The 138,210-nt window shown below is 32.7% G+C and overlaps 18 protein-coding genes and 2 pseudogenes across 31 annotated transcripts in view; 13 read left to right on the top strand and 7 right to left on the bottom strand.

The window, feature by feature from the left end:
- MAA3 (P-loop containing nucleoside triphosphate hydrolases superfamily protein) overlaps nucleotides 1-5,256 on the top strand; it is a 12,129-nt gene extending 6,873 nt beyond the window's left edge. For both annotated transcript variants that reach the window (XM_089718162.1, XM_089718161.1), the window contains exons 12-21: nucleotides 566-663; nucleotides 1,174-1,278; nucleotides 1,355-1,447; nucleotides 2,163-2,216; nucleotides 2,549-2,607; nucleotides 2,697-2,781; nucleotides 3,279-3,647; nucleotides 4,026-4,148; nucleotides 4,220-4,306; nucleotides 4,458-5,256. In XM_089718162.1, the coding sequence (XP_089574288.1) occupies nucleotides 566-663; nucleotides 1,174-1,278; nucleotides 1,355-1,447; nucleotides 2,163-2,216; nucleotides 2,549-2,607; nucleotides 2,697-2,781; nucleotides 3,279-3,647; nucleotides 4,026-4,148; nucleotides 4,220-4,306; nucleotides 4,458-4,661 (1,277 nt within the window). In that variant the 3' untranslated portion in view covers nucleotides 4,662-5,256. The remainder of the gene's footprint in view (nucleotides 1-565; nucleotides 664-1,173; nucleotides 1,279-1,354; nucleotides 1,448-2,162; nucleotides 2,217-2,548; nucleotides 2,608-2,696; nucleotides 2,782-3,278; nucleotides 3,648-4,025; nucleotides 4,149-4,219; nucleotides 4,307-4,457) is intronic.
- A 1,030-nt stretch (nucleotides 5,257-6,286) lies between these two features.
- On the bottom strand, nucleotides 6,287-12,005 carry LOC105642275 (Transducin/WD40 repeat-like superfamily protein). Its single transcript, XM_089717963.1, has 13 exons — nucleotides 11,384-12,005; nucleotides 11,176-11,251; nucleotides 11,011-11,100; nucleotides 10,888-10,932; nucleotides 10,603-10,683; nucleotides 10,016-10,109; nucleotides 9,650-9,705; nucleotides 8,635-8,745; nucleotides 8,400-8,539; nucleotides 8,273-8,312; nucleotides 7,570-7,632; nucleotides 7,304-7,491; nucleotides 6,287-6,886 (listed from the first exon to the last, which is right to left on the bottom strand). Exons 1-13 carry the CDS (start codon nucleotides 11,674-11,676, stop codon nucleotides 6,400-6,402), a joined length of 1,764 nt encoding a protein of 587 aa, XP_089574089.1. The 5' UTR covers nucleotides 11,677-12,005; the 3' UTR covers nucleotides 6,287-6,399.
- A 269-nt stretch (nucleotides 12,006-12,274) lies between these two features.
- LOC105642274 (cytochrome P450 CYP94D108-like) lies at nucleotides 12,275-13,971 on the top strand. Its single transcript, XM_089717964.1, is given in 2 exon segments — nucleotides 12,275-13,274; nucleotides 13,277-13,971. Coding segments are annotated over 2 exon segments (1,500 nt in total). The 3' UTR covers nucleotides 13,777-13,971.
- Nucleotides 13,972-19,572: 5,601 nt separating this feature from the next.
- Nucleotides 19,573-23,368, top strand: ACR10 (ACT-like superfamily protein). The gene is made up of 6 exons (XM_012227050.4): nucleotides 19,573-20,032; nucleotides 20,214-20,435; nucleotides 20,916-21,021; nucleotides 21,620-21,953; nucleotides 22,193-22,477; nucleotides 22,747-23,368. Exons 1-6 carry the CDS (start codon nucleotides 19,879-19,881, stop codon nucleotides 22,882-22,884), a joined length of 1,239 nt encoding a protein of 412 aa, XP_012082440.1. The 5' UTR covers nucleotides 19,573-19,878; the 3' UTR covers nucleotides 22,885-23,368.
- Nucleotides 23,369-26,408: 3,040 nt separating this feature from the next.
- LOC105642272 (phosphoadenosine phosphosulfate (PAPS) reductase family protein) lies at nucleotides 26,409-34,923 on the top strand. 2 transcript variants are annotated; one of them, XM_012227049.4, is made up of 17 exons: nucleotides 26,409-26,627; nucleotides 26,819-26,924; nucleotides 28,597-28,642; nucleotides 28,722-28,879; nucleotides 29,066-29,183; nucleotides 29,307-29,389; nucleotides 30,292-30,351; nucleotides 30,552-30,806; nucleotides 31,406-31,502; nucleotides 31,736-31,786; nucleotides 31,917-31,997; nucleotides 32,308-32,379; nucleotides 33,135-33,197; nucleotides 33,332-33,484; nucleotides 34,139-34,196; nucleotides 34,286-34,338; nucleotides 34,433-34,923. In XM_012227049.4, the coding sequence occupies exons 2-17, from the start codon at nucleotides 26,824-26,826 to the stop codon at nucleotides 34,508-34,510; spliced, it is 1,527 nt and encodes a 508-aa protein (XP_012082439.1). In that variant the 5' UTR covers nucleotides 26,409-26,627; nucleotides 26,819-26,823; the 3' UTR covers nucleotides 34,511-34,923. The 2 variants fall into 2 exon arrangements, with proteins under 2 accessions (XP_012082439.1, XP_089574247.1); XM_089718121.1 differs by having other exon boundaries at nucleotides 26,409-26,924.
- A 462-nt stretch (nucleotides 34,924-35,385) lies between these two features.
- LOC105642271 (Thioredoxin superfamily protein) lies at nucleotides 35,386-36,612 on the top strand. Its single transcript, XM_012227046.4, has 3 exons — nucleotides 35,386-35,748; nucleotides 35,840-35,865; nucleotides 36,276-36,612. The coding sequence occupies exons 1-3, from the start codon at nucleotides 35,611-35,613 to the stop codon at nucleotides 36,493-36,495; spliced, it is 384 nt and encodes a 127-aa protein (XP_012082436.2). The 5' UTR covers nucleotides 35,386-35,610; the 3' UTR covers nucleotides 36,496-36,612.
- A 792-nt stretch (nucleotides 36,613-37,404) lies between these two features.
- Nucleotides 37,405-39,792, bottom strand: LOC105642269 (hypothetical protein). 2 transcript variants are annotated; one of them, XM_089717499.1, is made up of 6 exons: nucleotides 39,332-39,790; nucleotides 38,338-38,435; nucleotides 38,156-38,227; nucleotides 37,912-38,036; nucleotides 37,747-37,819; nucleotides 37,405-37,645 (listed from the first exon to the last, which is right to left on the bottom strand). In XM_089717499.1, the coding sequence occupies exons 1-6, from the start codon at nucleotides 39,639-39,641 to the stop codon at nucleotides 37,541-37,543; spliced, it is 783 nt and encodes a 260-aa protein (XP_089573625.1). In that variant the 5' UTR covers nucleotides 39,642-39,790; the 3' UTR covers nucleotides 37,405-37,540. The 2 variants fall into 2 exon arrangements, with proteins under 2 accessions (XP_089573625.1, XP_089573626.1); XM_089717500.1 differs by lacking the exon at nucleotides 38,156-38,227 and having other exon boundaries at nucleotides 39,332-39,792.
- A 1,089-nt stretch (nucleotides 39,793-40,881) lies between these two features.
- On the bottom strand, nucleotides 40,882-48,476 carry LOC105642267 (5'-AMP-activated protein kinase-like protein). Of its 5 annotated transcripts, none has more exons than XM_012227040.4 (13): nucleotides 48,057-48,476; nucleotides 47,834-47,953; nucleotides 47,381-47,535; nucleotides 46,661-47,293; nucleotides 45,966-46,173; nucleotides 45,358-45,421; nucleotides 45,242-45,262; nucleotides 45,057-45,110; nucleotides 44,276-44,395; nucleotides 43,674-43,795; nucleotides 42,519-42,570; nucleotides 41,590-41,745; nucleotides 40,882-41,325 (listed from the first exon to the last, which is right to left on the bottom strand). In XM_012227040.4, exons 1-12 carry the CDS (start codon nucleotides 48,212-48,214, stop codon nucleotides 41,647-41,649), a joined length of 1,806 nt encoding a protein of 601 aa, XP_012082430.1. In that variant the 5' UTR covers nucleotides 48,215-48,476; the 3' UTR covers nucleotides 40,882-41,325; nucleotides 41,590-41,646. The 5 variants fall into 5 exon arrangements, with proteins under 5 accessions (XP_012082430.1, XP_012082431.1, XP_012082429.1 ...); XM_012227041.4 differs by having other exon boundaries at nucleotides 45,212-45,262; nucleotides 46,772-47,293; XM_012227039.4 differs by having other exon boundaries at nucleotides 45,212-45,262; nucleotides 46,661-47,290.
- A 6,742-nt stretch (nucleotides 48,477-55,218) lies between these two features.
- LOC149497997 (uncharacterized) lies at nucleotides 55,219-56,424 on the top strand. The gene has a single exon (XM_089718032.1). The coding sequence runs from the start codon at nucleotides 55,219-55,221 to the stop codon at nucleotides 56,422-56,424; it is 1,206 nt and encodes a 401-aa protein (XP_089574158.1).
- A 6,289-nt stretch (nucleotides 56,425-62,713) lies between these two features.
- On the top strand, nucleotides 62,714-64,768 carry RAX2 (Duplicated homeodomain-like superfamily protein). The gene is made up of 4 exons (XM_012227037.4): nucleotides 62,714-62,832; nucleotides 63,049-63,262; nucleotides 63,415-63,544; nucleotides 63,900-64,768. The coding sequence occupies exons 2-4, from the start codon at nucleotides 63,127-63,129 to the stop codon at nucleotides 64,621-64,623; spliced, it is 990 nt and encodes a 329-aa protein (XP_012082427.1). The 5' UTR covers nucleotides 62,714-62,832; nucleotides 63,049-63,126; the 3' UTR covers nucleotides 64,624-64,768.
- Nucleotides 64,769-67,941: 3,173 nt separating this feature from the next.
- Nucleotides 67,942-70,637, bottom strand: LOC105642265 (D-tagatose-1,6-bisphosphate aldolase subunit). Of its 2 annotated transcripts, XM_012227036.4 has the most exons (5): nucleotides 70,232-70,634; nucleotides 69,831-69,931; nucleotides 69,397-69,513; nucleotides 69,211-69,312; nucleotides 67,942-68,263 (listed from the first exon to the last, which is right to left on the bottom strand). In XM_012227036.4, exons 1-5 carry the CDS (start codon nucleotides 70,470-70,472, stop codon nucleotides 68,093-68,095), a joined length of 732 nt encoding a protein of 243 aa, XP_012082426.1. In that variant the 5' UTR covers nucleotides 70,473-70,634; the 3' UTR covers nucleotides 67,942-68,092. The 2 variants fall into 2 exon arrangements, with proteins under 2 accessions (XP_012082426.1, XP_020538247.1); XM_020682588.3 differs by having other exon boundaries at nucleotides 69,211-69,513; nucleotides 70,232-70,637.
- LOC149497996 (uncharacterized) lies at nucleotides 70,491-72,845 on the top strand (annotated as a pseudogene).
- On the top strand, nucleotides 72,813-75,262 carry LOC105642389 (uncharacterized; annotated as a pseudogene). The gene is made up of 7 exons (XR_016319597.1): nucleotides 72,813-72,851; nucleotides 73,034-73,100; nucleotides 74,061-74,158; nucleotides 74,269-74,324; nucleotides 74,413-74,537; nucleotides 74,630-74,702; nucleotides 74,803-75,262. The product of XR_016319597.1 is annotated as an uncharacterized LOC105642389 (transcript).
- Nucleotides 75,263-81,087: 5,825 nt separating this feature from the next.
- On the bottom strand, nucleotides 81,088-82,919 carry LOC105642264 (Heavy metal transport/detoxification superfamily protein). The gene is made up of 5 exons (XM_012227035.4): nucleotides 82,761-82,919; nucleotides 82,533-82,671; nucleotides 82,215-82,444; nucleotides 82,052-82,130; nucleotides 81,088-81,940 (listed from the first exon to the last, which is right to left on the bottom strand). The coding sequence occupies exons 1-5, from the start codon at nucleotides 82,770-82,772 to the stop codon at nucleotides 81,396-81,398; spliced, it is 1,005 nt and encodes a 334-aa protein (XP_012082425.1). The 5' UTR covers nucleotides 82,773-82,919; the 3' UTR covers nucleotides 81,088-81,395.
- Nucleotides 82,920-86,784: 3,865 nt separating this feature from the next.
- On the top strand, nucleotides 86,785-92,038 carry LOC105642263 (histidine--tRNA ligase, chloroplastic/mitochondrial). Its single transcript, XM_012227034.4, has 11 exons — nucleotides 86,785-87,337; nucleotides 87,419-87,514; nucleotides 87,780-87,868; nucleotides 88,089-88,218; nucleotides 88,596-88,688; nucleotides 89,220-89,294; nucleotides 89,526-89,643; nucleotides 90,233-90,375; nucleotides 90,712-90,840; nucleotides 91,362-91,525; nucleotides 91,610-92,038. Exons 1-11 carry the CDS (start codon nucleotides 86,804-86,806, stop codon nucleotides 91,746-91,748), a joined length of 1,710 nt encoding a protein of 569 aa, XP_012082424.2. The 5' UTR covers nucleotides 86,785-86,803; the 3' UTR covers nucleotides 91,749-92,038.
- A 3,259-nt stretch (nucleotides 92,039-95,297) lies between these two features.
- DPB (Transcription factor DP) lies at nucleotides 95,298-102,604 on the top strand. Of its 3 annotated transcripts, none has more exons than XM_012227033.4 (9): nucleotides 95,298-95,923; nucleotides 96,531-96,610; nucleotides 96,770-96,813; nucleotides 98,135-98,197; nucleotides 98,320-98,463; nucleotides 98,573-98,641; nucleotides 98,771-98,869; nucleotides 101,561-101,631; nucleotides 101,964-102,604. In XM_012227033.4, the coding sequence occupies exons 1-9, from the start codon at nucleotides 95,670-95,672 to the stop codon at nucleotides 102,199-102,201; spliced, it is 1,062 nt and encodes a 353-aa protein (XP_012082423.1). In that variant the 5' UTR covers nucleotides 95,298-95,669; the 3' UTR covers nucleotides 102,202-102,604. The 3 variants fall into 3 exon arrangements, with proteins under 3 accessions (XP_012082423.1, XP_012082420.1, XP_012082421.1); XM_012227030.4 differs by having other exon boundaries at nucleotides 98,314-98,463; XM_012227031.4 differs by having other exon boundaries at nucleotides 95,299-95,923; nucleotides 98,317-98,463.
- A 2,885-nt stretch (nucleotides 102,605-105,489) lies between these two features.
- LOC105642261 (zinc finger (C2H2 type) family protein) lies at nucleotides 105,490-107,037 on the top strand. 2 transcript variants are annotated; one of them, XM_012227029.4, is made up of 4 exons: nucleotides 105,490-105,633; nucleotides 105,757-105,865; nucleotides 106,041-106,103; nucleotides 106,786-107,037. In XM_012227029.4, the coding sequence occupies exons 1-4, from the start codon at nucleotides 105,549-105,551 to the stop codon at nucleotides 106,886-106,888; spliced, it is 360 nt and encodes a 119-aa protein (XP_012082419.1). In that variant the 5' UTR covers nucleotides 105,490-105,548; the 3' UTR covers nucleotides 106,889-107,037. The 2 variants fall into 2 exon arrangements, with proteins under 2 accessions (XP_012082419.1, XP_089573975.1); XM_089717849.1 differs by having other exon boundaries at nucleotides 105,523-105,638; nucleotides 105,762-105,865.
- A 3,214-nt stretch (nucleotides 107,038-110,251) lies between these two features.
- On the bottom strand, nucleotides 110,252-117,123 carry ABCB1 (ATP binding cassette subfamily B1). Its single transcript, XM_012227028.4, has 10 exons — nucleotides 116,130-117,123; nucleotides 115,981-116,035; nucleotides 115,695-115,870; nucleotides 115,368-115,568; nucleotides 114,986-115,245; nucleotides 114,575-114,891; nucleotides 114,159-114,382; nucleotides 112,655-113,028; nucleotides 111,827-112,541; nucleotides 110,252-111,694 (listed from the first exon to the last, which is right to left on the bottom strand). Exons 1-10 carry the CDS (start codon nucleotides 116,601-116,603, stop codon nucleotides 110,411-110,413), a joined length of 4,080 nt encoding a protein of 1,359 aa, XP_012082418.1. The 5' UTR covers nucleotides 116,604-117,123; the 3' UTR covers nucleotides 110,252-110,410.
- A 12,361-nt stretch (nucleotides 117,124-129,484) lies between these two features.
- LOC105642258 (putative CoA ligase CCL7) lies at nucleotides 129,485-134,474 on the bottom strand. 2 transcript variants are annotated; one of them, XM_089717847.1, is made up of 6 exons: nucleotides 133,357-134,474; nucleotides 132,148-132,337; nucleotides 131,481-131,626; nucleotides 130,677-130,744; nucleotides 130,444-130,546; nucleotides 129,485-129,666 (listed from the first exon to the last, which is right to left on the bottom strand). In XM_089717847.1, the coding sequence occupies exons 1-6, from the start codon at nucleotides 133,708-133,710 to the stop codon at nucleotides 129,631-129,633; spliced, it is 897 nt and encodes a 298-aa protein (XP_089573973.1). In that variant the 5' UTR covers nucleotides 133,711-134,474; the 3' UTR covers nucleotides 129,485-129,630. The 2 variants fall into 2 exon arrangements, with proteins under 2 accessions (XP_089573973.1, XP_089573974.1); XM_089717848.1 differs by lacking the exon at nucleotides 129,485-129,666 and having other exon boundaries at nucleotides 130,483-130,553.
- A 2,918-nt stretch (nucleotides 134,475-137,392) lies between these two features.
- Nucleotides 137,393-138,210, top strand: part of ATCDC48C (ATPase, AAA-type, CDC48 protein) — a 5,146-nt gene continuing 4,328 nt past the window's right edge. The window contains exons 1-2 of the mRNA XM_012227027.4: nucleotides 137,393-137,564; nucleotides 137,664-137,829. Coding sequence (XP_012082417.1) covers nucleotides 137,536-137,564; nucleotides 137,664-137,829 — 195 coding nt within the window. The 5' untranslated portion in view covers nucleotides 137,393-137,535. The remainder of the gene's footprint in view (nucleotides 137,565-137,663; nucleotides 137,830-138,210) is intronic.

Below are 138,210 nucleotides of genomic sequence, written 5' to 3'. Positions count from 1 at the left end.
GAGAGAGGCTAATGAAGGAATGCCATGCACAAATGTGCTGTTCATGTCCATGCTAGTTCATATAGAGGTGCTAGTGGAAAGACTATTTATTGCCCACCCTAAGTGGTCTCAACATTGGATGATAGCATTTTAGCATCAGCTAGATTGAGTAATTTGGATTGCTAACCCATGGAACATCTTTTACCATTATATATCATCCGTAATTGATGTCATGATATTTATAAGTTCACTTGGAACCCTTTACAGACTCACCCACACATATCCATGCATGCATGAAGGTGTGTTATGGCTATATACCTTTTACCACTATAGGTATACTAATAGGATATAATATGACTTCTTAATGTTGTATTGGGGAAATCTTAAAGCTGATCATATTAGCTAACTATATTATCGATCTTGAATAACCTTTTATTTTTTCTGAACATGAATAAAAGTTCATAAATAAATTTGGCATAAAAAAAGCCTTGATCAATCTTTCCTAATTGTTACCTAGGGAATATGTCCTTATTAGGTGACTATCAGTGTGACATGATTTTTATAACTATATTTTGTATCTTTCCAGGTGTTCGTGATGAAAATGTTCATACTTATAATCCTAAAATTGTGCGGATTGGTCTTAAAGCTCATCACTCGGTCCAGTCAGTCTGCATGGATTACCTTGTATGTTCAAGCAATAATATAAGAGACTGAATTTAGCTGTTGCTATTGTATTTCTTGCTACTATTAATTCATGCACAATTTCACAATCCATTATTTTCCCTTTGTTAATTCCATTACCAATGGAGGAACTTTGTCAAAGAGGAAGATAGTTTTCTGTTCAACCTAACTGAAAGTTGCTTGCAGCTACCTAATGTTCCTTCTTCAAAGAAGGGGATATTATAATTGCTTAGGCATTGGCAATGTGCAAATGATTACTGGCCTTTACCAACAAAGTAACACCAAACTTAAACTCCCCAAGTCAAACACATTTAAAATTGTGCAAGAACAAAACATATAGTGAAATGTATAGTGTTTGACAAATATTGTTTGACATTGTTTATCATTAAATCTCTAAGGAACTTTGTGATTAGTGCTGACCATTGACCTTTTTACTCTGCATGTCAGATTATCATGCATCCCATGTTAATCACTTTTTTTTTTGTTTTTTTTTTTTTTTTTTTGGCTTTGCAGGTGAGACAAAAACAAGGTGATACAGCTGTTGATAAACAGAAACATGGAGCTGGGGGAGGAGATACTGATAGTATTCGCACTGCTATTCTGGAAGAAGCTGTAATTGTATGTAAATTTAACCTCCTGTGGAAATGAAATCCTTACATCCTGTGAATTTACTGTATTTTTTCTGTTTTGGCAGGTTTGCTCCACACTCAGCTTCAGTGGTTCAGCCCTTTTTAGTAAATTGAATCATGGTTTTGATGTTGTTATAATAGATGAAGCTGCCCAAGCTGTAAGTGCCAAGATCCTGCATGCTCATCAGACCACTTGCAGTTTATGCTCTCATCTCTATTATGACTCATCTGTCAATGTTAAATGCACAGAACTTTTACTGTTAATACAGATGTGAAAGTGAAATCCAAAATTGGCGGTTGATAAAAGAAGAAAAATAAAGCATATCTTAACCTGTAGTTTGTTTTTCTTCAAACAGTGATAAATGGTTGCTTTAATTTTAATTTTTTGTTTAGACTGAAACCTCTATACCCATGTTTTCTGCAATATTGATGGGCGGATTTAATGTTTGTTAGTTATAAAGTCAGTCACTTGTATTAAAATTTTCCTCATGGTTTACCTTTTTCAACAAGATAAATACAAAATTACTGTGATGCAACTAGTATAAGATCAGATGTCATGTTGGAGAGTGGTTTAGGATAAAACTCTGCCCTACATAATGATTTTTGTCTCAAGCCTGACCTCACTGGAAATGGAGATATAAGAAAGCATTTAAGCAAAAAAAATTGGATATGAAAACAATAGCTGTTTTTTGTCAATGGAGTGTGTGTAGTATTAATAAGCAATGGCTTCACATTTCCTATGGTAGTTTCACAGCACATATTTGAGAGTCTTTATGAATGTTTAACAGCTGCAGATTTTTTCCAATTTTGTCATCATTTTGTATTTGGCTTTTTTATCTGTGTGAAAATATATAAGATATCAACTTTAAACAGGTGGAACCAGCAACTCTCGTTCCTTTGTCCAATGGATGCAAACAAGTGTTTCTGGTATATCTCTAAGCTTTTGTGGTTGTACTTCCTATTAGTTCCTTGCAGTCATTGTGTTTGATACCCTATGAACCACCGTTGGCTTCTGCTGTTAATATCAATAATATGTCTGTCACAATCGAAAATTCTTGGTATATCTTGGGTAGTATTAGCACGAGGCTCATGAACAGGTGTGTGTCTCACAAAACTTGTAAATGACACAAGTACATCTACAAGCTGCCAAATATGTGCTGCTTTGCACATATTCACAACTGCATGTTTTAAGGGAATGTAAATGTTTCTGTATGTTCATAATTGATTTCACAGATTTTCCTTTTTAATTATTATTTTAGGTTGGAGATCCTGTTCAACTGCCAGCCACTGTAATTTCTCCTATTGCTGAGAAATTTGGGTAATGGGTTCTGTTTTTATTTGTCTATTCTTTTATGTTTACTGCATTATTTTTGTTGATAATGTTCTTTTTCTATTATTTTGTTAAAGCTATGGAACGAGTTTGTTTGAGAGGCTTCAGAGAGCTGGTTATCCAGTGAATATGTTGAAGGTGCAGTATCGAATGCATCCTGAGGTCAGATGAGAAACTTTGGTAGATGCTTTTATCAAATGAGTTTGGTACATATTAAGTTGTGATTGTTATAATCAATTATGAAAATAAAAATAGTACTAATAACTGAATGTTAGTTGGTATTTTGTGCCTAATTCTGGATCAATTGGACCTGTTTGAATGGCCCTGGGATAAATGCAATGACGCTAGCTTTAAGGAAAGTACAATATGTCCTTGATTTTGATCTTTTTTGTACCTGACATCACTATCTCTCTCTGGAATTTCACCATTCTCTTGGTTTCTTTAAACTTCAAAATATGTTGTACTTCTGTGGGGATACAATTTTATGCAATATGGTTTTGCAGTCTCAATATTATCCCCAATTTTCAAACGAAGATGGAGATTCTGGGCCTGCATAAATTGAAATCCAGCCATGGGATGGCCTTGCTATGCATATAGTTACTATCTATTTACAGTGTAGTCTAGCTGTCTAATCTCTGTCAAGTTTACTTGTCAAACAGATAAGGAACTTTCCTTCGAAGGAGTTCTATTCTGAGGCATTGCAGGATGCAGAAGATATTGCGAGCAAGACAGTGCGTGACTGGCATAAGTATCGCTGTTTTGGTCCTTTTTGCTTCTTTGACATACACGAGGGAAAAGAATCACAGCCCTCTGGAAGTGGGTCCTGGGTAAACACTGATGAGATTGACTTTGTGCTCCTCTTGTATCATAAATTGGTGACTATGTATCCTGAGCTCAGATCGAGTTCACACCTTGCAATTATCTCTCCCTATAGATACCAAGTCAAGCTTTTCCAAGACCGATTTAAGGAAACTTTTGGGCAGGATTCCCAAAAGTTTGTGGATATACAAACTGTTGATGGTTTCCAGGTAAGCTTCCTGTTACCCTTAATTGAGCCATTAATTTGGTTTGTAGTGGGAATCATTTTTGAGGCTGGCTCATTTGCTAGATAAAAATTGCATTATATGAGCCTTTATTTACAAGCCGAATTTTCATTTAGACAATGAATTATTTACATCCCTGCAAAAGAGAGATGAATCTATTTTCTGCCTCTGAAACTTGTACTGGAGGATCACATCATATTGTCAGATCGTTGTAAGCAGTCATAAACTATTGCAAAGTCATGGCTGAATAGTTGTTTGAACCCTGAAGTGGATTTGGTTAAATCAAATCTTATCTTAAAAAAAAGAGAGGGTTTTAAAAATTTAAATTTAATTACCAACTTATACATTGAAATGCTTTGCCAGGGTCGAGAGAAGGATGTTGCAATATTCTCATGTGTTAGGTCCAATAAGGACAGGGGTATTGGATTCGTTTCTGATGCCCGGCGCATGAATGTTGGTATTACCAGAGCAAAGTCAACTGTGCTGGTATGCTTTATTGATAAATGTCATCTTTTACGATTTATTTTATGAAAACTGAGGTTTGATTGATTCTTTAGGTGGTTGGTTCCGCATCAACTTTAAGGACTGATGAGCATTGGAACAATCTAGTGGAGAGTGCTGAGAAGAGAGATTTTTTATTTAAGGTGTATACTGATTCTCTTTTCCTTCCAGGCAAAAGTGTATATCTTGTTTATGCCAGAATTACTTTTGTTTCTTTCACTAACAGTTAGTCCCATAATCTGCAAGCAAATTGATTTCTTCCTCTGGTTCCTATTAATATATGTCCTCTTGCAGGTCTCCAAGCCCTATACTTCATTTTTCAGTGATTCAAATCTTGAATCTATGAAGATTCGAGAAAACCTGCCAGCAGAGTTTGACAAAGATCTGGATGACATTATGATGCATAGTAATCTTGGAGATGCTGATCAGGGGCAAGCTGACGATGATGATCATAATGCAGATGACATGGACCAAGATGGTGGTGATGATAACGATTAACACAACCCATTTTCTCTGTGAATTGTTAGTTTTTGGCAAATTACGGGCCTCCAAAAGCAAGGGGGAAAAGGATAGTATCAAGTGAATTACAAAAAGATGAGACAGCTGCATGTGGACTTCGGGAACGGCAAGGAACTGAGAATAAATAATTGGCAACACTTATCACTATTCATGAGATGCAAAGTGCAACAATAGCAAGCTGAGTGCAATGGCTAAGTGAACAGAATCAGAATGATTGATGCAAGTTCCTCGGTGTTCAGAGTTTTAACTTCAATTGAATCAGGGAGTTTTCTTATGGATGAGCTACTCTTGATAATATGTTAGGTTCAATGGGTTTCTGAATTAGAGAGGAAAAAGAAACGAAGAGGAAAACAAAAAAAGAAGTATATTTATTAGTGAAAATAGCAAATATTCTCCAAAGAGCATGGGCGTCAGTTAATAGTCCATGTTATAGTTTTGCAGATATTGAGGTGCAATATTTTTAAAGTCATTATTCGCCATAAGTAATACACCATTGACATTACACAGATGAAGCCTAAATGACAAAGGTTTTACTAAGTTGGATAAATTTCTTGTTTACACAGATTATTGTTCACGGTGCGAATGCTTTGTGGGCTAATGTACTTGATAGAGCTAGAATATTTTGATCAACTTAAAAAGTTCCTCGGAGTTAGTATGCAGCGAGGATGAGAATCACAACATAAAAAAAATTTAATGAGACTACAATTTAATTAATGGTTATTGAATCCTATTCAATAATTGACTTATTACATAAATACAATGTTATGGACTTGGCAAAACCAGATTCTTCTCTTTGGATGACCACCATCAAAAAGTGCAATGTCTGCAATAAGTTTCAAATCAATTATTGCTATAACTGTGTTTTGTTTATTGATAATCATCATGAAACCTGGTATCCCAGCTTGAGTGATTGTTTCAAGGCAAAGTGCTAAAAGCACCGTTAAATGGTCAAGAATCTAAAATAGCATTTAATTCAGTTGATAGTTAATTCATTATTTCAATCAGTTTTTGATTCCATAAACTACAATTTAGAGCTCTTATCGATTGATAGCTGATTTATATTTATATTAGATTTAAACTTCATTAATGTTATGAAAATAATTACTAATAATTTTTTATCATTTATCTATTATTATTTAAAAATAATAATTTCTATTAAATATTTTTTTAAAAAAAATAATTAATGTTTTTTATTTATATAATACTTTAAAATAAAAAATAATATATTCACCTTAAAAATTAAAATATATATATCTATATATATATGTATAAATATAAGGGGTAATTATAATCATTCTCTTGATGATAACTTCCGTTCACATTTTAACAAACCAATCAGGTATGGTCTAATTGATCTTCCTAACTCTTGTAGAAGGTGTAGGAAATGAGAGATTTCAAGTTCGAGAATAAATTATCTCATGAACTCTATATCAAAAAAACAGATTTCTCAAATCCCTAACTTCCAACAATCCCTAAATTATGACATGTTTATTTAGTTTGCCTCTCAGTATACATTTTGGATGTCGATTGCAGCATTCAATAGAAACCCAATTGTGTGATGATCCTGATTGCAGGTGTAGTGCTTTCTGATGATATTAGTGAAGTATCCAGAATATACTTGAAGAGTAGACATTTATGATAAGGGATGACAAAATAGTGTGATAACATAAAAATACATAGAATATGATTCTGAAAACATGTTTACCTTTCACATAACTTATGAGAGATTGCTACTGAAAAGCTGCAACATATCAGAACTCAAACAGCCAAGTAAACCAGGCTGTAGTGTGCTTGTATACTTCACATCACATATAGGATGCTTGTGTGACATTAGACGTTGAACGAAAGTAAAAGATGGCAACTCTTGCAAGATCAATCCACATGTTGCTTCGTCCCCAGCTGCAAATAGTGGTTTCTGGTTCTCTATGTCTATGATGACGGATTTAGGCAGTCGAATATTACTTACAGTGGCACATGCAGTACCCAACTCTTGATACTCATCACCCACTCTCTTCAAATGAAGCTGGGAACCCAGCACTCCTTGTCCAGCAACAGGAGAAGGCGTAAGTGATGGCTGAGAAACAGTCATCTCACTGGACATTTCAACTCTGGGACGATATGTAGCAACAATGTCATCGCTGCTGGGACAATAGGCAACAGATATACAAACTCCCTGATTCCCTGTTTGAGGAACCAATGATGGCCTAATAAAATTCAATTGAAATTTAGTAAGAACAGCCTTTCTCCCAACAGTGATTAACAAATAAAAGTTTACTACTTAGAGCAGGACAAAATTCAATCCTACAATTAATTTTCTAACTGTAGAGGGAATGAGAGACGAAAAAATAAATAATAATAAAAAGCCCGAGATAAATGTACCGGCTGAATAATTTTCAACAAACAGAAAAGCCCAAGTTAAATGGAAATAATCATATCAGAAACGTAACATCTATCCTGTTTATGACAGAAGAAAAATGCATATGTAATCAATTTTGGGTATTAAATACAGGACAAAACTGGGTAGACCGAGAACTTAGAAGGCACAAGATAAAGGAGGACCTCATATCCTTTGAGATCCAGATGAATGGACAAAAAATAAAAAAAAAAGGATGGCATCTCACCTTTCTTCAGCACAACCAAAGTTCCAGTTGCAGATGCCAATGGAAGAAGCAGATAGAAGTCTTCTACCACCAGAAGGAGAGTTTTCATAAAGAGAGTGTAAGGTATGGATCGGGTTGTTTGTAAGTCCCAACCTGGATTCTACTGGCCTCCCAGTTTGACGTATATCAAATGCCAAAAGCAAGCCATTCTGCAAGGAGGGAAGCAAGAAGTTCAACACAAGAAACTTAGAATATCGCGATAAACAATATTCACTCAATGATCAGACCTGTAGTCCAGCATATATGTAATGTGAACTGTTAAGATCCCATGAACATGACCATGCAGCAGCCTGTAAATTAGGATGTCAATACGGAGAAAACTCACTAAATACTAAAAAACAGATAGCATGTATCCTATTATTTTAGTAACAATGGCATCATGCATAAGACAATGTGAAAATTATCATTCAGCATCAGTCTGTCTGGGAGTATGGTGGATTATGAGAGAGAGGCCCTAATAAATAATCACCAAGACATGTCTCCTAGTGTTTATCAAAAAAATAAACTTCAAATTGTGATAAAATTTTGAAAAAACTAACACTGCAAATTCCACATTGGATACTTTGATTAGAATTATTGTTGGGGTTGAGGGCCCAACCAAGCAGTTCTATGAAATTTGATCCAGTTTGTATTGTGGGCTCAAGCTTAACTTTCCAGGCAAAAATGGAAAGCCTGGACTATTAAGAGGAAGCAAAAACAATGATTTCAATTTCTATTAGAGACATTTAGTAATTTTCTATATATTTTTATTACAAATATTCAAATATACAGATGCTTCCATCCACATCCACAGGACCCATTATTTCAAAAAGATTAGCTCACAAAATTAGCAAAAATAGTAGTCCCGTCCAAGGATAGGCATAGGAGATCTTAATATTATATCACAAGATCTAATTAAACAGTGTCTTAGATACTAGATTTGACACTTACTGGTAAATCATAGGAAAGGATGAAATTGTTGCTTTCCATACTGTATCAAACAAGACAACCAAATAAGGTTTTGGGGGAACATAAAGCAGAAAGTGAATCATATAAGAAGTGTAGCCAGTAGCATTACCTGAGAATTGACAGCTTCTTGCCTAACGAAGCACAAAGTAAATGACTTCCATTAAAAGGAGAAATATGCAAGTCCTTTATGATGTTCATGCTAGAAGGAATAAAAATATCTTCACTTTCATGAGGAGATCGCAATTCCATCTGCAAAATATCATTAAAGAAAAAATGTCAGAGCATTTTTAAGTAAAAAATATTAGAAGCAAAATTTGAGTAGGAGCACAAGTCAGAAACGTTACTTTGGTAAGCACATGTGATCCACCAAGCTTAGGCGGCCGTCGAGCAAGTAATACAATTTGACCAAAAGCATCTATTTCAAATAATCGTGCCCCATCCACGAGCAACTTTTTCTGGAAACAACTTTGAAATTGTAATGATTAATTCAAAGATTTATTTTGTGACATCAAACAAAGCTTTTGCAATTTTGCAGTAACATACTGCATCTTCATAAGAGTAAATTCATGCTTTGATAAAAAATAAAAAGCTGGCCTAATCCAGAGACTGCCCGTAAAAAGTGAATATTTAGTTCATTCTCTGCCTGTCTGACTACGGCGGCTATTAACTTCTATATATCAAGGATCATAATCATAGTTAAAGTAGCATAATGCCAGCATTTCTATTAATATATTTATTTATCTATACATTAGAAAAGAAATGCAAAGGATTGAATCTTGTATTTCCACTTTACTGAAATATTGAATTACTGAAAAAGCACATGAAATCGCTGGGTGTTTAATGCACAGAATTCTGTGTAATGCTCACAATGGTTAGAAAAATATTCAGTCTAACAAAGCTTGCTTGGATTTAGTCTTTCCATTGTGGACCTATACCATCTTTCGGTCATATTCCCGCTCCATCGTTTATAACTGATGGCAGAAGATAGATGTATGTGCCTACTCATGTGGTTTTTAAGATATATTAAGTCAAGCACTGCCCCGAGGATCAAAGCCCCTGAACCCTTAAGTATGGAGGTAAGCAGGATGCTAGTCTTCAAATTTAATTTATATGTCCTTCATCCTAACTTTCTTTGAGCAGTGAATTTCTATTTTGAAGGAGTTCTCTGACTCACCTTAAAAGATCAGAAAATGTGATTCAACCAGAACTTATATTATCAAGAAGCATACAACTCTTATTAATGTAAGAATATAAAGGTTTAGGTACTAGACTGGCGACATACATGTTATAGAAATTTAGTCAGATGTAAATGTATAGGTAGAGAGAAGAGAAAATAGTTGCTGGACAAAGTATCCATACCTCTAAAACAAAACTGCAAGAAGATCGTTGGCTGCAGAACTCTGAGTTGGTATTTCCTTAAAAACAGACAGTAAGAACAAAAGTGGTATATTAGTTCAGAGGGAAAACAAAGACCGAGTGGGTGCATAACATGGTTTTGTTTCATCCTAATATTAGAAAATTAACCTTTGAAAAAAAAAAAAAAAGAAAAAAAGGAAACAAATATATATAGACAGGAGAGGAAAAGAAAATGAAAAAGAAAAAAAAAGGCAACCAATACCACAAATTCATTGCTTGGATTGTCATTAAATGGTGGGTACAAATAATGAAATATTGGAAAAGAAATGAAAAGTAACACGAAGATCTAGCATCAGAAAAGTTAATTACCAGGTACGAATTGTCCTTTACAGTTCCTAGTAGCAGCGACTACATTTGACTTGCTCTGCAAATCTTCTAATACATGCTCCAAATAAGCTATCCTCTACAAAGTCAAAAGTTTGAATATCAAAACCAAAAAAATGAGATTCCACACATGAAACCCAGTTCTAAGTTTTCACATATAACACTCTCAGAGAACAGTTATTTCATTTATACTGACTGCGCACTTAAGATGCACATGATTTTCAAATATAATATTCTGTATCGGTAATTCTTATGACTTGATAAAATGATGTGAAACCCAACAAGGAAAATAAGCAGCTAGCAAAAAGAATACAATGTGGTCTTGAGGGCGCAAAGAACTCAAGGATATAATCATAAACTGCTAGTGCTTAAGCATAATGCCTAATGACCAATTCACAATAAGTGCCAAACTCCAAACCTCACAATGATCAGTGAAGGTGTAAAAGGATATAACTTTAAGTATACCTCCAAACCTAACAACTAACTGTAGTCTAAAGTGAAGGAGTAAAGGGCAAAAGTATAGGAATGTTATTGCTTTGAAACAAGGAAAAGGATATAACTTTTAAGTATACCTCTGTAAGCTGTTTAACTTTAAGTTGCAACCCAGCTTCTCGCCTTTGCCATTCTGATTCTTTTCGGCGCCAATCATCATCCTGCATGTGCAAGCAGAAAATCAAGCATTGGTTTGGTAGTAGTACAGGAGAAACACATACTAGTGCCTCAAGGATAATACTTTCCTTCATGAATAAGGCAGCAAACAGTAAACTTGAACAAATCTTCTTTGTCTCTTAAAAAAATAAAAAAATAAGACAGACCAGGCATCCATCTATTTCTGTTTGAGCCAGTAAATATCCAACCTTCTTCTCAAGAGCAGCACATTTGACCTCTAGGGATCGAATTGTCTGCCCAAAAAAAAAAAAAAAAGTCATTTTCTCGAGATTTTATTCTAAAAGTAACTAGTTCATGAGAATTAGCAGTACCTTTTGTGATTCTTCATCAACCACAGCAATCCTTGGAGCAAAAAGTTTCCTAATATCCTTCAAAGTAGATTTCCTGTTGCATTGAGGGCACTGAAATGGGAAACACAAAAGTCAAGCAAAGAGGCAAAGACACCCAAAAAAAAAAAACGGTACGTTAACCAATACCTTCGCGGAACTTCGTTCTTGTTTCAACCATTTACTGATGCAAGACAATCCAAATAGGTGCCCGCAAGGAAGACAACTGAATTCCTCGAAAAATGCAATTAATGAATTAATTAAATAAATAAATGTCGGTACATTACAGTCAAATTCAAATTTGAAAAGAAATTCCCTAGAACACATGATTATAAGAAAGACAGGTTTCGACAAGCACCAGATATGATGGTCGCCCTCACTTGTCCAAGCATCCATGCAAATTGGGCAAAAATGGCCATCAATTTCAGTCCGATTCCACTCTTTCCCCTGAGAGCTTTCTGCGTTCTCCTCACCAATCAAAGAGCGCGTCTCTACTTCTCGTTGTACTCTTCTCCGCTTACTGTTCTCTTCTTCGACACTAACTGGACCAGAATTCGGAGCTCCGTTGCCTAACGACCTAATTGGCGAGTTTCTAATCGGAATAAAACCCTCCTCGTCCTCGTAGATTTCGTATGGCAGAGGCTCCGCCATTAGCTGACTAAACTCAGTTGTCGGTTAGCGGGTGCAGGTCAAGCGAGGCAAAGACTGAAAGTCTTTGTGATGGTGATAGCTCTGGTCATTGGCCTTCCTTTACTTTAAAGAAGTTCTCTGGGAAAGAAACCAGGTTAAGAAAAGATTCATACGCCCCTAACTGCTAATCGCTAAACGCGACTAGCGATGGAGTGGGACCTTCCTTTACTTTAAAGAAGTTCTCCGGCAAAGAAACCAGAATAAGAAAAGAATCATAGAGTGGGACCTTCCTTTACTTTAAAGAAGTTCTCCGGGAAAGAAACCAAACCCCTAACTGCTAATCGCTAAACGCGACTAGCGATAGAGTGGGGCCTTTAACGTCCATAATCTTTTTTTTTTTCTTTCATCGCTGATTAAAGATTTCCTTTACCAAAAGAAAAAAACTGCTCAATGTTTCCATTTATGTACGCCGTGGATCGCAGTTACTTTGAACCTTAAAGTAATTGCAAAAACGATACACAACAAACCATGATATAATTACAAACCTTATCACTCAGCAAATAGTAACCTTTCTAAGCCTTAATATACCAGTCCTTTCGTTTTCCTTCTGTCTTTAACAATGGAACTCTTATCCCTTCTGTTTCTTCTTTTTCTTTCCCTTATTTCCCTCTGTCTCTACTTCCACCTTCTTTATACATCATTAAACAAACCCACCACCAACTATGGCTTCACAAATTACCCTGTATTAGGCATTTTACCTGATCTCTTGAAAAACCGACATCGTTTTCTTGACTGGAGCACCGAAATACTCCAACGCTGTCCCTCTAACACTGCCGTTTTTCACCGTCCTGGAAACATCCATGGAGTCATCACAGCAAACCCTTTAAACATTGAATATATTCTCAAGACCAACTTCGATAACTACCCAAAAGGCGACAGGTTTCTATATCTTCTTGAAGATTTTCTCGGTAGAGGAATCTTTAACTCCGATGGCGAGCTATGGAGAGTTCAAAGAAAGACTACAAGCTACGAATTCAGTACAAAATCACTTAGAAATTTCGTTGTGGATAATGTTAAGGTTGAAATTTCAAAAAGATTATTTCCAATTCTTTCAAGAGCGTCAAGAAAGAATCAAGAATTGGACTTGCAAGATATATTGGAGAGATTTGCGTTTGATAATATATGTAAACTTGCGTTTAACGTTGATCCCGGTTGTCTTGGCGAAGATGGAACTACTGGCGGAGAGTTTATGCAAGCTTTTGATGAAGCTGCAACGCTTAGTTCTGGAAGGTTCTTGTATGCATTTCGATGGTTATTGGAAATTAAAAAGTTTTTCAACTTAGGAACAGAGAAAAAACCCAAAAGGTCGATTAAAATCGTCCATGAATTTGCAGATCAGATTGTAGAATCAAGAATGGCACAGAAAATGAAAGACGAAGATTTACTCTCCCGATTCATCAGAAACGACGATAATTCGCCGGAATTTCTCCGAGATATTATTATAAGCTTCATTCTCGCAGGCCGAGACACAACTTCTTCTGCTTTAAGCTGGTTCTTTTGGCAATTATCTTTAAACCCACATGTAGAAAGAAAAATATTAAACGAGCTTAAATCCATTAGAGTGGGAAAAACATCGGGGATTTATATAATTTCGAAGAACTGCGAGACATGCATTACTTACATGCGGCAATTTCAGAGACATTAAGATTGTATCCTCCGGTGCCAGTGGATACAAAAGCTTGCAAGAATGATGATATTCTGCCAGATGGCACTTTTATAGGAAAGAATTGGTTTATGACATACAGTGCTTATGCAATGGGAAGAATGGAGTGTTTATGGGGAAAGAATTGCTATGATTTTGTGCCTGAAAGATGGGTACAGGAAGATGGGATTTGTAGGCAAGAAAATCCTTTTAGGTTTCCTGTGTTTCATGCGGGGCCAAGAATGTGTCTTGGGAAAGATTTAGCTTATATCCAGATGAAATCTATAGCAGCATCAGTTATAGAGAGGTTTCAAATTGATGTGCAGAAGAAAGACAAGTGTCCAGAGCATTTACTATCTTTGACTCTTAGGATTAAAGGTGGGTTGCCAGTTAAAATAATAGAAAGAACTTCAGATTGATCAGCTTGTGGGACATGAAGACGGATAAAATTGTGCAGTATTGATAATAATTTAGTTTTTTTTTTTTTTTTTTTTAATGAGCACTGATAGAGGAAATTAGTAACTGTATCCATCGTCGGATCGTATTCGCATTTGAATCTGTTAATGTATGAATAAATATGATACAGTAATATAATATGGTACTGTCTACAAATTTATGGTTGGATGTCTCAATATTATTAAATTATTAAGATATTAATGTTAATGATGACTACTACAGAAATGCAAAGAGAAGTGAAATATCAAGTTTGAAACCCTAAATCAATAATATTGCATGTCTATCTAAATTTGCAAATCAAAACAAAATTCTGAAACCTTAAATTTATTTGTCTATAGCTTAAAAACTCTTTAAGCTATAATTAATTTGGAGTTGTATATTAAACTTCTGAAACGTTTGTCACTGGACAGAAAATAAAGTAAATTAGTTGGATCTTTCTCTGAAAGCCCATGTGGCCAATTGAAAGCCCAAGAAACTACAAGTTTTGACAAAATCTGGCTTATTGAAAGCCCAAGGAAACTTTTGTGTACAGTATAATGAATCATATTATATTTTGAATCCATGTTATGGTTTTTTTTTTTTTTTTTTTTTTTCAGTAAACCTATTCAAGTTCACCATCATTAATATGAACAACATATATAAAAATAAAACATAAGTCCCCCACTTGTTCAATCTAGTCAATTTATAGAATCCACAATAAGCACTAAGCAAATCTTAAATAAATATCAATTGGTATTTGTTATTGTAAATGGACCGACCATGTCTATTTTATATTCACCAACCTATTTTAAAATTAAAACTACTATTCTAAACGCATGTAAATATTGGCCATCATACACGCTCCACATCTTCTACAAGTCAATGTTCGTCGATTGCTAGTTCATAATCAACTCTTAATTATCTTATACCCATACACAGTAAATCTGATTAATCATCGCTCACCTTTAAAGGCAATAGAGCTAGCCCGAGGAATGTTGTATTTTGAAATATTGAACTCATAATTCAAGTTATAGTGATCAATCCTGCAATTATTCTTTACCACTGAGCTATCATCGTTCAGATTTAGAATTTTACTTTGTTGATACCGAACATGTGCAAAGCACTTTTGAGCTAATATTTAATTTCATCCGAAATTTTCAGAATTGTTGCAATCTTACTCTAAATCGATTTTTGTATTCTGAAAACCCTAAATTTAAGGATAATTCAACCCGTAAGGGGTAGAATACAATTATAAAGTACTTATTAATAGGACGGAAATTGAACCTATGACCTATTAATCCATGAGTAGCAGAATTCAGTTACAGAGTAATTATTGGGGGACGAACATTTGAACATGAGACCTCCACCTCAGCCATTACGCTAAGGCAGGCTTCATTTACCGTCACTTGTGACCTAAAATACACAATTTCTCTTTTTTTATTAAGGCTGCTTAGACAATAATCCTTTCTTTAATATATCACTTCACAACCGTCCACTTATTTAACTTGTCTTAATCAATCTTCCTCTGCCAAAAGTAGACATGAACCCTAATAACCGACAACAACACTAATACAAAATTAGTTAAAATATTTCTTCATTTCTTCATTTTACTGTAGTATCAATGATGTAAGGATATGGTGATTTTACCCATAGTTATTGGAACTAAATTTAGTATTTTTAAACAAAATTTAGTTTAAAATTTAAAATCACAAAATACATATAATTATAAAATTATAATAATTATAAACAATATTATCACTATGATATTAAAAGTTTAAAATTTAAAATCGCTGTTGTTAAAATTATAATTATAATAATGAGTATAGTTAACATATATCGCACACTATTATAATAACTAATATTTATAAAAGAAAGGTTATATAATTTAAATACGATTGAAAAATAAAAGGAAAATTAAATAGTACAATATTTCATTATTTTCCTATTTTATTTTTTTTTCTCACCCTTTCATGCAAAGCGTAAGGGACATAGAATGTGAACATAATAGGAAAATATAACCAATATGTATACTTATCAATAGGGTCAGCTGTCTAAATTAATGTTTAAAAGTTAAAAAGTTTGATGTCTCTAGCAACACAGTTTTTAAAGTCTCAATCAGCTTTAATTATCAGAAATCCTAAAATGATTTTTGCATTTGACCTCTTCATGTAAAAATCCAAAATTGTAGGAGAAACGTGGGTTCATCAGAACCGTTAGCTTTGTTGCACCCTAATGAGACAGGCTTATCTTAGGCCACCAAGTCAAGCCCAAATAGCTTTTCAAGGTCATGGCAAATTGGCCCATTGGATGTGGACCCTTCTATCTTTTACTTTACTAAACAACAAAAAAATAATAATAATAAAATAATAAAATGGTCATTTGGATTAATCAGATGTGAAATCAGTCGATATTATAAAAAATTATGAAATTTCACGTTTTGTTCTTTGATTGGAAAATAAATTCTTTGAAAATTTTAAAGAGTATTTTAAAATAAAATAAAACTCTATCATTAATAAAAAAAATATATATGAATTAAGCGCTTCAACATAGTAAAATTGAGATGATAATGATAAAATTTATTAATTCCACATTAGCATTATTTATTTTTTACTTAAACAAAAAAATTTAATAAATTTATAAAATATTTAAATTTCATCACTAAAATTTCTTCAAACTGAGCCACTAGAGGTGACCATTTTGTTAAACCAAATCGAGCCATTATGAGTGAACATTTGGTTAATTAAATCAAATCAAATTGAATTAACTCGGTTTCAGTTTATCAAATTCAAAATCGAATGGTATAATAACCGATTTAAATCGAATTAAATCAACTTAACTCAATTATTTCAAATCAAATTAGTTATCATAAATTAAAATATATTTAGTTAATTATATATGGTAGCAGAACTAAAAATTGAAAATCAATCAATTCTATATCAAAATTGATTTATAACTGATTTTTTAAAACGATTATTTGAATCTGATCGAATTAAATCGATTTTCGATTAGAAACAGAAAATTGCTCCCCTGCAACCAACCACAAAATAAAATTTGGACTTTGAAAGCACGTGGTGGTAAGGGTGGCCAAAATCCGGTTTTTGGAGCCGAAACGGCCAGAAACAGTCCGAAATTGACAGGAACCGTCGAAAAATCTGCCGAAAAATCGGTCGGAACCGTCGATTTTAGAACCATTGAGGAACCGAAATCAGAACCGAAACTATTCGATTTCAAACCGTAATCAAAATCATTAATTTTCGGTTCGGTCTTGGTTCTAAATTTTTTGGAACCTGGCTACCCTTACGTGGTGGCTTCCCCGGTAATGGCTCAACATGTTGTGTTTTTAATAAGGCAAGCAACTGAGACACCATTTGCAGTGCAAGCACTGAACTAATCTAACATTGGCGGCCTAACTTTAGTTCCAAGTTTCAAGATTCTTGAAGATGCCAATGCTCTCTCTTTCATAGTCATATTAGTATATTCTTTTTTGAAGATTCAAGTCATTCTCAACCATCTAAATTTAAATTAAAAAATTGAATTATTAGTGCCACCAAGCTTCATGACATTGATATAAAATGCCCATGGAGTTACCTTATTCCCTTTTCCAAACATATATTTTTTTTAAAAAGTTTGATGTAACTTAGATGAATTAAGTAATATATACTTTAAAGACTTGATTTATTAAAGACTTGTAGTTTAAACTTATATTAATTAGTAATACATGCGGACAATGCTTTTACTTTCACTATGATTTTAATATAAGTAAAATTCACAAATAAGTGAATAAATTAATGATAATAAACTATTTTTCGAGTAGCAACATGAGTATTGAGCTCATCTCGATAACTATAAACGAGTCGAGTTCAAACTCAAAATCTATCAAATTAAAATGACGTTATTTTAATATATATTTAACTTAATAAATTAATTTATAAAATCGATAGAATTAATTTCGGAGCTAAATTTAATAAAATTGGCTCACAAATTAAAATTAAGCTCAAACTCGACTTATTTAATTTATTAAACAAGCGCAACAGCTCAGCTCTGGCTTCATAGAGTTTTCATTGAGCCTCTACCAACTCCGCGACGCTTTTCACATTTACACCCTAACCACGAGTATAGAGATGAAGTGGAAAAGGGCTAAATAAAAAGAAAATTGGCAAATGGAATTTTATTTAATTAATTGTCCGCCAAGCACGTGAGAGGCCATCCACGCATCCACAAAATAAGACACGTGATGGCGGCTGTCACGTACGAGTGAACTTCAATAGACATGTCTCGCCAGTTTTATATATCATACGATATTTTGGGGTATATTTAAGTTCCAACTTCTCCGTAAACGAGTTCAATGGTTGGACTTCCAAGTGTGAGCCGATATTTTATTTTCTTAAACAAAGTCCGATAATGTTGGCGAGTAAGTGCCACGCCAGACTGTTTCGTTTTTTTCTTGGGCTTTTTAGACAAGGAGGCGTCATAAATAAAAAAAAAATTATAAAACATGATATTAGTGTACTTTTTAGACTAAAATAAAAATATTGTAGATGTGTTTAGGGGAATCAAAATCAATATATTGTGATCTAAAATTAGATATTTTAAAATTTTAGTCAACAAATGAATTTGGTAATACAAAATAGTTTATGTTTGGCTTTAATTATTTATTTATAATTAATTAAATTTATTTTTGTGTTCAAAATAACTAATTTGATTTTTAAATAACTTGATTTAAATTTAATTTTCAATTCAATTTTACTCGATATTTTTAAACTATTCAATTTTGGATTTGATTACCATAAAAATGATATCGGTTAAATTGACATTGAGTGAATTCAATTTGATTCGCTTAATTAATGAAATGCTAATTTCTAAATGTGTATGGATTAATTCACGTTAATTAAATATAAAAATAGTATGATTTATAATAAAAAAAGTAAAATAATCAAATGATTTAAGATATTTTATATTAAACATAAATTCAATTTTAAATTATTACGTGTGAAGGTATAGATTATTATCATATTAGTATGAAAGGATTCAGTTTGAAAGCAATAATTCAATGAAAATTCGAAGGTCAAATATGTAGTATAAGAGAATAATCTTAATTATTTGCATACAGGATATGAGTCGTATTTGGATTGTAGTGTTATTACAAATATAATCTAAGTCGATTGTAGTTTTCTAGTTATGAACATAATTGGAGCATGTGCAGAACTTAGACTTATAGTAAGATTCGAAAAGTCCTAACTATAGATATAATTAATGATAATTTGCTTGGACAATTATGCTAATGGTAACAATTATAAATCTAATCATAAAATAACTTGTTAACAAATTTGGATAATTCCAAATTTGGTAAATCAATTTAATTTATTTTATAAATTCATTTATTTTTATCATTTTTAAGGCCGGATTTATAATGATATTTGAATTTATGTTGTATGATAAAAGTGAATCAATCACTAATGCTAAAAAAAATTATCAAAAATAATTTTCCAATAATTTGACATCAAAATTTAAAATTTTTTTTACTCCAAAAGAAAATTTAACTTTTTTTTCGTTAATAAAATAAATAGCAATATCTACTTGTTAATTCTAAGAATTACAAATAGATTACTCTAGTTATTATTATTATTATTATTATTATTAATCATGCAACATGAGCGAAGGGAACTGTAAAAGCTAATGATAGCAAGTTGCAAAGTTCTCGTTAAATGTCATTATTTCGTCTCCAATGTCTCATTTAGGCTAGCGTTGATCCATGCGGACCTTTGCTTCCGTCGCCAGCAGCTTCACAGTCACCAAACAGGAGAAAGAGAAAGAAAAATGAATAAAAAAAGAAAACAGATAAATAAGCAAACAAACAGCAACGGCAACAAGTGAATCAGAAGCAAAGATACAACTACTACCCTCTCTCTCTTCTCTCTCGGCTTCTACTGATTTTTCTGTATCTAAACTTTTCTCTGTACACCAACCACACAACCAGCAAAAACAACTTGCAGAGCATAGACCAACAAGCACGTATCTTTGTTCAGGCACACGCAAAAAAGAAAAAAAAAGCTCCAATCTTGCTGGTCAAGGAGGAAAACACAGACATGGGTATTTTACTCGAGGACGTTGTGATCATCAGGCAAGCAGAAAAAGAAAGTGACTTGAGTCTTATCACTGTAAATTGCCCTGACAAAACTGGGCTGGGTTGTGATTTATGTCGCATCATACTTTTCTTTGGCCTAAATATCGTTAAAGGAGGTAAGCTAGAGCATGGACTCTTTCTGCATGATTCCACTTTCCTGTTTTGCGGAAAAATTGATGTGTTTCTGAAAGAAAAGATTGGTAGTTATATTTTCTTTCTTTATCAAAATTTGTGTAAAAAGCTGTGGGATTGAAGTCTTACTTTGATTTTTGTATATGGGATTTTGTTTTGGTGAAGATATATCTACGGATGGAAAATGGTGTTATGTAATTTTTTGGGTGGGTGGCAATTCATCAACTAGATGGAGTCTATTGAAGAAGAGGCTATTAGAAGTATGCCCATCCTGCTCTTCAGCTTCTGGGATTTCTTATTACCGTCCAGAATTGCAGCAACCTCCAAGGCCTCCTGATGTCTTCCTCTTGAAGTTGTGCTGTCATGACCGAAAAGGGCTTTTACACAGTAATAATTCTCTTTGTATTCTCTGTCTTGTGAACCAATACTTGTTTATGGATTGCCTTGTTTTGTTAATTAATTTCTCTTTCTGGTTATATTTTCTTTGTTTTTCTAGTTTTTTCTGTTCATTTTTATGTATGTATTGCCAAAGCGATTTTCATGGTGGGCTCTGGTTTATTGTTTGTTTTCTCATTGCTTTTCATCCTTCATTCTGCTATGCATGACTGCTGAAAATTCATGTGAAAAGAACAGATAAAAATTAGAGATTAATCTCTCCATAATCAGCTACTAGCCGTAGCTTTTTGTGAGATTTTCCAAGTTTTCTTCAATTAATTTTCTTTGGATTTAGCATCTTAAGGAGTATGAATGGAAGGTATACAGTTGAATGATACTCACCTTTCCCCTTCTGATTTGGATGTTTGAGTGTAGAATATATGCTTCCTGACCTTTGCGAGTGATTCATATTTGGAGGGTTTCTTTTGGCAGATGTAACTGAGGTGCTTTGTGAGCTTGAACTCACTATAAAAAAAGTAAAGGTATCCACAACACCAGACGGCAGGGTGATGGACCTTTTCTTCGTTACAGACATCAGGTTTTGCATTTTACCACATCTCTTCTCATGCTCATGGTAGTTCAGTTGACTGTCAATGAAGTTATTGATGTTTTAATGGTTTTTGTATTATGCTCTTTAAATAACATTCACATGATTGCTTTGAATTGACTATGAACATTCTAGATTCCAATAAGATTAGAATGCAATTTCACAATGCATTAAAAGGGGTTTGTTTTTTACCTGTAACAAAGCGTGAGAACGCAAGTTTGATACCCGGGAAACACACTTGCTGGGAGAGGCCAATACAGTCCGATGAGGGATTACACCTCCTCTTTCTACCAAAATATATATATATATATATGATGTGATGGCTGTGGCTGACTCGGTTAGTCCACTAGATTGACAAGTTATACTATCATCCTGTAATAATGGGTTCCTTGAATTTATCATTACAACTGCATCTTTCCCTTGAAACCATATTGCGTACCAGTTTTTTCGGTTCAAATCTTGTGTTAATCACATAGAGTTCTAAAAGATTTTGAATGATAATTTACAACCCCATTATGCATTATAGAAAATTGAGCTTGCAATTCTCTTCTTCCAAAAGTATTACGCCTTAATGCCTTGCCTTGCTCAGGGAGCTTCTGCATACAAATAAGAGAAAGGAAGATACTTACGAGCATTTAAGAGCTGTTATGGGAGATGCCTTGATAAGCTGTGACATAGAAACAGTTGGCTCTGAAATCACAGCATGTTCACAGGAATCTTCATTTCTTCCAACTACAATCACAGAAGACATACTTAACTTGGAAATTCCTGATGAACTCTCAGGCTCACAAACTTCCACTGGTGTTTCTGTCACAATGGACAACTCACTGAGCCCCGCTCACACGCTTGTCCAAGTTGCATGCCAAGATCACAAAGGTGTCCTTTATGACATAATGCGAACCCTGAAGGATTACAATATAAAGGTAGATAGTTAACAGTGTAATATTTTACTAAAATAATGTTTATCTATGCCATGGACTTTAAGAAAGATAACTGTCTCATTCAAATGCTCTTTGTGGAAGAAATTGCATGGGTTGTTACTCTCATGTTTTGACTGAAGTACTGAACCAACTTTCTTTGCACAAACTAGGGGTAGCAATATTGAACTATATCACAAACAAGTGATGGCAATAATGAATTATGTTATGGCTTCTATAACTAGATTTCTTATGGGCGCTACTCAATAATACAAAGAAGAAACTGTGAGATAGACTTGTTTATTGTTCAAGCTGATGGAAAGAAGATAGTTGACCCAAGCAAGCAGAGAGCATTGCTCTCTCGTCTGAAGATGGAACTATTGCGTCCTATCAGAGTAGCTGTTGTGAGCCGCGGTCCTGACACAGAGCTGCTAGTGGCAAATCCTGTGGAGTTATCTGGCAAGGGCAGGCCTCTTGTATTTCATGATATCACACTTGCTCTCAAGATGCTCAACACTTGCATTTTTTCGGTAGGTGATAATTGCTTACAGAGTAAGCTCAGATGGTTTATGCAATGTTTTCTATATATTGCTTTTTCCCTTGCATAACCTATGGGCAGAATTGTTTTTGTTAAAATGAGATATTTACTGCGGTTATGAGGTTGACAAAACTTACCATGGTGAGATCGTGTGAACATATGCAATTATTATTCTCTCTCTGAGATGTAGTTTGTCCAGGTAGTTCATTAACTCTTCCTCTTTGCCTTAGCAAATATGATATATGTTATTTGTCTTTCCAGGCTGAGATTAGGAGGCGCATGATTGGAGATCGAGAATTTGAAGTGTATAGAGTCTTACTCGATGAAGGGGACAGTTTGTCTGTCCCAAGAAGCAAAATTGAGGAAGGAGTTCGGAATATGCTAATGGGTTGGGACTGAGGAACAAGTTTAGATATCACTCTTTCTTATTTGGCTATGGTCTCCTATGAAGTACACTTCTCCGTATCACAATATGCATGTAATGTAAATTACAGAACGTATATCATTGTAAAGGTAGAGCTGTCCCACTTCTACGTCTACATTACGTTTATGGCTCTTGTGAGGTTGACTTGAACATGAACAGTTGAACCATGGGGCAAGAAGTTGGTAGCAGGAGATAAAAAGACTGAAGAGATACATGGAGACTCGTTATACATTTGGCACACCTGAAATGTTTGTGGTAATGGATGCTTTTGATGGCTCTGTTGCCATCCTGTTGTATAAATCCATTACTAACTCATTTCTCCTTTCCTGTAAATAAATTACATATGTAGAGTATGCAGTAAATTGACGAGGGTTTATGTAGCTACCAGTCGTGCCAGTAGAGGGATCTGTACAGAACATTTGCATATTAAGTTAATAATAACATAACAATTTCATTGCATATGCTTGTATATTCTTAATAGGACTTTTTTTGTTTAATTTTATCTGTGTAAGACATACATCTAACCTTTTCTGCATCTACTGAATACTCACGTCCTTAAGCTGTTTGTGGTCAACCATGGAAACGATAATGTTTTACGGCGCATTTTAGTGTCAATCAGGGAGGGCTTTTCTGGGGCAAGGTACCCAGTTTCTGCAGATTTTTACAAGGTCATTTCTTTTTTGGTTTTGTGTACACCTCACCTTTCTAGATTGCATCTTTCGTTCTCTATGATTGTCCTTTTCAGGGCTATTATAAAAGAATGTCTGATATCTCGGTTCCAAGTTTGTATCTTATCCTATAAATATCTATACGAAGATATCATATCAAAAAGGTCTGAAGTCGCTATCAGTGTTACTGTGAAATAGGGATATTTCTTACACGATTTTTATCTGGTTCAGAAAGTTCCAAAATCTTCATTGTTGCTACGGGGCGTGCAATTGATCGGTTCACATTATATCAAACTTTGTAGATTCTATAAACTGAATCAAACATTTGTTAGATAGATTCTCATTTTTTGAGATTATTTAGTTTATTGAATGTATTTTCTCATGTTTATTACAATTTTTTTCTCACAAATATATATATCTATATATCTATATATATATATATATATATATATATATATATATTGTTGAAGATGTTTTATGTTGTATATATCAACCCTTCTGGCCAAGGCCTATAGAATAGTGGGCTTGGGCTTGGGCTTGGGCTTGGTGGAACAGTCCAAGTAAGAATGCAACAACATATTTGCATGGGTTTATTTTAACTCTCAACTTTTCATGAATAGATCAGTTTTATTTTTCATAAAGAATTTTATGATAATTTTAATTTATATTTTGGCTCGTTAAGTATATTAATTTATAAAATTATATCTATTATTTTTATATATATATATATTTTGATATGATATTTTGTTTCAAATCTTAAAAAGATTAAGAAAGAAAATACGCTAATTGAGCAATGTTGCAATTTTTCATTGAAAATTTCATGTGCGAAGCACGTGATATGCTGTTTAGGTGAGGGTTTGTGCATGTGGATAGTTGCTTCGAAAAATAAAGTGATTCCTATTTTTCCTATATAATCATTTAGGTACATTTATTTGGGAAATTTTATAAATTTAGACACTCATCTGTAAACGTTTTTCTTTCATATATATAAATTTTAAACGACGCAGATACTAAAAATATAATTATTCCAAAATTATATTAATTTCACTTTAAATAAATATTTTTATTTATACACATACATTACTAGATTAATAACATTATTAATAAGGTAGCTCTTTGTTAGCGTAAACACATTTATCCATAAGAGGTTATTTAGTTCAACTGAATTCTGAATATTGAATATGAATTAATAACTTATTGAATTAAATGATTAAGAATTAATTTCAATATTGAATATGAAATTGAAAAGATTTATATTTTTATTACTGAATATTCTTGAAAAAATCAATTTGGATACTTTTTTTTTTTTTTTTTTTTCATGCTGGATATTCTTTTAAGGATCATTCAGATACTTTACCTATTAAGGGTATTTTATTTATTATTATTTTTTTCCCATTCAATTAAACAAAGTCTTGGAAACCAAAGGGAGAAGAAAAATCTAAAGAAGAATGAAACTATATAATAGAAAAGGAGAGTAGTCAAAGTCAAAACGTATCTTATAGGTTGAGTTATTGAATTTTCAATGTTTTCCTTGTATTTGGGTTCTTCAAAGAAATTTCTTTTGCACTATAAGGCACAATGGTTGCCACTTAATTGGGGATTTGAAATGTAGAATAAGAATTGGAATTTGAATTTTCAATTTTGTTCTAAAGAAGTTAGGCGGTGTTGGATAATGCTTTTCAAATAGTTTTTAGATCAAAACTATTTATTATATTATTCGATAACATATCGTTTAAATGAATTTTTAGTGGTTGAAGTAGTATTTTATAAAAACATAACCGAAAAATTACTAAAACGGTTAAAAACTACTCAAACAGTTATAAGTTACTAAAATAGGTAACAAAAAGTTATTTTCCGAGCATGCCCTTGTAGTTCAAAAAAATAATTGAAATGCTAATTATGAAGTCATGAGCATTGTACATGGACTCATTAAGGAAAAACAAAATAAAATAAAGAAAAGGATTGACAAAAATGAAATATTCATATATGCAAAGCCATCAAAAACCACTCCAAATTTCAAGAAATTGGCTATTACGGTAATTACCTTCTATTTATATAATTTCTTGTACCACATTATATATATATATATATATATATATATATATATATATATATATATATAGATTTGTAGTAGCAAAAATTAAAAATTCAATCAAATCAAAAAGCTTTTGATGATATTTAGCTTTCATTTTGCAAAATTAAAATAGACCAACATTTCATTTTTATAATATTTATTAAACTATTTAGATTTAATTAGAAAATAAATATATTTAGACAGTATTCGGTAATAATTTTTTAAGTAGCTCCAACCTCCAGTCAAACACTAAATGTATTTTTTTATATTATTTAATAACATAATATTTGAACTACTGTAATAATTTTCTTTTAATATTTTATAAAAATCTATCGAAATAACTGCTAAAACAGTTAACTTTATAAAAAAAACTCTTAACAAGATAGAATGAAAATTGACAATTGGTACCTATCTAGTGCAAAAATATATGAATTAAAATTTGAAATGTCACATCATAACAAAAAAACAAGTAAACAATTTTGGCATGAAATGGAAACATTTCAAAACCCAATTAAAAGTTTATAATCTCAATTTAATTTAAGATTGATCCTTTAATCCTCGATTTTTTTGTGTTAACGGAATTGACCTTGCTATAAATTTCTCAAAGCTTTTTTTTTTTTAATTGTAAAAACTATTTAATGTGGAAAAATCCAAAAATTAAAGGAGAATAATCCAAAAATATATAATTTTTACTGTTACATTTCCGTTTTAACAAACTTTGTTTGTGTGTATAGACAAGTGTTTATGCAAAGCAAATGAGTACAGAAACAGAGGAAAATCCCCACCATTTCTTTTTATGCTTCTTTAGATAAACAATCTATGGAGAACACGCCTCTCACCCTTTATAAGGTCCAAAACATCGCTCTCTTCCATTTGCTTCCATTTCAACAAAAACCCAGAAGCTTAAAAAAATAAAAGAAGGAAACTTGAAGACTCATACTTTTTGTTTGTCTTTGGAGTCCATTGTAGTTAGGAGGTGATTTCATTTCGGAATTGATATAAAATCAATAAATCTTGATTAATTCATGGGAACCCAGTTGCTTAATTTGCTGTAATTCAATTTGAAGAAGCTTTTCGGTTTATTTTTTATGCAATACGTCAAATTCTTGTCAACTCATCAATCTCCATTCGCATGGTTTGCATTTTTTTTATCTATATGTTTGTTAGAGTGCATGGAGATCGACAAAGCAATTGGAGAAAGTGATGATAAAAGGCTCAAAACCAAATACAACAATGCCATCCATATTATTCAAAGAGCTCTCGCTCTGTACTCGTGAGTTCTTTTCTTTTCTATCTCCTTCAGGGTTTTAGTTGATTATTTGTTGTTTACAAGATGATTGTAATTGATAGTCTTGGTTTTGAAATTTATGGAGAAGCATTAGAGAAAGCTGCTTTTGATGGCAAAAAGAACTTGATAGACGAATGGAGTATAGAATATATATTGTTTTTATTTTACTTCTATGAAAATGAAGAAATTGCTAAAGCATAGACAAGTATTTTTATTAGATTGAATTAAGTAGAAGAAAAAGAAAAGTTCTGTTAGTGAGAATTTAAGTGCCTTTATTTCTATGCATTTTGCTGCCAACTATGCATTTGATATGAAATTAATGCCTGACTGTCTGCTGTTTCAACACTTTTTTTATCATCTTAGATAACTGAAAATTCTCCGAGCAGTTTAGATCCCTTTTAGCATCCAGAATTAGTTGACTGTGGATAACTTAGTGACATTCATACATTTAGAAGTTTTTAAGCATGATTTATTTTTCTTTTTCCTTTTAAATATTTTATATGTGCAATTTATCTTTTGCGGTTAGTTTCTTCAAGAAGAGTTTTATGCATGGATGTGGTTCAATTTAATAATATCAATGAAAAAAGAGCATTATCTGTGAATTTGTTACTTGTCTGTATCCAGTATGGTGGGAAAAAAAAACACTTTTGCATGAAGGCATTTTGTTGTTCTTTCTGGATCTACTGAACATTCATTTCAACACTCACACTTATTTGGATTGTCGTGTTCCCTATTAGGATTCTTTGGTTAAATGTTTGTGCTGCATGTTGTTGGTGCTTTGGGCATTGGAATCATAAAGGGGTTATATTTCTGCGTGTAGGAGGACTAAGGGGCTAGACAAATTTTTCCGTTCTAGTGGAAGGAAAAAAAATATTATTGGGAAATATTCTTCCATAAAGATTCTTTCTCTGACATAAGTATTGAACAGAATCTCTTAGTGTTTTAAATCTTTAATTTTTATGAGATTTCATTTGGGGGCTTAATAGACATATAACGTAACTCACTAATTAATTAATAAAAGATTTGATTTTCGTAATATCTGACTAACTGTGTTTGTGCAAGCAGACATATAGATATAGTATTATTACTGGTCTATTCAAAGTTTAGAAGTTTTATAACTGGTTTACTGGTTAATAATGATGATATCATATGAGGGACTGATGAAAAAGTTTAGAATCGTTGGTACCTTCCAGGTTGCATATAGAATTTGGAATTTTGTAAATGTGGTGTCTGGTGGGATGAGCGTAGGTTTTTAAACTCATCAGACTATCTTCTTTTGTGAAGCTTCCATCTCTATGTTTATTTTACTCTATTTGTTGTAGGTAATAGTGAGTGTGTAACTGCATTTTCTATCATCATATACCCAGTGAATACCATTACTTTTCATGACAAGGATAGATTTTTTTTTTTTTTTTTTTTTTTTTGTATTCTTAAGGAAGACAAGTATCTAACTTCTTGTCACTAACAAGGAGGAGCTGCTTGTATTTTTGATTACTTTATATTCAGGGAAATTCAGATACCTGCATCTGTTATACCAAGTGGGAAATAGTTAATCTTACTGCATATTTTATGAAGTGCCACAGTTCCATGCTTTCTTTTTTTTCTCTGCTAAGAGGTATACTGATGTTTGGAAACACTAAAATTGTTTTCCTTACAGTATTGAGGAGGTTGCATTCAGTTTTAATGGAGGAAAGGATTCAACGGTAGGTTTTCATCTGATTTTTGTTGATTAGTCCTTCCCTTGTCTTTTCATGGATAGTGATCATAAACTTGGATTTGCAGGTTTTGCTGCATCTGCTTAGGGCTGGCTATTTTTTGTATAAAGGGGGACATAGCTGTTCTAATGGGGGTTTGAATAGTTTCCCAATTCGAACAATATATTTTGAAAGTTCTTCTGCTTTCCCTGAAATCAATTCATTTACCCATGATACAGCCTCCAGGTAAGAAGGTTTTATTTTCTTTAGTTCCATCCTAAGTAGAAAGTACAAGTGATAGATATTCTGAAAAAATTCTGCTAGGACGTGTAAACGCTTTTATGTTAGGAATTTTGGATGTTGAATCATATAGTTTTAATGAAGTTATTTATGTATTTCTTTATTGAGAGTTAAAGTACTTTGTATGATCAGCTATGGTTTGCAACTGGATATCATCAGCTCAGATTTCAAATCTGGATTGGAAAATCTATTAAAGGCTAATCCCATTAGAGCTATTTTCCTTGGTGTTCGAATTGGTGACCCTACAGCGGTATGCTTGATGCCCTATCTTTGAGTATGGATGCCTTAGCTACATAATTTCTATCCTTAAGATCATTTTCTAGAAGAATTATTTATGTTTGAGACTATAAACCAAAGTCCTTTAAATTTGCAGGTAGGTCAAGAACAGTTCTCTCCTAGTTCGCCTGGTTGGCCACCTTTTATGAGGGTGAATCCTATCTTGGATTGGTCTTACAGGTGTAACTTCATACAATAGTATCTCCTTTGATAAATTATTTCCTTCCTTTTTCTGCTCCCTATTTCTATTTTTTGTTCCATGTCTACCAACACGAACAAACTTTGGATATAATACAGGAATTAAATGTTAGTTCTTGGTCCTTTGTGTTTTCTGATGATTATTGAACTCCTGATAAGTATTTTGCCTGATATCACCGTTTCTGTGAAGCCACTATAACTATGGAGCTTGTAGTTACGAACTTATTCTAGACGTTGCTTAACATTACTGAAATTGCAAGAGGCAGAAGGAAGGCTATGCAAATACTTTGTAATACTGGTTGTAATTATTAATATTTGAGGATACATCCTTCTTTCATTGTGCTTGTGCTGTACAATTGGGCACGTAGGCGGTGAATTGGGTTGAAAGTGTAACTAATTTACTATAATTTCTTTTATTTTAAGTTTTCTCTGATCTGAACATCAGAAAACAAAGCCTCTCAACTAAGAGTTGTTAATTTGTTTGTTGTTAATGCAAATTGTGTTTTTAGGGTTTATATATAATTCCCATTATGGTCAACCAGTAACATTGGGGAACATTTTTCTGCAGTTCCACAAGGACAAAATTCTAATCCTGTTTTAGGAATGTATATTCTAGTTTGTTTTTATTTTTATCCTGTTAGTTTCTCTAAATGATAAACTCAAACCTGTTGTTAGCCCACATCTTTATTTTTATGGAATCTAGAACACCACTATATCCCACCAAGTGCCATGCTGAGATTGATAATTCCGTCTGTGTTGGCTGTCTTTTTATTATGTTTTATTCTCTCAAATCTCTATTGTGATTGAGTGTGGACATTTTATTTATTGCTACGTATTCAAGCTGGGAAACTTTTGGGATTCTAACATATATGTTCCTTTCACAGGGATGTTTGGGCCTTTCTTTTGACCTGCAAAGTCCAGTATTGCAGCCTTTATGATCAGGGGTAATTCTTCGTCTGAGGCTTTTGAAATATTTATACCTTTTGTTTCTAGCTTTCTTTAGGTTTTTGGCTTTTATAGGTGCAGCGCATGTCACTTGACTTTATAATTTACTCCTTCATTAATGTCTAGTGCATGTCCAACCCAAATGCTAACTGGTCTACTTCATTGATAATCTACAATATTTTTGGTTTTCCTTTCACAGATATACTTCAATAGGGAGCATACATGACACTGTACCAAATTCATTGCTGTGTATCAATGACTCCAGTTGCAAGAAAAAATTTAAACCTGCATATTTGCTTGCTGACGGAAGATTAGAAAGAGCAGGAAGAGTTAAAAAGTTGTCTTCTCCCTTGAACACGCGTTTTCCTTCTGTTAGTGATCTCCCAGACAGTGTGGACTCACATAACAACAGTACGCTTGTAGCCTCAGTGATTGCTGTAGGGGATGAGATTCTGTAAGTCCCCTGTAGTTAATTGGTTCTTCTTTGCTTCATATTCTATTCTTCTGTTAGTTGTTGTACTTTCCTCAAATTTATTTGGATTTACTATTTTTTATTCGAGTAATTCAAGCAACAATGAGGTTGGTTCATTTGCAATATAACTTTGCCTATTTGTTGAAAAAAATTTCCAACTTGAGGATAACCTCCTTATTTTCAAGTTGGTTTTATTAAATAGTTTTTTGTTAATTTTTGTTTTTGGGTTGATAATATGATTCTCTAGAGTCAAATTTTCATTAGGTCAATAATTACTTTAAAAACTATTTGATGTCTTTTTTAAGTTTACACATTAGCATTTCAAATTAGTTAAGTAAGTCATGATGCATGATATCAGTTTTGAGACTTTTGTTGTTCACTTGTGTTATGGAGGAAAAAAAAGAAAGTTTCAGATTATCTAGCATAACATGAAATGTTTGCAATTTACAATCTTTCAATCAGGGAAATACAAAAGCACTGAGAATCTGGAGTGTGAAAATTATCAAAATTTATTGAATATTTAATTATGCTTCTTTATTTATTGCTGAAGTTTCCAGCTCTCCATCTGTTCCATAGCTCAGGTCTGGCACTGTTGAGGATCAATTGGGACCTTCTTTGTGTAGAAAGCTCCATTCCATTGGTTGGTCAGTATCACAAACTGCTATTGTCCGAAATGATGTGAGTTAATATCTATGGAATCTCATTTTGTAAATATGCTTGTTCTTGACATAATTAAGTCGTATACCTGTTTATATGCTGTCTTTACAGGGTGAAGCTGATATAATTATCTTCTATATGAGAAAAATGTATACGAGCATCGTTATTATATGTATTCAGTATCTCATATAGAGCTCTAACATTTGCATGATTATCCTTATCTTAAAATCCATCTTTTTTACTTTTTGCACCAGATTGATTCTGTGGCTGAAGAAGTTGAGCAACATAAATCTACCAATGATATGGTAAATACTCCTATTCTGCTACTCTTGATATATTAAAGTGATTTCATAACTGATGTAATGTAATCAAGAAAACAAGCGCTTTCATTTTAAATATCTGCTGCATCACAGGGTCTGTGCTTGATGCTTGTAGGTATTTATATACGGAGGGGTAGGTCCATTGCTCTCTGATGTTACCTTAGCAGGTGTTGCAAAGGCTTTTGGGGTTCGCCTGGTGAGTGTTTTTGTTTAAAAGTGAAGCTTTTTCTCTTTTCTGTTCTTCTAAATCAGGGTCATGTTTTAGCTATATTGAATCTCTATTCAGTCTCATTTACTGCTTCACTATGTCATAGTTTCCAGAATTTTCTTTATCTGCTATTTGCTAAAAAATTTGATCATGTCTGACTTTGAAAAAAACTGGACCTAGCTGCCTGTCAGTTTCTGGCAACTACTCAATCTGCAAATGTTTGTTAATATGATGTTTTGTCTAGTACAGGTGTTATAATCTGTTATGACTATATCTCAATTGTTTGTGTTGAATGTAGGCTCCCGATGAAGAATTTGAAGAATATCTTAGGCATCTTATAGGTGATCATTGCACTGGCGATCGAAATGAGGTACTTTGACATCTATATTATTTTGGTACCAATAGAATAAAGAATAGAGTAAGTAGGTCATATCATATGTTTATTGCAAAAAACGGTGCATGCATAAGCATCAAAGAAGAAAATTTTGATGGAAAGGATACATTTATATAGAATTAATGTTTACTTGTTTAGGCAAATGTTTATTGGATTCATACAACAAAGAGCAGCTGTTTACAACTTTAATTTGCAAGTCAAACCAACTTGTAGATGCAATGGTAATCTAGATATTGGTGCCTTTATCGCAAGAAAATGCAAATATAAGAAGAGAAGCCTAGTCAATTGAGATCTCTTCAGTTTGTTTTTTGATTGGATCAAGGCCATCAACGCCCTCTTATTTTTTTTTCTTGATAATAATACACTAATATGGAATGGATATTTCATAGTTTAAGACGTTTTTTTAATATTGGTTGATTATCTTGTGAAGAATTAAAGGATAAATCTCTCAAGGTACAAATGCTTGTCTTTCAAATTTGTTCAAGGTATTGGATTAGGTTATTTGGTTGCGTTCTAATTGGATAGTTTTTATTTCCCTTTTCAGGTTTCATTGACATTTTTACCTTGTTCTTTTCTATAGTTGTTTGTAACTGCCTGTTCTCTTTCATTTTTTGCATTTCTGAAAAATGCACTGAATATGCAATCCAATCATTGTGGTGCATTTGCATTATATAGTAGGTACAGTTTATGCAACTATATTCTGATCTCTTCCTTGGCTTTCCTTTCTTCAGATGGCTTTGTTGCCTGAAGGCATCACTGATCTACTGCATCATGAAAAGCTGCCAGTCCCTATGGTATGCGTTTTGGAAGCTGACCTTGATGTTTAGTTTGTGAATTTTATAGTTTCCTAATTCCTATTAAGCAATGCGATTAATATGATTTATGAGGTGCTACTTGAATAATTGTCAAGTGATCTATCTCTTTCTAGATTAAGTGCCAGAATGTAATCATTCTTGCTGCAACAAACATTGCCGAGCTGGAGAATGAATGGGCATGTTTGACTGAATCAACAAGATCTTATGGCCTACTAGCAATGATGGAACCATTTGTATCAAAACACTTGGCAACAAACCTTTCAGACGTACGTATTAAGATTTCTACTTCATTCTTCTGCAGTTTTGCGCTCTTCATGTATGACATGCTGTATGGCATTTAATGGTAGAATTTGAAGCTTAGTTAACTGCTTGTCTTACTGTCCACAATTTCCGCTGCTGTCATTTGAGTAGAGCTAGATTAGTTACGTTGAAGCATTTTCATTATTCACAAATACAAATATACTCAACTGTTTCCTCCAATTTAGTTACTTGCTGGTTTTGTTGAGATGATGGTACCATACTACTATTTCAATACTTAAGCCAATTTCACAAAATTTCTTGGCCCATGAACAATAATTTGGTATATGAATATGAGAATTGTTTAGAAATGAATATTAAGGATTCTCACAAGTCTTGCACGCAGTGAGTTATCGGGAGCATATTTTGAAAAAAAAAAAACTTGTCCCGAGTAATTCACTTAATCTCTCTAATATTAGTCAACTTCTCAGTTCCTAGGAACTACTATTCCATAGTCAACGTATGATCAATTGAGCAATACTGATAACCTATGCTAGAGTTCTTGTTTTTCATTAGTTGGTGTCATTTAAGTACAAAAATGTCAATGTAGATGCATTTGATATTGATATTTTATTGTTTGTAATATCATCTTGTTTTTTGTTTATTTCTTCTATAAAATACAGGTGGAAATTGCTCAACCTCTATCAAAACTTTGCTTTGAATTCCCTGATATTAATATTGGTAGGGTTCTAAAAACTTAGCACGACTGATGTGAGGATATAGTGTCTATAATTCTTGTCTCATTCTGATGTTTCTTTTGCAATATACAGGGGTTTATCGCAAATCTAGAAATGGTTCTCGTATAGTCAGTTTTGAAGGCAAGGTAAGAGAAAATTCATCACTTGGAATCATCTTTAGAACTCCCTAAACATGGGTTTTATATATAATCTTAATTGCTGTATAAAAATTGGTTGCAGAAGCAAGCAAAAATTGATTCAGCTATAGAAGTATTATGCAAGAAGTTCCATCCAGGGGCATTTTCAGAAATTGACTGAGCCTAGTTCTCCTCATCTATGTAACTGTTCCCTTGGAATCTTCATAACCTGATAGCTTATTCAATAATTTGTACTTAGCAACACACATGGAACAGAAGGTCACGGCGTTTGATCAAAGGATCAAATTAATGGGAAGATTCTAATTGACAAGGGGAAGAAAAGCCTAGAAGGAGATAGAAAGAGGAAACTGCTGCCTCTTAACAGCACAGAGCAAAGGCCTTTTACATGAGAAACATATTCATTATGGTTTAAAAGACATTGTGTCAGCTTTTAGATAAGAGCTGGAAAAAATTAATCAGCTCTGTTCAAGTATTTATTGTTGAACAACCTAAGAACAGTTATTTTTGAATTATCAGTTTTAAGTTACTCCATTTCAGGAGCTATTTGCTGAATGCCAAGTGCTACTTATTTTACCTGACTAGCTGTTAGTAATTACTGAGTGTGCAATGCTTATTTAGTTATATTTCACACACAATGCTTGGAAATGGTTGAACTTGAAAAATTATATAATATCTATTGCATCTTGATGTTAGTGCGGACTTAGCTACGAACAAGCAGAATGAAAGCAAAGAATTTATATAGTCGATTTTAATTAGTTTGGAATTAAGACATAACAGTACAAAAGAATCAGTTTGGAATTAAGACATAATAGTACAATCAAAGAATCTATATAGTCGATTCTAATTAGTTTGGAATTAAGACATAACAGTAAAATTAAAGAATCTATATAGTCTTAGTTTGGAATTAAAACATAACAGTACAATCGTCGTGGTTGTTATTGGATGGACTTGGTGTTGCTTCCAAGTGAAATAGGCTTCCCGACTCCCAGAGAATGAAAAAAAAAGTGGGGGGTTTCCCAAAACTTAAACTGCTTGCAGATAGTGTTGTTCCAGTAATAGGCTAAAGAAGAAAATTTGAAGTTGGGCGTTTGTCGTTTGTCGTTTGACGAACGACAGTCTAGACAAACGCAAACGACTTTATCGTTGTGTTGTTGGTATAACGATAAACGAACTGGCAAATAAATAAAAACGTGATCGGGCTTTTACTTGAAAGACTCCAATTCCAAATAAGCATAGCCCAAAAACGTGGAGTAGAAAGAAATGGAGGAGAGCTCAAAGAAAGGATTAGAGGGTACTGGTCTAGAGCTGCCCGTGAATCGCCATGGCAACCTGAAGAGTGCTTCTAGCGATCAAAATCTCCTCGAAATTCTCTCTGACATCAAAGCTTCCAAGACTACTGTAACGATACACTCTCACCTTCAATCGCTTTTTCTTTAGGAGCTTATTATGTCCTTCAATTTTAACTTGTTTCTCTATTTCATGCTTGCAGGCAGTTATCAACTACGGCGCTTCATGGTACGTTTCCTTCTTTTGCTTTAATGCAAGGCTTTGTATGTGCACACGAGGTGTTCGATGTATAGCCTGTTAGAAAGTTTTTACATGAAATCTCAGCCTTGCGTCTTACTTCGCCTAAATGCCTAATATATCCAATGTTTGGTTTGCTCCATCAAGAATTATACACAGACTTGAATTCTTGATTTCTTGTAACAAGATCCTATTTTTTTGGATTTGGTTCATGAAGATCCAAAATTTTTTAGATCAAACCTTAATAATTTATATTGAAATGATATATACTTCAATTCTTAATCTATTTAAATAAAATAACTTTTTTTGAAAAATGAACTTGAAATGGTATTCTTTTCAAATCTTGAAATATGGAAACTGTTGATTCTCTTGTTAATTGAACATTTTTGTGTATTTTTCAGGTGTAGGGTGTGTAGCCAGATCCTCCCTGCATTTTGCAAGCTGAGCAACAATTTCCCTAAGCTTTCTTTCATATATGCAGATATTGATGAATGTCCAGAAACAACTCTGCAAATTCGTTATACACCCACATTTCATTTTTATCGCGACGGTGAAAGGGTTGATGAAATGTTTGGTGCTGGAGAAGAGAGGCTGCATGATCGCTTGTGGCTGCATTCTTGAAATCTATCTTATCATTGACAAGTAGATGCAGGAATAGCATGTCCTGCACTTGCCAAATTATGTAAAAACACTAACACTGCTTTGAGCATTCCAATTATGAAAATCACATTTTACTAATATTCATGCTTCTTGATAGTTAGAACAAATGCAAAATCAGAAATCTATAATGCATTGACGGAAGATTATAACTAGAAAATATTATAACAGAGAGGAGAATGAACTAAACTATCAACTAAATTACTAATTACATCATGGTCCAGACAAAGATAGAATCTTGTGCAGCAGTTGCACATGGTAAATTCGTTGAAAAGCTATCATCTACCAAGTTAAAACTAAGGTAGTATCTTTGGTTTCTTTGCACAAAGTAAATTGAATTTCGTTCAACTCCTAATTCCGCTGCATTACAAACCATAGTTGACTCTTTAATTGAAAAATCAAATCGAAAAATCCAGAAACCATATATATCAAGCAAAGTCCTTCTATCAAGAGTTGATGACAAACTTCAACCAACGTAATTTCAATACCACGTACGAATTGTGGATAGAGATGGAGATGTAGTTGTAAGTCCTGTTCTAATGCTTTAAACTCAACTTTAGAATTCTCAGAAGTGATGGCAATAATAAAATGAGGATGTGATAGAAAGTACCATTCTTTTTTGGGTGATTATTCTTGTGGGAACTCTTGGAATACAAAGGAATTAACAAATTGTATTTGGATTGATCTCATGCCTTTTAAACCTTCCAATGAAGAAATCGATTGGTAAAAATTTGTATCTCCAAATTCGGATTTCACATTTTTTGTTTTCTAGATTCCATTATGCCGCATGTAATTTTGGAACAAAATTATTCAATTTAATTACTTCTATGCTTTGTTTTATTGTAGCTTATATATGTTTTGCTACTGTTCATATGTTGTTCAAATATGAGTATATAACTAATTACTATATATAACATTTTTAATAACATGAATTATTATCCAGAAAGAATATACAGGATAAGCCAAAAAACTAAATCAGGAAAGAATTTTGTAAGTGTCTGGTCCATGATTAGTAACTGAGACCAAGTTGAAGTCCTAGAGCAGCATGTAGAAGAAAGAGTGTCATAATGCTACTTCCCAAGATCCCATGAATGTTTCGCAATCCGGGATTTCCCTGCACATGATTAAAATCAAGATTGTAAATTAAGAAATTCAAGAATCTGCACAGACAAAATGAAACAATAAAAGATTATTAGCAATTACTTCAGTTGTTACCTCAAAGAGTGCTGGTAAAATTGTCTGTATGGTCAACAGAGCAAGGCCTATAAAACCAGTAACAGCATGTGGACTGCACAAATACAGAAATATAAAAATTAGCATTCTGTCGAATAATAAAAATGTAAGGTGAATGAAAATCCAAATAGATATAGATTTAAGTACCTCTCAAAAATTGGTTTATCTGAAGTGAGTAAAGATGTTATTCCACCAGTTGCTCCAAGAGCAAAGAAGAAAAACATGCCACCTAGAAGCTTTGGGTGCAAGTCTTTAGCCTTCGCCTTCACCTCCTGAATCATACCATATCAAGGTATCAGAAAGATATATATATATATATATATATATATATATATATATATATATATATATATTTGGTTTGGTCGCAAGTTAAACATTTTGCTCAGCTTACCACATCATCAGAAAAACGAATTTGAAATCCCAAGTATGTTCCATAACCACCCATTGCAAAAAGGACAACAGCCTAATAAGCACCGGAAAGTATTATGAACAGCAATACTTGAAACAAGAAACTGAAAGTAACGAATGTGGCATTGGCCAATGAAGAAGCAAGATCAAAAGAAGAAATTATACCATGTTTCCAGGATGACCCCAATGCACAAGCCAATCGGGAAGATTCCATGATTTTACAAGCTCCACAAAAGGCCCAAAGAGAGATCTCACAGTACCAGCTGATATTCACATATTCAAAATTCTTGAGTACTAAAAGCGTGAAAGGAAGGCATAAAGTAGATAGCAATTTGAGGAGAAGATAGAATAACTAAGTATATGCTTTTGGAGCAGAATGTATTAGCTCATATCAAACACCAAAAATACCAGAAGAACTACTGAATTTACTGGATTTCATCTTTGTAAGAAAACACATGTGATACTCCATTTATGGGAGACAAAGATTGATTCCTAAGGTTTGTTCTTGAAAATGGAAAGCATTTTTCAGCCCCACCTGATTTCAGAGCACAAAAAAACGCTGTACCGTATGTACTACATCCCATAATTTATATTCACAAAAAATAATTTACGAGCACAAACTTGTTTTCTGCTCCGTTAAATTTCGTATTTACTTCTGTTATCTTAGAAAGCTATATAGTTGCTGAACTTACTTTCAAAAACTTTCTATCACTTGTTTTTGTACAAACTTGAGCAAACTTACTTCTATTTCTCCAAACAAAATTCCATTTTTGGCAAGATTTTCCTGTGCTTTCCATATAATGTGTCAATTCTCCATTAAACCAAATACTCTGTAGCATTATACCAAACACCTTATTCCCATGCAAACCCAAACACTGAATACCCAAAGAATTTTTTTTTTTTTCTAATCAACCATCCTAAGCCACATCCTTTATAATTAATGCTTTAAAGAAACATGCTTTACAATTCTCCATCATGTATTCAAATTTATTATAATAATGAAAAATAACATCCGCAATAAATAAAAGATAGAAATTAGTAAAACTTCAAACCAAGTTAACAAAATATGAAGCTTTCACCTTGCAATTTAGTAATAAATCCCTGAAATAAATAATAAAAGCCATAAATAATACAAGAATGTACATGAATTAAATTTTACCTCCAGGAAGAGCAGCCACAAGAAGCAAAGGCAATGGGCTGAAAGAATACAAAAATGTCTCTTCAGGCTCCTTCACACGTTCTTCTAGTGCTTCAGACCCATCAACAGCTTCAAAAACCTCATTCTTGATAGCAAAAGATGGAAAGAAGCATCTTCTACTTCTAGAAGAAGGCAATGCAGTAGAGAAAGACGCAGTAGGAGGGATTCTAAAGAAAGATGTAGAGATACTAGGAAATGAAGAGGAAGAAGGGAAAAGAACAGGAAAGCAGTTCTTTAAAGAATGAGCTAAGGAAGCATTAACCATAGCCATTTTTTTTGTCAAGCAAATTGCAAAAGGTAGAGAGAAAGGGTTTATGGAGCCTTGAGAAGAAGATGGTACTGGAAGAAAGAAAGAGCGAGCGAGAGATAAAAAAGAACAGGAGAATAATTAGGTGAAAGCTAATGGGCAAGAAAAGGTGAAGCTTTGGACACGCCAGTCCATTACTATATAATTCTCCACGTGGTCTCCACACTCTTTCCTATACAGCCCTACCCTGGACTAAAATACAGGCTTTCCAACCCAACCAAAATTTGTCTGGCCCATGGCAATGTTGATATCTTAAACTCAAAAGTTTGCTACCCAGACACTAATCAATCTGGAAACGTTATGTTGAATTTAAACTCAAAATTGATAGAATCAATCCCATATGCATCAGGAAAGGGATTAAAACCAGAGTTTTTTGCACACACCTTAGACTGCTGTTTAAGACTGATCAGAAGATGGGGATTCTAAGAGGATATTTTCCCCGGCCTCAACAGAAAACTTTCTATGCACAGATAACATTCTTGCATTAATTATACAGGATTAATTATATTATTTTGTGAATTGTCAATAATAAGTTGTTAATTCTGACATGGAAGAACGACATTAATAATACAATATTCTTCCATCAACTAGCATTCACATGATTACTTGCTTTAGTCACTGCATAGCGCAGCGAGGTTGCTGGTTTGATATTGAGGTTATATTGGCCATAAGCAATTACATGTTGCGGCAAATCAGCATAGAAGGTTATTTTCATATTTTTTGGGACTGAATTCTTTCTTTTCCTTTTTTTTTTTTTTATTGTACTAATATTTGGCCAAATATTAATATATGCAGCTACTACAAGCTCTATTGGTAGGTCAGTCATGCAATGTTCATATAAATTTTTAGTTTTGCAAGAAATTCGGAGCACAAGGCAGCTTCATTGGAAAGTAGAATCTACTATTGCAGTTGCACATGGCAGCTTCACTATAAAACTATGATCTTCTAAATTAAAAATATGATAATGTCTTTCTCCATCCCCCAAATTGAATTTGACTCAACTCCTAATTCTGTTGAATTGCAAATCATTGTCGGACCCTACAACAGAAAAATAGTTGATTCTCCAATATCGTCAATCAGTATCAAACTTTTGATTGAAAATTCAAATCGAAAAATTAAGAAACCATATACATCACTACACTTAATCAACAATAACTTGTGTACCAATAATAGCTCATCACAACCCTCAACATTCTTGCATTAATTATACAAGAACAACGATATTATTTTAGAAATTGTCAATAGTAATTTGTTAATTCTGAAATGGAGAACTACATTAATAATACAAGATTATTCCATCAACTACCATTCACATGCTCATTGCTTCTATCTGGTAAAGAATTCAGAAGATATAGCTCCTGGCCTGTCCAAATCTCTGCTAAACCCATTCTTGCTAATTCAGAATTTACAAACTCATTTTTGGCTACATCCATTTTACTAATTCACAAAATTTCAACTCATCAAGAATCACATAACTACTCTACTCTATCATATGAAACTCCCTATACACTGCATGGCATGCAATAGAAGAATTGATCCAGAATCTACAGAATTTGCATTAAAATTTAAATTTGTCAACATAGGCTCCATGGTTTGATGTTCTTCCCCCATTAGATGGTACTAAAATATGAACTGATCGATCAATGTGCTGCATCACAAACAACAATCCGAGAGAAGTAAGCATATGATATCTAACATAATCAAAATTCTAATCTCTGTAAAAAAAGTCAGTGTAAATGGCAAGCAAACAGAAAGATTAACTGTAGCAGTTATGCAAATTAAACGACATTAATTCTCGTTATGCAAGACAGCAAGATGTTGCTTATAGAGGAAGCAGTTTCAATAAAGTCAAAGTAAAACTGCATAGAAGTTGCTATAATTTTGGTTACTAAGAAATAAACATTTCATTTACCTTGAGATTGGATGGACAACAGAATGTCTTCCATGCATAAAAAGACCCAGAAGACGTTCATCCAACAACTCGGAGAACATTGTTAGAAATTCCACCCCTAGTAACCGACTCTCTATGAGGGTCAATTCTCCATTGGCCGTCAACAATAAATTTTATCTGCAATAGTAATACGTCAAATACAGAGACAAGTAACAGAAGGTGAACCATGAATACGTATAGCTTGAATGAGTTCATAGCATCTCATTGACAGAACAAACAGAAGAACAGAAATTACAGAACATGATTTGAACATCTATTCTTTCCTTTTCAACTAATTGAAGTTCTTGTTCTCAACAACTGTCACAAGGTATTAAAGTATTCATTTTACAAATAACATGCTTGGAGGCAAGTACATGAAGAACTCAAGTATTGCTATTGCATATCCTTGATTTTGCAATTATCTTTCTGCAATAATTAATTTTTGCAATGAGTATGCCTCATTTGCAGAACATAAAAGAAACTCTCAGAAGAACTATTTAATATAAATGAATACAAGAGAACAATATCATGCTCACGACTTCAAATCTTGATACCACTATCCATCTTTCTCTCTCTCTCTCTCTCTCTCATATATATATAAATCTTTATCTAGAGAAATATTGACAGTTAGGTGCATCAATATATCAGTTTTACAATAACATCAAAATATGATCCAGAGCTCTTATAAGTGTGGACTTGCTCCGCTGAGTTTATGAAGGTGTTCTTTCCTCTTCTGAGCTCTGCCTACTTGGCAACAGTACGCCAGTAACAAAGCAGTTTATATAAAAACTAGAAAACTTCATTAACTCAAACAATTAGTAGCTAACTTATCTCTGAAATACTAACTTTATCTGAGACAAATATAAAGAATGGGCAGTAGCATAATAATTTTGTGGCAGACATTCACACACCTCATATGCACCGGGATAAAGCCAGAGCATTGTTGACCAAAGTTTGGATTTCCTGAAAAAACAAATTACCACAGCGAGTTTATTATTCCTTACCACAACCACAACAACAACAAATAAGCCTTAGTCTTAAACTAATTGAGGTCGGCTATATGAATCTTTTGTTTCCAATATCCACTTTGATAAATATCAATACAAAGCAAAATTTAGCCAGAAAAAAAAAATTTTAAATAATTTTGTAGGAAAGATTTTTTAAGGAAAATTTTAAACCATTTGATATATTAATAAAAGAATAGAGCATAAAATAGGCAACAACAAGTAACCGAGGTCTGCTACACGAATCTTTTGTCTCCATTCTATTATGTAGACAAAATATTTATGTAGCAGACCCTAGTAGTTGTTGCTGCATATTTTTATGCTCTATTCTTTTAAAGAAATACTCAGATCCTGATCTAAACATGAAAGAGCGAAAAGAAAGGAGGTGAAGATTCATATTGCATGATAGTGTGAAAAAAAAAATACTAATAAACAGCAAATGGAATTTGAAAATGTTCATATTTCTTTGGCAGCGTAGAAATCAGAATTCGAAGGGAATAAGTTAAACGATTATTTCTAACATCAGCATAAGAAGCATTAACGAGTATCATGTGCATATAGTGGGGAGGGTTAAAATGCCTCATATTTTCATTAGAAGTTAAAAATTGCTAAACCTAAGCCAAATCAATGCTTTGGGGAAGAGAAACCTAAGCCAAATCACTGCATTAGTGGGAATTAGATGTGCATAGATAAGGTCTTGAGTTCTCTCCCCCAGCAGCTAGATTTTAGGGGGTTAAGATCTCCCAAGACTCTTAGCTTTGGGGAAGAGAGACCAACGTCTTAAAAAAAAAAAAAAAATAATAAAAAATATATATAAAAAAAAAAAAAGGAACCAAGCTGAAACAAAATGAATGAGAAACTGCATGCGAAGAAGCATAACTAGTAAGTGTTTCAAGGAAGGAAAAATAGACCGCATAAAGATATTACTGAGGAACACCTTGCGCATTCAACATAACACATTGAACTTCATGAACAGTGGCAACAAAAAAATTGACCACCTTGAAATGTAGACAAGCAGATGATTATACAGCAACATTTAACAAAAGAGAAGACAGTAAACACCTTGATCCAGTATCTGGAACACTAGAAGATGGCTGAGGATCCATTTTAATCCGTTCATGCCAGCCATTGAAGCTACCTGCCACCTCCACAATTTCTCCATCCCCACTGTATTGGATCTTAACCTGATAAAAATTACTCCCGTCAGCGGCCATAAAATGCTTCTAGTCCCAGATGAAACCATCAACATAAAGAGTGAAGAAACAAGTAGAACTTGTCAGTATTGTTGGGTCCAATATTGGTCTCTCTTTCTCAAATGCCAGAGGAATTGGTGGGAGTTCAGGAACTTTGGGACTAAAGTTACTTAACTTTTAGAACTTATTACATACTCAAAGAACATTATGTTCAAGTTCTTAAACTTCTATGCTTAAATCATATTGATACATCATGCGCAGAAGTAAATGATGCTAATTTCAAGTTGTTAATACCTTGCCTAAAGTGTAACTAATTTCATTTTATGATACTCGTATCAAAGTATTGTATCAATGGGTCAAAGATACGTGCCACACACTTTGCCATATTCAGAAAAATCTGAGCACTACCAAGTCTACAATAGTACCGAATCAATTTGATATGGACCAAAAAAATATTCATACGTACAATACCTCCACTAATCCAGATAAGCCTTCTTCAGCAGCAAGTAATTCAGCATCTTTTTCTGAGATGAGTTTTTGAGCTTTGCTAATCTCTGTTTCAGCCTTGGCTTGTAAATCAGATAAAGCAAGCTGCAGCCAAAAATTAAATGCAAAATGATTAAGAGTTACAAAACAGTAGGCTGTCTGCCTGGATAAAAGCTAAACTCCGTGCTTGAAGCAGTGTAGATCAACAAATAACACCAAACTTGGAATTTCAAATATCAATGGCAAAAATTTTTAACTGAAACCTGTTAAAGGATCTCAGAAAATGTTTTTCTGATTGGAAAGTTCATTCAAATATTCATATTTTATTAAAAGCTACTGTGCATATAGGTTTGTCACTCAAAGCATTAAAATTATCATTGAATAAACAAAACATTCTGTTTTGCATATATCCCATATTATAGAGAACAATTGCCTATCACTATAAGTAATCACCTTCAAATTGATGTTGATTCAACTCCATATACAATCTGAATGTCACTAACATTCATTCCAACTAAATCAAAGCATCAAGCTGCTATTAAGGACATAAATAAAATATTAGGTGTGCCTAAAGTTCAAATCTTGAAACTAGCTTTGTGTATTAATGCTTTATCTTTATTCACTTGACATGCCATCAATTAACTAGTTAATGCGCAAGCTTCACTTTCATATTTAATGCTCAGATCAAGTGAGGCAAATTCAAGTGTGCAATCAAGCTAGAGAACTAGAATACAGCACTCCAGCCATGTTGCACTAGTTTATATACCTGTTCCTTCTTAATTTGTTCCTTCAAGCGGGAAAGTTCCAACTCCTTTTGATGCTAAGCAACCAACAATCCAAAAAGTTAGCAAATAGAATGAAGCCCCATCATCAAAAGAACAAGAAGACATGCAGGTTTATAGATGACATATATATAGGTACCAGCATGAATTTGAGATGATCAATTTCAACCTGATTCTCCCTTTTGCTTGTCTGTACCACATAAATATAAAAGCCAATACATTATTAGTCAAAATAAGCAGCTGTAGTGAAGCTTTAATAAAGATTGTAATTTATATTATAACGACCTCAACATCCAAATCCTTGTCTAGATCAGAACTGGCTGACCCTTCAGCTGGCAAACCATTGTTCCTACAAATATTTAAAAAGTAAAAGAGATGATTTCAGGGAAGAGGGGAAAAAATACTTATTTATGCACCAAGAAAAGTAAACCAGTGGTTCCTAAAAGAGAACAAGAAATAAAAATAAAATGTGAAACATTTGAAATAAAATTGTCATGGATCACTAAAAATAGGCATCATAAGTCTCCAAATTTTCTTATGTTCCTTAGTCCTCGTGTTGCTCAAAGAGTAAGCTAATCATTTGATATGGAAATGAAAAGAAAGCAATAAAATTTTACAGTCAGGAAAGCTTCTCAATGAACTGGATGGTAACAATTAATATGCACTGTTGGTATGGCCACTGACAAAAACAAGAAGCATGCCTTAAATCATGATATCAACAAGAAGTTGACTAATGGTAGAGATGAACAAAAAATACCACTTGATCACCCTCCATGAATGGAATTCAACCATGCAATAGTCATTTAAGGGACTCTGAAGATTAATGTATTAAGCCATGAAAAATAAACTAGAGCCAACGATTAGACACTTTGAGAATTGTATAAATTACCAACCTAATTGGGAAGTTTACCCTCGCAGGTGACATAATGTGCTCGGATGTGAACGTACTCCAGTTTAATGCCAAAGCAGTATTACTTCTGCTAACTGCATGTGCAAAGTTCTCTTCAGAAGGGGTCTTTGACTGAATTTCATTCTCATTCCTTGGTTGATTAAATCCCTCAGGTCCTTCAGTATTCCCATCAAACATGCCATGGACATTATCTGATGATCAAGCAACACAGCATACTTAACTTCCATTTCCAAAGATCCAAATAATAAAGATAAGAAAAAGATATATCTGCTTCAATTGGTAGGCAATAGCAAAAAGTACATAAAAATATGTAGAACTCAAAGGTTGCTGAATGCCTACAGTAATATGATTAAATAACATTTCCAAGTTTTTAGGGTAGAAGATATAGATGCTTACATGTCAATGTGGCAATCAAGTAAAAATAGAGTTGTCAGCCAAAACAACTCATGAAAAAGCATCAAATATTGCAAAAGACAATAATTTTAAGCCTCACCATAGGACTAACTACTGGACAAAGTCAAATTTCCTAATCATACACTAATGTTGGATGATCACACTATTTGTAACATTTAGCATGTTCTTCCTTTCAAGAGCTGACATTATCCTGTCCATTTTTACCCTACGGAAAATGTAGTTACTGAAGCAAACCTTAAATAGATAACTTATCAATACACTTGCCTTCAATAGCATCCAAATCTCCATTTAGAATAAACCTAGCCACCTTATCCTCCAAAGATGAATTGGCAGCAGGATTCATAGGAATATAACTATGATAAGCAAGGTTGAGACCTGGAACAACGTCAGCATTATTGGCAGGATGTTCTGAGTTCAAAACTCCAGCCGGAAATGAGATGTCTTCAACCACAATATTGACCTTCTCATCCTGAACTTCTGAATTGTTTAAGGCCTTTTCCTCTGAGGAAAAATTCACTGGAGTTTCTACAGGCATGCACGTATTGCCATCAAAGTTGAGACTGGGGTACCCATTCAAATTGCAATAAGAGTTATCCACGACCAAAACTTCAGTTGATAAGGAATTATCATCAGCCATGCTTGAGACCTCTCCACCCTGTTGTTTTGCACTGCCACAGTGAAATGACAAGGAACTGTCTTCAACCACATATTCAACCTCCTCATCCTGCTGTTGTATACTATATGAGTTTGTCAAAGAGGTAACATCCCTAACCAACGATTCTGTAGGCATGGAACTGTGGTCACTGCTGTTGCAATCAGGGATTACGCTGATGATGGGAACTTCAGTTGAGAAAGAGCTATCTTCAACAACATCCTCCACCTTTTCATCCGGGCCTTCTAAATTACATGAAGTTATAAACAGAAATGGAGCCTAAAAAAACAATCCAAACATAATAATTATGTCGTGTCCAAACATATATTGACCTGCTGGTATATCTGCATGACCATTAATCATGTCGTGTCCTTCAGCTAAACTTTTCTTTGCATTGGACCCATCCGTCTCTGCTTTAATATAGTTCGAGAGCAAATCTTTAAGAAGTTTATATCCTCTCCGCCTCACAATGTGTGCAAGATCATTTCTATGAGAGATTTGAAGAGAAAAAATAAATAAAACATAAAATTCAGTAATATCTAATATACAATATTTCGTTCCCTTCTTTTTTTTTTTTTCTCTTTTCTTTCCGTCCCATTTGGGGGTAAAGAAAAAGATTAAAATTGATTCCTTTACATATGAAATAAAACAAGTTTGTATTAAGTTAATACCTGCTCGTACATTACAGAGCAAAATAAATGAGGGAACATAACAAAACTGAATTAGGTTTGGCTACCTAGGAATCAGAAATGGAGTTAAAGAAAGCAACAGTTACAAAGACCAACCTTCCATGGTTAGAAAGCTCCTTCATTGAGGGGACATGACCTTCTGGAAGTCCAACAGCAGACACGAATTCTCGAATATCATTACAAAGCTCTGCGTTACTCTTCACCTTTCTCCTGCCCCTAAATTAACAACCTCAATACAAGAAATAAACTCACAAATAAAAAGAAAGGGAACCCGAGAAATCAGATAATTGAAAAAATAATTACTAATAGAAGTACAAACCTTGATTTCTTGGCCTCACAAACACAAATCCTGAAATGTTTTTGAGGTGGGTAATGCTGATAATGGGTATTCCAGTTTATCTTGAAATCTTCTTGATTCAAGGAGATTTTACGAGAAGAAAGTGAAAAGAAACACGGATATCGATAAAGAGTCGCCATTGAAGAGTTCTTGAATGAGCATTGAGAAGTTTGATAGTGGGTAGCGCGCACTGTATGCTTAGTGTAGTGTAGTGTAGTGTTGAGAGCTTAATTCTTGTTCGTGAAAGTCTTGTTGGATTGGAAATGTTATAATTTGTGGATTGAATTTTATCTTGCCAGATTTTTTTTCCCTAATTCCGGTGAGCCTAATCATAGTTCAGTAGAATATTGTTAAAGACAATCCAAATCCATAAATTTTGAAATCAACAGAAATCAGAAATCCCTGCTAATTTTAGAATTAGTCTCTGAAAATATTTAATATACTTGTATATGGGAGGTAACTATTTAAAAGAATTTAAATTTTATTTTTGAAATTGATTTATTACATATACCAATTTCTAAAAATTTTCTTTTCTGCTTATGCTATAGTTTTATATTTTAAGGTTGCAAAAAAATTCAATTATTCTATCACCATGATTATCTTTCTATAAATTAAAATATACTGCTTCCAAAACTGGACTAGGAGTACTCAATGTGAAATCAAATCATTGTCTCCCATATAAAAACACCAAAAATCAAAAAGCATTAATTAATTAAATAGAAAATAATTTGGCCCATACAACTTTCAGACATGTTACGCTTCTTTACCTTTTTTTTTTTTTTTTCAACAATAAAAAAATGTTACGCTTCTTTACTTTTTTTTTTCAACAATAAAAAAAGGGATTGCCAAGTGTATCGATCGTTGCCCGCCGACTCAAGTCACCGATAAGGTGTTAACGTCTTAATTTAATACACATTCATGATTTTGCCCCCTTCTTCCATCCCACAAAGGCATCAGGGTCAAAGGCATTAGGGTCAATATGATGCTGTAGTAGAGAATTAAATCTGGATTAAATAGGCGAATGATCAACGTCTTTACCACCTCATTATAATCTCTTTACAAAACTATAAAAATTTTATAAATATATATTAATCTATATAATAGTACATAGACATGTAGAAGAATTTGGTTATAATTAATTATAATTCTTTATTCGAAGTCCACGTTCGACAATAACTTTTGAGCAACATAATTTTTATAATAATTTTTAAAAATTGATGTAGCTTTTAATAAAATATTAAAAACTATATTGAACAGCAATTTTTACCGCATACTCCTATTGTATGCTATTATATAAATAATTATCCGCGAAAAATTAATAGCTGAGCTAACAGTTACCAAGCAATTAATATTGCCAAGAGCCTTAAATGCCAAAATCCGAGTTTTGGATATAATTATTTTCAGACCTAAGCATGGGTATCTGTCCGGGGCCCGACAAAGCCGATAAAAATGTCAAGCCTGGACAATAATTTTTTAGCCCAAAATCTCTTGGGCCGGACCCGTAATCATCCTAGTTTGATTCGGACTGAGCCTGGATTCATTATTATATAATATACTGAAACTCATGGGTATCCCGTACCCATAAAAATCCATCGGTTAGCCGCATGATGCTAGTATCGGCACACACGTATGTTATAATGATGCACGTTCCATATCGCAGAATGCAGATGTGATTGACCATCACAAATCATCAGCACGTGATTTGATAAGATCATGGGACCCATTTAGAGTCATTATAATGCAGATCTCAGCCGTTGGTTTCGTTGACTTCTTGCAACCTTTTCACTTTAGTCTTGTCAGAATGTTCACAATCATTATGTTTATTACAAGACTTGCCACTGTTCCTGAATTTTAAAATATTTTCTCTTAGTACTTTTTTTTGGTAACAAATTTCTCTTATAATATTGCACAAACGTATCACATAAAAAAATATTAAGCATAAAAAAAACTTGAAAATATATATTTTTTATGAATAATAAATTGTAATTATATTATATTAAATATTATAAAAATTAAATTTACAAAATTAATATTCAAATTCATGTCAAATATAAGAACATAAGGATTTATATTAATTTTAAAAAATTTTGCAAAAAATTATTTATATTAAACAGAGAATAAGTCATATCTTTCATTAATATAAAAATAAAAAATAAGAATAACGTCAAACAGCTTTTAGTCTATCAGTTTCCAATACAATCCCATCTTCAGAAAAATAATGGTGTTTGAAAAATTAAAGAAAATGAGATGAAGTGTCAGAGAACTGGCACTTTTAAGTTGATGGCAAGATTGACGTAGAAGGAAATAAAGAAGTGACCAATTAAAAATATACGTACATATATACTTTATTAGTTTTTAAATTTATTTTGTTCCGTAATATTAATTATTTTAATAACTTTAGTAATTTATAGTTGCTTAAAATATAAATACTCGATAAAAATAGCTATTAAATGTAAAATAGTTAAAAAGTTTAATTAATTGTTGTTAAATGCTAAATGTTAAAGAAAATAACATTTCATGAAATACCCTGTTAATTTTCAAATATTATTATAAATATTGCATCACCTAATAATTTAATTAATAAAAGTTGTATTTTATCGTTAATCAAAATGTTAAATGATAACTTCAAAGCTATTGCAGAACATGACCATAAATAGACAGACATATACAATTCTTAATGAAAGACTTAATAATTTTTATAATTAATTTAATTATTTGAATAATGAGAAAAAGGGAGTCAAGATAGGATGAACAACCCTTAACAAAAAATTGATTAGTTTGAGGATTTGAATCCATTAAACACTAATAACGTGTGCATTTTGCTCTTGTTGACCAAAGTAGGCGACCCAACAAACTAATCAGGCTAGCTATTGAATAACAACTTTTAGCTATTCTAGATTTTTATTTTTGTTATTAATTATTTTTAATAATTAATTTGGGGGGCACCAAGTATTGTTGTAGTTCAATACTTCAATTTTGTTGTCTATTTGAAAATTTTAATCTTAATAAATAAAAAAAAAAAAATAGTTTCTCAAAACTAGGTTATTATACATCTTTATTTATCAATATTTAAAACTTTAAAGATTAATGACGTATTTTTAATTTAGAATCATAATCATATATAAGTTTTTAATACAATTTTTTTATCTACAACCATTGGTATGTGAAAGTTCAATGACATTAACTTTTTTTTTTTTTTTTGACAAAAAAAGATTAATTTAATTTTACTTAATTCGTGTGTCTACATACATACTAAAATCATAAGAGTCAACTCACATTTTTAATAATAATGCATTCTCTGATAGATTTTCTATTCACAACGATATGTAGAAATCTGAGAGACATGGATAAAGAAGAGAAAGAAAAGAGAGACCCTTAAACCTACAACAACTCCAATATTTAAGTCAGTAAAAAAATAATAAATAATCGATATTGAATAGATATTGTATTACTTATATATCGTATATGTCTTGTATAGATATATTGCATACATGTATAGGGATTAGAGTTGCAGTTAAATATGTGTTTGGAATACCAATTCAATAGGTACTATCGAACGATTGAGTGTCCGTTAATGATTATAAATGAGATCTCAGAATCTTATCGAAATTTTATATAAAATATAATACTTGATTCTAAAATATAATTAAGTCTTAAATTTAAATTACAGTTAAGTAATTGATAAATATTTATATTTTGTCACTCTCAAATAAAAATTTGAGTATGAAATGCATTAAATTCTAAAATTCAATTGTAGCCCTCTTTAATTTAAAGTAAATGACATAGTAGAAAATTATTAATAATAAGTTATTTTTGGAATAATTCAGTAGCTCTAGCTAAATGCAAAGTCAATGCAGGCTAGGACTCTTGTCTTTCTTGCAAGCTTTTAGGTGTCATGTGTCCAATTATATACATTTAACATGCATTCCACACAAAAGGATATTTTATATATATATATATATATATTAAGCTTTGCTGTATCCCAATTCTCTTCCAATTTGAACTCTTTTTCTTTCCTTTCAATTAATGGTTATTGAGAAAAGAGAAGAAAAAGATAAATCTTATATATTTCTTTCCTCCTATTTTATTTGTCTTGTAATTCATATTTTAAATTTTTAAAAATATTTATAAGGTTTTTAAATTTATATATTAAAATTATTTTTTTTCACAATAATAATTCATCAAATAAATGATTTTTATTAATATTTTAATGAGTTAAGGGTAAAAAATGGTAAAATAATTTTTATTGACTAAATTCTTAATTTGTGTATTTTGTCAAACTATGCAAACAAAATGGAACGGATTGAGTATATGCTGCAAAACAATCAATTATCTATGAAGAAAAGGATTTAATTATTGGTCTAAATGAATATATACACCAAATCAATTGAATAAAGATAATTGATCATAAATAAAAATATACATATTTTTCATTAAAAAAAGATATAAAACAATAATAAGGACTATATTTTTCTCTAAATAATAATTATATTGGTGGAAAGTATGAGGAATTAATATACATTTGCATTAAGGAATGGAATTAATTTGATCTATGAAGAAATTAATATCTATGAAGAAATTAATTCATTATTTACTCTTTTCGTCTACTTATACGAATGGAATTAATTTGGATTAAGGAAAAAAGTGAAATGCAGATAAAATTTAATAAAGATTAATTTTATAGAGAAAATATAATTTATTCTCATTAATTCAATTGTCATGTTGTGCATTGATGAAGCTAGGGTCGAGGGTTGGCCTCCAATAATTTTTTCTTTTTAAGACTTACCCAAAAAATATTGAATTTTTTCAATTTCGATCCTCTTAACTCTTGAATTTTTTTTTAATCCATTGACTTTAATTCTTAGCTCTGTCACTCATATCATTTATTTATATATCCTATTTATAGAACTAAGTGTCGGTTCTTCCCTGTCCTCCCACTTCTTTAATAATTTTTCCAAAAGCTTTTTTTTTTTTTCTATATTTTTAAAATGAAAAATTCTTAAAAGTCAAATTAGGTTGATGTGTATGTCTACATATAGAAACTCATTTGAGTGACTTCCTAGTCAAAGTTCAAAAAGATTTATGTTTTAACTGAAATTAGATCAAGTGTAAACATATGTTGCTTATATCAAATTGTAATATCATAAGTGGTTTTTGAATTTCAACCATTGAAGACCAAGAAGAAATAAAGATTAATGGAAGTGTATTTATTGTTAATTTGTCTCTTTAATATTTATAATTTTGCAAAATGAATAAATAAATAAATAAAGATTGAAATTTCATATGAAGATTGGTGTCAATTAATGAAATGTATGACTAAAATAATTTGTTGTTGAAATAAATAGGTAATATGTGAAATCAATGTCATATCCACATTCAATTGGCAAAACAAAGTTATTAATTAAGGGATTCAACTATTGCACCTAACTCTTTTATGGAGTGAAAGTTTTGATAATTTTCTATAAAATAATAATAATAATAATAATAATAATAATAATAATGCTTCAAGTTTGTCAAACTTTTTCTCAATTTGCATGTACCTAATTTGGAATATATAATTCTTTCCCAAAAAAAAAAAAAAGAATATTTAATTATTATGACTTTGTACAATTTAAGCCTTTAGATTCTTACACGTAGAAAAATATTAGCCAATTTATATTTAAATAACTAATGTATTGTAGTTGATTTCTTACTAAATCAAAAATTTTAACTAATTTTTAAATGCTAGCAATAATAATTTTTAAGGTCTTTGATTTTTATATATAAAATGTTGATTTTGTATTTATTCTTTTAGAACAATACTTTTTATATTTTTCAATAACCAAATAAGTGTTTAATTTATTTAATTTTATAAATAGATGTGTTCAATTGGTCAAATTAAATATTTAATAACGGCAGTTTTATAAGTTAAAGTGTTCAACAAGTCAAACTAAAAGTTAAGAGTATACATTTTTTTTTTTTTTTTTGCGAAGACTGAAAAGTATTAAGCCATAAAAATTTATATATCTCGTAAAGTTTACTACAACAAATATTGAATTTAATGGTATTAATTTAACATTTTGACATTTGCTCTAAAAATAATAATTAATATCATATATACACATTAAGAGCAAATTGATGATATTGTATTATAATTAAATAGATGTGTGAAACAATGGTCAAAACACCAAGCACATTTTCAATAATGTATGAAAGATAGGTTTTAGCTTCTATTAGGTTTTGTGTTTTTCTTCTCTCATATTTTTGTCTTTTTGTGTTTTCTCACTTTAACAAACTACAAATAGATGGAAGTCACATATTGAACTTGATGACTCCCTTTTTCTTTTCATGTGTTTTCATCCTTGGATTCGTTATAGTATTCTTAACACGATGACTCAAAATTTTAAATTTCTAAATTGATAAACAAAGTAGCTGTAGATTGGGTGCATTAGGAACCTGTTGATTCGGGCTGAGATGTCTCGTGCTTTTATTTTTTGGCTATGTTGAAGAAGTGCATGCCAAATGTTCGACGAAATGCATAAATGGAAAGACATGTAACAGCGAAAAGAGGACAAGGAAGCCATGACTTTGCTTGGTTGGTACATGATGTCCGCAGTAACATGATCCCAAGTTCAGTGACGATGGGATTGGCTATAGCGGTTTTGCAGTTTGGTTATGGAGGTCACTGGGGTGCTTTTCTTCTTCATTCACAGGTTTGTCTTTTCTGGACCTTTTCATAATCAACCTGGTTTTCATCACGTCTGGTCGTTTGGAGTCGCTTGAAATGTTGTGCCATTGTTTCTGTATTGTGAGAATGGTAAATTTGAGATCGATGTCTGTTGCTTTTGTTTTGCTAAGAGAAGCCGATCACTAGAGATTTGGTTTTAGATGGAGACCGAAATTATTTTTTGATAGACAATGTGCCTGCCAAGTGTTTGGTTAAATTACAGATTGACTAAAGAGCGAAAATTATGAACATGAATGTGTTGCCAGCTGCCTTTTGCTTCCGATCATCTGCAGTTTTAGTTCTGAAGTTGTTTCGTCTCTCTTCTTGGAGAGTTGTCGTCTCTCTTCGTGGAGAGTTATTTTGATAAATTTGGTTGCTAAAAAAAAAAAAAAAAATGGGGCTATTGGCAGGTTTTGTGAGTCCATCCCGCCATCTGACATGAGTACCATAAGTTGGACCTGTCGTGGACTGGGCAACCCTCGAGCAGTACGTACTTTACAGGATATCATTAATGACAAGAAACCAAATTTTATTTTTCTTATTGAGACCCTTTGTGCCTCTAATAAAGTTTCGGAAATACAATCATTATTAGATTATGACGGTTTTGTTAATGTTGATTGTGTTGGCCATAGTGGTGGTTTGGCATTACTCTGGAAGGGTGTTTCGTCAATAAATCTTATCAGTTCCAGTTCTAGATATATAGATGTTGAAGTGGAACTGCCCCGGTTTGGTGTTTGGCGGCTCACGGGTTTCTATGGTGATCCAAATAGAACCAGAAGAAATAATTCTTGGCAGTTACTTCGTGTTTTGGCTTCTCACAGCGACTTACCTTGGGTGTGTTTAGGCGACTTTAATGATATTCTTGCTTCGTATGAAAAGAGAGGAGGTAGGGCTCAACCTAATTATCTTATTCGGGGATTCCAAGCTGCTATCTCAGATGCACATTTGACTGATTTTCCTATGTCTGGTTATGTTTTCACTTGGGAACATGGTCGCTCTAGCGGCAATTTAATAGAGGAAAAACTTGATCGTATTCTGGCCACTGACTCTTGGCGACGAAAGTTCTCTCAAGCTCGAGCTATGGTTCTTGATAAGTCCTCATCCGACCATCTTCCGATTTACCTTGAAATACGCCATTTTGTGCCTAGGGCTCAGGCTAGACGCTTCCGTTTCAAGAATAGCTGGAGGCGGGAGGCTGCTTGTAAGGATCTGATTAAGGGTTGTTGGCTAGAGACAGCGGGTATGGGCTTAGCTGAAAGGATTTCTCGTTGCAAAGCACTTCTTGAGGTTTGGGGGGAAGAATTTCGCCATTATCAAAAAGGGGAATTTGCTACTTGCTTGGCTATCATGGCTGCTACAAGAGGTTCTCGTATCGCAGGGGATAATGTCCGATTTCTGAAGGCAAAAAATAGGTATCAGGAATTATTGTTACAGAAGGAAATTTTTTGGAAACAACGTGCTAAAGAGTTCTGGTTGCGGGAAGGTGATGCTAATACCCGTTTCTTTCATCGAAGAGCTTCAGCCCGTCAGCAACAGAATCAAATTTCTTCTTTGCGAGACTGTCAGGGACTGCACCTTAGGCGAAATCCCACATCGGCTAAGCACAAGGTGGAAGTACTGTACATAAGGAGTAGCAGGCCTTGAGTTCCCGAGACGCGTTTTGGGCTAGGAGGTGGTTCCCTGGCCCAGGAACAAAACCGTGCGGGCCTGGGGCCCAAAGCGGACAATATCTCGGTAGAGCCTGGGATGTTACAAACTTGGTATCAGAGCCAAGCCTTGTCCCTATGGCTGGTGGTGGGGCAAACCTCAGCGAGGACGCTGAGTCCCTAAGGGGGGGTGTATGTCAGGGACTGCACCTTAGGCGAAATCCCACATCGGCTAAGCACAAGGTGGAAGTACTGTACATAAGGAGTAGCAGGCCTTGAGTTCCCGAGACGCGTTTTGGGCTAGGAGGTGGTTCCCTGGCCCAGGAACAAAACCGTGCGGGCCTGGGGCCCAAAGCGGACAATATCTCGGTAGAGCCTGGGATGTTACAAACTTGGTATCAGAGCCAAGCCTTGTCCCTATGGCTGGTGGTGGGGCAAACCTCAGCGAGGACGCTGAGTCCCTAAGGGGGGGTGTATGTCAGGGACTGCACCTTAGGCGAAATCCCACATCGGCTAAGCACAAGGTGGAAGTACTGTACATAAGGAGTAGCAGGCCTTGAGTTCCCGAGACGCGTTTTGGGCTAGGAGGTGGTTCCCTGGCCCAGGAACAAAACCGTGCGGGCCTGGGGCCCAAAGCGGACAATATCTCGGTAGAGCCTGGGATGTTACAAACTTGGTATCAGAGCCAAGCCTTGTCCCTATGGCTGGTGGTGGGGCAAACCTCAGCGAGGACGCTGAGTCCCTAAGGGGGGGTGTATGTCAGGGACTGCACCTTAGGCGAAATCCCACATCGGCTAAGCACAAGGTGGAAGTACTGTACATAAGGAGTAGCAGGCCTTGAGTTCCCGAGACGCGTTTTGGGCTAGGAGGTGGTTCCCTGGCCCAGGAACAAAACCGTGCGGGCCTGGGGCCCAAAGCGGACAATATCTCGGTAGAGCCTGGGATGTTACAAACTTGGTATCAGAGCCAAGCCTTGTCCCTATGGCTGGTGGTGGGGCAAACCTCAGCGAGGACGCTGAGTCCCTAAGGGGGGGTGTATGTCAGGGACTGCACCTTAGGCGAAATCCCACATCGGCTAAGCACAAGGTGGAAGTACTGTACATAAGGAGTAGCAGGCCTTGAGTTCCCGAGACGCGTTTTGGACTAGGAGGTGGTTCCCTGGCCCAGGAACAAAACCGTGCGGGCCTGGGGCCCAAAGCGGACAATATCTCGGTAGAGCCTGGGATGTTACAGGACATCAGTAAAGCATATGACAGAATGGAGTGGTCCTTTCTTCGTCAAATGTTCACTAAGTTGGGGTTTCATGCTCTATGGATTAATCTTATCATGTCTACTCTAACTTCGGTTAAGTACTGGATTTTGCGGAATAATAGAGAGCTTGGACCCATTATCCCCACTCGAGGTTTGCGACAGGGTGACCCTTTATCCCCGTATTTATTCATCATCTGTGCTGAAGGCTTATCCAATATAATTCAGATGTCTATTCAGAATGGCAATTTGAGTGGTTTTCGAGTTTGTCGGAGAGGACCGTTAATTTCTCATCTGTTTTTCGCTGATGACAGTTTGGTGTTTTTGAAGGCTTCGGTTCAAGAATCACAATCTCTCAAACATATTTTGGCTATGTATGAGGCAGAATCAGGGCAACAGATCAATTTAAATAAGTCTTCCATTACTTTCAGCGCTAATACCCCTCGGCACTCCAGAAATCAAATATGTTCCCTACTTCAGGTTACAGAAAAGGATACTTTAGGCACTTACTTGGGTTTACCGTCTCACATGGGTCGGAATCGGAAGGAGGTTTTTAATTACATTAAGGACCGAATGTGGAAGCGTTTAAACTCATGGGAGCTAAAGTCTCTCTCCCGTGCGGGAAGAGAAATTTTGTTAAAAACGGTTCTTCATGCTTTACCTAATTACCTTATGAGTCTTTTCTTGTTACCCAAGACTTTATGCACGGAACTGGAACATATCATGAATCGGTTTTGGTGGGGCAGTGGGCGGAACTACTCTCAGGGAATTCACTGGCTTGCTTGGAACAAAATGGCCATCCCGAAGGTGTTCGGAGGGCTAGGATTTCGGAAAATTCATGAATTTAACATAGCTCTTCTAGGTAAACAGGGCTGGAATCTCATGGTAAACCCAGATTCATTGGCTGCACGTGTGTTGAAAGCAAAGTATTTTCCGACTTGTAGTTTTTTGGAAGCTAATCTAGGCTCCAATCCGAGCTATGTTTGGCGAAGCATTTGGGGGTCTAAGAGTTTGATTCAAAGGGGATTATATTTGCGGGTTGGTAGTGGTTCCAACATATCTATTTGGGATTCTCCTTGGTTGCCTGTCGAAGAGTGTTCTTTTATCTCCACTCCTCGACCACACAATAGTAATGTTTTCCTGGTTTCGGATCTTATTGTACAACGAAGATGGGATGTTGAGCGGCTTCGACGATTATTCAATGCAAGAGATGTTACTTGTATCCTCTCTATTCCTTTAAGTAATCACATGGGAGATGACCGGTTTTGCTGGAAATTTGACACAAAAGGTACATACACAGTCAAGAGTGCTTACAGATTACTCCTACATAATCCTCTTGCGTCACAATTTATGTCTACTATAAGTTGGACTCAGCTGTGGAAGATGAAGATCCCACCCAAAGTTACAAATTTCATTTGGCGTGCAGTATGTGATGTTCTACCTTGTAGGAGGAATTTATGCTCTCGGAAGGTGGACATTCACGATATTTGCCCTCTATGTCTTGGAGATTCTGAAACTAATCTTCATATTCTTGTCAACTGCCCTTTTTCAAGACAGGTTTGGACTCTTTCCCATCTTGGATTTCGGTGGTCTTCGGCTATATCTTTTGGGGAGTGGTTTCAGCAAGCCTCCAACTCATTGACTTTGGAGAATTTGAGTTATGTTTCTATGGTGTGTTGGGCATTATGGACAACTAGAAATGATATGGTATGGCGTCAAAAAAGCAGGAATCCAGGGGCAGTAATTTTACTAGCTTCGGGTGTTTGGCACGCATGGAAGGAAGCTAAGCTTCATGGTTTGGTAGCTCCTTCTCCAGCAAACTCAAATCGTACATGGAGTCCACCCCCGTTTAACTGGTTAAAAGTGAACACGGATGCTTCAACTGGAGTGGCTTCTGGTTATGTGGGTATTGGCATAGTAGTTAGGAATTCAACCTCTGAGTTTATTGCTGGCAAAGCGTGGAGATTTCCGGGTTTTTTTACTGCTAAGGTGGCTGAGGCCATAGCCGTGAGAGAAGCTTTGAGCTGGATCAAGGATCACGGATGGAATTATATTTTATTGGAAACCGATTCTCAGTCAGTTGCAAATGCCATCAACGATGATACTACAAACGACTCGTCTGCTTTTGGTTTGATAATTCAGGACTGCAAATCTCTTTTGTCTGAGATACCAGTCGTAAAATGTAATTTTGTTTATAGGTCTGCGAATGTAGCTGCACATACATTAGCAGTTGGAACACATTCCGAAGCAGGCTTGGGGGTTTGGAATTCTGTACCACCTCCTGTTCTACTTGATTTATTGATTTCGTAATAAAATTTTCCCATTTTAACTTCAAAAAAAAAAAATAATAATGTATGAAAGATAGTTGAAAAACGAGAAATAATATTTTTTTAAAAAAATTGATAGTGACCCATGCAATTTATTTATTTTTGGCTTGTAAAATTAGATTGTAATTAACTATGTTATTAATAATTGAATATTTCTTGCTCTAAAATCTTAATTTGGTGTTTTGGACCACACTTATATTAAAATTTAAAATGGGAATCAAGAACAGGACCCATAATAAGGTCAGCAATGATATTATTATTATTATTATTATTGTATATAGTTTTCATTGAAATAAGTATCTTTAAATATAAAATGAAATGGGGGACCATTTCAGAATTATTATTGATTTAATGATAAAACTTAATTAAATACTTTAACACAATCCAAAAAGAAATTTTTGAATCTTTAACTTGAATTACCATTTTAGTTAAATTGCTAAATTTAAGAACCCAAAATTTCATTTCTTGATTTTTCTTCCTTTTGTTTTTCAATTTGGCTATTCAATGGCATTTCATATTTCAACGTCAACAGAAAGCTTATTGTAGCAGATTGTGAAGTTAAACGGGAGAATTAGAAGGTTGAGGTTGCAGAAAATGTATGCACTTGACTATATTTATTAATGTGAGCATGTGATTGCCCTATTTGCCAATAGTTACATGATCATTACATCCTGACAAGTTGACCCTTTGTTGTAAAATTTTTGAACTTCTGTCTTTTTCTTGGCTCTGTAATTAGTTTGATCAAGTAATTAATTAGTCAAATCTCAGGAACTTAAAAAAAAATTTCCCAATACGAATCGGACTAATATGTTTGTAGTTATCCATCTTAATAATTTTTTTTTTCTTTCACTTTTTTTTTTATTTTTTTTATAAAATTTGGAGTGCAATTACACAAAAATAGCCAATGGTTTTTACAGGTGATCCCCATGATGAGGTGAGATTTGATTGGACAGTCTTTTGATTAGTCTTTTTAGCTACAAGGAACAAAAGTTGGATCTCATTCATTGGTCAATTTTTGATATTTTTCAATGTATTTTAGCCTAGGGAAGGACTTTAATTTTTGATTTTGGATCCACATATTAATTAATTATACTATTTATGAAGTAGATTCCAATATTTTGCAATTTCATCCCTTTGCTTAGCTAACTTTGTGGACTATCTCAAATTGATCACATTAAAAATAGTTTATGAGTAATGACTAATTAATGAGAATTTGAATTATGGGAGCAAAACAATCTAATCAATCTTTCAATTTTGATTTTACAAGTGACTAGTCTACCTCAAGTCTGCCAAACTCTCAAACAAATTAACTCTATTCTGATTAATTAGCGGTGTTTGAAGTGGGAAATTGTGGTATAGTAGAGATAGATAAGGGGGAGCAAATTTTGGAAATAAAATAAAAATAAAATAAAAAATCGAATCAAATCGAATTACCTTTAGTTTTTGTACGGCTTTTAATTTTTTATAATTTTGATTTTCGGTATTTGTTTCAATTATTTTAAAATATTTATTTTCTGAATAAAATTGAACACTTTTACTAAATTATTATGTATCGAACTGACTGATGTGGTTTTGCTTTCATACTTAGTTCGATTTATTTTTCTCGTCGGTGCAATATTATATATAGAATAAAATGAATTTAATTCTTTTAAAATAATTAGTTAATTGTTTTTTTTTTTTTTGAATAAAAATAGTTAATTCTTAAGATAATGGAATCCAATTAACCAAGGTGTTATTTAGTCCAAAAGCTTATCTACCCAATTCCAAGTTGATTTAACACTAGCTAATTGTCATATTTACTTTAAATTTGAAAGTGATGTTAAACCCTAAAATCATAGTTTTCTATTGGCTTGCTACAAAATTATGAAACATGTCTTATGAAAATGCATTATTTATGAGCTTCAAGGCAGGAACAACTAGTTCAAAATTGATTTTGCTACTTATCTATTCTAGACTTCCAACTAAATTTTATCTGTAATCCTAAACTAAACGATCTTATTTTTGACTAATACAACTCAAAAGTCTAATTAATACGTAATTAAATTTAAATATGATCTTGAGTTTTATGTCTATTTTATTTTTTATTTTTATTTTTATTTATAGGAGGTTCAAAGGATTGAAAGAACATCATGAACGAGACAATAGGAGAATATCCTTCCACTTAGTATAATATTCACTAAATTAAACTAATAGTAAGAGTGAAACTAATTAAATCCACTTTGAATAATTATAAGAATTCAATTAAACAAATAGATGATTAGACCCAAATCTCATATTAAACTTTAATATCTTTTACTCTAATTATTTGAATTGGATGTGAGATTTTTAAATCTTAACATTGTTGATTTATTCAATTTCAATGAGTATATTTAGGGAAAAAAAATTATAAATAAGAAAACGAAATCCAATATCAGCCCTTTTCATCAGATCTCATCCTCTTCATAATCATTAAAAAAACAAAACCATTGACAGTTGAATTAGTTTAACTTAATATATATATATATATATATATATATATATATATATAGACACACAGACACACACACACATGTAGTGCTAAAAACTAAAAAGCATATGGGTTTATAATACATTGCGTGTATTAGTAATTATACGTATAAATTCATAATATACATGCATTCAATCAATAGACAGGCTATATGATTATTTAATTTACGAACCTTACCCTATGACTTGGCCTATAATTTGGACAAGAAAGCAATAGGCTATCATTTTCACTTTCTTATATTGTATCTCATTACTTGAGCAGACTTTGGATTCTTGAATGACTGAAGTTAAAGAAAGAAAGAGAAAGGCTGAGTAAATTTAAAAGGGTAGCCATAGAAGAACCCTATTTTCTGATTTTTTTTTTTTTTTTATGATGGAAAGTTCTGTTGGCTAATCAATAGATTGAAGGTTTAGAAAACTTATGATTGAAAATTGGAGAAGCCTGTTCTTTTGACTTCTCTATATATATCTCTTCTTTTCTCCTTCAACAATAATAATAATAAAATATTATTGATATAATCTCCTCTTCTTCTTCTTGCTAGTGTACAAAAACCCACAAGTCTCCTCTCACAGTCACAACCTTCAAGTTTCAAAGTGGAAGCTTTGAGAGAAGAAGAGAGATGGGTAGAGCTCCATGTTGTGATAAGGCTAATGTGAAGAAAGGGCCATGGGCACCAGAAGAAGATGCAAAGCTTAAAGAATATATAGAGAAACATGGAACTGGAGGGAATTGGATTTCTCTTCCACAAAAGGCTGGTAATTATTTTTCTTTTTCTAAATCTTGTTGGTGGGTTTTAAGGGAGATTGTTAATTAATTAAGGTTTTGAAGTATTTTCTTGGTATTTTCCTTTCAGTCCTGTTTATGTTTTGTTTGCAATTTCTTGAATTTTTATGGATGTTTGTTTCAGGTCTTAAACGATGTGGAAAAAGCTGTAGATTAAGGTGGCTTAACTATCTCAGACCAAACATCAAACATGGAGATTTCTCCGATGATGAAGATAGAATAATCTGTACTCTCTACGCCAACATTGGAAGCAGGTATATATATTTCCATTTCTTCTCCATATATTTAGTTTTTTTGTCCCCTTGTTTATACCTTTTATGGAGAAAAACTAGAATTTTTATTTCTTTAACTATTTTTTTCTAATATACTATAGTACTGCTTCGCCATATCCATCTACTTTAACAAGAAAAGCAAATCCATTAAAACTTTTTGGTAATGATTTTCCTTTTAGGCAAAAAAGTGACATTTAAAGTAAAACTCAGATGTTTATAGAATATTCTGAATTTAGCTAAGTATAATAATTATATGCATGCATGATAAAACTTGATCATATATAAGCTTAGATATCTTTTGAAGATGAGAAATTAACGAATAATTTATATATTGCAGATGGTCAATAATAGCAGCTCAGTTGCCAGGCAGGACTGATAATGATATCAAGAACTACTGGAACACTAAACTGAAGAAGAAACTTATGGGTATTATTATTCATAACCATAATAATCATCCTGTTTCTTCCAGAAAATTACCCCACCACTTAATTACTACAACCAGTTTCTCTTCTCTTCTTCAACCTAATTCTTCATTACCATCATCACCATCTACTGCACTATCATCATCATCATCATCATCGCCATATACCCTAGCTAGGTCTTTCAGTTCTGATCAACCCCTTTTTCCATTTTCAAGTCCTTTGGGCAACAATAATAATATTCCTGCAAATATGCTCCAAACCCAAGAAAGCCTTTTTGGTGGTATGCAAAACTATAGTCAAGTGAAAGAAAGTTCTCTTTTAATGTTTGGAGGTGAAGCTAGCTGCAGTTCTTCTGATGGGAGCCATGGCGGTGCAAGTAATAATGAAGAAATGGGTTTTCAAAGTTATTTATATAATGGGGTTGAAGAGAGCCAGAAGTTATTACTGCCTGGTGGTGGTGGTGGTGGTGGTGGGTGGTGGGAGAAGCAAAATGGTTTATGGGGGGGAAATGCAAATACAATTATGGATTATGGATTAGAAGAGATTAAGCAGCTAATTAGTAGTGGTAGTAGTAGCATTTGTAACAACTTTTTGTTTGAAGAAAACAAGACAGAGGAAAGGGTCATGTACTACTACTGATGCTGACTGTGAGAGTGAGTAAAATCACAAAGATTTGAAGTGGTAAAAGAAAGAAAGAAAGAAGGGATGTGATATATAATATATATATTATGGTAGATTTTGAATTGAAAACTTTTATTGAAAGTTTTTTCAGATTTTGTTGGAATGGGATTTGGTGTTTTCCCATTTTTTAATTTTTCTTTTGACAGTACATGGTAAAAGCTTTTCTTTGTGCATCTCTTTTTGGGAAATGGTGTTTGCATGTTTGTGTAAGTACTTAGTACAATTAACTGCAACAATCAGAAACAACTGTCATGGAAACTAGAGAAATTTAATTAGTTACCATTCTAATTTAAAAATTTATTCCGCAAAATTAATTGTTTTTACAGTGATCACCGATTAGCATTTTATAAAATATCATTTCAATGTTTAAAAGTTAATATAAATTTTAGATCACCAATACCCAAAAAGAACGTTAAAAATTACTTAAAAAATTATTTACGGACAAAGTTCAAGAACAAATGTTAGATATCAGGTCAAACATCATTGTTTTTTTAAAATTTTTTTCTGGGGAAATTTCATGTTTTTAAATTAAATAGGGACTCAATTTTTTTTTTTTTTTGGGATTTTTTTTTTTTGATAAAAAATGAAAATTTGAATATAGTCAATGGCATTAGCACAAGGTAATATCCTTGAAGATTGGTTGATACCATCTTGAAATATTTAATAAAGACTTGATGCTAATCTCAGTCTTCTTAAACAAGTACTAATATATATAAGTTAGTATAAAAATTAAAAATATAACATAAAATTAAACAATGTAAGGTTGGCAGGCATGAAGCCAAAAATTGACATCATCTATATATATAAGCCTGACTAGTTTCATGTGGAGATATTTATTTTTTATATCATGGGTGGGAGAGAGAGACCAATTAATTAGATTATGTCTATTAATTGTAGCACTAAAAATTAAACATTACTAAAAAAATGTGTAATTTTCAATTTAGGCTGCATAGAGAGGTGGCAATATTATTCAAATGTATATAATAATAATAATGCCTGATGATAAATAAGATGACACATGGAAACCATGTTTCAATTATTGAAGACCTTTTGATTATGACTTGTGAGTGTATATTGAGGGGCAAGAAAAATAATCAAATTAAAGTTTTGATTACAAAATTAATTAATGGTAAACAAATTCAATTTGGAGGGAACAAAGATTTTAAAAATAAAAGAAAAAAAGAAAATGAGGTAAGCAGAGCTAAATATTATATGAGTTAACTTTTTTCAAAACGTTATTCTAACTTTTAAAAGTCAGTCCAAACATTATGTTATCTAACAACTTTTTAAATAGTTTTTAACATTTTTACGTTATTAAAAAAAAAGAAAGGTGTAATATTATTTATTGGTCGGCATGGATTTTGGTGTTTTAGATTAGATAAAAATTGAGTATTTTATTACGTTATTCCAAGAGAAAAGCAGAAAGCAATATTGAAAGATGAAAAAAATGCATTGACCTCTTCACCATTTTTGTTTGTATGTTGAGTTAAAAAAAGATTAGTTTAATTGCCAGCTATAGGCATTATATAAAAGATTTCAAAATCATGTTTGTCTTTAAGCTATTGGGAAGGATTTTCTAGGAATGTCTTTTCTAGTGGAATGCAAAAGTCAAAATTAAATGTTTGGCACCAACAAATTTTTTAATTACATTTTGGACAATAGATAGTCTCACCTAAACAAACAGTATTAAGCTTTTAATTATTTTAAGTCCTTTTACTTTTTAATTTCTAATAAAAATATGAGAATGGCAATAGGATAGAAATTTTCTATTTTTCTCATGCAAATTATTTAAACTTTGGAAATAATTTTTTTACCATTACAAAAGAGTTTTAAAAATTAGTTTTTATAGGTAAAAAAAACCTCACATATGCAATGTATTTCAAGCAATATCTTTTACTTATGGTGAATTTCTTGACTGTCATTAAAAATAAATTCATCACTAGAGTTCCCTTTTCTTCTTAGCACAGTAAAGAAGCAAGAGAACTTTATTATAAAGAAAATCAAATGAGAAAGGTAGCATGAACTTTTCCAACAGCAAATTAAAAAGAAAATAAAAAATCAATTTTCCAAGAAGAGAAAAATTGATAGAAGGAATGAAAAAGGTGATTTTACCCACAAGTGGGACCAATTAACTTTGTAAATTTCGCTTTCAATGAATTTATAAAAATCAGCTAAAGGTTATGATTAGCGTGGTTTACGATTCATAAATTTGTTTTTCATTTATTTGCTCTTTTTTAGTACTATTATAAGTATTCATAATCTACTGGACTATAATTAAATCTCTGCTCGTGTCGGGTTGCCTCACCAAAAATAAAGTATTCCTGCATATTTATTTCATTTGAGGATCGAATCACTTAAAAAAAAGAGTGTCGAACTATTTATTCTAGTCAATTATTTATTTTATTTAAGCTGAAGCACATTAACAAGCTTGTTCAGCCAACAAAAAAAAAAAAAAAGAATAAAAAGAAGAAGAAGAATACCGAAAGACGAAGAAAAAGGAAATGAAGCTTATTCTACGGAACTTGGATTCAACAGTAGGCAATGTATTTGTTCCAAGGCAAAGAAAGTATAGCTGTTTTTGGTCAAATAAAGGACGTTTCTGAGTTTAATACGGCAGCTCTTTAAGTCTTAGATTTCCAATTGGGAACTGTTGAAATGACAAAAAAGTAGAATTGCAATGATGAGAATTACAACTTAAAAGGGAAGGAAACTGAAATAGCAAGAATGGATGAAATAATTCTATTCAATTCATATACTAATCATCAACAAGAATTCATAGGAAAAAGCAATCCTGATCTCAAGAAAGCAGAAATGTTTGACATTATGGTTGAACTAGTAAATAACATGCATATTCACAAATTTCCACTGTGAATTCTAATTGGTTAGTAATATCTCATAATGCAGAACTCTCAGTTATAGTGTAGAAATATATGTCGACATATCAAGAAAGATGATTACATAAATAGAATCTTGGAAGAAGGTTAAGAGTTTAATCCTTCATAAAAGGCAAGAGGTTCAGAAGTTTAAACCCCTGCACCTCTCTTCTCATCTTCAGCAATTATTAGTAGCTGGATCTGTTCATTCACGAGCCGAGCTGAAGAAAATTATGAGTCAGACAAGCCAGATATTTGAAAATTTTGGTATTATTCAAAAAAATGCCAGAGCCATGAACGAGTATATTGTTAGCCATTAATGAATAACTAAAATCAAATTATCCAAAATAACCCCATGTTCAGGCAATAAAATTAAGGTTAACACGGTAACTGACGCATGAAATTGAAAAAAATAGATTAGATATTAACATTGAATTTGTCAATTTGTCATTAGACATGAATGATACAACATCATGAATTTGTACATATAAACAGACCAATTATATATACAGAATGCACAAATATTGACGGTTAGAAGGATTTTGATACATCATTTACAAAAAATCCCATTGCCAATAAACTTTCTCTACAATCCCTCCACCACTCCGAACAGCAAGGCGAAGTGTTTCTGAAGCTGGAGGAACCCCCCAAAGATATGGTACTGCTACAGTCATGGTTAGCTTTTCATGTAAACCCCCTTTGATTGCCTTCTCTGCAGCGACAATCTGAAAAAACGAGCATTCAGTCTATCTTAGGTTATGTCTAATCCACACAAACAAAACTACCAGATATTTAATGGTGCTCTAAAATTATGCTAACATATATATACGTAATCATTTGAGAAGGTATGCTGAGATTAAGGAGGAAGTTGATCTATCAAAAGAGAATTACTACTTCCCTTTCACCTAGATAATTCATTATTTTGAAACTTAAAAACAATGAGAAAGGATGGTTATGTTGCTTGGGAAACTCACAGATAAATGTCCAACAGTGAATTAGGTGCATTTCACATGTTGCATCACTACCATATTTGCAATTTCAGAAATTACACACAGGAAACAGCCCTCCAAAAGTTAATAAAATTTGTTAAAATTTAAAATAACTTCAAATCTGATATTTTCATTCATTTAACGAATGATATGACTAATTTATTATAGAAAGTAAATCAGAACCAAAGCAAGCAATCAAGAAGCCAACACAATCTTACAAACATAATTTTCAAATTCTTCAGTCAACATAAAGTCCAGTTTAATTCTCAAAAAACAATAAATCATACTTTCCTCAGACAACAAAAGCGAAAAACTGATGAAGACAGGATCACATCCGGACTAGAAATTATTATATATATATAATATAAATAACATTCATGAAAAATGATTAGTTTCATTTTGATATGAATTCAAAAGCCAAAAGATCAAAGATGCAGCTTCATTGAGCATTTAAAGTTGCTTCTTGATTCTTAACCTGCATTATCGAGCAACATTGGGCTTCTTTTGCACCACAAACCACAAGATGATTTTAACAATAACATATATAATTTATTCATTTCCTCAATTTTGATAACTTATCAATATAGATAGGAATGGCAGGCAAAAATTAGTATTGCACTTTAACATCCTCAATATAAATCAAAAATAAATTATTGTTAAAGCTATATTCTGCTGTGGCATACCTCCCCACCATGCTCTAAGACAGTGTCTTCCACAACATCACTTAGCATCTCAATTGAACGACAAAACCCAAATATACAGAGCCTTCTGCCCGTATCAAGTCCCTGAAATGACCAAATCCCATACATAAGATATCGGAGAAGAATCCACACAGTCTCTTCCAAAATAACAGCAAAAGCATGGCTTACATTTGTAGCGGCAATATCAAAGAGTGCTCCCAAACATAAGCCCTGCTGTGGGTCCATATAATCACTCTCTTGATAACGTTGAAACCTCTGCGTAGTGTTTGACCTACCTTGCTTCTTCTGTTAAGAAATGCATATTTCTTTTAGTAAACCAAAGTAATGGCAGATACCCGTGATCACTTAAGGAATGAGCAACAGAAACGGCAAATCTGTAATGTGGGCACTGAAATAGCATTTCTCCGTCGCTTTTTCAAATGAGAGAAAAATACACATAAGAAAACGAGTGGAACAAAAATTGGGATTTTAGAAACATGATAAGATATCAAAACGTCATTAAAACAACCAAATTCCCAAATAAAAAATGAAGCTTCAAAAGACCAGAGTTTCAAACCAAAAGAAGAATAAGAGAGAAGGGTCAGCGAGATCAAACGGCGTACATCTGAAGAACTGACTAGTCGAGGAACCACAGAACCTCCAATCTGAATAAGCCCATCAGCTGTGAACAGTGTAACTTTCTCCTCCTGAATCCATTCAATCGCTGCAAATGCATTGACCATAGACCATCAATTTAAAAGGGAAAATTTACAAAGTTTCAACTAATACTGTATATACAATTCAATTAAATGAAAAACCATTTTGACAAAGTTTAAGCAAGATACTAATATAGAATATATTTCAATTGATTCTCTGCACTATGTAAAAAGATAAATTATCTAAAGTTCTACAGTCTTATATCAATTTCCCTCTCTAATTCCAATAAATTCTCGAGAATCAAATATAAAATATCAAAATTAGAGCTAAATAAACTAACAAGATAACGAAACAAAGAAGGCGTTACCGTTATCGCCATCGGACCAGGGGAAAGAACCGAGAAAATCGTCGCCGAGGAAGTTACCGGAATCGGAAGCTTTGGAGGTAAAGTGAAGGGAGCGATAAGAGCGAGAAAAGGACTTGGAGAATTTAGAAGGAAAGGGAAAAGAAAGAGGTGATGTGGAGAGGAAGGAATTTGAATCCCTTGAGCGAGAAACGGAAGGAATTGGAGAGAAGCGTTTGAAGTAGAGGGCAGAGGTTTCCGCCATTGGACAGAGACGAAGGAAATGATTCTGTCGGAGGGAAAATCAGAGAAAGAGAGGGAGGGAATTAGGAATCTGGAGAAACTGTAAAGGGTTATTAGTGAGAGGGAAAGGAAGGAAAGAGAGAAGAGAGAATTTTGACGCCACATATCATATGTGGACGATGGATAAGTAGCTGAACGACGCGTTTTGTTGTAGTAAAACTAAAAATTCGCGGCGTGGAATCCAAGTTCGAAAGTTGGAAAATGGAAATGGGCAGCTTTGTCGTATCTATCAATATCTGAACGACAGTAAAAATTTACCCCCAACTCAGCTTTAATGAATCAAAACTGCTAGTCGTAGCTGTATATGAGAGCAAAATTTCAATGAATGGAATGAGATGGAATGGGAGATTCAAAAAAAAAAAAAAAGGTAAAATCAAAATTAATACTATTTATTGATTAAAAATCATAAAATTAAAATTAAAATGAAAGTTAAAAGTTGAAAATAAATGAAATAATGAATTCTACACCTCTCAAGTCGTGTAGCGTAAATGTGTATTCTCACCCTTATCAGATTAGAGCTCGTTTACCACTCCGACTAACATTTTATTAATATAATCACAATTATATTAACACTGAAAATTATAAAATTAAAATTTTTAACTTATATTTAAATGTAACTCAATAAATCATTAACCATTATATAATTCACAATTTATGAATTTTAATACTTATATCATGCAACATATACAATTCAGCCATCAAATTTTCAATAAACGTTGAATAATTTATTCAACGTTTATTGAAAATTTAATGGCTGAATTTTAAGTTTTGAATGATATAAGTATTAAAATTTAAATTTATAAATTGTAAATTACATAATGGTTTAATGATTTATTGAACTACATTTGAATATAACTTAAGACTTTTAATTTCATCATGTTAAATGTTAATATAAATGCGATTATAAATATTATTGTATAAACGCTCGCACGAACAAATGAATTTAAAGTGATTAGAACATTCAAATAATTACCTTTCAACTTTCAATGAATGAATTTTCTAAAAATCGAGTCATAATTCCTAAATATCCAATTAGACAAAATTTTAAAATTATGAAAGTCTTTAATGGAGAAATTTTTCTAATAAAGACGAATCTTTTAAAATTAAGGGATTGAAATTGAACAAAAAAAAAATATATGAGGGCTTATTTCAAATAAATAAAATAAATAAATTATTCATTTGATTCTAGAGAGTCAGAGAGTACTTATTTCAAATTTGAAAATTTGAGAGCACTACCTATTGAAAGTCATAAACAGCCTTACTGTGTAAATGGATTGAAGAAAAACTGACTGTGTAACTGATTTAATCGAGATAGAAGTAGCCATCCAGATTTCACAAAACGAATAGTAACTCCTGATAATTCTGAGAAACCATCTGGTAGGTATTTCTAGCAAAAGGATGATAAAATTTACAAACTACTGCTCGTTTTAATGCCATTAAAGATTATTCGTCTTCCACCTATGAGAGAATTCATCTTCCACCCATTGAAGATTATTCATCCAATTGTTTTTCATATTTGTGTTTGTCGCCAATTGTTATTTATTTATCATTGATCATGAGAAAAGGCATATTTTGTTTTGTCAACCAGGCGAATATAAATTTATCAAAAAAGAGTTTGAAGACAATTGGTTTACAGTACATTCATTTGCGACTTTTAAAGGAAAGTTATATGGTCAAGTAGGAAATTATCGTACTATTGCTATTACTGTTCAGGATTCTAAATTTGAGTTCCAAGTGCTAGAGGAGGACTTCAATACCACATGTCCATTTCAATCATTAGTCTGTGGTTATAGACCTGCTTTGGTTGAGTGTTGTGATGAGCTATTATTGGTACACGAATTGTATTGTTCATTAAATTGTAATGATGTACATGGTTTTCGATTTGATTCTTCAATCAAATATTGGGTATTGATCGACGATAGTGGAGAATCAACTATTTTTCTATCATGGGGTCATGCTATAATTCGCAATTCGGAGTCGAATCAAATTCAATTTACTTTTTGGAGGATGAAGAGAGACATTATCATATTTTTAATTTAGAAGATGACAGTTTTACAATGAAGCTGCCATGTGCAACTGCAGCAGTAGATTCTACCTTCCAATGGAGCATGATACTCAAGGGTCCAAGTGGAAACATGTAATTTAGTGATTTTGAGCTTCATTTAATTGCGTTCTATAAATAAATTATGTATATGATTTCTTTTTTTTTTTTCCCTGAATGCATTAGAGGACTACTAATTTCTTGCAAAACTGAAAATTTATATTACAACATTGCAAAGCTCTGGTTTCCCTTCCATCCATAATGGAAAAGCTTCTGCTTTTGTTCTTAGTTTCCACCTCTGTCACTTCCTTGTTCTACTTCACTTCTTGAAGAATGCCTCTCTCCTATGCACAGTTCATAATCGAAATGTTACTAACTTGATATTGACTCCACCAGTGTCTAACCAAGAAGTGACATTGGCATCAACCCAGTTATCATGTGAATGCTAGTTGATGGAATAATCTTGTATTATTAATGTGGAGCCTGAAGAGACATTTTTGTATTCTTTTAGCCCATTGCCATTGCTTCTCGTGGCTGCTCTTCCTGGAGGTAAAATTTGATTCATGTACATTTTTGTATTATTTATGGCTTTTATTATTTATTTCAGGGATTTATTACTAAATTGCAAGGTGAAAGCTTCATATTCTGTTAACTTGGTTTGAAGTTTTACTAATTTCTATCTTTTATTTATTGCGGATGTTATTTTTTCATTATTATAATACTTTTGAATGCATGATGGAGAATTGTAAAGGATGTTTCTTTAGAGCATTAATTATTAAGGATGTGGCTTAATCGGGAATGGTTGATTAGAAAAAAAAAATTCTTTGGGTATTCAGTGTTTGGGTTTGGATGGGAATAAGGTGTTTGGTATAATCCTACAGAGTATTTGGTTTAATGGAGAATTGACACATAATTTGGAAAGCACAGGAAAATCTTGTCAAGTATAGATTTCTGTTTGAAGAAAGAGAAGAAAGGTTGCTTAAGTTGGTTTACACAAAAGCAAGTGATGGAATGTCAAGTGAAAGTAAGTTCAGCAACTATATCCATAGCTTTTAAGATATCACCATGCAAAATTTATCTGAAATAAATACAGAAAATTTAACAGAGCAGGAGAAAAGTTGGTGGTCATAAATTTTTTTAACTTTTGTGAATATAAATTGTGGGATATAATACGTACAGTACAACGTTTTTGTATGCTCTGAAATCAGCTGGGACTAAAAATGCTTTCCATTTTCAAGAACAAACCTTCGGAATCTATCTGTGTCCCACAAATGGAGTGCGATACGTGTGTTCCTACAAAGATGAAATCCGGTAAATTCAGTAGTCCTTCTGGTATTTTGGTGTTTAATATGAGTTAATACAGCACCATTCTGCTCCGAAAGCATTGATTGCCATTGTTGGATGACAAGCATATACTTAGTTATTCTATCTTCACCTCAAGTTGCTATCTACTTTATGCCTTCCTTTCATTTTTTTAGTACTCAAGAATTTTAAATATGTGAATATCAGCTGGTACTGTGAGATCTCTCTTTGGGCCTTTCGTGGAGCTTGTAAAATCATGGAATCTTCGCGATTGGCTTGTGCATTGGGGTCATCCTGGAAACATGGTATAATTTACTCTTTTGATCTTGCTTCTTCATTGGCCATTGCCACATACGTTACTTTCAGTTTCTTGTTTCAAGTATTGCTGTTCATAATACTTTCCGGTGCTTATTAGGCTGTTGTCCTCTTTTCAATTTCTTGGGATTTCAAATTCGTTTTTCTGATGATGTGGTAAGCTGAGCAAAATGTTTTACTTGCGACCAAACCTATATATATATATATATATATCTTCCTGATACCTTGATATGGTATGATTCAGGAGGTGAAGGCCAAGGCTAAAGACTTGCACCCAAAGCTTCTAGGTGGCATGTTTTTCTTCTTTGCTCTTGGAGCAACTGGTGGAATAACATCTTTACTCACTTCAGATAAACCAATTTTTGAGAGGTACTTAAATCTATATCTACTTGGATTTTCATTCACCTTACATTTTTATTATTCGACAGAATGCTAATCTTTATATTTCTGTATTTATGCAGTCCACATGCTGTTACTGGTTTTATAGGCCATGCTCTGTTGACCATACAGACAATTTTACCAGCACTCTTTGAGGTAACAACTGAAGTAATTGCTAATAATCTTTTATTGTTTCATTTAGTCTGTGCAGATTCTTGAATTTCTTAATTTACAATCTTGATTTAATCATGTGCAGGGAAATCCCGGATTGCGAAACGTTCATGGGATCTTGGGAAGTAGTATTATGACACTCTTTCTTCTACATGCTGCTCTAGGACTTCAACTTGGTCTCAGTTACTAATCATGGACCAGACACTTACAAAATTCTTTCCTGATTTAGTTTTTTGGCTTATCCTGTATATTCTTTCTGGATAATAATTCATGTTAATAAAAATGTTCAAAACAGAATTGTGAAAAAAAAAAAAAAGAAGAAATTACAAACCAGTAGATCGATCCATGTTGCCGATGAAGTTGCAACTTTTGTATGACAATTCACCCTAATCAAAAACAGGCATATGATTATAAGCTTGTAGCTGTGGATGACACAATTGTATGACAGTCTCCGCTCAAACATCCATAAGGTAACACTACAGTTTGGATGAAGGAGAGAAATTTATGTATGATATATCCCTACCATATTTAATTATTTATTATCTAATAATAAATACAAAATAAATAAATAAAAAATCTAGATTCAGTGTTTTAAATCTTATCCATCTTAACAATGTCAAAAACATGTTCTATCGGTTAGAATGGTGCAGCCAAAAATTTCAAACCTCCAACATTCAAAATTCAAACCCACGTTTTCATTTACATTAATAATATAATTACAATTTTTACAGACAATAATAATAATAAACAAGACAAGTATTTGCACGAGTGCCTTCAAAAGAACAAGTCTTTTTTCCTTTTTTTTTTTTCAAATAATTATTTATTTACTTGCAAAATTCAAAATTTCAAACTATGAGATTAGATATTTTTTCAAAGAGTGAGTACAACAATAAAAAAAATTCAATCCTATTTAATAAGTTACGAGCTATCTTGTTGATTTCGAGTTTGAGAAAAACTATTTTGTTGCGTAGGTCGTTGTTTATTTCGACCCATAAGTCTTTCCATGAATAATTTGAAATTAGAAATTTCTAAAAGTATAAGCTAATTAAAGTAATTATTACTTCTGAAATTAGTCAAAGGTGGGGGCATAATTAGGAGGCAAATCTTTAATTTGGTCAATAATAAAAAATGAAAAAATCATGTCGACCGGTAAGAGGACATGGGTTTGGCCAATGGGCTTGACAGAGAGAGAGAGACGTATTTGAATGAACAAAATGCCAAAAGCCCAAAAAAAAAAAAAAAAAAAAAAAAAGATTGGAAGAAAGACCAGCGACTAGCGTGTAAATTTAAACTCCAACACGGCTCCATGTGTAGCTGACGTGGATGGGACTCACTAACCAATGGGTCACCGTCATGTCTGTTGGCTCACAAAATATTCCATCTCCCCCACCGGAAAGATCCTAAATCTCAACTCTTTTCAAACCCGCAAAATTGGATTATCCATCATCATTATCTTATGTTCATAGCACAAAACCTCCATGCCATACATGAGTTTATCACCATCACCATCATCACCATGGCATGCTTTACATAATTTTTATGAAAAATTTTGGTGGAAGTATCAAATTTTATTTTGAATCATTGAAAATTTCTATTTACAAAAATATGTCTATTAAATATTTTAATTTTACATAAAAATATGAAAATTATTAATCGCTTATTAAATTAATGTGAAAAAGTGTATAATATTATTAAAATTTTTAATTTTAGAAGAATAGATAGATTGTCCGTAAATTTAAAATACACTAATTTTAGGATTCGAAAATATAATTTATTTATAATTTTAAAAAGATTATTATATTTAAAAAGTAATAAAAAAATGGATAACTTGATGAGTTTTTATTAATGGGTCCAATTTTAGAAAGGGGGAATGAAGAATTGTCAAAGAGTCATAGTCATAGCTGAGTCAGAGAACGAGACTCTGATTCATGAATCATGAATGACTCACCTTCCTCTTCCTAATTTCTTGTCTCCATAATATAATATGATGCTGACAAATTAATTCCATTCTCCATTTCTAAATTAATCTTAATTCCCATTTTAGGCAACCCCAAACCCAAACCACAACTAACAAGGTGGCTGGCTACCTAACCATCAAATTCAAAACCCATTAGACATTTAATAAGAACTTTAGTGTGTTTGTGCTCTTATAGGCATCAAGTTTCAATTTCTAGAATTGGATTAATAACATTTTCAATTTTTGCATTCTAAAAGTGGTAATTAATAAATAATGTCGGACATATGTTTAATCGAATGAAATCATTAGATTTTAAATTATATATTTTTCGAGATCAACAAATAAAGTTAATAATAATAATTATATAATAGGGATAATTCTTCTTTTGACTTACTAAATTGATAAAAATTATTGTGGTCGAGAAGACTTAAACTCTCTTCACATGAGTAAAAAGATTAATCCGACCGCCTTACAATATTAAAACCACTTTGACCATAATTATAGAAAAAATAATTTATTTTTAAGATATTTTTTAATTCAATATTTTGCATTATATAAAGCATTAAAGCATATTTGTTTAGTTGATATCAAATTAAAATCTATTACTAAATATTTTATTTAGTAAACAATAAAATCATATAAGCTAGTTCTAGAAGCTTATCCTAAATTATATAATTTAATTTGTTTAGGTATATATTTATAAGTGGATTAATTGGAAATTGCGGGCGTGGACACAGCCTCTTTTTCATTTTTTTTTATATTTAATTATTTTTGTTTTTTTAGGCCTTAATCTCAAATTAATCCAAATTAAGTTTGCTGTCTGAGTGTTGCTAGGTGGCTAATTTGGATTGAAGCATGACCTCATTACACTAATCTCCCCCAGAAGAAGCATGCAGTTTTTGCCTTCTACACACAAATAAATAAAATAAAATAAATTTATATATAATTAAAATATATTATTTGGTCTGTTTGAGGCGTGAGTCATGACATATATAAATGCTGAGGTGGACTCCACTTGTAATAGTTATATGGATGCCACAGTTCTTGTAATGTTGATCTCATCTTAAATAAAATTATCAAATAAGAGGATTTTATATTAAGTTTTAAGATGATATTTTATTAATTAATTTCATTTTTGGTGGCATTTTATATTTGCTTAAATTTTGAAAATCAGCCTCCAATTAAAAATCAACCACATATTTGGTCAGCTGCCAAATTAATTCTAATTTTATTATTAGTTTTGATTTCTTATAAGAAACTATAAGATATTTTAAAAATCTTTAATTTCTTACATCAATATATAATTTACAAGAAATATTCTTTGAATTATTTATTTATTTATTTATTTGTTGAATTTCAATCCCTTTATTTTAAAAGCCTCGTCTTTCTTTAGAAAAATTCTCGATTAAAAAATTCATAATTTTTAAAATTTATTTGATGAAATGAAATTAAATTCAATTTTGCACATGAATTGCATTTATATAGAATAATATTAAATTGTCATTTCATTAATTTTTGTCTTGTTAATTTTTTTATATGATTTATTTGTCTTTTGTTAATTTTTCTTGATAGTAATAATATATTTTAAGCATGAAATTTCAAAAGCATTATAAATAATAATTTGAAAGGGAAATGTAAGGTGTTAAATCACATAATTTAAGCGCAAAATTTCTTTTTTACGGTCCATCGCAATCATCCACCTTAATAGTCCAAAAATAATAAAAATCATGTCTCTGATAAACAAAGCATCATGATGATGCACTAAATTACAAATCTGTAACTCTAAATTTTTTTTAATTGATTGTTATCCTCTTAATCATTAGTCCTTCTGTTACCGGAGTGAGCAATACTCGGTTTGACCTAAAAATCTAATTAATCGATTTGGTTCGATTAATGTTTGATCAGATCGATCTGAATAAATCCGGTTGGGTCTGATCCATTGAACCGAATGCTCAACCAAGTAGTCTATGTCCTCTTTCAACCATAATCTAACAACGTGTATACACAAACACACACGTCATGATGCACTTTCCTGCAAATCTATTGTTCATAATGTCATAATCAAGGGTCAACCAAAACACATGTTATTAAAGATAATTAACACTAAAAATCATCATTTCTGGTGTCGTATTGATCATCTGATTTACGTTGTTGCTTTGCTTGAGAAAGAAATTAGGTAGGAGAGTTTTGTTTTTTGAGGTACTTTGGAATATACAGTGTACTACTCGAAACAACTGTTTCGTCTTTGCTTTTGTACTATCTTCTTCTATTACGTAGTAAACCCTAAAAATCTTCCATAGGTGTCCAACACCATACACAATAGACAAAGTTTTGTTCTTCCAGATATTTATTTTTTCATTTTAATTTCATTTTGAATGTTTTCTTATCAACTTATATGTTTATCGAAACTATATTTTATTTCAAAATTAAATCGAATTTGTCCTTTTCAGAACTATTACGTATTTATATTAAAAAAAACCCTCGAATTGCAATGTCGATAAATTTGTATAAGAGTGATATATTTCAGGATTTATAATTATTATTTTCATAATTATTCTTTTTTAATAAATCGAACTCTTGATCATCATCAAATGGATGTCGTAATTGCTCGTTATATATATATACAAGGTTGATTGGCCTTCCATATGGATTCCATTATGAGTTTCGTTGCGTAAGAGACATGAGTATTGTTCTTGTTTTACTCAAGATTGCAAATTTCATGATCAGAACCAACTATTCTAATGTTGCGGGAGACAAATTAGGTTAAATTAAATAAACCATAAAAGCTGATTTCAGAATGTTAGATAGAACGAATTAGTATACAATTATGATTAATTAATTAATTAATTAATTAAATCTTTAAAGAAAGTGATGATGAAAGAGCAAGAGACCTTTACTTGTTTCTGTTTCCTTAATTTTTGCATCTGAAAAATAAATTATGTTTAAAATTGAAACTCAAACTCAGTTGCTTCTTTGGAAGAAGAAAAGTAGTTCAATCTAAATTCTCTTCTTCCTTATAAAATAAAATCAGAAACGATTATGGAGCTACAGAGAGAGAGAAAGAGGTCAACACTATAATTAATATATAATTCAGATTAAATAAAATAAAGAGCTTACAAAAATTTTTTCACCTAAATTTGGTTTACCAAATTGATAAAAATTCTTATAACCGACGAGACTCGAACTCGAAATTTTACACGAGTTTGAAAATTTTTAGATGTAAATTTTTGATTAAAATAAATAAAAAAGAACCCATCCATATATTTCTTTATGTCCAATTAAATTTTAGAATAAATTAGGTGTTTGATAATCAATTCTAAATAATTTATCTTAAGAATATTCTAATCAAGATTCACTCTCAGACATCTAAAAAAACTAATTTCTAAAATGATAATCTTAATTTATGATGTAATAATAAGATCAAATTTTTGATTTATTTTCCAAGTCCATTGGAATTTACAAAAGGTCATTTTTATTGTTTAAGCACAAAATTTTTTTTTTTTTTTAATTTAAACGGCTGCTGGCCTTCAAAGGAAACGAGTGGTCGTTCACATATTGGCCTCTTGGCTTTTTGGCCAAGGATTATTTTATGTACATATATGATAATGTAAACGTTTTTTTTTTTTTTTTTTTTTTGCATGAAATTGCAGCTGTTGAAGATTTTAAACTTTAATTAATATTACTGACGTAAATATTAATTAGTTTGAAAAAAAAGATAATTAAAGAGGATTTAGAAAAGATCATGTAAATTTAGAAATATCTCTCAATCATCCACAAAGGACCACCTTATTCACATCAACCCTGTTGATATGTGAAACAGACACAACAGCGCCATCGTCTCTGCTAATTGCAACTCCATAAATGGTTTTTGTTCGTAGCTCCCAAAAGAAAAGTCTCAATTGGATTACTCTTTCTAGGTCTCTACAGACCCTCCATCGCAGCCATCTGACTCCAGCTGGATGCGTTTACCTGCATCCATCATCTTCAACATCAAACTTAATTACTGCATTTATAAACTTTCTGGAAGTACCCGATTCAATTCATTCACAAAAACGTTTTCGTTTTTAGACATTGTTAACACTTTATATTTTTGAAATTTGATTTGTTTGCTTTCGGAGTCATTCAATGATATTTAATAATTTAATATTTATAAAATTTTTTTACTTGTTTGTTTGTACTAATAAAAAGCTAATGTACTACATAGGCGAAAGTTGTACCGTCGGGCGTCGGCCAAGCCATTTCCTTGTTCGTTGTCAGACTTTTTGTCAATTGTATTTTCACAACCAACACAATAGGTAGGTCCCCACCAAATGCAATCCAAACCAACAAAATTTAATTTAATTTAGGAGTGTTACAAGTGGCCTTCTTTAAACCACCTCTTAAACAAATAATTAATGGCACATAGAACGCATCAACACATAAATTATTTATTTATTAGATTAATATTGTATTATTAGTATGAAAAATTTTTTCATTAGTGAAATGATTAATTGACAACCGAACGATTAAAACAGCCAAACAACTGAACCGGCTTTACTAGTCGGTCGGCCGGCCGGGTAGACTTAGATTCATTTTCAACTAACCTAAACAAAATTCTACTTTACTGGTCTCTCGTCTCCATCCATTTATATTTACCTATCTCTCCCTATTACTTATATTTATTTACATCATTATGGTAGCCGTCCATTCTCCACCGTTTCATCACCAAATCTTCTCTTCGCTCACATCACGGAACAAGAGTTGGGATTCTCGTCGCTGAACATCTGCGGAGCATGCATTGGATGGTTGTACATTGGTTCCATCACATACCCCTGTTGTACATATCCTTGTTGTACGTACCCATGGTTCATCATCGGGTACCCTTGATTTACAGGGTAATAGCCTTGATTTACCGCGTAAGACCCGTGATGAGGCTCCACGGCGTAACTTTGACCAAACATTCCATCGAACCAGTGAGTCGGTGCCGGTGCTGGATAGTACTCCATCTTGCTCACCTCCATCTTAGGTGCAGCGCCTCCGTCTCCTTCTTTCTTCTCAGCCTTAGCTTCTCCTTCCTTTTTCTCAGGCTTCGCTACTTCTTTCTTTTCATCTCCTTTATCTTTCTTCTCGCCTCCGCCTTCTTTCTTTTCCTCCTCTTTCTTTGGCGGAACAACCTCCACGTTCCTCTTCAGCTTCTCCGTTAGATAAGGCGCCAATTCCTTCACGTCCATTGTTCCTGTTACCGTCACCAAGTCCTTAGCTCCGTCCACCGTCACGTTCTTAACGCCTGTTTATTTGCCATGTCAGAATGCCGTCAGCTTTGGATTCTAATTAATCTCATTACTATTTAAATATAAATATTTATTATTATTAAATAATGGTGGCCCGTTAGTTGCACCTTTGATTTTCAAGATGATCTTCTTCATTTTTGTAATGCAACCATCACAGTGGGTTCTGATCTTCAAAACGACCGTACTCTGCACCGTTTTAATTGAAGCAAAAATAAGTTAAGCTCTCAATTGACTAACGACATTAATGGAGGATTTGATTTGATTAATTACCTCTTTAGGAGGAGACGGTTTCTTCTCTTCAGGCTTTTTCTCCTCCGGTTTTTTGTCCGATTTCTCTTCAGGTTTCTTATCACCGCCACCGTCTTTCTTCGGTGGAGCAGACACAATCTCCACTTTCTTCTTTGTTTTCTCCTCCAACCTCGCCTTGACTTTCTCCGGGTCTACTTTCCCGGTCACCGTCAATTTGTTGCCCTCACAATCTGTTTTCACAGTTTCCACACCTTCAACAACAAAATCATCCAATTAATCTGGTCTCTTAAAATAAAATCCAAACAAAATTCGTTAATTCTTTCAGATAATTATATTTACCTTCCAAATGTTTAACGGCACGTCTAACTTTCTTAGCACAGCCCTCGCAATGCATGTCCATCTTATAAACGGAGATGACTTTGGCATCGTCTTTGTCGGCGGCGGGTTTCTTCTCTCCTTCACTCTTTGCAGCTTCTTTCTGTTCAAAAAACAAACAGGGGAAAATGAGAGTGAGACGACAGTCACTGAATTGAAATATCGGCTTTGAAATACGAAAAGGTTACTAACCTCAGCACCCATTTATTATCTTTTAGATAGCTATTAGCTAACCTCTCTGAATGGTATATCTTCTGCAAGAGAAGTTTCTACGTTTTCTTTTTGAAGGAATGAAAGGAAGGGAGAGGCTGGAATATATATAAGAAGAAAGCGATTTAATTAGGTGGTAGTCAATGTCTACATTTAAGGTATGGTCGCGTATGGATGTGTGAGATTATGGTGATCATGATCACATACTAAGATGTGCATAATAATAAAAATAGTTTTTTTTTTCAAATAAACCAAAAAAGAAATCCTAAATTTTGTTTCAACCTTAAGAATTTTTCAATTTAAGAATATTAATAAATTATTTATTAGAAAAGATAAAAAGAATGATAATAATCTATTAAAAAATTACATTATATCTATAAAAAAATAAAATTCATGAAATTCATGATTTAAATATATTATCCCTTTGATTAACTTTTATAATTATAAATATAGAAAAAATAATTTTAATTATTTATTATTGTAATTAGATAAAGTTTTTTTTCTGATCTGTAACTATAGGGATCTAAAAGTTGATCTAAAAGTTTAAGTATTATTCAAATAGAGGCAATCTGTGATAATTTTCATATAAAAAAAATCGAAAAATAAAGTTCAGATTAAATTATCAAATTTGTAAATTTAATTGGCTAAAAATCCGTAAAGTCTGGGGGTTGAAAATGAATTTTTTAAAATGTTTGATTATTATACATATAATATAATAAGGCCCGCCACTGCCCGTTATGTGATGAGGTCAGCCAGGCGGGCGTTAGACTGTGAGAGGTTAACTGCCGTCCGATTGGACTAATGGCTGTATAGAAACGACCCCATTAGAGCAAAATCACATTGCTTTGAATTGACCGTGACCACTCAGCTGAACTGACATTACTGTCCTGCAGATGTTCCAATCTAACACGTAATATGGTGGGGGTATATTTGGAATTTCATATCTATCTCATGTAGAAAAGTGGAATTGTAACTGTAGAAATATCATGCGCTGCCTTTGATTACTGCTCCCACAGTTTTTTTGAAGATTTCAGTTTTTTTTTTTTTCAAATTAGATACTTTTTACAAGAGATAGGACTGATTCTGCGTTCAGATGGTGAATTTAAATAAACTTATTATATAATGACAATATTAAATATTTTATCATAAACTATTCATCACGTCCAACCCGATTTATAACTCACAAAATACATAAATTATATTATTCTTTGAAATCATATGATATTTGAAACGTATTAATTCGATTAATCTGGATTCGCGTTTTATAAATTTATAAAAAAATAAAGTCATTCTTACTGAATTTTGAAGGCATTTCATTTCATGACTCTAATTAAAAATAAATGACCTTTTATCATCTCATATATATATATATATTAATATGTCAAAAATCACCCATTGTTAAATCAGCATGACCAGGTATAAATTCTGATGTTTCAAAGCTCAAAATTTGTCGCTCATGTTACCAACTCTCTATCATTAAACTAGAATTTAGCTGTATAAAACTACAATAATAATTAAATTGTCTAATAGAACAAAAGAATTATGAATTTTTAAATTTATATTTATATTTTATAGTTCAATGACAAATACAATTTCATGAGGAATTTTTTTGTTTTTTCTCCTTTTTCTTTCTTGTTTTTTTGTCTTTTAAATATGTCATTTATAGGTTAGTGTCGTGTAGATTTAACTGGTTAGGTTAAAGTTTAACGTTGAACAATACTATTCCTTTTTTTGGTTAATTTAATTAGTAGAGTTTAAATTTACAATCTTATAATTTTAGAAACTATTTCAATATATAAATAATTGAGTCAATACTTAATTTGGTGTAAATAAATTTCATTAAATTTTATAAAATTCATTTCTAAAAATCTATAAAATTGAACAATTCGAGTTCAAATTTTACCCTATAATTCCATATAACTTTTAACTAATTTACCATAATTTCGTATTTTCGTACTTGTTATAAATCAAAATTTACATAGAATTATATGTTTTAGCTCCATAAAAACGTGAAAAATCATATATGAATATGAAGTATAAATCATAATTCTATTATTTTGCAATCTTTTTTCTGGACATCAAATATATGTACCGTTACCGATCAATCAATTTCTAAACATTGGAGTAGATTTTAAAAAAATTTCACTTTCAACCCAAAAATTTCACTTTCTAAGTGAAAACACTTTAAAAGATTCGATGTACAAATAAATACATTTAAAATTTTTATATGAACTAATTTGAATACCTATGTGAAAACTTATTTTGTTTCGATATTACATTATAGATTCGTATAAAATTGAAATATATGGTTTGAATACAAAAACATCAGCATCGAGAAGCACATAATGCCCACCATTTTCCGTAGCTACCCTATGTTCATGGTGCCATAGTCTCGTTACGCAACAATTAATCAAAGGAGATAAGGACATACCGCACGATTGTTGCGTATAGAACCAAAAGAAAGGTCTAATCTTTTCCTCGATTTATATTCGAAAGATTTTGAATTGAGATTTTTTATTGTTTATGTAAGTGAAAAAATCAATAAAATCATATTTGATTGATTTATAATAATTAAATATTTAATTATGTTAGAATAGAAACATAAACCTATGGCTTTTGGAGAATGCTTACAATATCAATGACGTAAGAAATGGAGCTAAAAAATTCAACGACCATGAATGGCTATATAGAATTAGAGATAATGATAGAGACGTTCCCACTGAAAGGAAAATTATGGAGAGCGACGACGAGCAATGAATGTTAGGCATGTTTCATAAAAAATCTCGAATGGAAATGTGAATATAATTCTAATATTTGCTGCTGCTTTATTCAGAATATTTTTTGTTTTTCTTTAAATCATTCAATATCCGAAATTCACTGATCATATTAATCCAGATTTCCGTTGTACATGTTTAAGAAATGGACAGAACGCTTCTTCCCAAATGTTTAAAAAGACTTTTTAAAATTTAAATTAGAGACTTTTGATTAAGAAAGAAAAGACCTCTATTATTTCGTCGGTTGCGAGACATTTATAACTTAACCCTCCAATGCATGCACTTGGGTTTGAAACGTGGATAAATTTGTTTCTGTTCTAGGGTTTTTGCTTTTGTCGGAAAGGTTAAATAAAAGATGGATACACGTCTATATATGTACAACGTACAAGCTTGTGGGTAGCATATACAGTACATGCATAGAATTCACGTGTTGAGCAATTTGCTGCTGAAGAAAAGCCAAGCAAGGTTGGCCATGTTCAAATAAAAACCTCACATATGCCTAGCAGGAAATTTCCTTCCACCACCAAGAAAGAGGAAAATGACAACGAGCCTTTCAAAACCCACAAAATTAAAAATCATTCTACTTCAAACCCACATGTGTGTTTTGGAAATTGCTTCACTAAATGGACAAAAACGAATGTGAAGCATGCTCTTTTGTTTTTTATTTTCATGCAATTTGGTCCTTGTGCTTGACTTGCTACGCGATGGATTTTGGTAAAGATTCTCTCTCCAATCTTTATCTTTAAATACACTTTAGTTGCCAATAATTAACTAATTTTAGTATCATATATTGAAAATGGGATTAGACCCATCTGTCTTTTTAGTATTTAGTTACATAGGAAATGGTTAATATTTCCATATATCTCAATTAATGATTAATTAGTTATTAATCAAGTTTCTAGTCTAGCTAATTAAAGTCAGAAACAATTATCTACTACATGAATTGTAAACAAGTGTTTATTCATCATAATGTCAAATATCATTTCTTCTAAAATTGTTTTCAAATGGCATACTCTTCAAAATCTTTCCCTTGACCTTCAGTTTGATAATGGTTTTTTTTTGTTTTCCTTGGATAATTATATATAGATTGCAAACAAACAATTGGAAGACGACGTCGTTTATACCAAATATTATTCAACGACCGATTGCGTTCTCATGGATTGTAATCTTGGGCCTGTTCAACTACTGTTGCTATTGGGCCTGCTATTGTGTCCACTGTCAGTAGTAATTTTTCTTCAGCCTATTATTTGGATGCTAGAAGTATTGGTCCATTTATTCGGTCTGGCCTATTTTCTTAAAGCCCAGTTCGTAGAAGAACACTATCTGCTTCACTTCAGCTTAGCTAACAACTGGAGAGAAAACCAGCAACCGCCGAGCAAACTGAGCTTAAAATCGCGCTTTCTTTTTTCCGGTCACCGTTTGACCGACATGCCTCCAATTCTATCTTCGCTTCATGCCGTTCACCCACTAATCAGCCGTCTTTACGCGAAACCGCTATTTCTTTCCTTTACTAATCTCTCCCACTCTTCTCTTTCGCTTCGCGAATTTTCTCTGCCCAGGCAATCATTCCCTGTGAAGGTTAGAACTCTTTCCTCAATAGCCTCCGCTGCACAGTCTCCAAGTGAAAATGGTAGTGGAGGTGGGAGGTCAGGCGCTTTATCGGCACCGCCACCTGTTCTCGAGGAAGCAGTTCAAAAAATCGACGTTAATCCTCCTAAAGGAACTAGAGATTTTCCTCCTGAAGAAATGCGACTCCGTAATTGGCTCTTCCACAATTTCAGAGAGGTTAGAGTTTTTTCACAATACATACTCCTTGTATAAGCATGTAAATATTTGATTAATGTGGTTTTCTAATTAAAATTGTAGGTTTCAAGATTGTATGGATTCGAGGAGGTTGATTTTCCAGTATTGGAGTCGGAGGCATTGTTTATTCGGAAAGCCGGAGAGGAAATTAGGGACCAGGTTTGGCGTTTTAGCTTTGAATGCATTGTTTTTAATTATTAATGAACTCTACAAGCAACTTTAGAATTGGGTATCATGCATACAGTTTCTGTTCTTTTGGAATTATGAAGGCATGTTCTTTTGTATGTTTTATGATTTTTGTTCCTTTTTCATTGACTATGAAGGGTGAAATCCATAGCTTCCGGAATTAGTTGTATACTTAAACCTTTAGGATATCCATATTTATATTCAAACTCCAGAACTTTTTGATTTTTTCTTTCTGCAGTTGTATTGTTTTGAGGATCGTGGAAATCGTCGTGTTGCATTGAGACCTGAGCTCACTCCATCTCTGGCAAGGCTAGTGATACAAAAAGGGTACTAACATTATAATCCATCAGTGTTTGTGTGTTTTTAATTTAAATAGCACATGATGCCGTGTTTTAGCACTTGTCATTTTCTTGTTTCCTTTATCAATGCTTTCATTTTTTGACATTTTAAATGCATAACATTTCGGTGTTCATTCATTTACTTGCCTATGATTTTTGTATCCAGGTACAGTCCCAGAATTTGATTCCCATGTTTTTTTTTGGTTCAGAAAATCAGTACCCCTGCCACTGAAATGGTTTGCTGTTGGACAGTGCTGGCGATATGAGAGGATGACAAGAGGACGCCGTCGTGAGCACTACCAGTGGAATATGGATATCATTGGTGTACCCGAAGTCACAGTAAGTGTTGCCAACTTTATATTCAATGTCAAAGATCATTCTGTTGATAGCATTATTCTTTCAGCAAATTGGAAGGCCATGGTCTTTTGAATGCTTTTGCATTTGGCATAACATTGCAATTGATTGTACTTAAGAATTTAGAATTAATTGTCCCCCCCAACTGCTCAAACATGCATGTCACACAGTTATCCATATTCTTCTCCTTTTATTGGTGAGAAGGCTTTAGTAAAGCCCTCAAGATGGCCAAGATGAAGTGTAATCTTTATTTTTGGCTCCAACATCAGCGATATAATTTATAGTTGTTTTAAATTATGATTAGGTCCCTTAAGTTTCTTCATCAAGCTTATTTAAAAAAATTTTCTCCATTCATTTTTTAGGCCGAAGCAGAGCTTATTTCTTCCATTGTCACATTTTTCAAGCGAATTGGAATCACTGCCTCAGATGTTGGATTCAAGGTTTCTAGCCGAAAGGTATTGCATTTCTTTCTTTGGTGGGATTTAGACTTACTATAGGTTCTTTCTGGTGCTTTCCCTTTGTAAATGATTACATAGGTGTATGTTTACCAATGTTTTTTCTGTTTAATCATTTTGAATTTTCACGTGACATAAAAAGCTTTCTCCAGTGCTAGAGGTTGCCCTTAATTATTTCCCCTCTTTATATATATTATGTTTATTTAAGTTCACAACTTCAGCTGGAATTACCATATAGTAGGAGAAGAAAAAGACTTAATTAGGCTTGTGTTAATCTCCAAGATGCTATTGATTAATAGACTACAGCTGTTATGCATCATCCAAAGAGTTCAGAATGCACATGAATCTCAAAGCATGCATTTTTGAGGCGCTGCATAATTTTAGTCATACTGTAGTTAGTGATGGTTCTAACTTTCCTGATTATAATAAGAATAATAATTACTTGTTCTTCCTATTGAAATCTGCCTGCAAGTTAGGTGCATGCTGAGCATACTATATATTAATGTATTGAACATTTTATTCTTCTTATAGGTTTTGCAGGAAGTACTGAAGTGCTATTCCATATCTGAAAATTTGTTTGGCAAGGTCTGCATTATCATAGACAAGGTTAGTTGCTTAAGTGGGCATGCTTCAGATGCAATTTCTCCCTGTACCCTTTGGTGCTGCTACATGGATGGTCTGATATCTAATAGTAACAAGCTACAGTCCTTGGTTGCATTTATGAAGTAAATTTTGATGGTCCCAATTGATGCTTGTACTTGGTTGTGTGTTTTTAATGTGGTTGCATCTCTTGTTTGTTTCTCTTCCTTTGGCCACTACTGTGGTGCTGTTAAACAGATCGAGAAGATTCCTATTGATGAAATCAAGAAAGAATTGAAGTCAGTTGGGATGTCAGAAGAGGCTGTGGAGGAGCTGTTGCAGGTCCTTTCCATCAAGTCATTGACAAAGTTGGAAGGTTGGATTCAACAAGTGGATTGAGAAGTTACTTATTTTATTTTTTGCCAAAGACTCAGGTTATTCTCTAGCATATTGTAAGTGTTAATATTGCTCAATTACACAAAGGTATAAATAAAAGGGAATTTCATGCAAGTGGCAAAAAACGTAAATATATTATCATTAATTTTGTAAAGAAATATATTATCATTAATTTTGTAAAGTGGCATCTTTTGGAGTTTGAGGCAAGGCTGGTATGAAAATTTGAATAAGGCATTGCATCCTCCTTACTTAGATTCTTTTATTGTTTAATTTACTTTTCATGCCTCATCATTCTTTTATTTTTTCTGTTTATCTCCTGTAAATATATATTCAAGAAATTTATCATTTATGCATATTGAGAAGTTTCTTTGTCTGCAAACATGTAGGCTAAATTGCACAAACCAGTTCTTCTCCTTATTAAATAAAATAGAGGAAAGTCATATATATTACTTCAGATTCTGAGTTTGTTAATATTTTGGTTCTAAGAGATTGAAATGTTTACTCTAGGATACTTGCCGTTGACAAATCGATTCTTAACTTCTAACTATATGAATGCTCGATATATGTAGAGATACTTGGAGGTGCAGGGGAGGCTGTTGCTGATCTTAAACAACTTTTCTCCCTTGCTGAAAATTTCGGTTATTCTGAATGGATTCAGTTTGATGCTTCAGTTGTCCGTGGCCTGGCTTACTACACTGGTATTGTTTTTGAGGTTAGATATGTGATACCCTTATTCCATCTTTAACTTTACACTAGCCAATTGTGATAAATGGCATATTTCTGTCTGGTCTGGGTGCATCTTTCATGAAGACAGCGAACAGTTTCATAAAAACTGGATACAATTGATGTTTCTTACTCCACCTGCAAGACAAACCAAGTCTTTTAGGTCTCTGAAAATAACACACAGTATTCTGGAAACTATTGATCTTCATTGGCCATTGGCCAATGCTATTTGTTTGATTAGATTGTGGACAACTTCATTACAAAGGTTCTCCTCGTCCTCCATTTCAAGCAACTTTCTAAAATAGCTTAAATTCATTTCGTCTAGGGTTTTGATAGAGAAGGAAAGTTGAGAGCCATATGTGGTGGAGGAAGATATGATCGGTTACTCTCTACTTTTGGTGGTGATGACCTTCCAGCTTGTGGTTTTGGATTTGGCGATGCTGTTATAGTAGAAGTAAGTTGTAAAGTTCTATTCTTGCATTTTTTTCAATGGTTGGATTTATGTCCTATGTTTGAGAGTTTGATATGTCCCTTAACCATGTATTTCAAAAGCTTAAGCTTATTGGTATGGACTGTGAGTAATTTCATTTTAGTCATATGTGTGTTTGTGTGTGTGTGTATATATATACATATGTATACTGAAAAAAACAAAAATTCCAGGTAGAGGTCACTGTGTAGTGAAAAACCAGCTTTCGCATAGTTAGCACTTCAGTGATAATTTCTACTTTGATTGAGTGTGCTCTACACTTCCATGATAATGTCCAATTATTTATGGAGAACAGAAAGGAATGTTGTGGATGTCAGGATTCATCATTTCTTACTTATCTTTGTTGGCAAATACCAGATTCTGTTAGTTGTTTCTTGTTTTTTTGTTATAACATTTTCGTCGTTCTTTCATTGTCAATTTATTATTGAACTTCTTTAGTTTATTATAATTTTGTAACTTAAATATTATCTTTTGGCTGGTGGTGGTAGCTACTGAAGGAGAAGGGTCTTCTACCAGAACTCAGCCTCCAAGTAGAGAACATTGTATGTGCACTAGATCCTGATCTTCAAGGGGCAGCGTCTACAGTTGCTACCATTCTCAGAGAGAAGGGACAAACAGTTGATTTAGTTTTGGAAAACAAACCTCTAAAATGGTATTGAATTCCATCTTTTCCGTGCTCAGTACTCACGAATTCTGATATATAGTAGTTAGCTTATAGATGCTACCTCTTTTTCAGGGTCTTCAAAAGGGCAGGACGTATAAATGCACAAAGGCTTATATTGGTGGGAAATACAGAGTGGCAAAAGGGTATGGTTGGTGTGAAAATCCTCTCTTCTGGTGAACAATACGAGGTTAAACTTGATGAGCTAGAGTGACAAGGAATTGGATTATCAGCGCTCTTGTGAATTTGGGGTGACGCCCTTTGTCTCTGTGCTATATTTATGTTTATCAATAGGTAAGAACTCATCAGTTCATATTCTTTCCCCAATTCTTACATTTGCATGATCTTTGGTGGAGTTAATAGAAAAAAACGGTTATTTAGTGTTGTCATTCTACTAGCTACTTCGATATTGATCATTGTTGTTTCATCACTCTTAAAGCTTCTAGGCTCAAGAAATTTTGTAAACCTTAAAATAAAAGGCTTAATGGATATTTTCATCTCAAATGGGACTTAATACGGTTTCTTTTTTTGTTGTTTATTTCCAAACCTTTTCCTATTCTAATTCATAGCAGACTTAGTTATGAACAGAACAGGATGAAAAATAAAAGATTCGCATAACCAACTCTAGTTTTAATTAATTTTAGATTAAGGCTTATTGGTTGTGTGGTACCTGATGCAACTACTTAATTTCAAATAACAGAGAAATGACACTCTTAGAGAATTCAGAGAACGAGAAAAAAAAACAGACAATTTGACAGTTTTTTTAGCCCATTAACTTTGAAAAGATGAAGCCTTGGACCTTGTGCTATTGGTGGCTAGTCATTGAATTTTTGAAGGCATTTTGAAATATTAAGCCACTTTATTCCCAAAGTCAGGCAAGCTTGACCTAGGCCAATATTAGCCTCTCTACGCTGGTCATATTTCTCTTTTCACTTTTAGTGGTGCCTTTTTCTTTTTTAGCCCATTTCCACTTTGATCATGAAAAAGAAAAATGTATTAACATTCATTAAGCTATTATTTTCAGTGGTGGGTTTTTTTTCAGTTGTCAGAAGCACAAAATAAGTTGTATACCTCTTTTTGTTGATATTCATTTCCTATAATATGGGTAGTGGTTGTACCTTGAGAGCTGACACCACTGTTCAAAATTCATATCATGACAAGTTCAATGTAAATTGTCAACTTTTCACAATAACAAATCTTGACCAAAATAAAAAAACCATTCCTTAGTTGTTTTGCCTAATTCCCCATTTACTCTTTTCATTAGAAATTTTCGTGGCAGGAATTTGAGTTCTATTATCGTGATTCATGAACTAGTTTTAATAGGTAATATGGTGCCAATTTATATATCTTGCTTGTGTTCGACAATATTTTTTTAAGTAGTTTTTAGCGTTTTGACTAAATGCTATTTTTTACAGTGTTCGGTAACATAGTGTTTGAACCAGCTTTTAGAGGTTAGGTAGCATTTTATAAAAGGTTGATCCATGTAACGTTTAGTTTTTAGCATTTTGCGAAAAACTGCTCAAATAATTAATTTTGCCGAACATGACTTCTAGTCTCCTCATTTGAAATAAAACTCTTTATATTCGATTGATCCCTGCAATTGATCTTAATCAATTAACGAGAAATAACTTCATTTCACCATTAAACTACTTTAAAATTTGCATTATATTTTGATTACTTAGAACCTTAATTCCACGTGTGTGCACTAAAAAGAAAATAAAACTATAAGGGTAATTTTACAAGAGCAGGCAATTAAAGAGGAATGATGCAGCTTTTAGAAGAAGCTTGGTTTGGCAATGGCAAGTAACTAACTAACAATTGATGGTTAAGGAAAGAAACAATAGTTGGATCCCTCCTTCCCCTGCTTCCTGGGTAAAAAGCAAGGATGAATTGTTGACTTGATTCACATGGCAGGCCTTTTTTCTTCTTGAAATAATTGTATCCAGAAATCCTCTCAATGCCCACTTTCAATCATCCTTATTTATTCCTCAGGTTAAAAAGCTCTCATTACTTACGGGTTATAGCTCAGTTGATAATGTGTGATGAGTATGTAAAAGAGTTTTCGCATTCAATCCTCACTAAAATGCACCTGCAGAGAGGGATGAAGAGCCTTAATTATGATTAGCTCCGAGCCGGATTAATGGGTACCTAATAATGAGATTTGGAGATCGATGGTTTACAAAAATAAAAAAAAATACTCACTCACATCAAAAAAAAAAAGTCCTTTTCTCACTTTGCATATGACCTTTTCGTGAAGCAGAAGCTTCCTGCTCGAGAAGAAGTACAAAAAGAAAATAATTAAATTTAGAGTTAAAGAAAATAATGCTTTTTCTTTTTTATTTATTTATTTTTATGTATTTCTTTTAGTATGGATATAAAAATAAGGGGGACCTCAATTCCAAAATGTGACAATTGACAATTTGACATTGCCCTAATCAGTAATCAGATAATTAGTAGTCTAATTGATTGATTTTAATTAAATTGGTTGATTTGTCATATTCAAACTGACATGGTCAATAGCCCATCTGTTAAGCCTTTTCTTTTTAGCCCTTTTATACGACACCTTTGGCAAAGTTTGATAAGGGATCTTAATTTTCCAGTTCTGGATATTATAATCCCATATTAAACAAAATGCTTCTCTATGTGTTTTTTTTTTTTTTTTTTTTTTTTTTTTTACCCGTCTTTTACTTTTTACAGGTCATTTTCTTTTTTAATATTTAGGTACTTTTTTTTTTCAATTTATACAATTTTAAACTAAATGATTTTAAGGATAAAATTCTCCTATATCAGCTATAATTTTATATGGTTTTCACAATAATCAATTAATAAATTGCCTTAATTTTTTTTATTAATATTGAAGAAGGCATTTTAAATTAATAAAATTGAAAATGAAAATACAGTCTCATTTGTTAGGTATTCTATCCTAACCAATTTTTATTTTACTTTTCTTAGATGGGATTTGATTTTTTTATTCACGGGTATTTTCGTACTATTTTTAGATATAAAATCAATCTCATTTTATGGTTTATAGTTATTCTTATTTATAAATATTTTTTCCATGAACTAAACTCGTTACCTTATTATATATATGATTTACCGAATTTAAATATATTTATCATTTGAACCACTCCTTATAATTAATCAGATTTGTTAATATAAATATAAATTTTACGATCTACCATAAGTATCAGCGATGATTATGAAATTAAGCTTTCTATAAAAACTGAATCTACACACAATATAGACAAATGTTTTTCTTGAATTATTACTATAAATATCTAATATTAAGAATAAAAAAAGATATTCCATGAATTCTTGTATTTTTTTAATTTGAAAAGAAAATTTACTAAATTCATTGCACAACTATCAACACTCTAAACAATAATCAAAAGAAAATAAATAAAAAACAACTATTGCTAAGCTCCAACTCCAATTGGTTCAGTTCAAAAAAAAAAAAAAAACTCCAATTGGTTAGATTAGCAGGTCAAATGGATCCAATCAACCTTAATAATAATATAAAAAGACTAAAGATTTCGTAATTAAATATTTGTCTCGTGATCAAATATTTAATTTGTAATATTCATATAGTATTTTTAAAAAAACGTAACATACAGTGTTAACCAGGTGTGATACGGGAGAAATGAAAGGTCTCAGGTGAATTCATGGTGTCATTTTGATTTATTGAGCTAAAAAAAATTGTAACATGTATATTACACAAAATGGAAAGGTTTTTAATATATTTATATATTATTACACAGAAGAAGTCATATGCAACAAGAAAATCCCCACCACCACACACCACAATTAATTTTCCCACCCAAAGTAACAAGAAAATGCAGGAAGAAACTGTACAGTACGAAACTTTTTATTAAACCCTCAAAACAAATTTCCCTCTTTTCCATGAGCTCAAACACCAATTAAACAATAAACCATACCACCACCAACATCTCTCTTTTCTCAGATCACCACGTTTTAAATTCAAAACCGCCACTGCACCGCCACCACCTCCCCCTCCTACTCCTATCTACCCGCCCAGAACCCATCACCTCGCTTTGTACTCTGGTTAATCTTTCCTCTCAAAAGAGAGAGAGAAAAAAAAAAAACCCAATAATTCGGTATTTGTTTTTCCTATCTAATGGTGACTGGTGGGTCCCACCAGGATGATGTGGACAAGAATCCGGCTACTATCGCCGCCGTCTCTAGAGGAGGAACCAGGTCTTGGGGAAACACCACGGTCTCGGGTCAATCAGTATCGACCAGTGGCAGCGTTGGCTCCCCTTCTAGTCGGAGCGAGCAAGCCATGGCTACGCCGGCAAGTGATAGCACTTTTCTTAGGTTGAACCATCTTGACATTCACGCCGACGATGCGGCCACCCAAGATGCCGCTGCGTCAGTCTTCACTCATCCTTGTTGGCTTTCTATTTTTCTTTCTTTTTGTAACTAATAATGTCTTTGGGAATTTTGATTTTGGGTTCTGGGGCTATTGTGCTTATAAGTGGCTTTGACAATAGTATATGTGAATTGTAAGAGAATTATTTCCTATGCTTAGTAATTGTTGAAATGTGGGTGGTCCAACACATTATATGCTTGAAATTGGTATGGTGGCTACGAACACGATTGATTTTGTTAACTGCATAGATTATTGAAGATTCAGTTGTCGTGAATGTTGTGATAGTTGTTGCTGTTGTTCTACAAAGTGTAAATTATAGTTGGAGTGGCGCTTATTTTTGTAATTGTTGTGTGTTTCTGAAAAGGGGTTGTCTGATATATAAAACTTTTTCGTGAGATCAACTATAAACACTCTTACTTGTATTTTTCTATAGTCTTGGTAATTATTCATGTTATGAACTTTAGCATAAACACCTTTATCACACTAGTGGCGGCAGAGGGACTATGATTTTTGTTTAAGTGATCAAGTATATGTTCATTGATTGTGTATAGGATGTAGCTTAAAGTTTTATTCTTATTTTTAACTGATAATATTGTGTCTAAACAGTAACAAGAAGAAAAAGAGAGGTCAACGGGCAGCTGGAGCTGATAAGAGTGGTAGAGGACTCCGGCAATTTAGTATGAAAGGTATTTGATTTGTCTTTTCCCTCCAATTTTCCCTTCCATAATTTGAGAATCATGTGGATAGGAGTACTTATCTTGTCTTCCTTAATGGTTCAGTTTGTTATAGATTTTTAGACGAGTTTCCTCTAATCTTTTGCTTTAACTATTTTATGTCATTTCCAGTGTGTGAAAAAGTGGAAAGTAAAGGAACAACCACTTACAATGAGGTCAGTTGGTTTCTGAAGTCACTCTTTGACTTTTCTTTTCTCGATTGAATGCTGAATTTCTTTGGATGAATACTTATTTCTGCATATAGACAGTCTATGTATCTTAATAAAAGTGTGCAGTACCTGTCATACATCAAATTGGCTAGAGGCATTTCTGTTGCATTACAATAAAGTCTTATCGAACATTTACTCTAGCATAGCAGCAGGCGCAAAAGATTCAGGGTTTGAGTGCCTTGATTTATAAAAGTACTAGAAGGTTTTGTTTGCACCAGAGAAAACCTGGTCAGTTAAAATTCTTATTCTATTCATTGAGTTGGCGTCAACAAAATAAGCCATTATATTAGGTGGATATGGTTTTGAAGGTTCATGCTTTATTCCAAGTGCATTTTTAAGGCACTTTCATCATGTTGCTTCTCCAAAATATGCAATGTTATAGCTGTGTAGGGGTATCCTTGTTTTGAAGGGAGCTTCTGCCTCTGGATTTAGAACTCGAAGGCAAATCCTTGAGATAAAATTGGATCTCGGCTTATTGCTTTCAGATTCCAGGGGCTGTATTCATTTAGAAGTGCAGCTCTCAGATGTTAGAATTTATTGGATGCATGTTAAAAAAAAAAATGATCATAATGTGTTAGATTGGAAGACATAGTATATATATAATGTATAGATCCTTATGGTTATGGAATGCAATGTGGCTGGAAAGGCCTGTCATGATATCAAGATTGTTGAAGTGAAAGAACATTTTCAGGGTTTATTGGAATTTGATATCACGAACTATTTCAGAGGTTTGATGACAAGATAAATGATGATTCCACTTCTTCAGTGGATGATTGAAAGGATGGATGTACATGGAAATAAAATGTGCCTTCCCATGTAGTACGCCAGAGGAGGAATTGTTGGAAATTTTTCTCACTTCCAAATTGAGTTTCAGACCATTTATCACTTAATAATCTTTGCCCTTTTCTTCTTCTTCTTCCTCTCTCTCTCTCTCTCTCTCTCGATATAGCTAAGTAGCAATGCAGCATGTTGACCTTTCAGATCATCTTTGTACATTGATAATTTCCTTCTAGATCTGTATCCACTAGCTGGATGTTTTCATCATATACTTATCATATTTGTAAATAATACATCTCGTTTGCTGGATATTTGTTCTCACCTTGACTTGATTGGTTGGACAATTAAAATTCTTCAAATGTGCTTCAGCTTTGACGCTGCATGTTATCAGAATCAATGCTGTTTTCCTCTTTTACCTAGGTGTTTTTTTTCCTCTCTAAAACTATTAATAAGTTTATGCATGCATCTGAGGAATTCAAGCAATTTTCAGGTGGCAGATGAACTTGTTGCAGAGTTTGCTGACCCGAGCAACAGTGTTTCATCTCCAGACCAGGTTATCTATTCTTCAACTGAGAGAGAACTATTAATTTTGTTTGCTTGCTTATGTCTTTGATCTATTAGGAAAATTTGAAACTAAATGATGTGAGTCCCTTTTTATCTTGGTTGAAGCAGCAGCAATATGACGAGAAAAATATACGACGAAGAGTATATGATGCCCTTAATGTACTCATGGCGTTGGATATCATATCCAAGGATAAAAAGGAAATACAATGGAAAGGTCTTCCTCGAACTAGCCTGAGTGATATTGAAGAATTAAAGGTAGCAATGCAGTTTATTTACACTTCTGTTTTGTATCAAGAGAAGTCCCTTTGGTTTTCCTTGTAGGTCTAACATGAGCTTATTCAACTTCTCAACGTGATTAATGCAGGCTGAACGTCTTGCATTAAGAAATAGAATAGAGAAGAAATCTGCCTATTTGCAAGAACTGGAGGAACAAGTAAGAATAGTGTGTTTGAGTTCTCTTATTTGAATGTGAAGTTGCTTGTTGTCTGCACTTAGTCTGGAATTTTCTTTTCTAATATAGCTGATTAGAGTTTTGTTCATTGTCTTCTTGTCTCTTATCAAGTATGTAGGTCTTCAGAACCTGATTAATCGAAATGAGCAACTATACAGCTCAGGAAATGCTCCTAGTGGGGGTGTGTCCTTGCCTTTTATTTTGGTGCAGGTAAAACTTCTTCCCAGTTTTGCTATCTGTAGTAAGGGCCATTAACAGAGCAGTGGTAAAAAATCTTCAGCTTTGTTGTTGGTTTTGAATTTAGAGTGCCAGTTCTGTAAAAATGCAGAATGGTAGAAATGTCTCCAAATTTATCATTTTAGGATCTTACATTAGTGGAGATGGAGTTGGTGAGGGAATTATCTTAGAGTTGGGTTTGTCAAGTAGTGTGGATAGCTATTACTGTTGTATGGTTGTATTGCAGCAAACCATTGCTTGGTTTCTTTTCAAGATTTAATTCCATGCATGATGAGATATATAAATATATTGATGAAGAAGATAACTAAATAAATAATTTTTTTCCTTCATTATTTAGAAATTGAGAATTGTTGGGCATGTTAATTAAGTGGGACTTGGACACATATAATTTTTCCGGGAGAACTTGAAAAATATGTCAGTGCATAACTTCAACTTCCCTAATTAGCACTCACTTCTCTGCCAGGTGAATACTGTAATCAACATTGATCTGTGAACTTCAGTTGTATAGATGAGTCTTTAATTTCCTAAGGTGTTGGTATAATCACTTTTTACAAGTATAAATTAAGTCGGGAACAATATGAGAGCATAGTTCTAATGTTCCAATAGTTCACTGTTAGCTGTAGTGCGCATATCCAGTTTTAAAAGCTGCTGAGCTTTAGGCGATTTTCAGTATTTTCTTTCTATTTGTTGAATTTTCTATCTTGTAGCTTGCAACATTTTCCTTATTTGATTAATGCTTTTGCTTTCTGTTGTCTCTGTGTCCTATACGACATCAAGATTTTCTAGTAGGCTACCCAAGGACTTCAAGCCTTGTGATTGTGATGTCATTCTGTTTAATATGTATGTTCTCATTGATGATTAATTGTGTAAAGTGGAAGAAGGCATGTGTATCATAGTCAGCATCCTTGCCATTGTCTTTTCTCAGTATTGCCACTGCTATCACCGCTTTTGTTGCAATATTCTCTTCATAGTCAAAGTAGGATTATGTTATCATTTATCATCTTTTCTTTATGCTTGCAATTATAGTATCTTGGAAATAGGTTCTTTCTTTAGTTGTCCTGGTGAACAATGGGATGAATATCACAAATGGTCGGGGGAAGGATAAACTGTGTATTTGAAATTGTAAGGAGATAGGTTGACATCTTCTTACTTCTGTTCCAAAAGAGTCCGACTTTATTGATGAGTGAGAGAGAAGACACTTTTATGTAGGCTACAAATATTTGGCAAGGGACTTCGTCAAGGTAGAGCCTGTTTTACACATGGATGTTTCTGTGTTGTGATTACAACAGTTTCCCCTAAACTTAAATGATATTCATACAGATTATTTTCTCCTAAGAGACTTTTCTGGAATCTTTTTAGAGTTTTATAATGCATAAGTATGAATCGGAGGTGGTTCTATTAGAAGATTCCCAAAGCATTTTGTTTTGGTTGTTTAAGGTTAAGTGATCGTGGGAATTGGGATGATTAACCCTTTGAAGACAAACAGTAATTATCTAAACTGCTAAGTTGACCTAAAAAATTGATTAAAGGTAATATCTGAAGTTGGAGTTCTGTCCTATGTGGCTTGAAGTCACACTCAAAGTTTTTAGGGCAAGTTGAGCAAGAAGGCATCATGCATAAGTTTTTCTGCTCAAATTGCGATTGAGCAGCAGCTGATCTCTTGATGGTTGTTCTAAGCAGCCCTAAAGTATTAGATATTAGGCAATGCTAATTTGCATCCTACTACCAATGTGGGAACTGGAAAAGTGGGGCTCGTTCTTGGAGATAGTTTAGTTTGGAAATTTGCGAGTAGGAGGGTAGGTTTATTGCTGAGCTAGAACAGGCTAACTTGCACAACCAGTTGAGTAATGGATAACCCAACTGATTCAAGCTGAGATTGAAAATAGAAGATGATCAGCATAACTATCTCAATTGGCTGGGATTGAAGCTGAGTTTCCCCTCAGTTCTGTAAAAGATCATTTGATAAGGAGAATGGTCACAGTTCTATAGGCACAATGAGAAAGCTGAGTGGATGAAATCAATAAAGTAATTTGAAGTATTATGTTGGAAAGGGAAACATCTATGTGGGTGGGACAATTAGGGGATTGGGTAGATATTTTAGTTTCAAACTATAGTTCACTCCTCTAGGTGCAGTGAGAAAGCTGAGTGGACGAAATCAATAAAGTAATTTGAAGTATTATGTCGGAAAGGGAAATATCTGTGGGTGGGATGGTTAGGGGATTGGGGTGTGGGTAGAGATTTCAGTTTCAAACTATAGTTCACTCCTCTTCTTAAAAAGAAAAAATGATCTATGGAATTGCTTAGTGCTGTTAGTCTGTTGACATTCGGAGATGTGCTGATTTTATTTGGACTTCTAATTGTCAACGAGATGTCTGGAAACAGATTTCTGGAGCACTATTCCATTTCCCTGCTTGTGTAGCTGCTCCTGAAATATGTTTCCTCTTTCAAATCTTCTTTGAGACTTTTATTTTTGGTTAAGCTTTAACCTAAATTTAATATCTGCCTGAGAATTTATGCTCGTCCATTTTGAAATGAAAATGAGACCACAATATACTGTAAAACTTTCATCTTCCCGACCCTAATTGTGCTTTTAAATCCTAGATATTGAAGTTGATTTCTTCTGATCTCTCACATACTTTTCCCCTTGCAATTTGGGAACTGTAGACACGCCCTCATGCAACAGTTGAAGTGGAAATATCAGAAGATATGCAGCTGGTGCATTTCGACTTTAATAGGTAAGGTAGCATCTTCCTGCCTCATTAATAAAGCCAGATAATGCTTTTGTGATTGCCATGTATCTCACCATCATAAAGTCAGGTGCATGTTCAGTCATTAATGGATGACTGTTAACAGTTGTGGCACTATGTTTAAATCTGGTGCCAATGCATTATTTTGATATAAGAGATGGAGGTGGGGTTTGGATAAGAGGGTTCACGCCTTACAAAGAAGCAATACGAAAGCAAAGCAACTTTAGTAACATATTATAAACCATGTTTTGGAATTGTCCAACAAAATTATCGTTCCTAATTGTTTAACTAATGTTTTTCATTTCCTACTCCATTTTCAGCACCCCTTTTGAGCTGCATGATGATAATTATGTCCTTAAGGCAATGAAATTTTGTGAGAGACCACAGAGTGATGATATGGCACCCAATATAGCTACTGATGGAGGTGAAGGTTCTAGCATGTCCAACATGTATCAACAACAAATTCATCCTTCTCCGGGAACAAGCACACCAGTTAGGCCACCCACCTCACCACCTATTCCTGGAATTATAAAAGCACGCGTTAAGCATGAGCACTGATAAACATGTTTCCATGGGCTGTGATCTCTGCATGTGTCTGTAAATTGTGTAAAGTAGCTTGCTGGAGGTGGGAGTGCCCCTCTTTACCTTCACCTCCTCCTGATTTTACTCTCACTGGGAGGAATCAAGGTAACAAGCAGATGCATCTCCTTTTCTTGGAGATTTACATGGAATATTTAATTTTATCAGGTCCTCAGTTTTAGATCCATGGTTAGCTATTGTAATTGTTTAATCAATTTTTTATTTTGTCCTACCGTGGTAAAAATGAAGCTAATCTGTCAGTTTATATTAGGCTACAGGAGATTGTCTTAGCCGCACACAGAATCATAGAATTAAGTCAACAATTTGATATTCCTTGTATTGCACATTACATTTATGCCATCACTGTTTACTATAGCCAAAATTGTCTATTTGCGTCCTGTTATTTGCATCTCATGGCAGGGATCTTTGTGAGAAGATGAAAATAAACTAAAATACGAAAGATAATGTATTTATTTTGACATAATGATTTTGGATATTCCCAGTTCCTTGTCTGTTTCTGATACTCTGAAATTGAATGGTTAAACAGCAGCTATCATTTATAGTAGAGATGAGAATGTCTTTTTCCCTTCTTCCCTTGCATTTTCTTTTGGGGCTCTAGATGGTCCTGTTACCCTTTTTAGTTCTTAAGGGTTTCTGTTTCATTGCTCTACTGTGAGGGTTCATTGTACTCCTCATAAAAAACCGTGAGCTGTGCCGTGTGCCCACACTGAATCATCGTGGGGTTTACAGGTGGAGTTGGTTCTGTGGACCTGCTTGCTATTCGTTTTTGTTTTATCATGGTGATGTGTGTACAGAAAAGGAGGGAATTTTCTCGACGGGGAGCATATTGGTTGGCCTACGAAAAAGCAAGCACAGGCATTTCTTTAGTACTAATGGTCCAAATTTTCATTACTCCATCGAACGTAATTAAATTCGATGGACTATGAGATTAGGGTTGACTGTTCAAATCGCTAAACTTATAGTTTTATACAATATTAATCCTGATAACGTAATTTTTAATAAAAAATTATTAAAATAACTAGAACAGCTAATTTTGCCGAACATGCGAACTTTCGTACAAGACTCTTTGCTAAATAGGCGTATTGTCGTACAAAGGCTCTTTTAAGAAATGCGGTTAAGAGCCGGACAGAGGGTCGATTTCAATCAGTTTCAAGTTGGTTCAACCAACTTTGGCTGATTTTTCAAGCATACAATACAAACTGTACTATTTATTTTATTTAAGACTTGAAAAGGTACATCACGTTATATATCTGTAATTCTTTAATTCATAATACAAGCAATTAAAATTAAGTAATATGATAATTTTGGTGGTTGAATAATTTCTAAAATAAACCAATAATCCATCTAATTTTTCCTTTTCCATTTCAAATTTTCGAACAACAAATAAGAAATCGTTGAAATATGATGCTTTATCAAACTTTCACGGTTAGAAGATTAGCAAAAAAGAAAATATCTTATCTCTGAAAAATAAACCGCAAATGGAAATAGAAAAGGACCTTTCTTTCTCTTGTAAATGTTTGGAGAGGGAAGATCTTTCCTTATCCCTGTTTTTTTTTTAATTTGTGGCTGGTGAAATTGTGATAATACCGGTAAGATGATCAGGTGATAACCTGTTGTCAAAAATTACGTGTCATTCTCTAATTTGGCAGTCAGTTAGATTCCCACGTGATTATCACTCTACATCACGTGGCACTCAACTTTTCAGTTCATGTATCTTTCGCATCTTCCTTCACCAAGTAATTTCGGGATAAAAATTACCTAATTTTATAAAAATTATTATTGTTTTATTTTTTTTCCGGTGAATAGTTAAACCTGCCCCTGCCGCTCGTTTTTAAATAAAAAAAAAAATATTTTTAATTATTTAATATATAAAATAGGTCTATATATTGAATGTAAGTAAATCTTTCCATTGTATATAAAGGTTATATATAATAATGTAGCTGCTCTACATTATAGCAATATGCATATGATGTTGATATAGCCAAGGTGCTGTTTATCTGCATTTGCACCTGCAGCTTTTTTCAGTCTCCTCTCTCTCTCTCTCTCTCTCGACATGGGATATGAATACAGGTGCAGGTGCTAACTGCAGACAAATGCCATCTTGGTTCTCTGCTCTGCCTCTTCAACGTCTAAATATTTGGAGCAAAGTTTGGAATATTGATCCTTTATCTCATCATGACTGACTTCCATATCTATCTATCTTTGGTTATTGATCATGCATTTTTTCCTGTTTAATCAATTGTTTATATATCATAAGCAAATGTAGATTTTATGTTTCAATTTCTAATTTATTTAATTTTCGTTCACTTCCATGATTTCAATCGGTATTATCGAAAACATATCTGTTAGATAACGGATTCAGTGTGAGAATGATAATATTATTTATCTGGAAAGAGAATTTGATCTTATTAACTGTAAATGCTAAATTCACGAAGCAAACAGCTTTGATGGCTTTCTGTTGAAATGTGATTTGATGTTCTATGAGTAGATGCTGTAAGTGCTAATGTGATGTGCTCAAGTTTCTTTCTATGTACATATAATAGAACGACTGAGGATTAACTTGCCTTTTTGATTAGTGATTATCAATCATTATAACAAAAATATACTTTAAACTACTTCTTGAGCATCACATTATCAATTTATGCATAAACAACTTTGCAATCAATCATATGAACAATTTAATGAAATCAATCACTATATAGAAGAAACAAAAATCCACATTGCTTGAATGATTTTAATTTAAATTTCATTTTTGATAATGGAATCAATGGGAATATTCACATTATTTCTTATATATTTTATTTTATGGAATAGCAAAATTAACAATATAAGAAGATCTTTCTTCAAAAAACAAAAAAAATATATATAGGAAAAGCCTTTAAGTAGTGATATGGGTCCAAGAACATAGTAAATTATCCGATTAGCTGTGATTTGATTGGTCTTTTAATTTTTGATTTGGGTTTTAGTTTTCTGCTCGACAAGAGTGTCTAATTAAAAAAAATAAAATAAAAAGGAATACAATTATGCAAAATGAAAAGGAGAAAAAGGAAAAAGATAGATATAAGATGACATAAAACATGGGCCTGCCAATGTAACCTCAATCACTTGGGCTAGGGATAATGAATAAAATGGGTCCATATATTCAACGACGTCGCTCAATGAGGGTAATTGCAACGACGTCGGTTTATGTTTTTGATATAAATAAAACAGACAAACATCTTTAAGTTTCTTCCTTTTGGGTCTCCTGGATCAATCGTCTAGGGTTTTTCGGTTAAACCCCTCGAAAAACCTAAGTCTGCATAAAAATGGGAGGCAAATGTCCGAGCCGGAAAGTGAAGAAGAGAAGATACTCTCACAAGACGGCTCGCCGCTCCAAGTTCCTCGTTAAAGATATCCTTTGTTTTCTTTTAGTTAAAAATTTAATTTAATGTTTTCTTCTTCGTGGTTAATCCAAATTTCTCTCAATTTCTTGCACGGTAGTGTGATTCTTTGACTAGTTGTTGTTTTGGTTACGTGACGATGCGGTGTATGAGGAGCTGCAAAAGCCTGATGTGGAGAAGAAGTCCTTGCCTCTAGACGAGGACTTGCCTGGCATGGGCCAATATTATTGCTTGCACTGCGAGTAAGTTAATTCGAATTGAGGTTAAATATGTACTAACAAAATCATCTGATAGGAATTGTTTGAAATGCTTTATTTTTGTTTGGTTGCTTTATTTTCTCTGAGATTGAAATTTGACCCACTTGGTTTCTTTAGTTGATTGTTGTTGACTGGTTGATTTGGTGGTTTCTCGTTTCAGCCGATACTTTGCTAATGTGACTGTGAGGGACGAGCATTTCAAGACCAAACGCCACAGAAAGCGGTAAGCTGTTCGAAGTTTGTTTCTTGAATTTTATATTAAGTTGCAGATATATTGTCCATTTTTTAGCACTTTTCATTTAGTGTACTTTATTGATCTTTAATCAATTAAGTACAGTACCATATTAGACTGTTCAATCCCATTTGTGCAAGTTCATGGTAGAGCAAATGGTTAAGTAACTAAACTTGCCAGGGGAAGGAGGAACCTGCTGATTTACTCTGGTTGTAAACTTAAAACAACTGCATATAGCTGCTCTATCAAATCAAATACTTATGTGAAGTATTTATTTCTTCTTCTTGGCCAAATGTTTGATGAACAGGACTGTTCTATTGTCCAGTCCGAACTCATAAAATGCTCATCCATGACATGACTACTTGAATCTTCACTGACAGTTAACTACTATATGTACTTATTATTATAATTGATCTGCTTAAAACACCTGAAATTGTTATTTTGTTTCCATATTAATGTTACTTGGCTTCAAGAGGTGAAAAAAAAAAAGCTTGGATAAACACTGAAGTATCATTTACTGGGACACAATCTAATATGCATATTCAGGAAGTTTGACCTGGACTAGGACCTTCACCTGCTAAGTGCTGACTGAAAGTGAAATATAATGCTTGTGTCTGCATATCTTAGAATTATAACCGAAAGTTTTCATTTGATGTACTTTTGCAAAATGCAGTTTGAAGCAAATGATGGGACCTGCACCGCACACTCAACTTGATGCTGACTTAGCTGGTGGGATGGGTATGCCAGATAATGGTCCTAAGCTTATGTCGATGTGAGCTTTCTGTTTTTCTCTTTTCATATATATGTTTACAGACAAGTGTGTCAAGAATGCGTTGGGAGAGGATATCTGGAGTTGTAAAAGTGGTATCTATAGTGGTAGATTCTTGTATTTCTGAAAAAGTAATAGTAATTAATTTTCTTGGTATACTGTATCTGTATGCTATGTTATGCGTTCTTTCTCATGTTCCATCATTTGCTTCTGCAGATATTGATTTTTGTAAAAGTTTTACTTCTTTGTTTCTCATGTATTATGGATTATGTTTTGGATGCATTTCTAATTTACTATAATCAATAATGTAATCCGATGCCTAAAATCCATTTTGGATTGGACCTTTCTCTTTCGGCAATTGCTTTTTCCTGTTGTGGAATGATTTTTTTTTTTTTTTTTTTTTTTATTCCCATGACAATTATGAAACTAGAAGATTAGTTGACGATATCATTCCTATGAGGAGATTTCTACAACAAAGGTTGTATTATGGTTGTTAGGATCAATTTTTTATCTAATAGTTGGATTATGAACCTGGAGTCTCTCTCTCTCTCTCTCTTTCTCTCTCTCTCTCGTCTAGTCATTTTTTGCTGAGCCTCATTTGATCCCTAGTTTATTAAGGCACCTCCTACTACGTTGGCAGACAAAAGTACTGATTTCAGTACTAAAATCTTGTAAGGGATGGGATGCTCGAGTTCATAGAATGAGTTTGGGTTAGGTTAGTCATGTGATCATAGATTGGTGTCTCCCTCTATCTCCTAGTCTACAAATAGTTTTCCAGCACATGGTAGTGGAATAGAGAAAATGAACTAAGCGCTTGTTGGAAGAACATAACGAATAATGACAGGATGATAATCCCAGGGTTTGCATACAAAATTTTACCTCCATCACATTCTATTATGGTATATTAATAAACCACTCCTGGATTGGGCTTTAGATTGTGCTGGTCCCGAAATCGCATGAACTTTTCTTGCCATTAGATCTGCAAATTATTGTTAGGGTTTTTCGGATATACCATTTTTTTTTACTTGATATCTCTGGAAAGGGTTACCAATTAGTCAACCTTGCATTGGAACTCAAATTTTGTATATCCTTTCTTGTCTGTCATGGAAAATTGTGATTTTGTCAAATGGATCTCTCTTAAGTATGATTTCCACTTTCCATCTATTTCACTATTTGCTTGCAGGAAAATATTTCTGTGGTCACATGCACACACTGTAACTGAAATTTTTGAAGGTATAAACCTTCAATTTTTCTTAAGTTAGTCCTCTACCCTGTTCAACAAGTCCAGGGTTCAATTAAGCTTTCGCCAATTTGATGGCAAATGAAGCCTTTTTTCCTCTTAGTACTATTGTTTTAGGTCATTTTTTTGATATGGGTGACAGTTTGAAATAAAAAAAAATGGCATTCGTATACTTGTGGCAAATAAAAATTCCCGTGTTTGTGTTGACTTGTCTCAATTGCATGGAAGTACATTAATTTCTTATTTTTGTCTGTCTGTTTAGTCTCCTTTCTACAATTAATTACTTATAATTAATAATTTAAGGTCCCAGTGGCTTTATCAGTATATCATGGTTTCTGACTCTGATATTGTTTTATCTGGTGGAAACAAGACCTTAAGACATAAGGTATGCAGTTTTGTCCTTAAAGCCAGGAGCTGATAAAGGACTTCCATTATTAGGAAGTGGAAGTTTCTCGTTGCTATTTTTCTTGTCTTTCTGGATTTTTATTTGTTGGCCCTTTCTTCTCATATTATGTTTCTGTAAATACCTTGTGGTCTGGATTTTGGTTGGTTGCTCTTGTAATCTTGGGCTACTTCTGTCAGCTCTCCTGCATCCACAGCCACTTTTTCAGTTTTTCTTTTACAGGAGGGATGAAGTTATTCGTTTTTTTCTCTTTTTCTTTTTTCTTTTTGTTTTTTAATATAAAAGCCACAGAATTTAATTTTAGAAATTATCAGTATACAAGAAATTAAACTTCAATACTTTAATTTAATAAATTATTAGAGATTAGCATTCAATTTAATCTGATTTGTATAGTATTTTTGTAATCTTCATATCTGACCTTACCTTTCAATACTTCAAAACCAAACAACACAAGATTATAAGGTGATTTGACTTGAATTAAAAGCTGTTTTACCTTTCTACATGGGAAGGTCAGTACATTATTGCAGAAGCAAAGAAAGAAGAAGAGCATCATATATTTCAGGCACTCGTGTCTCTCTTATTGTCTTTCAGTATTTGCCACTTCCGATCCAGACAAGAACAATAGTTATAGTCAGTAGTTTGCAGTGTCACTACCCAATGTCACTCCAATTGCAAAAAATTGCTCTCTCATCACTTGAAAACAAAATAAAAACAAAAAACAGAACACCACCACCACCACCACCACCATCATTATCAGTTCAAAACCCCATCTATCTTTTGCCACTAACATCCTTGGATTTCTTTTTTACTACAAAGAGATTAGGTATGGCCCATACAGTGGACACATAGACCATAGCATAGCATCCCATGAGAACCCAAAATGTAGATCAAACACCATCATCTCTTCCCTGTCATTTTCTGCAAGGCTGAAATCTTCATATCCTAAACTTTTCTCTCACGCCTGTCTACCACAAGCCTATTGCTTCAATAATAATAATAATAATGATGCATGATTTATTGATTCCTTTAATGTCTCTTTCTTATCATTTTCTTTCCCTCTTTCTTACCCTGTTTCCTTATGTTGCTATCTTGTCCTTATTAAACCTCAAATGCACATGTACAACCCACCATGTGAACTTGGACACTCAAGAAAATAATTTTGCTCCCTACATCTCTCCACATCAAAAAAAATAAATGCATACCCAATTTAGATCAAGGTTTTATGATTTCAAATTGCCACCAATTTATTACTTAAATTTCGGATTGTGAAGCATAATGCTCACACCATGTTATTGATCTGGCCTACATATCATAAACAACAACTCAGATTGTTTTTCAACCTGGTGTCGGATAATGATCGAATTCTAAAATGTATGATTGATGTTTGGGAAATATTTACTGGGATCCGATGCAAGATTTGATAGATAATAGAGATTTGGACATTTTTGTTCTAGTACATATCCAGTTGTACGTTAAATTGTAGGGTCTGTGAAGTCTGGACACCTTTCTTTTTCTCAATTATTTTCCAACATCAGGTATCTTCCCATGCCAACAACTTCATCAACGTGGAACAGACAAAGCAATGCACGAGGGATGCCTCTAATGGATCAATCCCTTTCTTTCTTTCTTTTTCCTTTTTTCTTTTTGGGTAAATACATAAAATCACTATATTTCAATCTCATCAAAGCATTTGTCATAATTGTTTCCTTAGTGAAAGATTCATGAGATTAGAAAATATATGGTAAAAAATAATTAGATAATACACAATACTATACTATACCATGGCATTAAAACTGAAACCACAAAAGAAAAAAATAAAAGCTCAAAAATCATAAGGGGTATGCAGAATATACTCCTCTTACTGGTAGTGCTTTCGCTTGATCTCTTTATGCTTCTCTTTCTTCGTCTTTCGGTCTAGCCGAAGAACTTGAACCTGAAGTCATTCCAATGACTTGACTATGTGTAAACCTTTGTAACTGTATCATTCTTGCATAACACCCATCAGGATAATTTTTCAACAAATGGGAATGAGATCCTTGTTCTGCCACTTTCCCATCATCGATAACAGCAATGACATGTGCATTTCTTATAGTTGATAGTCTATGTGCAACTATAATAGTGGTTTTACCAGAACAAGCTCGGTCTAGAGCTTCCTGTACAGATCTTTCAGACTCAGCATCTAATGCACTTGTTGCCTCATCAAGTAGCATAAGTTCTGCTTTTCTAACTAAAGCACGAGCTATGGCAATTCTCTGCTTCTGTCCACCAGATAATTGAACTCCTCTCTCACCTACAAATGTTTTATATCCATCTGGCAATCCTGATATGAACTTATGAGCATTGGCTAAAGTAGCAGCTTCAATGATTTCAGCTTCAGTTGCTGATTCATGACCATAGGCAATGTTTTCATAAATGCTAGTAGCAAAGAGGCATGGCTCCTGAGGAACTATAGCCATGTGCTTTCTTAGGGACTTGAGATTGTATTTTCTAATGTCTTTCCCATCAATCATAACTCTTCCTGATGATGGCTCGTAGAATCGCTGCACAAGTGCAATGACTGAACTCTTACCACATCCACTAGGACCTACAAGTGCAAGAGTTTTTCCAGCTCGTGCACGGAGATTTAAATCACTAAAAACTGGTACATCAGGCCTAGTTGGATAAGAAAAATCTACATGCTTCAGTTCAACTTCTCCGCGAAGACGGTCAGGAACTGCAGTTGCATCTGGATCGTCAGGTTCAATTTCAGTTTTACGGTCAAGTAGGTCGAAAACTGAGCGCATTGCTCGACCACCCTTGATAAAGTCAGGAGCTAAGGTTAATGTTTCAGCTGCACCATTGGCAGAAACCATAAGGACCATGAAAACTCGGATTGTCTTTGAGAAATCAGAGATTCCATGCTTCACAAGCCAGGATGCGTACCAAAGGCCAAGAGCATACGAAGCATAGAGAGAAAACTGAGCTATTCCAAATCCACTTCCAGCTATCTGACCCTTCCAAAAGCAACGGCGTAGAGGAGTCTGAAGGTTGGTGGCGAAAAGACCAACTATTTGGGATTCTGAATTGAAGGCAGCAACAGTCCTTAAATTGGCTATGGCCTCACCTGCCAGTTGTGTGGCTTTGGCGTGTGTAGCTTCTAGGTCGCCAGAGAAACCCGTCATGAACATTTTCTGTTGAAAATGCATCAAAAAAGTCAGCAAATTTGATGAATAGTTTCAGTTATCTCAAAACCCTATCAAATCCAGTCCACATTGCTATTATCAGTTTTAGCTGTACTTGGACTTGCAAGTTGGAAAACAAACCTGTAGAACATTGGCTGCAACAACCAAAGGGAAAACAGCTATAAGCACAAGGGCTAGACGCCACTGCAAAACAAACCCAGCTGTGCAAGCAACAAGCATCAATGCTGTATTTTGCACAATCACTGAAATTCTATCTCCAATGGCTGATCTGACATTGTTTGCATCAAGAGTTAATCTCCCTGCAATCCTAGCACTCTCATTTTCCTCTTGATCAAACCATGCCATTTCATTTTTAAGTACTGCAGCTAGCATTTTCTCCCTCACTCGTTTTGTAAGATTTTCTCCGACAATGTCCCAGAAGGAATGCTGCATTGTATTGAAGATTAGAGCAGCTGATGAGAGCCCAATTAACAAATAGCAGTATTTTCCAATTTCTCTGCTCATGTAAGAATGGTCTGGATTATAGTAAACGCTGAGGACAGCACTGAGAACATAGGCAAAGAAGGCACTGAGGGAGCCACAAACAACTGAGCCTACAGAACCAGCCAGTGCATAAAACCATTCAGGAGAGTTCATCTTTGCAAGGCGCCAGAATGAACTAGCTTGCTCTTTGAAAGCAAGCTTTTCAAGTCGGTAATTGGGGTGTGCAGCGTCAAGGGAGAGACTAAAATCTGATGTAGAGAAATCAGATAGCCTGCGCGAGTAGGGTGATCTTCCATAAGAAGAATTACGTGCAATAATTGGAGAGCTTACTGAGTTCCTTGCACTTGAGGGTCTGCAGACGAAAGAACCATGTTAGTTTAGATCACAACAATATATATATATATGGAATACCAAAAGACCGATAGAACAGAAGTCTTAAAACTTGATTTAAGTTGATGGAAGGACCTTGCACTACTCTTTCTGGCATTGTTCAAAGCTGTTTCATGAGCTGCCTCTTGCATTCTGATGAGCTTAGCATAAACACCATTCTCTCCTTTGGCAATGAGCTCATCATGGGTGCCGATTTCAGTGACACTACCTTGCTGTAGTACAGCTACAAGATCAGCCTTGCGAATGGTGGAGAGCCTGTGGGCAATGACAAGAGTTGTCCTGCCAATCATGAATCTGTCAAGGGCCTCCTGCACTAGTTTTTCTGACTCAGAATCCAATGCACTTGTCGCCTCATCCAAAAGAAGAATTGCCGGGTTCTTCAGCATTGCCCTTGCTATAGCTATCCTCTGCTTCTGCCCTCCAGACAGCTGCAAACCTCTCTCACCTACCTGCCATTTTAAATATTATCTTATACTGATGCTCGCTGGTGTTTCCAGATAAATTTTATAAGCTCCATTCGTTCCAGTAAGACACAGAAAAATGGTAAAAAAAAAAAAAAAAAAAAAAAAAAAAGAACTTGTGCTACATAAAAGCTTTGCTCTGAGTAAGATATTTTGTCCATTTCCTCTTCAAACCTACTCAACATATGATTAAATTAGGTGGTGATCAATTAAGCATAAGTTAATTATCATAAAACATTCTTCATCTTTTTATCTCCTTTCGAGATTTTTCAGCCAGTTAGTTGTAAATATGCAAGTGCTAAATTTTAACTAAAGGTCAAAAATATTTCTTGCTTACTGATGTTCATATTGATTTTCTATATGTTTTCTGAAAGATATTAATTTAACTTCCTCCTTGCTGAATAAATAGTATCTAAATAAATAATTTAAACATTAATCCTTCCAGTTATTTCTTCCCACCTGTCATCTTCAAGTTATCTACTTTCTCGGTCAACATCATAAAGATTCTTATTCTCCTTCTAAGGTTCAATTTTTTATTTGCCCATGGATTAGACTAACATATTTAATGAAGACTTCAGGCTTTTTTTTATTATTATTGTCTATTTTTCCCTTATTTTCTGCATAGATATATTAAACCATATGCACATGGATTGTGGACTGAAGCATGTTACCTTCCTTCAAATGCATGACTGACCAAAACACATCCCTACATTGACTTTCAGAAAACAAAATGAAGTTAGGTTAAGTTTGTTGACCAAATAAGCTAATGCAATCTTCAAGACCCTAAATATTGTGTAGCAACTAGCAATTATGTGTCATAAAAATAATCTAACCAACCATGATCCCCACTATTCAATATCCATCATTTCATTTCACTTTCTGGAGCAACCAACTTTACCCCACCTCATCTCCCTCACTTGACATAAAGATAATGTATTCACTTGCACAGGATTCTACTCATCTAAGCAATTATTATGGTTGGATATTAATTGAGTAGTTAGCCACTTAATTCAATTTACTTGGGAGATTTTGATTTCAACTTCAGAGACTCCAAATTTTTTAAGTGAACAGAGCAAGTTTATGTCTAAGATGATATTAACGGACTTAAACCAACACACCTGAGTGTCAAAGCCTTCAGGTAGCTTCACAATAAATGAATGGGCATTGGCAACTCTAGCAGCTTCTTCAATTTCAATTTGATCTGCGTCAGGCCTACCCAACAGTATATTTTCTTTAATGCTGGTGGCAAATAGAGCAGGCTCTTGGCTAACAAGTCCTATTTGTTGTCTCAACCATCTCAACTTAAATGTCTTTATATCATGCCCATCTAGCAGAACTTGCCCTGTACATAAAAATATTGATTTTTATTACAAAACAAATAAATACCCACATAGACTACGTGAATTCAAGAATCAAATATAACTACAATTGGCAGATACCTATCAACTTTGTCAAGAAAAAGAACAGCATTTCTAAAAGTAAAGATATCAGCTCTATTAATGTAAAATGAAATTATAGCAGCACAATAATTTACCTGCGTCAGGATCGTAGAATCTTTCAATGAGGGAGACGACAGTGCTTTTACCAGAGCCACTACTGCCAACCAAAGCTATAGTCTTGCCAGCGGGAACATTGAGTGTAAAATTGTTGAGAATCCGAACATCTGGCCTTGATGGATAAGAGAAATCTACATTTTTCAGTTCTACTAGTCCAGTAACTGAGTCTAACTCCAACCCTGACTCGCTGTTTCGATCAACAGCTGGTTTATGATCAATTATTCGAAAAATCTTTGCAGCTGAAGCTTTAGCTTTGGCAAATGCACCCATGCTAGGAGCAGATTGGCCTAAAGCCCTGCCAATCAAAAGATAGAAGAAAAAAGAGAGATTAAATTAAAGAAATGTGTCAAAATTCTGTAACTGGCAGCAACCGTAGATAGAACACTTACAGTCCTCCGATCATGACAGAAAACATAGTGGTTATAGCTAGTCCTCCATTGGTATAATGATGTCTAACAAGATAACCCCCATACCAGAGAAGCAGAGCATAGCAGCAGAACACAACAAAATAAGTTGCACCCAATCCCATTCCCTTCACAAATCCACTTTTATAACCGATTCTTTGAGCCACCTTCAATGCTGATGAATAGGCTTGTAATGCTCTTGATTCCCCAACAAATGCCATAACAACTCTAATTTGAACAACGGTCTGCAAGTTTGCTTAGATTAGCAAATACCCAGATGCAAATATGGAGAATTTTTTTTCCAAAAAGTGCTCTTCAAGTTTTATGCCATATACCCCAAAACAGAGAATAAAAATTACCAATTTACCTGTTCTACAATATTTCCTGCTTGTGACAGAGCTTCTTGGCTCTTGCTAGAAAGCTTGGTTAATGTGGTTGTATGGATAGCTGCAATTACAGCAATAAGAGGAACAACTGCAAGAGTGACTAGTCCTAATTGCCACACAGCAGTAAAACCCACTATAAATCCAGACACAAATGTCGCCATATAATGAATGAAATTGCCCAACTGCATATGAAAAGAAGAAAAACAAAGGTTAGAAAGATCACATTTTTATCCGACTCATCACAAACTCAATAATACTGAAACAGAAGATGGGTGGGGGTGTTGGGGTGGTGCTCTGTTCTGTTTTACCTTCTCACTAATGGCGTCCTGGACCATCACTGCATCACTGTTAATGGCAAAAACGACATCAGAGGTGCGAACTTCGGTATCAAAGTACTGGATGTCCTGGTTTAAAGCTGCTTCTAAGTACTTGATCCTCATCCTAGTTGATTGCCTCTCTCCAGTCCACATCCAACAAGATATTTCTGTATTCAATTCAAAAACTCTGTTTTTCACTTCACATTAACAGATAAGCCAAAAAAAAAAACTGTAAAAACAGAACGCATTAAGGAGTTGAGACAGAGTAGTAAACCACCTGCCCAAGAAGATGCCCAAATTGCAGCTCCAACAATGAGAAAATAAAATGCATACTGCAAATTTCAGAAATTAATTATTAATTTAATTTGGTTAGGATAAGAGATCAAAATTGAATTCTTTTCTTTTCCCTTTTCTTAAAAATTTTACCTTCAAAACTTCTTGCATCATCTTATCCATGTCATTGGCATTAGACCCAAAAGAGTTAACAAGATCAGCAAAGAACCTAAGAAAGAGAGGCAAAGAAGAGCCATGTACAAAAGCACCAACAGAACCAATTGCCATCAAAACATAATCTAACCCATCAGCAAATCTAAAAAGCTGCCCAAACCCAACGGTAGCAACATCCCCTGGCTTTTCTCCGTTACCACTGTTACTACTACTAGTAGTAGTAATATTACTAGAAGAACCAGTGCTATCTTTCTGAGGCTCCATTTCTTTTGTGTCTAGTAGAGTTTCCTGATGGTTTTGGTCTTGTTGGTCTTGTGTGTTGTTTATTGTTAAAGTTGGGTTGGTTTTAAAAGGTTCAGAAGAGGGAGGAGCAGAAGACACGAGTTCAAGGCCTTGCATTTCGGACCATTTCCACTGCTCAATCGTCTTTATCTCCTGAGACTCTTGTGACATTTGCTATAAAAAAAGGGGGAAAATTCTCTCTCTTTAGCTTAGCTTAATTTAGCTTTATTGAAACAACAAAACCCACCACCATCCTCCACACCCCTTCTTCCCTCTCTTCTTTATTATCTCTCTCTCTCTCTCTCTCTCAACTTCTGTCCATCTATCTGTCTTTGGAGCTCATGTTCTTTTTCCTATCTCTCCCTCTTTTTTATTCACTTTCTTGGGTTTTTCTTCTTTCCTTTTTCTTTTTTCACTCTCCCCCTCTTTTCTTCAAGATTTTACTCTTCTTCTATATAGTACCTTTTCAATATAAAGACCAAATGAGTTTTGCTCATATTGTAAAAGGTAAAAACATTGAAAATGAAAGAAACAAAGTGAAAGAAGATTTTTTTTTTTTTCTGAAATTTTTTCCTTTCCTATATTGCACTCAATCTTCTTCAATTAAAAAGAATAATAAAGTTTTGCTTATATTGTAAACAACATGGAAAGTGACAGAAGCAGAGTAAGAAAAACAGAGTGGGATAGAGAGAGAGAGTTTTCCACTCCACCCGACAATGAAGACTGTGTGAAACTTGGAGATGGGGTTTTGACCTGAACAGCTTCTAAGTGGAAAAACCAATATGAGTTTACTATTATTATTACGATTAGTACTTTTTTTATAGAAAAAAAGAACAAACTGATTGGATCCAAGAACCATGAACCGTTGGCTCGGTTTCTTTCTCGATCTTGGTTTTCCGTTTCCTGAGTTAAAAGATAAAAAATCTTTTTGGCTTCTTCTGCAAGTTAAAGAGAGACTCTGTAAAAAGTTGAAACAAAAAAATTGAAGTTTCCAAGTTCATATATACTTTCCTTCCCTTCCCTTTAAACCCGGCGTCCTTTCCTGCAAAAGCCAATTGTTAAGTTTAGATTAATAACAGTAATCATAATAATAATTAATAATATATAATTATAACGTTTTAATTTATTTTTTCACATTCAACCAAGCACCACCTTTCTTGCTTTCTCTGTTTTCTTCTGCCTTTATTCTGTTTCTGTCACAGAGCCTCTCTCATGTGAATCTGCACTCGAATTCTTACCCTTCTCTTCTCTCAGCCAGTTTATGTTATTATTTGATTGATCGTTGAGTTTTTCATGCTAAATATTTAATAATCAATAAATAAAATTTCTGTCACATCGATCAAGAAATGGAACTATGATAATAAAATTAATTATGAAAATTATTTGCATAAATACAGGTTGGTAGCTATCAATATCTAATAGTCTCAGGTTGCAACTAAATGATTAAACGTTGCTAAGATATATGATATTAATACATGATATAAACATATTAAAGCAATGTTTCAAACACATGAATAATATTGTAACATGTTTTATTTAAGGATGTGCCTCTCTTTCTATTACATATCATGTGGATAAAATTAACTATTTAAATAGTTGTTAAAAGTAAGTTTTTTTTACACTTTTATTTATATTTTATTAAAAGTTAAGGGGAATAGCGATTCATAACATACTCATTCAAACTTTAACCATTAGTATAAACGCGACGTCACTAAATATTATAAATAATAGCCAGTTATTCAACAAAAATTGTGTTCGGAACAGTTTTTTTAAGTAACTTCTAACTAGTTAAAATGTTAAACTTTTATAATGTTTGGCAATTTGAACTAGCTTTTAAAGGTTAAAATATCGTTTTATAAAAGGTTAATTCATATAACGTTCAGCTTTTAGAATTTTACGAAAAAATTCTCAAACAGTTATTGGCTACATAAACAACTACAAATGCTATTAAAACAGTTAATATCAAATGTATGGGTTTAACATAAAAGTATATAGCATTTTCATTTGCAAGTTGCAACTTGATTTCACATTTTAGATTAGACAAATGCTAAATGGTGATGACCAAAATCTTTCCCTCTAGTATGAAAAAAAAAATACTATAGATGATGAATTAAAATATTTATAATGATAATTTATTAAATCTTGTGATTGTTGGTAAAAAGTGTGAATCTAAACTCTAGCTATATATGTCAAATTGGGCAGCTAGGATGTATTTGTCCATGTGTTGTGTTGTGTGGTTCAGCTTCCAAACATTCTAGTAAAATTATAAAAATCTAAAATGTTAAAATTTCCACTTTTGTGTCAGTCCAAAACTATTTTTGTTCTAAAACTTAATATGAAGGAAGGAAGTGAGATTCCAATAAAATTGTCAGAACATCTTTTGCAAATCTTGGGATTCCTCTAAAATTGACAGCAAATTAACCCATTTTTTTAATATTTAACCTATTTTTTAGGGTAATGTTGCTTTAATCATATGGCTTTGGAGGTTTAATTTTTCTTTTTTGGCTTATAATAGAATATAAAATATAGAATGCAAATGACAAAAGTAAAGTAAAGGCTGACATTTCTCACACTATAAATTCCTCAAAGTGGCAATATTATTTATTTCTTATAATTATTTCATTTTCAAGGGGAGTATTAATTAGATTATATAAAAATAAAGAAATAAAAATTGAAGTTCATTTATGGTTTAAAGAAGAAAAAGGAAAAGGAAAGTGGGTTTTGTATCTTTCTCTCTTTTCACGCATTGACAGACGGTACCGATGCTGGTTTTCTCTGCAAGTTCTCCTGGTCAAGGCTCTTTCTTTCTCTCTGGCTTTGCGTTTCATCCATGGCACTTGTCCATCTTCTGCTATAATAAATTGAAGTACATCTTTTTTAGATAAATATTTACTTCTTGTTTATTTCTACTCTAGTACATTTGCTAATGCCAATTTTTTTTCTTGAATTTCTAGTACGTTTATTGTCTATTTATATGTATTTTAGTTCGGTTTTAAGTTTCAAAATTCTTGCTCGGCATTTATTTTTTTATTTTTTTATCTAGAATAGTCAGAAATATTATAAATGCTTGTATCTAAACTCAGAGAATGACATATTACAATCTCTTAATCCAATATACTCCCTTTGTCCTAAAATATAAGTCGTTTTGTGTATTTTAAAACATAATAAATGATGTTTTTCCGATGTTGTTATTGTTTACACTAAATACGATAAATACTTCACAAATAACTATTGATTTTAAGATAAATATTTGTGCAAAAACCTTAAACGACTTATATTTTAGAAAAGAGGGAGTAATATTTTCTTACAAATTTCATTACAATCAAGAGTAAAAAGTGTTTAGTCATTTATTAATATGGAAAATAGAAGGTCTCGAGTCCTCTAGAACTGACCTGATGAGTTGAAGGAAGAGCTCCTCTATATTGTGTAGCTCATATTACTCGCACCCTATTGGACCTCCTAATAAAAAAAAAAAAAAGTATTTCTTCAATATGAGTAGTCTAAGAAATACCTTTTAATATTTATAATCTTTCTTTTTATATAATTAGTGACTTACATTCCCAATTACCATTTAATACAAATATATATGTCTTATTACAAATCTAGTAGAGTACAATATTTTAAAAGATACATAACAAAAGAAAACTTCCAAAACTGTGACTGAGCCAAGTCTCCTCCTTTGCTCCATTCTTAGTTAGAATAGATCAATTGAAAGCCAATTTGAAGAGGGAAAAAAAAGAAATTGAAGTATTGCATAACAGGTGAGACATTCTACTTAAAGAAGTAAGGCTCCCATCAATGTGATGTAACATAGAAAATAAATCCCAACTACTCCCTCACAAGGACATAGACTTGGGTAACTATAAATAAGGAAACAAGTAAAAATTTGTGTGTAACAAGTATAGTAGGAAGCTTCAATTTGATGTCATGATTGTTGTCCTCTAGCTATTCATCAAGTACTCTTTTTGATCATTCAATTCACTCCTTACCTATTATGTGATGAGCTCAAGCATACAATTCTTATTAACATCATCAAACAATTTGATTTAATTAATCTCTGCTGTTTGGCAATAACTTTTTAAGTAGTTGTTAGCGTTTTGATATTAAATGCTATTTTTTATAATATTTGGTAACATAGCTTTTAATATGTTATGAAGAACTACTTAAATAATTAATAGCTACTCAATAAGTGAAACGCTACTAAAACAACTAACAGATATCAAAATAGTAAATTTTGCCTAATAGACCATTAATCTCAATTGGTTTTAGTTACATAAATATACCTATTAATAGATGATTTGTAAATTATTACCCAAACTGTAAATCAAATGTGATCTGCTTGATCTTTCTACGTCTTATTGAAGATATACAGAGCGAGAGGTTTCAAGTTTGAGTTCTCTCTACCACAGAAGTTTTCATGAATTTGACGAATGTTATTCAAAGAAAATAATTATCTCTTTTCTATTGCTCACAATATTATTCTGGTCCAACGAACTTTTCATATGTACATAAATTATCACCCAAATTAATGGGTAGAAGTCTAAATATGTTAATCACATAGAAGGCTTAATCACTAAATAAGAAAGTCAAAGTTTTTTTTTTTATATATATATATAAAAGAAAAAAGTAATAGTACTAATCATGGATCCTAAACTTGTGGATTATGCAGCTTTGACCCATTACAATATATAAAGTAAAGATTCCTTAGAACTAGGAATAGAATAGGACACCAAAACAATAGGTGAACAAAGATATTAAGGGTCACTCTTATATATATATATATGGTTTGTTGTGGCAAGAGTTGTTTAACAGAAAAATAAAGAAAATAGGGCCATTCATATTTTCATTATCAAGAAAATGCTTGGCATCCAACAAGATAGTCAAAAAAGAAATGCAACAACGAACAAACAAACATCTAATTATTAAGGTTGTTGGAGATTAGGTGCAAATTAGTAATATTAATTAGTTGAATTAAATTTAAAATCTGGTATTATACTAGTATATTTTATGGGCAGGTAATCTGCCAAATTTAAGGGGTGAGTGAGTGATTATGTATAAGTCAAAAAGTGCAAAAGAAATCCCTAATTTTCTCTCTCTCTCTCTCTCTCTCTCTCACTAATTGGGAGGTTGTAATTATTAATGTTATTATAAAGAAAGATGGTATTTTTGACCAATGAGAAATGGGAAGATGGAGGGGAGAAGAGTATAATTTTTTTATTTTTTTTAATTTAATTTTAATCACTCAAATGCCCACTCAAACCAAATACTCATTACAAGAGGTGCATGTGACACTCATCATGCTATTCCATTGTCTTTCTTGTGGTTAAGTGTGCATTATATTTTATTAAACCCTAATTTGAAAAATTAGGATTTTGTAAGTCTTAATTTATAAGTTATGATGATTCTGTGGGGGTGTAAGAAGCAAGTGCACCCACATGATGGTTTTGTGTTCATAACTTGGCATCCTAACAACTATACAAATCCCAAAGGTGCTTCTTCTGCTAAGAGCTGCATTTTTATTTATTTTAAACTCAATGAACTTTCTTTTAATTTTCTTAATTTAAGTTTTATTTATCACTCAGAATGTGCATTAAAAATAATCAAATCTAGGATTTTATTTTTATAAGGATAAATAAAAATATTTAAAAGAATTAAAGAGCAGCGAAAATATTAAATTATCATGAGAACAGTGAGACGTAATAAATTTTCTAAAAAATAATACGAAATAGAATTTACATTTCACTAACATTAAATTTTACTTTTTTAGTACTAATAAATTTAAATCAATTGTAAATTTACTATGAAAATTGTCATCAAAATACATTCCCATATGTAGTCAAATTTTCTTTATAAAGATGAGATTTTATTTAAAATTTTTTTTCCATACATTAAAAAAAATATATGACCCATAATGAAATTATAAACAAAAATAAATAAATAAATAAATAAAGCATCCTAATAAAATCTTTAACTTTTCCATTCCATCTCTTGAGCAACGAGCATCAATAAAAGATGGTTGATTTGAGATATGGTAGGGCACTTGTTGGACATGTGATATAAAAGGTAAACAATTATTATTATTATTATTTTTTTTTTTTCTATTAACAAGATCATAGTATGAACTATGAAGATCCTGAAATAGTATGAAATGGAAAATTAGGGTTTGGGTCCACTTTCTTAGACTCTCTCAATTTCCCAAGCATGATTTAATTGACTTTGCAAATACACAATAATAAACATTTAGGATTATGCCCTACATGCTTCCATTTTATATTACCTTCCCATCCATTTTGGGTCACAATTCATTCGACTTATTCTATACGTCTCTATATTCATATCCCTTGAATTGGACAATTTTTATTTTTAAGCTACAAATGTTTTTACCCCATTGATTAAATCTAATCATGTTCGTGTCGCATCGCGTCAGGCTCATACGAGGAAGCTTATATATTTAAAAGTATATATATATATATATATATATATATATATATATATATATATATATATAAAAGATGAAGCAACATAGGTGCTGAAAATGTGGTTTAAAATCTTGCATTACATGTAAAGCAACAATTACGATATATATATATATATATAAAAAGCATTGATATTATATTAGGCATTCTTGGTTTATAAGTTAATTATTCATATTTTTTACCTTAGCGCAGACATCTTTGTAGCTTTAATGATGCAATCTCAACTTTTTTTCAAGAATATATATATAAAAAAGGTATAAAAAATGTGGAATAATACCAAAAACCTAACATTATGAAGTGGGAAATCTTGGAAGCAGGATTTGGATTTGCTGTTAAATTTCCACCAAACATTAGGCACAACCTATGAAAATAGGCAAGTATATATCACATGTACAATAGTATTAAGGGACAAGAATGAATGGAAAGAAAGTGGAGAAAATGAAAATCTTTTTGTCATAAACACACCATTATAAGTCTTAAAAAGAACCTTTGCAGTTGAATATGTTTTCATCAAAGCTAAGGTTATAGCTTATAGTAGCATTTTGTACATAAATTTCACTAAAAGAGAAATTTGCTATACACAAATATTTGGATTTTTGATCTTGCAAATAGATTCTAAGAAACAGTATTTGGTATTGCACGAATCATATTTTTTTGGGAACCACAAGAAAAATTTGAGTTCCTTTTTGGGTAAGAAAGCAAAGGTGAACATAAAAATATATTTCTATGTTGGATTTTCTATTGTTTCAATTCCTTATAAAAATTGTGTTCAGCGATAATTTTTTAAATAGTTTTTAGCGTTTTAACATAAAATTATTTTTTGTTATAGTGTTGGGTAACATAACGTTTGAACTAGTTTTAGGAATTCAGATAGCGTTTTATAAAAAATTAACTCATGTAACATTTAATTTTTAGCGTTTTATAAAAAGCTATTAAAAAAAAAAAAAGCTAATTTTACTAAGGAAAAAATAAATTGGGTTTGTACTAGGCAAATTCAAGATATTAAAGCACCACTTTCCAACCTAAGTACCTTGTTAATCCACAAATAAATAAGAAGCTACCTTTAATTAAAATTGCTTTTGAAAGGATCTGATTCTTTAGATGATTCAAGAAAAGAAAAGCAATCAATAAAGAAAAAAAGAATATTCGTAGTTCCTAATTCCAGGTGTTGCAGCTCATCCTTTGAGCCTCCTGGAAGCCCCACACCCATGAATATATATAAATTTACAACATGAAGATCTTTGATTTTAGCTGGAAAAGTATACATATATGTACATAGTACAATACTTTTATAATATATACATACTAAAATAAAATACATAACTTCAAAGCTTTATAGCCACCTTCAATAATGGAAGTAGAAAATTGCAAATCTCACATAAAAAGGCTCCATATTATTACCAACTCATTTCCATCGATTTGTCAGGATTTGCATATCTATATATATTTTTTGAGCTCAGCAGCGAAGTGGGTATGGCAAGAACAAGACAGCTCATGAACTAATAATATCAAACCATTTGCCCATTTCCTTCTAATTAGGCTTTTTGATCTTAAAGTGGGTACTAATACTAATTTATAGTACATTTCTATTAATTTTCAATTCCTTTAGTTGGTATAGTGGAATTCCAATTGCGAAGTATAATGTGATTTTTAAATTTTTCTTTTCTTTTTTTTTTTTCCAAAACAGGTATCCTTAACGGTAGCAAACCAACATCTGATTATAATTATTTGTTTAATAATTAACATAATTTTTAATTAATTATATAGAAATTCTTATATTCTCTTGTTCTTTTCTAAGTGGTTTCCACCCTATTTGCATATTCTTTCTCCCATACTCCTCAAGCCAATATCTTAATAGATAAAATGTACTCTAATCACATGCTTTAAGCATCTCTCTTTCCATCAATTATGAGGGTATATATATGAAATTTCAGTAGGTTTGTTGGGAAATTTCCTACTTAAAGTTCTTGAGACCATGAATTTTTTTTACTTGCTAATTTGCTATCCTATTTACTAGTGGAATGAATTGAAATCTCCTTAATCAATTTTACAAACTCTTTTTTTTAAGCTAGTGGATTCATTTTAGATTTAAATTTTTCATTCACTCAATTATTTTTTGTTCATTAAATATATTAATCAAATTAATTTTTTAAAATAGAAATAGAGTTGAAAATCCAATTTTTTAACATCGATCAATCTCTAAACTTGAAAAGAGAAAACAATTCATCAATTGGTTGAAATAAGTAAATACTCCATCATGTAATTCAAATTAAATTTCATGTATAATAATATTTTTTGGGTTAAAATATATATGTGTTAGGAGTGTCCTATGTCTAATCAAAGAGAACTTAAGGATAGAGAAAAAGAAAATTTAATGGAGGAAATGGGGCAGGTGAAAGTTGACCTTAAGGGGCAAATGACAAAAAGGGTGTGTTGCATTTGTAAATGATGAATGATTACATGTTCCATAGTGGAGATTGGTTCCCATTTGTACATGTTTAGTGATGATATCTATGTGTATGCTTAGGAGTGACCATTTTGCTTCATCCATGCTCAGGACCCATGCCCTTTTTGTCCCTGTCATCACTTTTCTTTCTTTCTTTTTTTTGTTTCTCACAATTTTCTTCTTTATTTATACTTCCACTCTTTTCTGTAATAAGTAAAGATTAATCTTTTTCAAAAATTACTGTCAGATGTTTTAAATTGGGACCTCTTCTATATAAACTTTTTACATACATAAAACTTCGAATTATTTACTTAAAACGACTGAAACTCTCTAATTATTATATTTTCACTCTTTTGCTTTGATTTAAAAAATAAGAGAACTGTTTCTTTTTGTCAAAGCATCACACGCAACCCAATTTTGTTTGTACGGTCATGGAATGGCCAAGTTTCTGTCTAGTTGTAGGGCAGTGATCTCAGCTGTGTGTCACAATAAGCACATTCTGTTTCTTCATATATGCATTTCTCCATTATTGGTTATTAAGCCTCTCTTTTCTTTCTTTTGCCAATTATTAATGACTTGATTTCAATTTGTGAAATGTGGAGTGTACATAGCCAATTCACATAAACAGCCAGTTTGAAGGTGTTTATTTAGTTTCTAGTGATAATTAGTCTTAAGCACAATGTGATTAAACATTTATTTATCTATAGTACATTTTTTTTATGCAAAATAGCAAAATCTGATTGAGATCCGAAAAATAATGGCAAAATAGTAGACAATAGACATTGCCCATTTGTAACATACCTTCAAAGTCATGTCATCAGTAAACATGTCCTGGCCCTTGTCATATGCAAGACATGATGCAAGACACGTGCAAGAACCTACCTCAGTGAAAGTCATAGTTATTTATTTTTTTCTTATTTTACCCGTATTTGGCATCAATTTTTTAAATAGCTACGGTGAAAATATTAAATATTATTTTTAAAATATAATATTTAAAATAATTTTTTAAAAGTTAAAATAATATTTTATAAAAGATATTTTATGAAAAATTATTAAAACAGCTAAACGCCACTGAAACGGCTAATATATATCGAAACAGTTAATTTTGTTGAATAGATCTTAGCCTTTCTAGGATTGTAAAAAAACTAATATTGATAAGGATATTCCGACAATTTTTCTTCTTTTTGTTTTGCACAAAATTACAGCAAAACTTGCCTAATTAGGTAAATTAAAAGGATCTTTTTTTTTTTCTTTTACAAAATTATGGGAGAATTATTTATCATAACCATTTTTTCTTCTTTTGATTATTAAGATCAATTTTTTCTACTAATATAGAAAAACATAACTGAAGAATGAAGATAGATATTAAGAAAGAAAAGGAGGATTCAGTAAGTGGATGCAAGCTTAAAAATTATGATGTGATGAAACGAAGGGCAATGCAATATCCTTTTACACCAAAAAGACAATGAATTGTCTTTGCCAAGAAAGTGGACCAATCTGCTTTTTTTTTTTTTTTTTCCTTCCTTGAGTATGGTATTTGTGAATTATTAGATTAGCCACTTAAAAAAGAAGAGTGTGTTTGTCTCCAAATTGGAGTTATGAGTCATTTTCAATGGCAATTGAAGTGATCTTGAAGTGCAAAATGAACATGTAGTGATTTCAAAAACTACAAGAACTGTTTACTTTTGAAATATGACCAAAATTTCTGTAGGAAATGATAAGGAGGCACGTAGCATAAAAAATTATTGTGAAATTAATTCAATAAAAAATTGAATCAATTTAATCCAACCTCCTACCAAATCCAAAAAAGAATTTTTATTTATTTTAAATAAAAAAGAGAGAAATATTTTTTTAAAAAAAAGGTCATGGCCCATTTTATCCTACTCTTGTCATGGTCCATGACAAATATCTACCTCCAGACATAATAATTAGAGTAACAATCAGGTCTTATTTGGTTGTTTTTTTTTTTTTTTTTTTTTTTTTTTTTTTTTTAACTTTTTGTAAGAATGCGAGAGTTTGAAGTCTCTAACACGAGTCTTCTCAATTACAATAGTTTTCATAAATTGAACTTTTGAAGAAAGTTGCGCTAATTGTATATAGCTCAGAATGAATAATAATAATAATAGTAATAATAAAAAAGGGTGCTTAAAAGAATGTAGTACCAAGATCTAAATTTGTATGATATTACATTTTTATAAATTAGGGTTTGGATGACAATTTATAGCCTCAAAAGTAGATTTCAGGGTGATTAAGACACAAAACCTCAATTTTATTAAGACTAATGAAACTACAAACAGTGAATTCCACAAATTAAGTTAAAGAAAAGGGTAAGTAACAAGACTAAAAAGCTAATTAGTTAAAGTGTCTTAATTAATAATGGTAGGGTCTCATGAAATCAAAAAGTTGAAAAGATTGAAATTAAATCAAATAGGTAGACAAGTTTTTTCAACGGCTCACTGACTAGAAAAGATGTGGGTGATGCATGTGCCAATGAATTATTTGAAATTCTTGCATATATTTAAGCATCTTATGTCAAAATCTCTATGTAGGAAAAGGAAAATTGTCCACTAGAAATTTAATTCTATTGGACCCATTAAATTTCTTCTCTACCCTATCTTAGGAATCAACTTTGCACCTAACTAAATTGTGCACTATACATTAATTATTTCTCATGAACTGTCATTGTTTTTACTTTGAAATAATTCTTCGAATGGTTATAAAGTTGTGTAGGGAGAGAGAGACTGTTACTATCAGTAGCTACCTAAAAGAGTAGACTTCAGTTGGTGAAAGATGATACGGAAGAGAAGTAATGAAGCCCAAAAGGAGAATGAAAAATAAGTTTCATGAAATAGCAAAGAATTGAAGTTACAGTTTCTGAGTCTCTCAGTTTTGTTGGATTCATTTGAACAAGTAAAAAGTGTAATTCTGAAACTAAATGCTTTGTTGCTAGTTTCACAAGCTAGGGGGTAAAACTGAAATGAACACTCCTAATTATTAAGTCCTAATTCCTAATTATTTTTTTTCTTTTCCTCCAAAAGACTAATAAGTTTGGATTTGAAGCATATGGGTTTGGGTGGTGGTATTATTTAATGTTCTGAATTATAGCTAGTGTAGTTCTAATTAAAGCACAAATCTAAGCAAAGCCCAAACAAAAAATTTTTCATTAAGCCCAAATCCAAGCAAAGCCCAAACAATAAAATTCTCTCAACTAATGATATTTTGTAAAAGTTTCTTTATGGATAACAAAAGATTGTTCATTATTTACCGTCTACTATAATGGCATTTTCCTGTTGTTATAAAGATTAATATTTATCAATTATGGATATTTTAACTAAAGAGTAAAATCAAAAATGAATTTCAAGCAAAGAATGCTTTTAAAATGAATCTAATCTTATTTGATTAGAAAAATTGCTTTAAAGAAAGGTGGAGATTGAAAGCCAGCAAAAAAGAAAAAAAAAGTTAAAAAATAAAAAAGGAACGAAAGCACAGAGAGGCGTGACAGTCTAAGAAGCATTTCAAGATGATAACAAACATTTAAAATGGCAAAAAAAAAAGAAAAAAAAAAAAAAAGCAAAGAAAGAACAGAATATATGATAGACATAGACTACTAAGTTTATCTTTATATTGGGGTCTTAAAGAATGTCTTACTAATTTTTCTGCTTCTTCGCCTTCTGCTGCTACAGCTGAGAATGCTTGCAGGTCAGGGAAAAGCAAAGGTTTATGCCAATGTCAGAGGATAATGAGTGTGTGTGCTTGCTAAAGAAGGGGCATTCATAAATCCATACTCTGTAACCGTAAGACACTTCCTTAACGCATCAGTTTTGGTTCCCCGTTTTTGTCCTCACATATTCTCTCAGTTTATCTTTAAGAATTTATTCTTTGGACCCTTCTTAATATATGCTTTCTTTCTTTCTTTCTCTTTTATAAAAATGATTAGAAAAAATTCAAGGGGGGGAAAAAAATTCTTTCACAGGTCTATGACACTGAGTATCAACTAACCACTACAGAGAATTCCAAAATAAATTCAGGTTATTTTTTTACATGTGAAAGGCCATCCAGAGTTTATGGGCTGCCTATAACAACAACAGTTACCTTCTTCTCGTTCTTGTTCTTGTTCTTCTTTATGTTTTTTATTGTGTGTGTAAAATAAAGAAAATGTGGGAGATACAAGTATTTGACCTTTTTATTTTCTGGCATAACCTTGGTGTGTTACATCTTGGATTGAACCTTCTCAAAATTTTTCCTGAAGCTGACTTTGGGACACTGTTTATAAATGTCACTCTACGTAATCTTTTGAATGGTGCTGTGCTACCTGCAGCACGTAGATAATAATCAAATTGCAAGAAAGAGATGCCTGTGCTTTTTAACAAATTATGTAGAACGTACACGTCATTATTCAGAGGACTTTATAGTAATAAATTCATTACTAAGAAAAGGACCCAGACTTTTTGATAATTAGTCAATAATTCGCAAAAGTTTCCTTTTGATAAAGGAAACATTTAGAAAAAAACATGCACACACATCTCCAAATTTATAATTTGACCAAATTTGTTTTCGTCCACTAGCTAGACAATTTTGTGTTGAATGCTTGCTCGCTTGAAACTAAGCTTAATCAATCTGGCTGGTCCAAATAAATGGTGAACTTAAACAATCACCTCTCTAATTTTTACCCATCATCTAATTAGTCTCAATCCATAACAAGATTACCTAACTAGTCATGGTGCATGCCTAAATCTAAGCCTTAGTCAATCCGGTGAAACAACTGAAAATGGGCTTAGACAAACAAATAGTGCTTTCACTTTTGGAGTTTGGACTAGATTGGGCCTAGACCAGAAAATCCAAATAGAGCCATTATCTTGGCCGGTGTCAAATCCAGCTTAGCACATAAGTTACGTTGAGAATTTAAAGAATGCCTAACGATATCAGGCCATGCAATATAGATATTGTCCATTACACTGCATTTATTATAGCCATCACTCAAACTAACAAGGTATGATTTTATGATCCATCGAATAATACGGTTTATGTGCTTTTATACTTCACACATTTGCTTGAAGGCATTAAGTATGAAAGCAGGCAGATCTTTTACCTGCTCTACTATAAATTTCTGAACATCTTCTTCAGTAAGGGAGCTGTCAGGTGAGTGAACAACATATGCAATTGGGACCCCACCAGCTTTCGAATATGGAAATCTACAAACTGAAACCCTTCTCAGATGTCAAGCAGTGCCCAAAAAATTATGGACAGACATTTAATCATGCATGTAACTGCTTGCAAAAGAAAACAAAAGTATGAAAACAGTTAAAACTGGTTTATACTTACGGGAAGACAACAGCATCCAATATTTCAGGATGAGAAAGCAGTAAGCCTTCAAGCTCAGCTGGTGCAACCTATGAATAGCAAGTTGCAAATAAAACATAATTCCATGGCCAATCAATTCAATATATAATCAAGAATGCATTTAGACTAGAACAAACTGGAATATTTTAGTTTAAAGGTGCATAAGTGCAGAACATTAGTACGACATCTGAAAGCTTCTGCTGCATTGCAGGGCTTTGATTCAAATTAAGATTTAGAGCAGGATAAGAACTACAAGTATTGGCAACCTTCGCTAACTTCACAATGAAAATTTAATGCTCCAAATAACAAGACTAATACCCAAGAAACGTTCTATGGGAAATCTAAGCCATTATTTAGAAAACAAAACCAGTCTATAGAAACGGTGGTATGGGCAATCAAATGAGTAAGCAAAACGCTTTCATAATATCAAACAAACATATACCATTATCATAGTAAATGATCACTAAAGGAAAGGAAATGGCAATGGGAAAATTTCATTTCCATAAGATAGTAGAGAAATTAGGAGCACTCTAATGCATCCATAAAATATCTTTCTTTTTTTTTTTTTTTTGGAAAAAAGATACAGAAATTGTGTATTTAGTTCATATGTAGAGGACTGTATGAGCAAACTGAAAGTTTATTGCGAGCACAGTTAATCTAAGATATCAATTGAGATCACTTAAACAACCTGGAAAAAAACAGGAAGTCTAGCTCGAAAAGCGGTAGTCAGTTAGATTTACGGGTTAAATACCTTTTAGATCTAGAAACCACCAAAAGTTAAATTACCTGAAAGCCATTACACTTGTTGAGCTCTTTAATTCGATCCACAACAAATAGTTGTCCTTTTTCATTAAAATATCCAACATCTCCAGTGTGTACCCAACCTTGCTCATCTATGGTCAGCTTTGTAGCTTGTGAATTGTTAAAATAACCTGTGAAGCGTCAAATAAAATTATATCCTTAATTTGAATTCCTCTTTCTCTTTCAAACTTTATCTATCCTACTCTAGCTAGGCCCAGTGACGAAAATAATACGACTGGCAATATACACCATATGAGGGACCAGCAGAATCCTCCAAACATCAAACCAGGCATTGAAATTCAGCTAGTAATATCTAAAAACGTTCCCTGATTAGGCAAATCAGAAGCAGACAAAATGGAAGGTCAATTTAGCAGCATTAATATTGTATCATTCACTTATTGACTTTAATGCAGATATCACCAAAAGAATATTATAGTTAATGTGGTGAAAACACTCCTGTTTCAAAAGGGAATCATAAATTTCCCAAATCCAGGTAACAATTGATATGACTACTGGATGATTTCATGCAAAAGGAGGAATACAAAAGACATCAGCAATTACTGGGAGCGTATTCAATTTCCAGACAAACTTAATAATCTACTTTCTTAGACTTTATGGAAAATAAACATGAAACATACGATCAAAGGTCTACCTTGCATCATATTTGCCCCTTGAAGACAAATTTCTCCTAGTTGATTTGGTGGAAGAGGTTTTGACATGTCTACACTAACTATCTGGGATTGAACACCAGGAACAAGCATCCCAGTTGAACCAGAGAGGCAAGTGCTTTCACGCGGATTCTCTATTGAAATAATCCCACAAGTTTCAGTACTGCCATATCCCTGCCAGGTTAATCATACATTTCAAATTATGATAGGACTTCCTTGTAGAACTTTTCATGAAAATGCTTGTCATGAAGCCCTCTTGCATTTCAAATATGATACAATGCCAGTTGTCATAAATCATAATTAATATCTACCATCAACTTTTGGCATAATGCTGCACCTATAGTATATATAGCACTTCTCTTTCATAAAAGTATAATTACAGTACCTTAGTGGTCAATAGACTAAATATAACTTGATAACAAATTTGGTTTACCAGCAAACAATTAACAATATTCTATGTGTCAATAGATTATGACAGAATTCAAATTGAGAGAGAGAGGGAATGAGACATTAGACATAATGGCTGAATCAAACTTCTATTAGCTCTCTCTAACATGGCGCTGGAAACTGTCTTTCATTTATTGCTAGATATGAAATTGCGCAGCTCATGTTATATTAAATTTTGCCAAATGGGAAGCTGGACAAGCTCATAGTTCCTAGTAGTTTATCTTTAATAAAAATGCTAGTCCTCTAGAAAGTAACGTTGTCTCTGTAGCATAAAAAGAACAATTGAAGAAATTATATAGAAACAACTTCTGGAAAGAGTAAAAATCTTGATATTTTTGCGCCAGTTCACAGTATCAAAGGTAGAGAATAGTTTCCACTACAAATGCATTTACCAACGAATGATAGGAACTCCTTATTCTCTAACAAGTAGAGCCCTTTCAAATAATGTTCTTTGATTTTAACTGTTTCAGCTTGTACATTATAAATTGCTCAGTACAAAATAAGAATCGGCCTCTCCGTGGCATAAATGGTTTCTGAGTTCACTAATCATCTTTAGAAAAATCAAGCAGAAGTTCAAGACACACGTTCAAATTTCGCTTATCATGTATTCAAACATTAGCCAGAATTCAACAAGATCAGATGGTTCTTTTACTAAATTATTCCTAGCAACTAAACAGACCAAAGTGAAAGGAAAAAACAAACAAAACTTAAAAAATCAGAATCATAAACTTGTATAGCTAAAGAACCTGAATAATGTCAATATGAGGCAGATTCTTAGTGCACTCCTCCATTACATCTTTCCCCAGTGGCGCCGCCCCTGAACCAATCACCTTAAACGACGACAGGTCAAACTTCTTCACTAAGCTCTGCTTTGCCAACGCAATCATCACCGGCGGCACCACAAACAAATAGGTGACTTTATACTTCTCAACATTCCTCAACATCTTCTCCAACTCGAACTTCTCCATAGAAACCACAGTATTCCCTCTCTTAAGCTGTGAGTAAGTTGTCACCGCAAATCCAAATATGTGAAACATAGGCAAGAAACACAAGAACACATTCTTGGGCTCCTTGTTTCTATCCTGATCGGCCGTCACCATTACCGACGTGGCAATAAAGTTCCTGTGAGTCAATATCACTCCCTTGCTTATGCCCGTCGTACCGGACGAGTAGAACAAAGCAGCGATGTCGTTTTGTTTCACATCATTTACAGGTAAGTCAGAAACTTCGCTGGATGATTCTATCAAATCTGAATAATTCCAAATCTTAGAATTTGCCACCAAAGATCATTTGAATTTGGAGAATTTAAGAGAATTAACGGCAAATTGAACTGTTTCACTTTGGGGAGAAGTTGCGGAATAGTTATTATAAACTTAGGATTACAGTCTTTGACTTGCTTAGAGAGCTCAAATATAGCGTACGCGGGGTTACAGGTGGAAGCGATGGCGGCGGTAGAGACGATTGCAAGGAAGCAAATGGGGAAATAGATCGAATTCGGGGCAAAGATGAGGACCACATCGTGTTTAGCTACGTTAAGCTTGAGCAGGGCATAGGCTAACTTGGAGACTTGGACTCTAAGCTGCTGGAAGGTTAGAGTTTCATCGGAATCAGCGTCTATAATACCGGTGGAGTAAGAAGTAGAACGAGTAGAGTGGAAGAGAAAAGAGGTTAGAGAAAGATTGGGGTCTGAGGGAAGGTATACTTGCGGTCTCGGAGAGACATAAGTTTGGGTTTGGAGATTGTAATATTTTGTCATTGCTTGTTTGTTTCTCGGATTTTAGTTTTCTCAAGAAAATTGGGGTTTAGCCGCTTAAAACAGGTGAGTGAGAGTGCGCGACTGAGGATGACGAAGTTTACAGATATGGAAAAGTCCGTCCCGCCAATAAAAATAAAGTGAAAATTGACATTTTAAACGCGCAAAATTTAAAAATAAAAAGAATATTGTTACTTGTTATACTAATTGTTTTATTAATTTTTAAAATTTATAATATCAATATTAACATATATTATGAATATTTTATTAATAACTTTATCAATTAAAGTAAATTATTCGCTAAATACATCTATATTTATATATAAAAGTACAAATGAATACATATAAAAGTGCGAATGAAGAATGTCGAGTATATATAGCAAAATTTTAAATATAATCAATTAAAGTATTTTAATTTAAAAATATAAATAATATTTGATTACTTGATATATTTTATATTTGATTTGAAATATCTAAAAATTCCTAATTTATGATTGCTTTCAATAATAAATATCCGATAAATGTTTAAAAATATTTAAAAATAACCATAATAATTTATATTTATAAATTGATTTGAAGAGTTATATTAATATTATAATTCAAAATTGAATATGATTCAAAATTGAACCAAAGCGAGGAATATGGCTGGCTCACTCAACATGAAGCAAGAGAGCGATTGCGTGTTTTGGAGTGAAAACGAGGCATGTTTATACAGCAAAATGGACTAGAGAGATTGCAAAAATGGATTTTTATAAAAAAAGTACAGGGGGAGTCGACCGGCCTATGTTTGGCGGTTACAAGTTATCGGATTCCGGTTTGCTCCATTTGAACAGATTTAGCCGGTTCGAGACCGAAACGACCTCTGATTTAGGCTCGTAAGGTACCACTGAAAAGCTCTTGTTGTCTAGTTTTCATTGGTGTTAAGTTTAATGGAAATTTAACCCAGTGAAAAAGTTATTTCAAAAAGAGTGAATAAAAGTCACTTTGACGTATAGATTAACTCTTGATTTTGACCGATTTACTATCGGTTTGAACTGCACCTTTTTGTAAATAAATGCTTTGCTTTGTCAAGACAGTGATTGTAAAAAATACGTGTTCACACTATCAAAACAACTAATTTTACTGAACACCGATAAACTAATTATAAAATAGATCACACCTTGGATGAATACACGGGATAAAATAGACCCATTAATGCAGAACTAAGGTATATAACTTTGACACCCGTTGATCCAAGAATATATTTATTCCTACCATGGGAATGTGAGCAAGCCAAGCAATGCATATGTAGGCTAATGCTCACTCATTCTAAATATTACTTTTTAATTTAATAATAATTATCCATATGATTGCGTTTTTATTACAATATAATTTGATTATTTGTTTCTCGCATGACTACAAATTTTAATTGGCTTTAACAATTTTTATCTATCTATATATCTATAAAAAATTTTCAAAAATCTTACTTAACATTCTCTCATTTGATTATTTTCTTTTTATTTTTTTATAAATTTTTTAAATTTTTGATTAATTTTTAAACATTTCTTTCCTATATCTAATCAAATATATACCTATATCTAAAATTTTAAGTATTTAGTTCTTTAAAATGTTTGAATTTTGAAATTGAAACTTTTAATACCTTTGATTTTTTTTTTTTTCATATATACACTTATATCTATCTATATATACCTTTATATTAATCAATTCCAATTATTTTCTCTCACGGTAGTATTCTTCTTTTTTTTTTTTTCAATTCTTTGAGTTTTGATTTTGTTTTCTTTATGTATTTTATATCATTATATTTTATTATTCGATTAAGGTAATGTTAACTCTTTGATCTTTTTTTTTTATTATAATTTTCTTTTTTTGTGCATGCCGTGATTTCTCTTATCTTTAATATTTATTTATTTAATAATATTTTCTTTGTTATTTGTCATATATGTCGTATATGTGTAGTTGCATGTATGAGAAATATCATGTTGATAGAGATGAACAGAAGGAAAAACTAAATATAAATCTATTTATATATTTTTTTAAAATGTATTGTTTTTTTAGCAAATTATATAAAAATGTAAATTTTTTTCTTTATTGCTTCATATTCACACACACACATATATATATATATATATATAATTATTTATAATATTTTAATTCATGTAATTATTATTATAATAATATATGTTTTTGTTGCTATATCGCATACATTCAAGTATTTGATATGATTTGAGTTTTTGAGTTTTGAAAAAGTTTCACTAAAACTGAATTAATAGATTGGAGGGAGAAATATAATTATATTATTATTATTATTATTTTGCCATTTAGATAAAAGAGAAATTTCTTTACTATTGTAGTTATATATATATAAAAACTAAATTCAATAAATACATTTTAAAGTAACAAAATTATTTGATAAATTAAAAAGAAATATATTTTATAAATAAAAAAGAAATTGAGATACCTTATAATTAAAATAATATTCTTATCATTTAAATTTTAATTTTCTAAATATAAAAAAATTATATCTAAAGAATCATATTTTCAAAATTAATATTCATTAACAATAATTATCTACATCTATATTTCATGTTTGAATTCTTATTTTTTTTATTAGACCACTTAAACTACTTTTTAATTTAAAAATTATTATTTATTTAAAATAATTAACTATTTTTTATCCATTTATTTATAATAATTATATATTTATTATTATCATCTTTATACATTAATTTTTTTTTATATTTTTCAAATTTGTAATTCTACAAAAATAATTTAACTAATATTTACTGTCTAGACTTTTATAATTTAAGTTACTAACAATTTTCCTTTCGTTTAAAAATAGTTTCATATAAACAAACAAAAAATTTACATTATACTAAAACTAAACAATATTTAAGAAACTTCTAAAGCATAAATGCTTTATTATTTATTATAAATTTTCTTAAAAATTACTAATAAAAGAAATAATTATTTAATTAAATAGTCCAAAAAACAAAACAAAATTAAACTTCCCTTTCTGGAAAGGAAAATAAACCGAAGAAGCAGAATTAAAACTTTTCTTTCCTAACAAGAAAAGGAGCTCGGTTACCCTCTCCTATAAATTCTCAAACACATCCCTTTAGATCCCAGTTTACAGAATTTCACCGATATTTTCTTTGCTGATTAGCTCTCGACTATGTCTAACCAAGCCGAATCCTCTGACTCGTAAGTACCTTTGTTACCCAGATCTACATTTCCTTTATCTTGCTCGATTTCGATTTCTTTTTAATCAATATTAAAGAAATATTACTTGATTGTTTGCAGTAAGGGAACGAAGAGGGATTTTAGTACGGCGATTTTGGAGCGCAAGAAGGCACCGAATCGGCTAGTTGTCGATGAGGCTACCAATGATGATAACTCTGTCGTGTCGCTGCATCCAGATACCATGGAGAAGCTCCAGCTCTTTCGAGGCGACACGATCTTAATTAAGGTTCGAATTGTTTTTTTTTTTTTTTTTCTAGCTTTAATTATTGTTTCTTGTTGTTATTGGTAGTTGTTAGATTATTGATTGTTTCTTTTGTGCTCGATTGGCTTTCCGATTGGATTGCGATTTGTGTTTTGCATCTAGCGTTATTGGGAATTTGGGGTTTTGTGTAGTTCCTAAGTTATTTTTATATGGGTTCTTAGGGTTTAAGGATCTGTGAACTGGGATTACTGGCTCCTCTGAGTTGTATCTACGTGTTATTGAAATTTTGATAGATGAAGCTGTTTTATCTGATTGAAAGTTTAATTATGCTTTCCAATCTGTAAATAGTGATAAAATTTATATTATTTCTTTCATTATTAAACAAACCCATCTGAATGGAGTAGG

This window comes from Jatropha curcas, chromosome 2 (genome assembly GCF_041381405.1).
Source record: "Jatropha curcas cultivar XTBG-Jc1 chromosome 2, XTBG_Jcur_1.0, whole genome shotgun sequence".
In the NCBI taxonomy this organism is placed as follows: Eukaryota; Viridiplantae; Streptophyta; class Magnoliopsida; order Malpighiales; family Euphorbiaceae; genus Jatropha; species Jatropha curcas.
The sequence above is the reverse complement of the archived record's forward strand: the minus strand, read 5'-3'. Positions and strand labels throughout refer to the sequence as shown.

What these genes read in the sequence shown, in the direction of transcription:
- LOC105642272 (XM_089718121.1), top strand. Translation starts at nt 26,740, where the DNA reads ATGCAATACGTCAAATTCTTGTCAACTCATCAATCTCCATTCGCATGG. An exon ending in ACCCATGATACAGCCTCCAG is followed by an intron (nt 28,880 to 29,065) that starts GTAAGAAGGTTT and finishes TTGTATGATCAG; the next exon opens with CTATGGTTTGCAACTGGATA. An exon ending in CTGCTATTGTCCGAAATGAT is followed by an intron (nt 31,503 to 31,735) that starts GTGAGTTAATAT and finishes TTTTTGCACCAG; the next exon opens with ATTGATTCTGTGGCTGAAGA.
- DPB (XM_012227030.4), top strand. Translation starts at nt 95,670, where the DNA reads ATGGTGACTGGTGGGTCCCACCAGGATGATGTGGACAAGAATCCGGCT. An exon ending in CCGGCAATTTAGTATGAAAG is followed by an intron (nt 96,611 to 96,769) that starts GTATTTGATTTG and finishes TGTCATTTCCAG; the next exon opens with TGTGTGAAAAAGTGGAAAGT. An exon ending in GTGCATTTCGACTTTAATAG is followed by an intron (nt 101,632 to 101,963) that starts GTAAGGTAGCAT and finishes CTCCATTTTCAG; the next exon opens with CACCCCTTTTGAGCTGCATG.
- LOC105642264 (XM_012227035.4), bottom strand. An exon ending in TGCCGTTAAACATTTGGAAG is followed by an intron (nt 82,445 to 82,532) that starts GTAAATATAATT and finishes TTGTTGTTGAAG; the next exon opens with GTGTGGAAACTGTGAAAACA. An exon ending in AACCGTCTCCTCCTAAAGAG is followed by an intron (nt 82,131 to 82,214) that starts GTAATTAATCAA and finishes AAAACGGTGCAG; the next exon opens with AGTACGGTCGTTTTGAAGAT.
- LOC149497997 (XM_089718032.1), top strand. Translation starts at nt 55,219, where the DNA reads ATGAGTACCATAAGTTGGACCTGTCGTGGACTGGGCAACCCTCGAGCA.
- ABCB1 (XM_012227028.4), bottom strand. Translation starts at nt 116,603, where the DNA reads ATGTCACAAGAGTCTCAGGAGATAAAGACGATTGAGCAGTGGAAATGG. An exon ending in ATTCTACGATCCTGACGCAG is followed by an intron (nt 114,383 to 114,574) that starts GTAAATTATTGT and finishes TTTTATGTACAG; the next exon opens with GGCAAGTTCTGCTAGATGGG. An exon ending in GCCAGAAAGAGTAGTGCAAG is followed by an intron (nt 112,542 to 112,654) that starts GTCCTTCCATCA and finishes TTTCGTCTGCAG; the next exon opens with ACCCTCAAGTGCAAGGAACT.
- ACR10 (XM_012227050.4), top strand. Translation starts at nt 19,879, where the DNA reads ATGGGTATTTTACTCGAGGACGTTGTGATCATCAGGCAAGCAGAAAAA. An exon ending in CCTAAATATCGTTAAAGGAG is followed by an intron (nt 20,033 to 20,213) that starts GTAAGCTAGAGC and finishes GTTTTGGTGAAG; the next exon opens with ATATATCTACGGATGGAAAA. An exon ending in TTCTTCGTTACAGACATCAG is followed by an intron (nt 21,022 to 21,619) that starts GTTTTGCATTTT and finishes TGCCTTGCTCAG; the next exon opens with GGAGCTTCTGCATACAAATA.
- LOC105642265 (XM_020682588.3), bottom strand. Translation starts at nt 70,472, where the DNA reads ATGGCGGAAACCTCTGCCCTCTACTTCAAACGCTTCTCTCCAATTCCT. An exon ending in CTGGTCCGATGGCGATAACG is followed by an intron (nt 69,932 to 70,231) that starts GTAACGCCTTCT and finishes ATGCATTTGCAG; the next exon opens with CGATTGAATGGATTCAGGAG. An exon ending in GACTAGTCAGTTCTTCAGAT is followed by an intron (nt 69,514 to 69,830) that starts GTACGCCGTTTG and finishes ATTTCTTAACAG; the next exon opens with AAGAAGCAAGGTAGGTCAAA.
- LOC105642267 (XM_012227038.4), bottom strand. Translation starts at nt 48,214, where the DNA reads ATGGCGACTCTTTATCGATATCCGTGTTTCTTTTCACTTTCTTCTCGT. An exon ending in ATCATCTCAAATTCATGCTG is followed by an intron (nt 45,111 to 45,211) that starts GTACCTATATAT and finishes TTGGTTGCTTAG; the next exon opens with CATCAAAAGGAGTTGGAACT. An exon ending in AACAAATTAAGAAGGAACAG is followed by an intron (nt 44,396 to 45,056) that starts GTATATAAACTA and finishes TTTTGGCTGCAG; the next exon opens with CTTGCTTTATCTGATTTACA.
- LOC105642258 (XM_089717847.1), bottom strand. Translation starts at nt 133,710, where the DNA reads ATGGTGACGGCCGATCAGGATAGAAACAAGGAGCCCAAGAATGTGTTC. An exon ending in ACAAGTGTAATGGCTTTCAG is followed by an intron (nt 130,745 to 131,480) that starts GTAATTTAACTT and finishes TGCTATTCATAG; the next exon opens with GTTGCACCAGCTGAGCTTGA. An exon ending in AGAAATTTATAGTAGAGCAG is followed by an intron (nt 129,667 to 130,443) that starts GTAAAAGATCTG and finishes TACGTGCTGCAG; the next exon opens with GTAGCACAGCACCATTCAAA.
- LOC105642261 (XM_012227029.4), top strand. Translation starts at nt 105,549, where the DNA reads ATGGGAGGCAAATGTCCGAGCCGGAAAGTGAAGAAGAGAAGATACTCT. An exon ending in TATTATTGCTTGCACTGCGA is followed by an intron (nt 105,866 to 106,040) that starts GTAAGTTAATTC and finishes TTCTCGTTTCAG; the next exon opens with CCGATACTTTGCTAATGTGA. An exon ending in ACCAAACGCCACAGAAAGCG is followed by an intron (nt 106,104 to 106,785) that starts GTAAGCTGTTCG and finishes TGCAAAATGCAG; the next exon opens with TTTGAAGCAAATGATGGGAC.
- LOC105642275 (XM_089717963.1), bottom strand. Translation starts at nt 11,676, where the DNA reads ATGGCGGAGCCTCTGCCATACGAAATCTACGAGGACGAGGAGGGTTTT. An exon ending in AAGAACGAAGTTCCGCGAAG is followed by an intron (nt 11,101 to 11,175) that starts GTATTGGTTAAC and finishes TTCCCATTTCAG; the next exon opens with TGCCCTCAATGCAACAGGAA. An exon ending in TTTGGTTGTGCTGAAGAAAG is followed by an intron (nt 6,887 to 7,303) that starts GTGAGATGCCAT and finishes GAATTTTATTAG; the next exon opens with GCCATCATTGGTTCCTCAAA.
- LOC105642271 (XM_012227046.4), top strand. Translation starts at nt 35,611, where the DNA reads ATGGAGGAGAGCTCAAAGAAAGGATTAGAGGGTACTGGTCTAGAGCTG. An exon ending in TCAAAGCTTCCAAGACTACT is followed by an intron (nt 35,749 to 35,839) that starts GTAACGATACAC and finishes TCATGCTTGCAG; the next exon opens with GCAGTTATCAACTACGGCGC. An exon ending in ATCAACTACGGCGCTTCATG is followed by an intron (nt 35,866 to 36,275) that starts GTACGTTTCCTT and finishes TGTATTTTTCAG; the next exon opens with GTGTAGGGTGTGTAGCCAGA.
- RAX2 (XM_012227037.4), top strand. Translation starts at nt 63,127, where the DNA reads ATGGGTAGAGCTCCATGTTGTGATAAGGCTAATGTGAAGAAAGGGCCA. An exon ending in TTCTCTTCCACAAAAGGCTG is followed by an intron (nt 63,263 to 63,414) that starts GTAATTATTTTT and finishes TGTTTGTTTCAG; the next exon opens with GTCTTAAACGATGTGGAAAA. An exon ending in TACGCCAACATTGGAAGCAG is followed by an intron (nt 63,545 to 63,899) that starts GTATATATATTT and finishes TATATATTGCAG; the next exon opens with ATGGTCAATAATAGCAGCTC.
- LOC105642263 (XM_012227034.4), top strand. Translation starts at nt 86,804, where the DNA reads ATGCTAGAAGTATTGGTCCATTTATTCGGTCTGGCCTATTTTCTTAAA. An exon ending in AGGCTAGTGATACAAAAAGG is followed by an intron (nt 87,869 to 88,088) that starts GTACTAACATTA and finishes TTTTTGGTTCAG; the next exon opens with AAAATCAGTACCCCTGCCAC. An exon ending in GCGATGCTGTTATAGTAGAA is followed by an intron (nt 90,841 to 91,361) that starts GTAAGTTGTAAA and finishes TGGTGGTGGTAG; the next exon opens with CTACTGAAGGAGAAGGGTCT.
- LOC105642269 (XM_089717499.1), bottom strand. Translation starts at nt 39,641, where the DNA reads ATGGCTATGGTTAATGCTTCCTTAGCTCATTCTTTAAAGAACTGCTTT. An exon ending in TGTGGCTGCTCTTCCTGGAG is followed by an intron (nt 38,436 to 39,331) that starts GTAAAATTTAAT and finishes TGTGAATATCAG; the next exon opens with CTGGTACTGTGAGATCTCTC. An exon ending in TTCGTTTTTCTGATGATGTG is followed by an intron (nt 38,037 to 38,155) that starts GTAAGCTGAGCA and finishes GGTATGATTCAG; the next exon opens with GAGGTGAAGGCGAAGGCTAA.